The sequence below is a fragment of the Scyliorhinus torazame genome, chromosome 7 (assembly GCF_047496885.1).
Source record: "Scyliorhinus torazame isolate Kashiwa2021f chromosome 7, sScyTor2.1, whole genome shotgun sequence".
In the NCBI taxonomy this organism is placed as follows: Eukaryota; Metazoa; Chordata; class Chondrichthyes; order Carcharhiniformes; family Scyliorhinidae; genus Scyliorhinus; species Scyliorhinus torazame.
Genome location: NC_092713.1, coordinates 37,479,023 through 37,623,201, shown reverse-complemented (window position 1 = coordinate 37,623,201; position 144,179 = coordinate 37,479,023). Strand labels below are relative to the sequence as shown.

At 44.4% G+C, this 144,179-nt stretch overlaps 1 protein-coding gene across 2 annotated transcripts; it reads right to left on the bottom strand.

Annotated features, from left to right (window-relative positions):
• Positions 1 to 25,240: 25,240 nt before the first annotated feature.
• On the bottom strand, positions 25,241 to 123,866 carry LOC140426150 (polypyrimidine tract-binding protein 2). 2 transcript variants are annotated; one of them, XM_072510564.1, is made up of 15 exons: positions 123,737 to 123,866; positions 122,769 to 122,799; positions 102,279 to 102,351; positions 88,229 to 88,401; positions 72,573 to 72,716; positions 69,860 to 70,024; positions 69,667 to 69,777; positions 48,689 to 48,884; positions 39,161 to 39,241; positions 37,796 to 37,935; positions 32,366 to 32,399; positions 31,859 to 31,951; positions 31,541 to 31,757; positions 31,328 to 31,405; positions 25,241 to 26,474 (listed from the first exon to the last, which is right to left on the bottom strand). In XM_072510564.1, the coding sequence occupies exons 1-15, from the start codon at positions 123,742 to 123,744 to the stop codon at positions 26,342 to 26,344; spliced, it is 1,677 nt and encodes a 558-aa protein (XP_072366665.1). In that variant the 5' UTR covers positions 123,745 to 123,866; the 3' UTR covers positions 25,241 to 26,341. The 2 variants fall into 2 exon arrangements, with proteins under 2 accessions (XP_072366665.1, XP_072366667.1); XM_072510566.1 differs by having other exon boundaries at positions 25,241 to 26,471.
• Between the last annotated feature and the right edge of the window lie 20,313 nt (positions 123,867 to 144,179).

Below are 144,179 nucleotides of genomic sequence, written 5' to 3'. Positions count from 1 at the left end.
CATGGATCAGTACTTGGAACTACGATGTTGTGGCCATTACGGAGACATGGATTTCACAGGGGCAGGAATGGTTGTCAGATGTTCTAGGGTTTAGATGTTTTAAGAAGAATAGGCAGGGAGGTAAAGGAGGAGGGGGAGTGGCACTGGTAATTAGGAAGTGCACCACAGCTGCAGAAAAGGAGGTAGTTGAGGAGGGTTTGTCCACTGAGTCAGTATGGGTGGAAGCCAGAAACAATAAAGGAGCAGTCACTTTATTGGGAGTTTTCTATAGACCCCCCAATAGCAGCAGAGAGATAGAGGAACAGATTGGGCGGCAGATCTTGGAAAAGTGCAGAAGTAGCAGAGTTGTTGGCATGGGTGACTTCAACTTCCCTAATATTGACTGGAACCCCCTTAGTGCAAATGGTTTGGATGGAGCAGATTTTTCAGGTGTGTACAGGAAGGATACCTGACTCAAGATGTAGATAGGCCGACTAGGGGAGAGGCCATATTGGACTTGGTGCTCGGTAACGAACCAGGCCAGGTGTCAGATGTCTCGGTGGGAGAGCATTTTGGTGACAGGGACCACAACTCCTTGACCTTTACCAGAGTCATGGCGAGGGATAGGAACACACAGTATGGGAAGGTATTTAATTGGGGGAGGGGAAATTATACTGCTATTAGACAGGAGCTGAGGAGCATAAAGTGGGAACAATTGTTCTTGGGGAAATGCACAACAATAATGTGGGGATTGTTTAAGGAGCACTTGCAGCGAGTGCTGAATAGTTTTGTCCCACTGAGACGAGGAAGGAATGGCAAGGTGAAGGAGCCTTGGATGACAAGAGAACTGGAGCTTCTAGTCAAGAGGAAGAAGGAAGCTTACATAAGGTTGAGGAAGCAAGGATCTGACTCGGCTCTGGAGGGTTACAAGGTAGCCAGGAAGGAACCAAAAATAGACTGCGGAGAGCTAGAAGGGGGCATGAAAAAGCCCTGGCAGGAAGGATTAGGGGAAACCCCAAGGCGTTCTACACTTATGTGAGAAATAAGAGGATGATCAGAGTGAGAGTAGGGCCGATCAGGGATAGTGGAGGTAACTTGTGCCTAGAGTCTGTTACAACAGGTCATTGACAGGATGCAGAGCTGGGCTGAGAAGTGGCAGATGGAGTTCAACCTTGATAAATGTGAAGTGATTTATTCTGACAGGCACATGGACATGGAAGGTCGAATTTGAATGCTAAATACAGGGTTAAAGGAAGGATTCTTGGAAGTGTGCAGGGGTCTTGGTGTCCACGTACATAGATCCCTCAACGTTGCCACCCTGGTTGATAGGGTTGTTAAGAAGGCGTATGGTGTATTGTCTTTCATTAACAGGGAGATTGAGTTTAAGAGCCGCAAGGTTTTGCTACAACTTTATAAAACTCTAGTTAGACCACTTGGAATATTGTGTCCGGTTCTGGTCGCCTCATTATAGGAAGGATGTGGATGCTTTGGAGAGGGTACAGAGGAGATTTACCAGGATGCTGCCTGGACTGGAGGGCATGTCTTATGAAGAAAGGTTGAGGGAGCTAGGGCTTTCCTCACTGGAGCGAAGAAGGCAGAGAGGTGACTTGGTAGAGGTGTACAAGGTGATGTGAGGCATGGATAGAGTGGATAGCCAGAGCATTTTCCCCAGGGTGGAAATGGCTGTCACAAGGGGATATAATTTTAAGGTGATTGGAGGAAGGTATAGAGGAGATGTCAGAGGTAGGTTCTTTACACAGAGAGTGGTGGGTGCTGGGAATGCACTGCCAGCAGAGTTGGTGGAGTCAGAGTTATTAGGGACATTTAAGCGACTCTCTGACAGGCACATGGACAGCAGTAAATTGAAGGGGTGTAGGTTTGTTTGATCTTAGATTAGGATAAATGGTCGGCACAACATCATGGGCTGAAGGGCCTGTACTGTGCTGTACTGTTCTATGTTCTATGATTTAGATGAGAGAACTAAATGTATTATCTCCAAATTTGCAGATGACTCAAAGGTGGGAGGTTGAGGTGTGAGAAGGATGCAGAGATGCTTCCGTGTGATTGAACAAGCTGAGTGAGTGGGAAAATGCATGACAGATACAGTTTAATGTGGATTTATGTGAGGTTATCCACTTTGGTAGCAAAAACAGGGAGGCACATTATTATCTGAATGACTATAAATTGAGAGAGGAGAATGTGCAATGAGACCTGGTGTCCTCGTACACCGGCCGCTTAAGGTAAGCAAGCAGGTGCAGCAGGGGTAAAGAAGGCAAATGGTATGTTGGCCTTCATAGCAAGAGGACTGGAGTACAGGAGCAGAGATACCTTGCTGCAATTATACAGGGCCTTGATGAGGTATTGTGAAACAAAAGAGAAAATGCTGGAAAATCTCAGCGAGTCTGGCAGCATCTCTAGGGAGAGAAAAGAGCTAACGTTTCGAGTCCGATGACTCTTTGTCAAAGCTAACAGCCAGAGAAAGTGGGAAATATTTATACTGTGGAGTGAGAATGAAAGATGAGTCATAGCCACAGAAACCCAGGGAAACCGGGTGCTAATGGCCACAGAAACCTAGGGGAAAGAGTGCTAATGGCAGTCCCCAGAGAGAACCAAAGATGTGAAAGGTCAAACAGCAGGGAAACTAACATCAGAGGATGAACTGTAGATGTGGGGGGAGGGAAGGGGGAAGCATAGAGGAGAAAGGTGAAGGAAAGGTGGGTAAGTTAAATGTATATTAAGAAAGAAAGAAATGGTCAAAGACAGTTAAAATGAAATGAAAACAAATGGGTCGAGGTGGGGTAGAGCTGATCATCTGAAGTTGTTGAATTCGATGTTCAGGCCGGAAGGCTGTAGTGTGCCTAACAGGAAGATGAGATGTTGTTCCTCCAGTGAAGCGCAACGCTTCGGATGGGTCGGCTGGGGCCAGAGGGCACCTGGGGTGGGGGGGGGGGGGGGGCACCCATATGACCAGTGGTGCTAGTTCCACAGTGGGTAGTCAGCATTGTGCACAGTCGCATGGCTGTGGCAATGGTGTTCCATGCCCGTCTACCTCGACCCCACAGCCCACCTCCTGGCCACCCCTCGCTACTCCCCCCGGCCAGCGGCACAACTGTCAGCACACTATGGCGATGTTGGACACTTTCCGTACCCCCTCTCTCCCCCTCCTCAGCCACGGTGCCTGAAAGCCCAAGTGAACCTCGCCATTGGGAATTCCCCCCGGTGGAGGCGGAGGATCGTGGAGGTCGCGGAGAATACCGGGTCAGGCCCGCCAATGACATGCCAACAGCGTTTACTGTACATGCGGAGTGGAACGCATTGGCGCTGCTATCGAGGCACAGGAGAATTGTGATTTAGCTTGAACCAGGCTCCCGCCACGATTTTAGCGTCAAAACCGATTCTGCGTTCAATCGCTATTGAGTTGGATGATCAGCCATGACCATAATGAATGGCGAAGGAGGCTCGAGGGGCCGGATGGCCTACTCCTGCTCCTATTTTCTATGTTTCTACGTTAGGTCCTGTGGAAATGGAGGATTGGCGACTGGGGCAGGGCTGAGAACCTTGGGGTCACTAGTCATAAATCTTGCACCATCGTCAGCACTTGTGCTTTTTCCATTGATTCCATGAAGATGATTCTTACCTTACTAAAGTCCTTATTAACACCTCGAAAGAAAACAGATAATCCTTCTGGGGACATTAATGCCAGAGTTGACTTGTAACACCAAATTCTGGAGTGGAACCATTGGAAAAACTGGTGTGCGAAAAGCCGATGCAAATGGCTTCCTTCTGCTGACAAAGTGTGCTCAGCGTGACCTCACTTTGTACGGACATGCAAAATAGGAAATTAGGCCATTCATCCCCTTGAGCTAGCCGTGCCATTCAGCAACTTCATAGCTAATCTGTTATGTTTCGAATTCCACATTCCCATCTGCTTCTGATAGCCATTGACTTCTTCGACTAACAAGAATCTACCTTTACTTTTAAAAATATTCAATGAGCCTGCCTCCACCGCCTTCTGAGGCAGTGAATTCAAAAGTTGCACAAACCTCTGAGAGAGAAATATTATCCTCATCCCTGTCATAAAAGGACAACTCCTAATTTTAAAACCATGCCCCCTAGTTCTGGGCTCACCCACAAGAAACATTCTTTCCATGTCCATGGCGGCCCGGTGGCACAGTGGTTAGCATTGTTGCTTCACAGCAGCAGGGACTGGGGTTTGATTCCTGGCTAGGGTCACTGTCTGTGCAGAGACAGTGAGTCATCGATGACCCCCTGGACCTGGGGCATCCCGGGGATGACAGTGAATCCTGTAGCCTGGGCATCTTAGTGAGCACAGTAGAGATCGAAGGTGATACAGCTTGTCAGCCTCTCGCGTGCCAATCCCAACCCTGGCGAATCGGACACCCTTTTTCATTGGAATTGCTCTAGTTCCACATGGTGCACGTGCCAGCTCATTAACGGATCCTGAATTGCTCCGGGAGTAGCTCCACTTCGGTGGTTGTAGAACATCATCGATTCAGTCCCAGCATTAACACTTTGTCTCTGAAAGGGAGAATCCAACCCAATGTCTCTAATGATCTGCTCCCCAGGGAATCCCCAGAAATCAGAACAAAAACCCATGAAACCTCTCCTTTTAAACATAATCAAGACTGGAAAGGAAGGATGGTCTCACTTTTATGGCATCTTAACTGCACCTTCTGCAACCACAGTGCCTGCCTTTCTTTTAAAAAGGCTTTAGAACATAGAGCATACAGTGCAGAAGGGGGCCATTCGGCCCATTGAGTCTGCACCGACCCACTTAAGCCCTCCCTTGCACCCTATCCCCATAACCCAATAACCCAATAACCCCTCCTAACCTTTTTGGTCACTAAGGGCAATTTGATCATGGCCAATCCACTTAACCTGCACATCTTTGGACTGTGGGAGGAAACGAGCACCCGGAGGAAACCCACGCAGACACGGGGAGAACGTGCAGACTCTGCACAGACAGTGACCCAGCGGGGAATCGAACCTGGGACCTGGCGCTGTGAAGCCACAGTGCTATCCACTTGTACTACCATGCTGCCCAATTGTCTCTGAAAATATTTTACTGCAACAAACATATATATACACACCCTACCCCATGATTTTAAAACATTATTACACCAGATACATATACATATATATATATATATATACACACAAATTTCTCACATTCATTACATCAATATGGCCCTCAATTTCTCAAGCTGTTTGGCATTCTGTGACCGTACTATTTTTGTATGTCTCTACAATACATTAGTCAAAGGTACCGCTATGTTACTAAAGTAAGGTACAAATTTTCTGTAGAATCCACACATGCCTAGGAACCTCAATCTCCCATTTCATTTTGGGAACAGGGAAATCTAGTAATGCCCTTAGCTCCTTACCTTGACTGTTCTGGGTACCACTCGTCCCTGTCCCACAACGTGCCCTAGGTAGGTCACCTTTTCTTTGGGCAAACCTGCTTTTGGCCAAATTGATGACTTAAATCGGCCAACTGCGATTGTTGAAATGACTCCTCCAATTGTCCTACATGGAGGTGTCACTCTAAACTACTACGCTGTCCAAATAGACCACACAGTTGGGTACCCTCGCCACAACTTGTTGTATGAGTTGTTTAAATGTAGCTGATGCATTTTAAAATCCAAATGGCATCACTTTAAGTCACAAAGGCGTTTAGCATTGAAGTTAAAACGTCTCTTTAGCGTTGAACGTTAAAAGAACCTGCCAATATCTTGTTAACAAATCGATTTTCGAAAGGCATGAGGCACTGCCTATCCTGACGATACAGTCCTCCAACCTTGGAATCGGATACAAATCCATTTTGCTGATGGCATTGACCTTCCGGCAGTCTACACAGAACCGGGTTGTCCCATCCGGCTCAGGTACTAACACAACCGGTGAACCCCAGCTACTCTTACTCGGCTCAATTAAATAATTCTCCAACAGTGGATTTCCGTTTCTATCTGAGCTAGGTTCTGTGGGGTCAGTCAATGTGGAGGCTGTTTTATCAGGTTGGAGTCACCTAATCTACATCATGTTCAGTTAATGTCATGCATTCCCGAGTGTCCCTACAAATCTTCTAATGCTTTTGCAATAACCTTATGAGATCTTTTCTTCCAAGTATGCAAACTCAGTATCTAACTGTTCCATTATTACCGTTTTTGCTCGCCACACTACAGGAGGGTTGCTCTGTGAAAGTCTGACCTCTTCCTCTGTCTCACTTTACTCTCTCTGTCCTATCCCACTACTTCTACCACCTTACACACTGGTTTCTTCCTAACTTCTTCCCTGCGATGACATTTTATGAGGCACCTTCTTCCTACGGTCTGGAGTATCTATTAGGTAAGTCACCTTATTCACCTTTCTAACTACCTTATCGGGGACACTGAGTTTTGCTTTCAGAGTTTCGCCCTGCAAAGGCCACAACACCAGTACCTCATCGCAAGGTTGGAATGTGCAGGCCTGGTAGGTTTGTCTGTCCACAATTTCATTCTTGCTCCTGAAACCTTTAAATGCTCTTGGGCTTCCTGACAAGCTCCTGTGAGTCTTTCCAGAAACGTGGGCACGTAATCCAACATTGAGGATTCATCCTTTTGTTTTGGAAATTTCTCTTTCATCAACTTTGTTGGACCCAGTCATGGCCAAAGCCCAATTCAAATGAGCTAAACCCAGTAAATTGGTTCAGAAAACCCTTGGTGGCAAATAGTAAAAACTCCAATCTCCTGGATACCTCTCCAAAGCTCTCTGAGTTTGTGGGTTCCCGTAACGGCCTCCCCGAACAGGCGCTGGAATGTGGCGACTCGGGGTTTTTCACAGTAACTTCATTGAAGCCTAATTGTGACAATAAGTGATTATTATAGTCGACTTTCATTACTTTATATCGATTATACCTGGAAAGGTTTAGACATAAATTTAAACCGCTGATCAGATTGTACTTCTAAAGGTAGGCCAGAGCATGTAAATAATTGGTATGAAAAAATCTGGTGGTCATATCCATGACCAGAAGAATGTACTGATGCCCTGCCCTTGTTTTACGCGATGGTCATACACAATTTACCAATGCCCGACTAAATGGTTCCTCAAACACTGGTATGCATAACAAAGGTGCTGGTCTAATCACATGTTATGGTTTACCAATTACCTGACAAGTATGGCAGGTTCTACAGAATTGCACTACATCCTTAGGCAGTCCTGTCCAGGGAAAATGGCTTTTGACCGATGGCTGAATTTTCCAAATTCCCACATGTCCAGCCATTATCTCATGTGCCACCTGCATTAAGTCCCAATGATATTTGGGCGGTGCCACTATCTGATGAACAATTGTCATTCCTCACCTGCAGGTCTACCAGGATGTCTGCACTTTGTGTCCTCATTGGCCACAGGTGAGATCCCATTGGATTGGAGGGTAGCCTATGTTGTACCGTTATTTAAGAAGGGTTATAATGATAACCAGGGTGATTATAGGCCAGTGGGCTTGACGTCAGTGATAGTGAAATTGTTGGAAAAGATTCTCAGAGATAGGGGGCTGGATTCTCCAAAAATAGGGCTATGTCCCCACGCCAGCGTGAAAACGCTGGCATTTCACTCTGGACTTTCCTCAAGAATCCAGCCCAGGATCTGTGCACATTTGGAAGTGAATGGTCTTATTAGCGACAAACAGTATGGTTTTGTACGAGGGAGGTCATGTCTCACTAATTTTGATTGAACTTTTTGAGGAGGTGACAAAAATGATTGATGAGGGAAGGGCTGTGGATTTTGTCTACATGGACTTCAGTGAAGCATGTGATAAGGTCTCTCATGGCAGGCTGGTGCAAAAGATTAGCTCACATGGAGTCAGGGGTGAACTAGCTGGATGGATCCAGAACTGGCTTGGCCATAGAAGACAGAATTGAGGTCTGTAATAGTGGTGTTCCGCAGGGATCAATTCTCGGACCTCTGTTCTTTGTAATATATAAATGACTTGGAAGAAAACGTAGCAGGCCTGATTAGCAAGTTTTCGGATGATACTAAGATTGTAGGAGTTACGGATAGTGATGAAGATTGTCAGTGAATACAATAGGATATAGATAGGCTGCAAAATTGGGCAGAGCAATAGCAGATGGAAGTTAACCTGGACAAATGTGAGGTGATGCATTTTGGTAGATCCAATTCAGGTGGCAGCTATAAAATAAATGGCAGAACCATCAGGAGCATAGGAACACAGAGATCTGGCAGCACAGGTGGAAATAGTGGTAAAGAAAGCATATGGCATGGTTGCCTTCACAGGATGGGGTATTGAGTATAAAAGCTGGAGAATTATGTTACAATTATATAGAACATTGGTTAGGCTACATTTGGAATACTGTGTCCAATTCTGGTCACCACTCTACCAGAAGGACATGGAGGCTTTGGAGAGAATACAGAGAAGGTTTACCAGGATGTTGCCTGGTATGGAGGGTATTAGCTATGAGGAGAGATTGAATAAATTGGGATTGTCCTGCAAGAGAGACGGAGGTTGAGGGGCGACCGGATAGAAGTTTATAAAATCATTAGGGGTATAGATAGGGTGAACAGTTGGAGGCTTTTTCCCAGAGTGGAAATGACAATTACAAGGGGCACAAGTTCAAGGTGAGGGCGGAAAGGTTCAGTGGAGATGTGCGAGGGAAGTTTTTTTACACAGAGGGTGCTGGTGGCCTGGAATCCACTGCCAAGTGAGGTGGTTGAGGCAGATACGTTAGCAACCTTTAAGACTTATCTGGATAGTCACATGAATAGATGGGGTATAGAAGGATACAGGCGGTTGGTCTAGATAGGACACGTGATCAGTGCAGGCTTGGAGGGCCAAAGGGCCTGTTCCTGTGCTGTATTGTTCTTTGTTCATTGGTATTAAGGATGGCATGGTGGCACAGTGGCTAGCACTGCTCCCTCACAGTGCCAGGGACCGGGGTTCAATTCCCACTTTGGCACACTGTCTGTGTGGAGTTTATACGTTCTCCTTGAGTCTGCGTGGGTTTCCTCCGGGTGCTCCAGTTTCTCCCACAGTCCAAAGATATGCAGGTTAGATGGATTCGCTGTGATAAATTACCCCTTAGTGTTCAAAAAGTTACGAGGATAGGGTGGGTTGAGGGCCTAGATAGGGTGTTCTTTACAAGGGTCAGTGCAGACTCGATAGGCCGAATGACCTCCTTCTGCACTGCAGTGATTCTACTCCATGCTTAACATTCTGGAACTCTTCAGCCTCAATTTCTGTGAGAGCAAACTGTACTAATCTATGTAATTCGGAGTTTGCCTCCTGGGCCTCAATTAATGAAGCCCTACCAGACACTTCCTCGGAATTACCCTCATCCTCAAGGATAGCTTCGGCTATTCAACCATCCGATTGTGATGTGACTTACATCTCTGATGATGGATTGGTTTAGCCATTGCCCTGGTCACCGCACATGACAGAAAAATATCTGGAAACTGTTCCTGTAAATGTTCGGTCTTATCATCTTCACTCGGACGCTCTGTAATCATGGGTGAAGCTACAACCTTCACTACTGCCAAATCATTCCCCAAAAGGTCTACTCCGTCTACTGGCAACTTGTTAACCACTTCAACAACTACTGCACCTGAAAATAAATCACACTCAAATTTCACTTTAGACAAGGTAATTGGGATATAATCTCCACTTTTCCCATTCACGAACACCTTGCTTTCATTGACCACTCAGGAGGGGAAACCAAATCCCTCTCCAGTAAGAGTTTGCGTAGCCGTGTCCCTTAAAATAGTTATGGGTTTGGCTACATCACTGGATGACAAAATCCCTGCATACCTCTCTTCTACCTCATTTTCCACACTTGCCCCACAGCAGTGTTTACCCCAGGTCTCCTAGTTTTCACTAGAGCTGCAGTCTGCCCTATAGTATTTTCTACCTTTGTTCCCTTTTCAGAATCCTCCTTACGAACCCCAATAAGTCCCATGGACTTTGCTCGCAACGCCAAACATGCTGGATGAACGTGTCCCATGTTATTGCAATGGTAACACTCATGCCTTTGAGTCTCACTTCTGCCCTCAGTACCTTCCTTCCTTGTCTGAGGAGGGCATCTTGGAGCACTCCCATCTATCCAGTCCTCCCCTTGGCTATCTGCCTTCTGTTCATTCTCCCAGTTCCTAACCTTTACAAAATTATGGGGGTGACGGAACACAGGTTTAAACTTATGGATCAGCTTATAATCATCAGCCATTATTGCTGTTTGTCTAGCGAATATAACCCTTTGGTCTTCAAAGTGGGTTCTTATCACAGAAGGTAGTGAATTCTTAAATTCTGCTTAACCCTTTCGGATTCAATTTACGTCTGTCCCAGCTGTTTCCTTAAATTTAGAACCTTTTGCCTCCAGAACTAATCCATATGCGCCCAGAATATTCCATTTTTTTACCTCGTAGTAATCCTCTGACAGGGAAGCATAAACTTCCTGCACCTGCTCTATCAGTTTACTTTGCATGGATAATGTCCACTTTTCCTTTCGTCACTCCATTTTGTTGCTCCAGTGCCATGAAGAATGCCTATACATCCTTTGGTAGGGTCTGCGCATATTTAAATATATCCCGCACGGATTTGGACTAGGAAGGGTTACTCCTCCCTCTTGATGTTCCTCAACTTCTGTCTTTAACTCCAACCTTTTAACTTGATATTATCTCTCTCCTTTTCCCTTTCTTCTCTTGCTAACCTAGCCATTTCTAATTTCAATTTCTAATTCCTATTTCCAAGTACGTTTTGAAAACACCTTTCTTTTTCCCTCATCTCCATTTCTCGTTAGCATATACATTTTTAAAAATTCCCTCTCATGTTTGAACTGCAACCAAATTCTCCCCAGATTGGTTTCCCCACCAGAGAGTGCTTCTGATTCTGATCTATACTACCTGCTCTTTGGCTCTCTTGTATTTCAAGCACTCAACTAATACATCATATATCTTTGCCTTCTTAGCTTTAACCGGCACCTCTTTTAATTTGCCAATTCAGTTAGCTTGTCTTTTCAAAGCCCTTGCAATTAAACCAAAGATAAAGTCCTCCACCTTGAAGAAAGGCTGCAGCAGCTTCAGAGTAAATCCTGTTATGCCTCTTTTATATTGTACCCCAAATCGTCACTGTCCACCATTCCAAATATCCCAGAATCAAGTCCCCAACTTATGTTTCAACACCATGGGTTAGTGTGCAATCAATTCCAGCCCCATTTGAACCAGAGTCGCAACACGGATGAAATTAGATTTTATTTTAAATGCCCAAGGCCCTTGGTTAAGACCAATAAACTAGATACCAGGTTTGTAACTTTAAAATAAGTAACCTATTAATATACATAATATTATAATTAAACAGACAGAAAACTACTACCGCTTCCCCTACCACCCCCCCCCCCCCCCTTTTCTAATTCGCCCAACTCTCTGCACACACACACAACACAGAGGAGAAAAGGTGATGGCAAGTGAAAGAAAATATGAATAAAAATTAAAGGATAAGGATCTTTGATGCACTTCCCGTCAATGTGTTTGAGGTTCAGGCTTTCATTTTGGTACTTCCTCCTTTTATGCTCAATGTGGTTTTCTCTGCAGACTCAGCATCATTTCAGGTTTACAGCAAAGAATGTGCCAGGACATTATGCTTTCAGAACAGAGCAGTTATTTCACTTCAGAGGCAGAAGAGAGTTCCTTTCACTTCCAAGGTCTAAACACTTCTGCCAAGTTCTCTCAGAAAGCATCACGCAGGAACAAACCACTGACCATTGTCAGACAGAACACTGCCCCTCGCCAATCCACAGTTAGTCACTTAAACAGTCAAACCCACTCCCTCCAAAGCTGGTTCACAAGATCCACTCGGTGCCGAAGAGTCTGGTCTCTCCTTTCCAAAAATACAAAAGATGGGAATACAGTGTCCTGGCAAGCAGGCAGTTTTAATTTTTGAGAATTCTGATTAAAGGCACATCCTGATTATGGGTCCAAGAACCAAAATAATAAAAAGAAAAGAAATGAGAACAAAGGCAATACCTCCTTAATATCATGTTCTTGAATTTCAGCCACACGTCACACAACAGCCCTTCCTTATGAAGGTATCAGTTCAGCAATTAACCGATTTTTAAAAATGGAGAGAATTAATCTAGCATTAGTAACATAAAAGTAGTTTTCAGGGATTTATATCTGTATTGATAAAATAAGGTATTGTTTTAAGTAGGTATAATTTAATGTTTCTGTGCCTGGAAGGGTAAAAGCTTTAGTTAAGTTCATGATGGACAAAGGTATGTGTGAGGGTTGGTTAAGTTCCAATTCTGTTTCTATTGCGATTAGAGAGGGCTATGGCGTGTGGGTGTTGCTTAGCAACTGGGGCCTCGTAAAATAGAGAAGCTTTTAAGTTTTAGTTAGCTAATTTGATTGCAGTTGGAGACTCGGCAGCTCTCACAGCTTTGCTAGAAGCCATTGGTTTGGAAGGATAGCGGGGAGCACTTCTCTCAGCTTTGTTAGAAGAAAAGCTATACCATGGAGTAAAGGTTAAGAAAACAAATGCAGTGATCTGGAGAGCAGCTAGTTAAGGAAACTAGAGAAATGAAGAGAAGTTTCCATAAAGTCAGAGATTAAAAGTACTAGAGCAGAGAACTTTTCAATAAATCAGACCGAGCTGAGTATTAACAGCAGAAAGATATCTGATGTGATTTTCAGGTTTGTGAGATTTTACTGCAGCCTGTGAAATGAGCTGAAGTAACGGGAAATCGGTGGTTGAGTCTCTGCAGTTGTGCAAAAGCTGTTAAAACAAAGGAAGCCTAAAATGGAGTGATGTAAAATTGTGAACAGGATTCGCTGCTGAAGTGGAGTAGAAGCTTGGGTTAAAAGTCATTTGTAAAACCGGGACTGGATTTCCGTATGCAAACCATATGCTTTTGGCAGCGGGAAACTCTCAGCTGACAATCATCTGGGGGAGGGGGGGTGGAGGGGGGGGGGGGGTGGGGGGTTCTGAGGAGACATCCCCATTCCCTTCAGGTTCAGAGTGGAGTGTATTTGCCCACAGTGATCTTGTGTACTGAAAAGGGGCTGTGTTCATGAGGCCACAATAGGTTTAGATGTACTTTCTAATCCCGGTTAATCGTAAAACCTGTGTGTAATTGTTAAGGCAAGGGAGGAGTAACGGTGTCTTGGATTGAATGAGTTTATTGTTACTTGTACAGAGGTACAGTGAAAAGCATTTTTCTGCGAGCAGCTCAACAGATCATTGAGTACATGAAAATAAAATAAAAGGAAAATACATAATAGGACAACACCAAGGTACACAATGTAACTACATAAACACTGGCATCGGGTGAAGCATACAGGGGCTTGGAGTTAATCAGGTCAGTCTGTAAGAGGGTCGTTTAGGAGTCTGGTAACAGCGGGGAAGAAGCTGTTTTTGAGTCTGTTCATGAGTGTTCTCAAACTTTTGTATCTCCTGCCTGATGGAAGAAGTTGGAAGAGTGAGTAAGCCGGGTGGGAGGGGTCTTATGCTGGCCGCTTTCCCCAGACAGCAGGAGGTGTAGATGGATGGGAGGCAGGTTTGTGTGATGGACTGGGCGGAGTTCACAACTCTCTGAAGTTTCTTGCAGTCTTGGGCCGAGCAGTTGCCATCCCAGGCTGTGATGCAGCCAGATAGGATGCTTTCTATGGTGCATCTGTAAAAGTTGGTAAGAGTTAATGTGGACATTACGAATTTCATAGATTTCATAGAATTTACAGTGCAGAAGGAGGCCATTCGGCCCATCGAGTCTGCACCGGCTCTTGGAAAGAGCAACCTGCCCAAGGTCCACACCTCCACCCTATCCCCATAACCCAGCAACCCCACCCAACACCAAGGGCAATTTTGGACACTAAGGGCAATTTAGCATGGCCAATCCACATAACCTGCACATCTTTGGACTGTGGGAGGAAACTGGAGCACCCGGAGGAAACCCACGCACTCACGGGGAGGATGTGCAGACTCCGCACAGACAGTGATCCAAGCCGGAATCGAACCTGGGTCCCTGGAGTTGCGAATCAATTGTGCTATCCACAATGCTACCGTGCTGCCATAGTTTACTGAGGAAGTATAGGTGCTGTTGTGCTTTCTTGGTGGTAGCCTCGATGTGGGTGGACCAGGACAGATTTTTGGTGATGTGTACCCTTTTTTAAAAATAAATATGTTTATTCAAAGTTTTTCGAACAAAAAGTTTCAGCCAATTAAACCCCCCCCCCCCCCCCCCCCGTAACAGAAAAGAGAAAAAGAGAAAAGAACAGAGCAAAACATAAACATATCAATCAAACATAATACAGAACTTATACAATGGGTTTTTCCCGCACATATTAACCCTCCCATATGCTTTTTACAAGTACCCCTGGGAAGAAAAACCTCCCCCGCCCGCCCAAATACCCCCCCCCCCCGAAAGAAACACCCCCCTCCCCTCCCTCCCTGGGTTGCTGCTGCTGACCGACCTCATTCTAGCGCTCCGCGAGATAGTCTAGGAACGGTTGCCACGCCTGAAGAACCCCTGCGCAGACCCTCTCAAGGCAAACTTTATCCTCTCCAGCTTAATGAACCCTGCCATGTCATTTATCCAGGCTTCCATACTGGGGGGGCTTCACGTCTTTCCACATGAGCAAGATCCTCCGCCGGGCTACCAGGGACGCAAAGGCCAGAATACCGGCCTCTTTCGCCTCCTGCACTTCCGGCTCGTCCGCCACCCCAAATAATGCCAGCCCCCAACTTGGTTTGAACTGGACTTTCACCACATTGGACATCGTCCTCGCGAAACCCCTCCAGAACACATCCAGTATCGGGCATGACCAAAACATGTGGACGTGATTCGCCGGGCTTCGCGAGCACCTCCCACATCTGTCCTCCACCCCAAAGAACCTACTCAGCCTCGCCCCTGTTATATGCGCTCTGTGAATAACCTTAAACTGTATCAGGCTGAGCCTGGCACATGAGGCAGAGGAATTAACCCTACTCAGGGCATCTGCCCACAGACCCTCTTCAATCTCCTCCCCCAACTCCTCCTCCCACTTGCCCTTCAGGTCCTCTACCAAAGCCACCCCCTCTTCTTTCATTTCCTGATATATCGCCGAAACCTTGCCTTCTCCGACCCATACACCCGAAATCACCCTGTCCTGAATCTTCTGTGCCGGGAGCAACGAGAATTCCCTCACCTGCCGCCTCACAAACGCCCTCACTTGCATATACCTGAACGCATTTCCCGGGGGTAACCTGAACTTCTCCTCCAGCGCCCCTAGGCTCGCAAACGTCTCGTCTATAAACAGGTCCCCCATCCTTCTGATCCCTGCCCGATGCCAGCTCCGAAACCCCCCGTCCATCCTCCCTGGGACGAACCGATGGTTCTCCCGGATCGGGGACCACACCGAGGCTCCCATCTCACCCCTATGTCGTCTCCACTGCCCCCAGATCTTTAGTGTTGCCGTCACCACTGGACTTGTGGTGTACCTTGTCGGCGAGAGCGGCAGCGGTGCTGTCACCAGCGCCCTCAGGCTCGTTCCTTTGCAGGACGCCATCTCCAACCTCTTCCATGCCGCCCCCTCTCCCTCTATTACCCACTTACGGATCATCGCTACGTTGGCTGCCCAATAATAGCCACCCAGATTCGGCAGCGCCAGCCCTCCTCTGTCCCTACTACGTTCGAGAAACCCCCTCCTTACCCTCGGGGTCTTGTTTGCCCACACAAAACCCATGATGCTCCTACCTACCCGCTTAAAAAAGGCCTTGGTAATCATAATAGGAAGGCACTGGAACACAAAACGAAACCTCGGGAGGACCATCATTTTAATCAACTGTACCCTGCCCGCTAGCAAGAGTGGCAACACATCCCATCTTTTGAAGTCCTCCTCCATCTGCTCCACCAGCCGCGTCAAATTAAGTTTGTGCAGGGCCCCCCAGCTCCTAGCTACCTGGATCCCAAGTACCGAAAGCTCCTTTCCGCCCTCCTCAACAGTAGGTCGTCTATCCCTCTTCCCTCGTCCCCTGGATGCACCACAAAGAGCTCACTTTTCCCTACATTGAGCTTATAGCCCGAGAAGTCCCCAAACTCCCTTAGGATCCGCATGACCTCCACCATCCCCTCCACTGGATCTGCCACAGACAGCAACAGGTCGTCCGCATACAGCGACACTCGATGCTCCTCTCCCCCTCGGACTACCCCCCTCCAGTTCCTGGACTCCCTTAATGCCATGGCCAAAGGCTCAATTGCTAATGCAAACAACATGGGGCACCCCTGCCTCGTCCCTCGATACAGCCGAAAATACTCCGACCTCCGCCGATTCGTAGCCACACTCTCCACCGGGGCTCTATATAGGAGCTTAACCCAACTGATAAACCCCTCCTCAAACCCAAACCTCCGCAACACTTCCCAGAGATACCCCCACTCCACCCGGTCAAAGGCCTTCTCCGCGTCCATAGCTGACACTATCTCCGCCTCTCCCTCCACCGATGGCATCATAATCACGTTTAGGAGCCTCCGCACATTGGTGTTTAGCTGCCTGCCCTTTACAAATCCCGTCTGGTCCGCATGAATCACCCCCGGGACACAGTCCTCAATTCTCGTAGCCAGCAACTTAGCATCCACATTGAGGAGCGAGATCGGTCTGTACGACCCACATTGCAGTGGGTCCTTGTCCCGCTTCAGGATCAGAGAGATCAGCGCCCCGGACATTGTCGGGGGCAGGGTCCCCCCCTCCCTTGCCTCATTGAAAGTCCTTACTTCCTGTAAAACTCAACCGGGAACCCATCTGGCCCCGGGGCCTTCCCCGCCTGCATGCTCCCCAGTCCTTTAACCAGCTCCTCCAACCCAATTGGCGCCCCCAAACCAGCCACCTCCTGCTCCTCCACCCTCGGGAACCTCAGTTGATCTAGAAATCGTCGCATCCCCTCTTCCCCCGCTGGGGGCTGAGATCTGTACAGCTCCTCATAAAAGTTCTTAAATGCCTCATTTACTTTCACCGCACTCCCCACTGTAGTTCCCCTGCTATCCTTGACTCCACCTATCTCCCTTGCCGCCATCCTCTTACGGAGCTGATGTGCCAGCATCCGGCTCACCTTCTCCCCATACTCGTACGTCGCCCCGTGCTTTCCTCCACTGTGCCTCTGCCTTCTCTGTGGTCAACAGGTCGAATTCCGTCTGGAGACTTCGCCGCTCCCTAAGTAGTCCCTCCTCGGGGGCCTCTGCATATCTCCTGTCTACCCTTAGGATCTCGCCCACTAACCTCTCCCTTTCCCTACCCTCTCTCTTCTCCCTGTGAGCCCTGATGGAGATTACCTCTCCCCTGACCACTGCCTTCAGCACCTCCCATACTACCCCCACCTGCACCTGCCCGTTGTCGTTGGCCTCCAAATACCTTTCAATGCACCCCCCCACACACCTCCTCATCCGCCAGTAATCCCACATCCAGGCGCCACAGCGGGCGTTGGTCCCTCTCCTCTCCTAACTTCAGCTCCACCCAGTGCGGGGCGTGGTCTGAGATGGCTATGGCCGAGTACTCCGTTCCGTCCACTTTCGGGATCAGCGTCCTACTCAAAACAAAAAAATCTATCCGGGAGTAGGCTCTGTGTACGTGAGAAAAAAATAATAATTCCCTGGCCAGGGGCCTAGCAAATCTCCACGGATCTACTCCCCCCATCTGGTCCATAAACCCCCTAAGCACCTTGGCCGCTGCCGGCCTCTTCACCGTCCTAGATCTGAAGCGATCTAATGCTGGGTCCAACACAGTGTTGAAATCCCCCCCGCCCCATTATCAAGCTTCCTCCCTCCAGGTCCAGAATCCACCCCAACATGCGCTTCATAAATCCAGCCTCATCCCAGTTCGGGGCGTATACCTTTACCAATACCACCCACGCCCCCTGCAGCCTACCGCTCACCATCACGTATCGACCTCCATTGTCCACTACAATATTCTTGGCCTCAAACGACACCCGCTTCCCCACCAGTATTGCCACCCCTCTGTTCTTTGCATCCAGCCCCGAATGGAATACCTGTCCTACCCATCCCTTTCGTAACCTGACCTGGTCTGCCACCTTCAAATGTGTCTCCTGAAGCATGACCACGTCTGCCTTCAGTACCTTTAAGTGCGTGAACACTCGTGCCCTATTAACCAGCCCATTCATGCCCCTCATATTCCAAGTTATCAGCCGGATTGGGGGGCTTCCCCCCCCCCCACCCCCCACCCCACCCCCCCACGCTGCCGACTAGCCATCTTCTTTTCTAGGCCAGTCCCGTGCCCGCTCCTCCCACACCCTCCAGTCCCCCAGACGGGGGAGCCCCGTCCCGACCACCTCTTCTGTTTCCAGGTCCCCATCGGCCAATGCAGCAGCAACCCTATATCCCCCCCCCCCCCCCCCCAGATCCGTGTCTAGCTCTTTTGCTCCCTTCATAACACTCCCGTAAGTCAGCTGACTCCTGCTGACCCCCCCCCCAGGGTGGGAATCCCCCCTCCCCCTCCTCCCCAGCAGTCAGTGTGCGCTCCACCACCCCCCCCCCCCCCCGTCCTTCTCTAACACGGGAAAAAGCCCGCGCTTTCCTAAGCCGGCCCCGCCCCCTCTGGCGCAGCTCCTTTTGCGGCCTTATCCCAATTCCCCCATCCCCGGGCCTCCCCCTCCCTCCAGCACTGGCGCCCACATTCTCTCAGTCTCCCCATCAGATCTCTTCCCCCATCCCCATCCATCACCCAACCCGTGGAACATTCCCTACACATAGTTAAAACCCTGTATACAACCGACATCCCCCCCACAACCACAGACCCTCAGTTTGAGTCCAACTTTTCAGTTTGGATAAAGGTCCAAGCCTCCTCAGGCGTTTCGAAGTAGTGGTGTCGATCCTGAAATGTGACCCACAATCGCGCTGGCTGCAGCATTTCGAACCTCACCCCCTTCCGATGGAGCACCGCCTTGGCCCGATTAAAACCAGCTCTCTTCTTTGCCACCTCCGCACTCCAGTCCTGATAGATTCGGATCTCCGTATTCTCCCACCTGCTGCTCCGCTCTTTTTTGGCCCATCTCAAAACACACTCTCTATCCACGAGACGGTGAAACCTCACCACTACCGCCCTTGGCAGCTCATTGGCCTTGGGTTTCCTCGCCAGGACCCGATGAGCCCCATCTAGCTCCAGGGGACTCGGAGAATTGAGCATCGTGCTCACATATGCCCCAGCATCGGCCCCCTCCACTCCTTCAGGGAGACCCAGAATCCGAAGATTCTTCCTCCTCGACCTGTTCTCCAGGTCATCGAATCTTTCCGCCCACCTCTTGTGTAGTGCCTCATGCGCCTCCACCTTCACCGCCAGGCCCAAGATCTCATCCTAGTTATCCGCGATTTTTTTCCCGCACCTCCCGGATCGCCGCCCCTTGGGCCTTCTGGGTCTCCACTAACCCCTCGATCGCCGTCAGCATTGGCGCCAGCACCTTTCTTCAGCTCCTCAAAGCAGCGCCTGAGAAACTCCTGCTGCTCCTGCACCCATGCCGCTTGATCTCCGCCCGCCGCCATCTTGTTTTTTCTCCCTCGCACTTTTCGCTGCTCCAAAAACACTTCTGTTGACCGCTCCACTCCTGGTCCAATGCATATACTATGGAGGGGGGACCTTGCTCACCTACCCACACTGGAAGTTATCGAAAAAATTGCCCTTGGGTCTCCTCAGGAGAGCCCAAAAGTCCGTTTTAGCGGGAGCCGCTGAATGTGCGGCTTAGCTCTGCATAGCCGCAACCGGACGTCTGATGTGTACCCTTAAGAATTTAAAGCTAACCATCTCCACCTCGGCTCCGGTGATGCTGACAGGGGTGTGTACAGTACTTTGTTCCGCTGCACCACTCCACTAGGTTCTCCCTCCTGTATTCTCATCGTTATTTGAGATCTGGCCCACTATGGTCGTTTCGTCAGCAAACTTGTAGATGGAGTTGGAACCAAATTTCGCCACGCAGTCGTGTGTGTACAGGGAGTATAGTAAGGGGCTAAGTATGCAGCCTTGCAGGACCCCGGTATTGAGGACTATTGTGGAGGTGTTTATTTTTACTGTTTGTGGTCTGTGGGTCAGAAAGTCGAAGATCCAGTTGCAGTGAGGAGCCAAGTACTAGGTTTTGGAGCCTTTATATGAGCTTGGCTGGGATTATGGTGTTGAAGGCGGTGCTGTAGTCAGTAAATGGGAGTCTGATGTAGGAGTCCTTGTTGTCAAGATCCTCTCGGCATGAGTGTATGACCAGGGAGATGGTGTCTGCTGTGGACCGGTTGCGGCGGTATGCGAATTGCAGTGGATCAAGGCGTCCTGGGAGTTTAGAGTTGATGTGCTTCATGATCAACCTCTTGAAGCACTTCATTATGACTGAAGTCAGGGCCACCGGATGGTAGTCATTGAGGCACATTGCCTGGTTCTTCTTTGGCAGCGGTATGATGGTGCTCTTCTTGAAGCAGATGGGGACCTCGGAGCTGAGTAGGGATTGTTTTATTACACAATTGTTTTCATGTAATAACAAAAATTCTTGTTGAAACTAATTAGCGATCCTACGACTGCTTCTTCACGTTTTATTAAAAAAATTAAATTTAGTCTTTTGAGCTAGGGTTCCACTCTGTGATGTTTCCACCCAGTTAGAACATCAACTGGGATCCTAACACTAGTACCTTTAATGCGGTAACACAAGACGGTTATGAAATGTTTTGACAATCCAGTGATATTGGGACACGTTGTTAAAATCTTGATCAATGAGCTAGATTTTAAAGGAATTTCTGAGAGATAGATGGAATTTCAGAAATGAGGGCACAAGCAGCTGAAGGCAATGGTGCAACAGTAACAATGAGCCTTGCGCTAAGAGTGGTGCAGATATAGTGGGGAGTTTTGTAATAGGCATGGAGAGGTTTGAAAGCAAGGATAAGAATTTTTGTATTGAGGTACTGGCAGTCTCGGGTCAATGTAAATCAGTGAGCACAAGTGTGATGGTTGAATCTATTCATTTAATTGTGTTGTTTTAACTGGAGGATATCATCGCAGTGCTCATGAAAAACAAAATTTCTGACCATCTACACTGTAGTTCTGGCAATATATTGAAGTACAGTTCCAGGTCATATGGTAAATTGTCACCAAGGGTACTTTTAAAAGTATTCTGGGAAGATGAATCTCCCTTCTGACTCATTATAGAGATGGTGCCATATTTTCCTGGCCTGGCTGCTATCTTCCAGCTTCAGGATCTTGCTCAACTTTGGGGTTATACACAATTGGCACTCAAGTAGCAATCCAGAATTACCGACTGAGATTTGTTACTAGCTGTTTTTGTTCACCTGGTGGGGACAATTTCAGCTCCATTGGAAATTCATTTGTAGATATGGTAGTTATCTGAAGTCAGGTAACTGTCTCCCATATACACTGGCATCACCCAGCTGTACTTTACCACCTCTCAAGCCCACAACTGCCTGAGATTTATCTTACTCTTTGACTCAGAGGGCCAACCTCTAGTTAAATAGTGATGGTCAAGGCCATTGTCTTCAGGCCCCCAAAATAGTCATCCATCCCTCATCCCTGTCCAGAGCCTAGATCATTTGCATCGCAGTTAATCCTGAGCTGAGCTTCTGACTTCATATCATCAAGATCGCTATTTCCACTGTTATATCATCTGTAAACTTAGGTTAATCCAAAGGTCTGCTGCTTCTTTCCAAACTCACACCAGGATCATTTATGTTTGCATTTCTAATACAAAGTAATTTTATTTGAAACAGCCAAGCAACTTTCCAGCATTTGCCTTGTCCTCATAGAATTTACAGTGCAGGAGGCCATTTGGCCCTTCAAGTCTACACCAGCCCTTGGAAAGAGCACCCCACTTAAGCCCACACTTCCCCTACCCCCATAACCCCACCTAATCTTTTTGGACGCGAAGGGCAATTTAGCATGACCAATCCACCTAACCAGCACATCTTTGGACTGTGGGAGGAAACCGAAGCACCCAGAGGAAACCCACAGACACGGGGAGAACGTGCAGACTCCCGCACAGTGACCAAGCCGGGAATCAAACCTGGGACCCTGGAGCTGTGAAGCAACTGTGCTAACCCCTGTGCTGCCCACCTGTAATGCTGTTAAATGTAATAACTACAAGAAAATAACTTCACTGTACAGATTCAAAAAGGAAAAGGTGGTCACATCAAATCCAGGAAATGCATGCCAGTCAAGTGGCCACATTAATAGGTTTTGAAGGTAAATTGCTAATAGTCTCGCGTAAGTCATTATTGGTTTCTTTGGGTTGTGGTTAGTGTACAGCAACAGGTGACTAAGGATTTTAAAAATGTGGCAAAAAAATGAAACTACCTATATAATTGCCTGAACATTTTTCGTCGATGTTAAAACACTACACCGTGCGAGGGGGGGCAATCATCATCTGGGCACACATTAGATTTTCTTCAAAGTTTACTTCAAATATAAAATGATATTAAATCATCTTCTTGGAACAAGATGAACAGAATATCACCTATTAGAAACTGCTGGCACCATTGTTCATCTGCCATGGTAGGTTCCTGTGCATCCATTGTAACGTTGTTATTACATATTTACTTGTGCAGTAGTTGCCTGGTTACGCGTACATTTACTTACCATGAACATTCTTCCTTTGGACAATTTCTGCTTGTTTGAACAGCCTTGCTCACAAATGCACGTGCCAGAACATAACAGTTAATTAGAGAAGCAGTAAGTAGTAAAATGCAGAATTGGAAATGAGAAATAGGCAAGATCCTGAACGCTGCATTTAGATGAAATGGAAACAGCAAGAGTAGATGAGATTAGAAGATTACTTACAAATGAGCCATTAAATGTGATGAGAGAACTGAATTTCACAATCATTTGGACTGTTATGCCAATTCAAATAGTAGTTCTAATGCCTAAAGGATTTCTTGTGCTAACCATACGTTTTGAGTTCAGCTTTTAAAACCCAAAATTAACTTTTCAGAACTTATGGCAATTAGGCACATGACAAGTTTTGCCTGCATTATGTGCACAAAAAGCACAGCTATCTTTTTAATAGAGATGGAATATATTTTCCATCTTGGCAAATGGATTGAACAACGTACTGAGCAACAGTAGTTTATAAACTTTGAATCTTTTGCTCAAGTCAGCACAAACCAGACATCTCTTAGCAATTTAGTGCAGTTGGCATGGTGAGGGAAAAATACCAAAATGGTGAAGTGTGCTTTTTGGATAGAGCCAAGGCGTTCTTTCTGACAGAGAAATGTTGCATCTAACTTTGGTACACTTAACCTAGGAGGGCACAACTAAAGTGCCTGAAAAAAAGGTGTCCAATTTCACAAGCTCTAGTATCACTTACTTTTGGCTAAAACAAATAACAACTATGATTGGACAGGGGCTGGTTTAGCACAGTGGGCAAAACAGCTGGCATGTAATGCAGAACAAGGCCATATGCTCGGGGTCAATTCCCGTACCGGCCTCCCCGAACAGGTGTCGGAATGTGGCGACTAGGGGCTTTTCACAGTAACTTCATTGAAGCCTACTTGTGACAAAGTGATTATTATGAAAACATTTTAGTAGGTTCTTCACAATACAAGGCTATCACTAATAAATCATGTAGTGGTGTTTACAAGCTGAAGTTCTAGGGTGTATTTAATTAATGAGATGATCAAAATTCTTTTCAATACAAACATACATTTACTGTTCTGAATTTCTGTCATCTAAATTCAAAATTCAAACATGAATTGATTTTATGTTTGGTGAAATCAATTGCAGAATTTTATCATAGTAATGTAAACAATTTAGTGTCCTCTCACTACATGAAAAGTTTTAGTGTACACATTTCTGATTAAACTAATCAATATTTATGAAGTCTCTTAAAAATTTTTTTTTTTTTGAAAGTTCTAAATTATCAAATTTTCAGAGCAGGTAACTGATTTAGATTAAATATGAAATCAGGTATTTTTTCCTAAAAGCAGTCATACTATTTAACTTCCTGATGGACAGCAAGAGCACTGATACTGCATATTGCACCAAATATCTTTTGTCAGTAATTAATTCAGTTTCAGAATGTCTATACGTATTTCATATAAGAGACTTGAGAATGGCAGCAAACATTTCTTCAAATAAAGTTTTCTAATGGACAAACATATATATAGCTTGCTTGTAAAGTTTTAATTAGGGGCCTTTGAGGTCACCATTTATTTCTGTCCATCATAGATTTATATATTTGTGAACAGAAACAATTTCTGCAATGACTATTTTGAATAAATTTATTTCCAAAGCCCAAAGGGCTCATTGGGTGTGTCAACCTTGTGCAAAGAAATGCTGACTTTTAAAGAATAAATTAAGATTACTGCTTTAAAAAAACTCACCTGCAAAAATTTTAACCATTTCCATTTTTGAAAACAGTAGAATTTACCATAGAACACTCTACATTTCCCAATTCAATCTCAGTGTCATTAATTAATCCGATAAGAGCAAAACTTTGGATTAAAACATTTCAGGCCGTAACAGTACTTGTGTTTTTAAATATTCACAGATTTTTCAAAATAGACTCCAGAACATTCAAGCATTACATTCAAGCTCCAACTCCAGTGAAAACATTTTACGTTTTAAATTTGCAGCTTGGTGCTAATTACAAATTGAAAAATACTAGTGGTAACTTTCATTTTTAAATGCATACAACCAAACATAAAAACCGTGTCTGCTTTTTATTACCAGATTCTTCCATGCCAATTTTAGAACAATATAGAAAGTTGGTAATGCAGCATAAATCTATTAAGCCTGTTTTTAAAACTACTTTTAAGAAACAGGAGGTATTGGCAATTACTAAAATGAACCTGTGCCATTAAAATTAGTTATTTAAGCCAAGTTTGTTTCCAAAAAAATTGTAGGAAACTTCAGAAATTAATATATTTCAGCTAAAATCTATGTTTTTGCAAATAATCCTGATAGGTACTCAATTATAAGGTTAACTATCAAAACTGCTTTGCTCCAAGTTTTAAAATGTTGCATGTGCACATTAGTGGAAGGTAAAGAAATTGCAGTACTTGCACCCCAAGTTGAACAATGGTCAAGTTACAGCAAGAGTGTAGATAATTTTCCCAGCCTAGAGTATTAACCATGAAGTCAGAAGCTTAATGAGGTGAAGACGAACAAGGGAAGTGAAGAAAAGCAGTACAGAAAGACAGAAGAGAGTGGATAGAGCTACAGAAGTATTTATTAGACATGCTACAGCAAGCGAACAGAGTACACAGGAAAGAAAAATCAAAGTCAACACAACCATCAAACATCCCAATTTTGTTAGAAAATTAATTTTAATTGTGCCTCTTTCAAACTATACTGAGATTTACATTGCTAGAGATCAAGATGTAAAAACATAACTAATATAGAAAATATATATGACCTTTTTTGCTACATAGTCCAGAGATTCTATGTATATGATTTATGCTAATACATAGATCTGAAAAGTTCCTGGCCAGTAAACTACTTAAATTTGACAACACTTGTAATCGTTGGGACTTTCTTCAAGTGATGAACTCTACTCATACAATTCCTCTTATTTGAAGATACAGAACTGTTATATTAAAGTCTGTTTCTGTTCAAATACAAAATATCTTGAAGAGGTTTATTAAAACTGAATATTACAATGCAAGGTAAATTAAGACTAAAGGCACATAAACTTTGGTCCCACCTGGTTGTCCATTCTAGAAAACTGCCACAAAACTATTCCTTTTGCTCCTTATTTTGAAGCATTTTTCTTTTGCCTTTCTATGACACATGCACCAATTTCATTACCTAACTAAACTTGACTGCACATGCTCAAAAAATCCACAGCCATTTCAGTCCTTAATTACAAACTAAAGATGGAAATAGAAATGCACATAAGCAATTTGCAATGTCAACTCCAAACATCTACAAAATGTATATTCAGCAACAAGCAAGACTGTAACTTAGTGCTAACATTTACACAATACTTCCAACTATTACTTAAATTCTCCAACCATGTGCCCAAAAGAAGGCCCCAGCTTCACTTTCATCGTATATTCACTTGTATTAATAGAAGTTTTTCAACTTTTAAGGCACATTTCTCTTCAGATTTTTCTACTAAATAAAAAGACAGAGATTATTCAAATCCCCCAAAACTAAAAATGAATGAATTCTCTGGAAAAAAAACCTCAACACAAGAATGTTCTGAACTTTCATTCCAACCAGCAGCTGAATTCATTTCCTCTGCCCCTTCTAATGATTGCTCATCCTCCAAATTTAGTATCACAATTGTATATATGAAGGAATGACAATAGCTGGAATTGCTAAACTCTGGTCCCACCTTCCTGAAACAAGTCTACAAATAACAACAAAATCAAATAATTAAACTGTAAGCTCTCTCTGGGCATTTTCAGATAGTTGATTTGGAGAAGGAGACTCTCAGATGGTGGTTTTCTCCAAGATCATAGTTGTGAAGATCAATCAGTGCCTGGATGGCTTCTTCCACAGAACACATTTGCAGCAGTGCCATTTTGTGATCTCTTCTGGAACAAAAGTGTGGAATTAGGCAAGTGTGCTAAAATGGGAAAAACTATGGCTACATTTGCTTGTTTGAGCAACCATTCACTTTATTTACTGCATTACAAATCATGATCTTAAACCCTCACAATAATAATCTATTTGCATCTCACGCACACCCGACAGAACTAAATGTGTAGAATATTTTGAAATCTGACTTCCAATTAAATTTAAGGTGTCCTTATGAATTATAAGGTGTATTCCAAAGTGTATGCTAATTTTTCTGACTTTAAAATGGATTGTTTTTCCCCCATGAAAGTACTATTCTCCAAGTCAGAATTATACAGAACATTACATTTATTCAAAGAAATTTCTCCTGAGCTCCCCACCAAGGGGTTTGTGACCCCTTTATCATTGGTCTCAGAAACTGTTTTGTCTTATTCTATATCTAAACCTTTCATAAATACAAATTCCTCTGGTAAATTTCTTATCCTTCTCTGCTGAGTGGGAACAGCCCCAGCATTTTGACATTGTTGAAGATGCATTCACAATGCTGGCAGGAAGTTAGTTCCAGGTGTTCGATCCAGTGACAGTGAAAGAAGGGCAATGGTGTGTGATTGGAGACAAACTTGCAGGTCTGTCATACATGTATGCTGTCCTTTCTTTCTAGATGGTAACAGTCGTAGTTTAGAAGCTGCTGTCAAAGGAGGCTCAGCAACTTGTTGCAGTGCATCTTGTAAATTATACACATTGCTGTCACTGTGCGTCGGTATTGGCGGGAGTGAATGTTTAAGTTGGTGGCTGGGATGCTGATCAAGTGGGCTGAATGGTGTTCAGCTTCCTGAGTGTTGTTGGAGCTGCACTCATCCAGGCAAGTGGAATGTATTCCATCACTCTGGTAACTTGTGCCGTATTAATGATGGACAAGCTTTGGGAGTCAACTAAGTTATTCTCTGCAGAATTTCCAGCCTCTGACCTGCTCTTGTAGCCCAGTGTATTTATGGCTGGCCCAGTGGTGGTGGGGGACTCATCAATGGCAATGTCACTAACTGTCAAGGGGAGATGGTTCGACTTTCTCTTGTTGGAGACGGTCATTGTCTGACGTGGCACAATTGTGACATGCCACTTAACAGCTCTCGCCCGAATGTTGTGCATATGGATACAGATTGTGCCCAAGGAGCTGTGAACAGTAATTACCATTGTGCAATCATCAGCAAACATCACACTTCCGACCTTAAGATGGAGGGAAGTTATTGATGAAGCCTAGTGCACTATGCTGCAGCAATATCCCAGGGCTAAGACACACAGCTTCGAACAACCGCAATACAGTTGAAATTTCCCTTAGAATGGTACGGCAAATGTTCTCCATCAAGAGATAGTAGGAAGAGGGGTGCTCAGAGATGTCCCAACAGAAAAAAGTTCTAAATGGGTCACAGAGTAATGTTTATGCAATATGCAAAGGCAGAAATATGAAAGCTTACATTTTCCCTCTTAGCCATGGATGATGCCTAATGTGGAGAGTTGTGAATTGAGAAGGAAAAGTACCACTGAAAGTGAGGAAGAAGCAAAAATTCCCCTGGAAGGAATATTGATCTGGATAAGATATCAGTGTTTGTGAACTCAGATAAATACTTGAAGCATATCGAAAATATTGATCTTAGAATAAAGGTGCTTCTGTGGTACATTTAAAAAAAGGCAGTGCCGAGTCAACTTGTTCGTACTCAGTGATGATTTTACCCACTTCAATCCATGTAATGTATTTTTACTAGGAAGATCAAAATAAAAATTAAATATAAATGGGATTTTATTACACAATATCTCAATATTCAATTCTTACAGGTATCATGATCTAATGATTTTAAAAACAAATCTAACATCTACGAACATGTGCACTTAGATATGTACGGGCAGCACAAGTGATTAGCACTGTGACTTCACAGCATCAGGGTCCCAGGTTCGATTTCCCGCTGAGTCACTGACTGTGCGGAGTCTGCACGTTCTCCCCGTGCCTGCGTGGGTTTCCTCCGGGTGCTCCGGTTTCCTCCCACAGTCCAAAGACGTGCAGGTTCGGTGGATTGGCCATGATAAATTGCCCTTAGTGACCAAAAAGGTTAGGAGGGGTTATTGGGTTAAGGGGATAGGGTGGAAGTGAGGGCTTAAGTGGGTCTTGCAGACTCGATGGGCCAAATGGCCTCCTTTTGCACTGTATGTTCTATATGCGACCTGTAGTAGGCAGTAATTTCACCAAATTGCTTGTAAGAAGTATTTGATTTGTTTCCAAGTGTAGACTAAAACAAAGATGGCTGGGAATTGTACATTTCAAATTTTGAACCTGTCACAATCATGTTGTTGAAAAGTAGAATACCGTGCATGCTGTAAATACACAGCAAGTAGGCAGAATCTGTGGAGAGAGAAAGAGATAACATTCAGAATCTTCCAGCCGTGCCAACAGCAGGAAGCACGGCATGGCAGACGGAGAACGTAGGCCAGTGGGATGATCTGTTGAGGAGTACCATTCTCAGGACCTCGGGGCTGAGGCGGGTCAAGCTTCTCCACAACAATATCGGGAAGTCCTTTATCACCTTAAAAGGCCAACTTGCCAGAATTAAGTTCCTGCCAGTGAGAAATTAGAACATTCTCTTTTTAAACTGTGTAGTGGCATGCATCTGGTAAGTTTGACTTCTTCCACGACTTTTGTGGTGAATACAAGCTCCTTTTGTGTTCTTGGGAACTGCTCACACTCGGCTCACCTCGGATGCGGGTAGCACAAGTTGTACGAAGGCTGGAATGTTGGAGGAGAAAGGGGGGAGGTTGGATCTGAGCGGCAGGATAAGTGGGGAAAGAAAGGAGGCTGTCTAGGCTCTCTTTAGTATGGCATCTAGATCTTCAACCACCTAAGGGTACGGTGGGGAGAATGACTTCCAACCGGTCACCGGCACAAGAATCACTGTGCTCTGCATGCATGAACAAAAAGCTGTCCAGTTTAAGATCGCACAGCCAGCCATCCCCCCACCCGCCTCCAGAATGGAAGATTCTACACAATGTTTCAGCTTGACGTCCCTCCATGAGACCTAGGAACAGTTGGTGCCTTAGATTTTGAGCAAAGGGTTGCCAATTTAAGAACAAAAGACAGTCAACAGTAGTGTGAAAGATAGGAGAGATTAAAAGGCAGAATTTCTTACAGGGCCCAAAAGAATGATAATGGGAAAGAAAAGTAACAAAAGGAGATATGCCTAGTACAGGTTTGCTTTCATCTCAAAGCAAAAATAAGAGACAGAACAAAACATGCAAAAAGGAAACAAAAGAGGGGAGAAAGTTTAGTCTGAAAGTATTGAATCAATGTTGGGTTCAGTAGGTTGAAAAATGCCTAATTGGAAGATGAGGTGTTGTTCCTTAAGCTGATGTTGAAGTTCACTGAAACAGTAAAGAATAGAGATGTCAGAGCGAGAGCGAGGTGAAGAATTAAAATGACAAGCCATCAGAGGCGCAGGATCACGTTTGTGGAGGTGTTCCATAAATCTATCACCCAATCTGCATTTTGTCCCCAAGGCACGGGAGAATGCATTGTGAGCAGCAAATACAGTAAACTAAATTGTTACTTCACCTGGAAGGAATGTTTTGGGGCTTGGATGGTGAAAATAGTGGATGCACTTGCACAAAATGGCGCAATGGAAAGGGGACGGGATGTTAGGGTTGATTGAGGAGTATTCGAGGGAACAGTCTCTTCGAAATGCTGAAAGGGAGGGGGGGGGGGAAAGAGGTGTTTGGTGATGCTATTGTGCTGGAGGTGGCGGAAATGGCAGAGAAAGATCAGTTGAATATGGAGGCTGATGGATTGTAAGGTGAGGGCAAGGGGAACCCTATCATGGTGCTGGGAGGGAGGGGAAGGGGTGAGAACAGAAGAGTAGAAAATGTGGCGCACACGATTGAGGACGGTGTCAACCACAGTTGGGAGAATCCTCAGTTCTGATAAAAACAAAGATGGTGGTGTGAAGGGTTGTATTACCGGAACAGATGTAATGCAGACAGAGGAACTGGGAGAATAGAATGGAATCCTTAGAGGGTGTAGGTGGAGAGAGGCATAGTTAAGATAGCTGTGCAAGTCAGTGGGCTCATAACGAATATTAGCTGATAGCCTATTCGGAAATAGGCACAGCGAAATCAAGGAAGGGAAAGGAAAAGTCAAAGAACTAAGTGAAACCGACAGCAGGGTGAAAATTGGAAGCAAAGTTGATTAAATGTTTCTGTTGAGGATCAGAGCTGATGCCATTGATACAGTCATCAATATACAGGAAACAGAGTTGAGGGACCACCCCCCACTTATCTCACAAAAAGTCCAGGTATAACTCGGACCCATGTGGGTAACACCCTTTATTTGGAGGACGTACATGGTGAATGGAGACGGTTAGTATGACTTTGCTCAGCACAGAATGGCAACAGTTTGTGATGGAAGTAAAACCAACATTAATCGATTAGAAAAAGTACTGCTGAAGAACATAAGAACTAGGAACAGGAGTAGGCCATCTGGCCCCTCGAGCCTGCTCCGCCATTTAATGAGATCATGGCTGATCTTTGTGGACTCAGCTCCACTCTCCAGCCCGTACACCATATCCCCGAATCCCTTTATTCTTTAGAAAGGCATCTATCTTTTTCTTAAAAACGTTTAAAGAAGGAGCCTCAACTGCTTCACTGGGCAAGGAATTCCAGAGATTCACAACCCTTTGGGTGAAGAAGTTCCTCCTACACTCCGTCCTAAATCTACCTCCCCTTATTTTGAGGCTATGCCCCCTAGTTCTGCTTTCCCCGACCAGTGGAAACAACCTTCCCACATCTGCCTGAAGTATGAACATACCAATTACATTCACAGAAAAAGACTTACTGGAAAAATTTAAAACCTTTCACTTTGCCACCAGTATTTGTAAAAAGTATCTCGAGATTATCTTCAGTAATCGAAGGTCTGCGAAAACATATTAATTAGGACATAATTATAACGTTTCTCCCACAAAAAACAGCGCAAGTTAATTTATTGATAGAACAGACTGCATTATTGATAGAATAGACTGCATGCATTAGAATCAAATGGATTACTTACGGAATATTTGAAAGATGTAGAGTAGCAGAGGGAGGAAATATATTCTGGAAATTCTTTGATCCAGGTTTCTTGAAACGATGGAGTGGGGAATTGGTAAAATCTTTTGTCAATCCCTGGTCATCTAGGCCCTCTCGAGGTAGCTGTACTGTCTGGTGCTTGGACAGCGTGACCCGGATAATCTTTCCATACATTTTCTGCCCATTCAAGTGGCTCATGGCTAACGAATAAAGACTCAATTTACATTTTTTTTATTTAAGGACCGCGCATTTTCTAAGGACAAAAATTTAGAAGGCTGGTCAAATGCATACAGAATCTTACCCAATTGTGCCTGGTTGACATCAGTCATTTGCACAAGAGCACTGTCTTTTTTATTGTACAAAATCTTCACACGCTGCACATCACCATAAACACCTTTTGCAGAGTGGAAGAGTGAAGAAAAATAGAAGTTATGCATGTAATAAATTTGACAAGCCAACAAAATTACTGACAGATCAATGAAACATTCAGATCAGACATCAATGTGAACAATGTTTTGACATCCAAAATGAGCACAACAAATCAAGATTTAGCATAGTGATTATCTGAAGAGAAAAATCCTGGTAAAATCCCTCAAAGCTAATGTGAAGTGATACTAAAGAACATGCAAAATAATTTTTGGCATGCATTACAATAAATAAAATAGCATCTATGGAGAGAATTACAGCAAATGAAAAAGTAACAGAAGATTATCTACTTATCTATAAGCCGAATTGCTAGCTACAAATAAGAATTAAGGTGAAAACTTTTAAATCAATGATAAAAAGTATAGTGCTAACGATAACATACCGAAGAGGGTAAACAGACTTTGGGGCGTAACCATCTTTAGAAGGAGAGAAGAGCAAGCAGCGTAAGACAGGAAGAGAGAAGAATCGAGGAAGAGCGGAGATGAACAGATCATCCATAACGAAGGGTGGTTCCCGTAGAATGGTGAGGTGGTCATGGATCATGGTTCAAGGCAGTTAATTGGGGCAAGTTGGTCCGAGGAACATTTGTTCAAGCACATAAGCATGAACACGAGGAAAGAGGTAGGAATGGGACAGAAAGAGGTATGGGGAGGGTTGGGAAATGTGAAATAAACACACAGGGTAAGAAAGAGGGATGGGATGGGTAGGGGTGGAGCAATGCAGAAGAAAACAAGGAGAGGGAAACAAAACAAAAATAAATATATAGGTCAGTACACAGGAAATGCAGGAATTTGGTCAGAAAATGGCTGGTTCATGTACTTTACAAGAAAATAGTGTTGAATGTAGTCAACCCAAGACAAAAAAAAACATGGGCAAAATACATTTATATCAAAGAATTACAATACTTCATATTAAATGAGAAAGTAAAAAACACAAATCATGCACAAATAAACCCTGAACTTGGAAGTTAACTGCATAGTCATGGTGAGGTATGAAATGTCGGCAAATAAATATCAGAGGCACACTAATTCAAAAATTACACCTAACAGCATGCAGATGTACAGCACGAAGAAAATCAAATGTTACCAAATAGCTTTCTAACTTTTAAATCTACATAGAAGTTAAAATTGAATTTTTAAATGAAAACAGAACCATGGCAACTTCTCCTGTGAAGTGCTCAGATACAAGCCACATTTCATACCAACTTTTGCTGAAGCCAAAATGAAAATAGAATATAAGTAGATAATTTGAGGACAAAGGCCTAAGAACCAGCATTTTATATAATACAAAGATTCGCACAGTGCAAGAACTTGTATAGCTGTAATATAACCAAGGTTTGCAAGGAGAGAAAAAACTACAAAGAGTGGGAAGAGTGTCACGTCAAATTCTTTGGAGAGGACCTTTAAGGGAAAAGCATCAAAGCAAAGTTTACATGAAGCAAATTTTCATGGCAAGCGTAACGATAACTAGGCAGTAAGGCTACACAGAATTGCACAATAGAAGAATCAGGTAATTTGGCCCACGCCAGTGTTGACATGTAACATAAGCCTCCTCAAAGGTTCTTCAATTCACCCCATCAACATATCCTTCTATTTGATTCTACATCATGTACTTTGACACCGATTTATGGCAATCACCTCAACTATTCCATGTGACACGAGGTTCCACAGTAAAGAAGTAAAGAAATTCCCTCCTGAATTCTTCATTGGATTTAGTGATATTTATGCCCTCTAGTTACAGACGCCAACATATTTGAAATAATCTGTTTCTAACTTATTGAACCAGTTCATAATTTTGAAGGATTCAATCAGGTCACCTCTCCCATAGGGACGAGGTCCAGAAGTTTTCAGTCTTTCTTGTTAGTGGTACCTTCTCAGTTTTCATCCCATCCTTGCAATCTTTTTGTATTCTCTCAAATGCCTCTACAACCGTTTTGTAATATGGACAGCAGTCATATTTCAAGTATAGTACTCCAGGTGTGGTTTGAAGTCTTCACTGCTTTTGAATTATACTCCCCTAGAAATCAATCCGTGTTTTGCTTGTACTTCTAATGGATTTGTGGATCTGTACCCCCTAGAAGCCTTCATGCCCTTAAAACAGAATCTCAGAACTGTTATGGTGCAGAAGGTGGCCACCTGCCCCAGTGTGTCTGCACCCACTCTCCAAATGAGCCTTATTTATGACTTAGTGCCATTCTCCTGTCTTTTCCCCAGAGCTCTGCATTGTCTCTAGGTCATCTAAAGATCCTTGGAGGCAGTTGCTTCCACACACTTCCAGGCAGTGCATTCCAGATCTGAACCACTTGCTACATGATAAGGATAGTTCTTATAAATCGCATTTGCTTCTTTTGCGAATCACTTGTAAATCCGTGCTCTCTCCTCAATCCTTTTACGATCAAACGGTTTCTCCCTATCAACTGTGTCCAGCCTCACCATGATTTTGAACACGTCTATCAAATCTCCTCTTAGTCCTTCTTCTCTCCAAGGAGAACAGTCCCAATCTCACCAATCTATCTTCACAGCTGAACTTTCTCATCTCTGGAAACATTCTTATGAACCGCTTCTGTACTCTCTCCAATGCGTTCACATCCTTCCGATAGTGTGGCATCCAGAACAATACTCCAGGTGATGTTGAACTAGAAAGTCTGAAGTCATATGGACTCGAAATCTTTACTTCGGCTTTTCTCTCCATAGATGCTGCCAGACCTGCTGAGTTTATCCAACATTTTCTGTTTTTGTTGGGAGGTCTAACTATTGCCTTGCATAAATTCAGCATAACCTCCACGCTCTTGTACTTTATGCCCATATTAAAACAAGCCCGGGATACTGTACACCATAGAATGGAATAGAATAGAGCTTTATTGTCCAAGCAAAAATGGAAATTTGTCTTTGGCTTTACTTCTAGTGTAGCATTATAATCATTAGTTTAAAAACTGCACTCTCTACCTGTCCCGCAACGATCTATGCACATGTACGCCCAGGTCCCACTGCTCCTGCACCCACTTAAGAATTGTACCCCTTATTTTACCTTGTCTCTCCATGTTTTTCTTACCAAAATGCAGCACCTCACACTTACACATTGAACCTCATCTGCCACCTATCTTGAAGTTCTACACTGTCTTCACCGTTTATAATGCTTCCAGGTACTGTGTAATCTGCAAACTTTGAATTGTCCTCTGCACACCATTTAGATCTTCCATTTTCCAAGAAGTAGACGGTTTCCTTGTTCAGCTTACCAAAATGCACCACCTCATTACAGAAGACTAGGAGCAGGAGTAGGCAATTTAGCTCCTCAAGCCTGCTCCACCATTCAATACGATCATGGCTATCTCATCACTATTTGAAAGAACATGCCATTTCCATGTCCTTTTATTTGTTCTTCGGATGTGTGTCGCTGGCTGGACCAGCACTTGTCAATCCTTTAATGTTCTCAAGGCGATGGTGAGCTACCTGCTTCCAACTGTTGCAGTTCATCTGGTGCAGAGACACCCACTGTGCTGTTCGGGAGCTCCAGGACTTATGACCCAAGGCAATAGAGCATCAGTAATAGTTTTGAGTCAGAATGGTGCATTGCTTGGTGAGAAATCTGCAGGTGGCAGTGTTCGCATGTGACTGCTACCCATGACTTAGGTGGTAGGTGTTGTAAATTTGGACGCTGCTGTCAATGGAGGGTTGGAGACTTGTTTCTGTGCATTTTGTAAATGCTACACACTGCTGCCAGTGGTGGAAGGAGTGAATGTTTAAGGTTGTGGATGAGGTGCCAATCAAGTGGGCTGCTTTATCTTGCATAGTGTCAAGTTTCTTTCAGTGATGTTGGAGCTGCACTCATCAAGGCAAGTGGAATGCATTCCATCACACTGTTGACTTGCGTGTTGTGGATGGTGGACAGGCTTTGGTAAATCACGTGAATTACTTGCTGTAGAATTCCCAGCCTGAGCTGCTCTTCTAACCCAGACTAAAATGGCTGGTCCAGTTAAGCTTTTTGTTAATGGTAAGCAGAGCGATGGTTGTATCTGCACAAAGTTGGAACTTCATTTAAGTACACATGGTACTGTTCCTGGAATGCTTGTCTACACATTGAATCAGGGCTGGTCAACTGGCTTGATGGTATTGTGATTTGCCAGGATATGGATGTCTGGTTTTGAGCTGGTAGACTCTTCCATTTAACAGCGGTAGCTTCGTAGAACATGGAGGGTCTCCTCAATATGAAGACACACCTTAATTTTCATTTTCACTCCTACCAATACTGTTACAGGCAGATTTATTTGTGACAGGTTAATTGCCAAGGATTGGTTCTCTCGCCACCACGTGCCCAGTTTTGCAGAACTAATTTTCAAGACGTAGTTGCAATGGTGCTACTGAGTCTCTCTTGATGGTTGGGGGACTTTTAGTGTCCATCAGAATACATCTGTGCCTTTGCTACCCTCAGTACTTCTTGCAAATTATGTTTAACATGGAGCAGTACTGATTCATCAGGTGAAGGTGGATAGTAGGTGGCAATTGTCAGAACATTTCCTTGCCTGTGTTTGACCCAATGCCATGAGACTTTCTGAGTTGTGCAGTAAAGTTGAGGACTCCTTGAGCTACTTGCTCCAGAATGTGTCCTAGTGTGCTGCCACCGCCCAACAGAGGAACAGGTCAAAGGTAGGAATGGTGATCTGTAGTCTGAGACATTGGCTAAAATATACGATTTGGTGTATATGACTACACCAATGCACTGTGGGACAGCTTTCACAATTTTAGCACAAGTCCTCAGATGTTAGTGAGGAGGACTTTACAGGGTTAAGCAGGCAGGATGTCTTCAAGAAGTTGATGATTATAATGAACTTCCACTTTCATACATCATTATCATTTCTGACGCTGCGGATTGATGCTGGGTGCTCAGTCCAATTTTCTCATTCTATTTTTCTAGTGGTTTGATCTAACAGAGTGACCTACTAGGCCATTTCAGATGGTAATTAAGAGTCAATCACACGGTGATAGATTTCGAGTCACTTGCAAGCCAGATTAGGCAGGAGGACAGGTTTCCTCCCTGAAGGAGGTTCCTGAACCAGGTGTTTTTTTCCAACATTCCTGTAGTTTAATGATTATTAATGAGACGAGCAAGTTTGTTCAAGTCTTCTTGTGATGCAAAAAAGACAATGAACTACACCCAACCCAAACCCTAGAATGTATGACTTACTAACTCATCAACTTCATTAATTTTAGAATTACCAATTATCGATACATCACAAGATTATAGGCACCCCAATAAAAGGGTATGGGTGTGGCATTCCTTCCATATTTGCCAAGATTAATTTCCAAACAGTAGCTTGTACTATGTCACAATATCACTCTGGCAACTGGACCAAAAACCACCCTTAAATTCAAAATCCAGCTTCCTACCCCCAAATGGTGGAGTTTACCAGGAGACATGCGGCCTGCTACTGACCGGATCTTCCTGTCCTGCCAAAGTTGCAGCAATTTATGTTATTTGCCCACACTGCCATCGGAGAACTTAAGGCGGGGGTTGACTTCTGTGGGACCGGAAGATCCTGCTGGCAGGTAGGTCTGGAAAATTCCACCCATTAGTTTTCGCCTGTATTTTTGTCACTGCTAATAACATTTGCGAACACCAAGCATTAATCTGATCATATATATTTTGTTTCTACACTTACTGGAAATTTAGTCAGTGGGTCATGAAATACATACGTGGATACAGAAAATAACAGGACAATGGATGAGGAAGACAAACAATGTTAGAACAATGAACAAAACCAACTTGCTCTGCAAACAGAAGTATGAAGAAAAGATTTGTAAAAAAAACGAATTACCTCATCATTTAGATTGCTAACCAAAAGAACACTGTGGTTGGCAGAAGCAATTCCAGACATTGCTACACGCCCTGCAGCTGCTGCAGCAGCTGCAGCAGCAGCACCAGGCATAGCCAATGGGCTCAGGGATCCTGGAACAGCTGCAACAGAAGACCAAATATTTTAAAAATAAAATAAACTCATTTCACTCGGAAGAAAACACTCCATATAACAACCAGTTTTGGGTTTAAAGCAAGTCTATTCACCCAACAGAATTCTACGTTCCATTTTTTGATTCTCCACATGTGCTGATTGAAGTGACTTCTGAGGTGCTACAGTTGGCCTTAGCGACCCCAAGTTAGGTAACAGAAAATTGGTAGGAACTGCTACTGTTACTGGTGGTTTGTGTATGCTGGATGCAAATTGGGTTTGGTTTGTGTTAAAGTTTCTGTAGGCAATATTTACTATTGAAGGTCATGCATGAATAAGGTTACTCAGAGGAGATAGGTGGTACCTGTAAAACCTCAGTTCACGAATGAATTTATGTTCCCAGTCATGGAGGGTAAGTAAAAACTGATGGCAAGAAAAGTCATCAGAGTGGATAACTATCAAAAATTCAATTGACTGGTGACAGTGGGATTGCACATACATTTCCTCAAAAACACCTCCATGTTCTTGGCTGGTAAAGGCAGTATGGTCGATATAAACTAACAAGAAGTTACATTGTGTACCTTGTGTTGCCCTATTATGCATTTTCTTTTATTTCCTTTTCTTCATGTACTTAATGATCTGTTGAGTTGCTCGCAGAAAAATACTTTTCACTGTACCTCGGTACACGTGAGAATTAACAAATCCAATCCAATCCAATGTAAAATCAGGTGAGAAAGAAAAGTCAACAGTAAAGAAGTTCAATTTATTCCAAACAAGGTGACTATTGTCACTTTCATCAGCATTCTCTCTCCATTGCTCAGCATCCACATTCAAGATGCTGTGGTTCCTCGCAAGTAAGGTGCTAGACAAGCAGTCTATTTCTTTAGGTAAGTAGTCTGTATTAACAGCGGAAGTTTAAAAAAAGCTCAACAGTATGCAGAATTTTAGCAATGCTGTATTTTGAAAGTTTATCAAGTCAACTCTTGGGTATGATAAATGTTTGTGAGATCAATACAATCAGTAAGCTAGATACTATCTTGTTTATAGGTGCATACTATGATGCTCTGCAGGTCTATATACTGTTCAGTACAATGGCCTGAAGCTCCAAGGACAATAATTCAAAAATGCATGATCTATTTTTCGTTTATCGAATCAATATTGTGTCAGTTTTACCTACAAGAAAAAAAACCTGTACTTTAAATGCAAGCTTATTAATATTACTACTGCAACTCAAACCTGCAGTCTGTGCAAAGCCCATGGAACTTGGATATCCTGATCCTCCACTGTACGGACCAGACATCATTCCTCCTGGAGTACCTAACAAATAGAAGGCACAAAAAAAAAAAAAACTTTTTTTATGCACTCTCATAATTGTGCAAAATACCGAAAGCATGTTATTTTAGATTAACATGTCCATTGCTAGGTTTAAAAAACTACGACCATACAAATATGTAATACACAATGATAGATTTGAAACAAAAGCAGAAAATACTGGACAATGTCAGCAGGTCTGACAGCATCTGTGGAGAGAGAAAGACGCTAACGTTTTGAGTCTGGATGACGCTTTGTCAAAGCTCAGATATGAATATTTGAATATATTTGCATAGATTTGAACATGTTATATCCATTTCACATAGAAGTAACACTTCTCAAAGAGATGGAAACTTGGCCCTACAAGTCTATATCTTAAATATACATTCCACTGTAAGCCTCAATTGGAGTCTTCCAGACACATTGTGGTTACAAGTGCAGGTCAAAGGTTGGGAACTCTGTGGCGAGTATCTCACCTCCATAAGGTCTGTCCACCATCTGCAAGGTGTACATCAGGAGTGTGATGGAATATTCCCAACTTGTCTGGATAAATGCAGCTACAAAAATATTCAAAATGTTTGCCACCCCATAAATTCATTCCCTCCTCTACTGGTACACATTCGTAGCAGTATGTACCAACTACAAGATCCACTGCAACAACTCGCCACCAAGGCTCCTTCACTGGCATTTTCCAAGTCCACAACCTCTACCATCTACAAGAAATACGGTTCACTTCCAAGTCACACCCCATCCTGACTTAAGAACTACATTGCCATTCCTGCACACTCACTGGGTCAAATTCCTAGAACTCACATTGGTGCAGCAAGTGATTCAAGGCGGCCCTGCTCAAGGGCAATCAGGCATAAGCAATAAATACTAACTTTGTCAGCAACACTCACATCACAAGAATGAATGAAAAAGTCTGCCTTCCAGGAGAAGTCACCAAAGGGAACATGTCCTCATGTCAGCTCCATGCCAAAAACAAGGATTGTAACTTCCCCATGACAGTGCTGCAGTCCAATTAATTTGAGTGACTGAGCTGAGAGATTGAGCATATTCACGCTACCTTAAGTGTCTGAAATATCAAATAAGTCCCAAACAAGATCACGGGCAGTACGGTGGTCAGCACTGCTGCCTCACCCCGCCAGGGACCCGGGTTCAATTCCAACACAAGTGACATTTGCACATTCTTCCCGTGCCTTTGAGGGTTTCCTCCGTGTGCTCCGGTTTCTTCCCACATCCAAAGATGCGCAGGTTAGGCAAATTGGTCATGCTAATATTGTCCAAAAGGTTAGTGGAGTTACGGAGATAGGGTCGGGGATTGGACCTAGGTAGGGTGCTCCATCGGAGCAAGAGCTGGTACAGACTCAATGGGCCAAATGACCTCCTTCTGCAATGTAGGAATGCCATGATATTACGTGCACGATGAACAAAAGTACTTTAAGACTACTCCTATGGTTGGCCTGCTTCTGTGCTGTAAAACTGTGTAATTAACCCAACAGGTCCATACTGGTGTTTATGCTCCACCCAAACCTCCTATTCAATCTAACTCTCATCATCATATCCTTTATATAATTTTTCCCCTCATGTTTTTATCTAGCTTCCCTTCAAATGTATCAATGCTAATTCTTTCAATTATTTTTTCTGGTAGAGGTCCACACTCTAACCATTCTGATATCTCTTAAATTTCCCATTGGGTTGATTATGTATCATCTTATATTTAGCGTCCCTAGTTCTGGTCTCTTCTGCACAAAGAAACGTCTATCCTATCAAACACTTGCATAATAAACCTCTACATCTGTTTTTTTCCCCTCAAGAAGGCAGCCTCAGCCTGTTCAAATTTTCCTAATAGGTACCATCTCTGAATTCTGATATAATTCTAGAAACTGATTTTATGCACATTCTCCAGTGCCTCGATCATAACTGTTCACACTACACAAAGTGTCTAACCAAGATACTATACATGCCTGATGTAACTTCTTGCTTTCAATTTGATCCTACAAGAAAAAATCCATTGCTTTGCTTGTTTCTATTTTAAATGGGGTGTACTAACCTGCATCACTACTTTTAGTGACTTGTGTATCTGTACTCCCAGGTCCCCTGCTCCTCCACCTCTTTTTGAGTTTCCAAGAAGTATGGGGCATTCACATTCTTCTTACCAAAATATCACATCACACTCATTCTTAATGGTTAATTTGTCAATTACACACTGATTCTACAAGTTTATTAATGTCTTCCTGTATTTTATTGCAATCCTCCTCTTTATTATCCATATGCCCCATTAATCCTCCTGTTTATTCTCCTCGCCCCCACCATTTGGCGCTGTCCACAAATTTTGAAATTGTACTGTTGACACGAAGACCAAATTATTTATTTGAATGGTGAACAGTGATCCCAGCGCGGATCCTTGCAGAATCCCACTTCCCATATTTTGCCAGTTTGGGTACCAACTGCTTTTAACCACAAAGCTTTTTTCTGGCCCCAGCTCGCTATTCATTGCGACTTGCCCTTAATCAATATGCTCTGACCATAGTTGACTTCCTTAGCGCCTGAAACATTAAATATGTCTCTGGCAAGATCATTCTTTTATATTAAATACACGATAAACAAAAGTACTTTCTTAAGGCTACTCCACGATTGGCCTGCTTCTATCCATTCTTACTTGTAAATGTATTTCTAAAATGGTTGCACCAGAGATCATTTATAAAGAATCAGACCAACATTGAACCCTTTCATTCCATCAATTTGGGTGTGTTGACTTTAATTATTTTTGTCTAAATAGTGCATTCTGAAGAAAACACTTCGTGAATAAAGAGCTCTCAAGCCAAACTATGGAGATCTGTAACTATAAACTAATCTATCAGGAGACATAAAACCGGCAAAGACTCAGTGTCAACACCCTCACATCATCAGTGTATATAAGTCAACAATCCTTGAATCACCATCAATCCCCTTTTAAAAATGAGCCAAATGATGGAACAGAACAAAAACCCAAGAACCTCAACAATTTTGTATCAAATCTTTGGGTATGCTTTACACCATGGTTCGCAAAAAATACATGTACATTAATTTTTCTAGTCATACATTTCCTCAAGTGATTTCTCAAAATATATTCTCACAAAATCAAATAAATAAATAAGGTTAGCGAGACAGGGATGTGCGAACTGTGTGCCGTAACTTCGGACGGTGGGAGTTTAGTGTTCTTACAGGGAACAGATCAATCCGAGGGGGAGTCGTTGAGGAGTCTTGTAGCTGTGGGGAAGAAGCTGTTCCTATATCTGGATGTGTGGGTCTTCAGATGCCAGTACCTACTGCCTGATGGAAGGGTCTGGAAGAAGGCAATGCCTGGGTGGGAGGGTCACTGATAATGCTGTCTGCCTTCTTGAGGCAGCAGGAGGTGTATACAGAATCAATGTGGGGGTGGCAGGCTTGTGTGATGCGCTGGGCTGAGTTCACCACACTCTGCAGTTTCTTGCGATCTTGGACCGAGTAGTTGCCATACCAAGCTGCGATGCAGCCAGATAGGATGCTCTGTGTAGAAGTGAGAGAGAGTCGATGCAGACATGCCAAATTTCTTAAGCTTCTGTAGGAAGTAGAGACGTTGTTGGGCTTTCTTGACTTGCATCAATGTGAGTGGACCAGGACAGATGGTGACCCCCAGGAACTTAAAGCTATGTACATTGCAGGGCCATCAGGAAGGGGCAGAGTTATTTTCCCTTATGATCAGGGGTAGGAGGGTGTGACTGAAAGACAAACAAGTATTGAGATCAAGGATATAGCATTGAAGGAGCCAGAGGCCACGACTAACCGAAAGAAGATAATGTCTACTACCTGTATGGATCTGATGAAAGGTTGCCGATCTGAAACGTTAACTATTTTCTATTAAAGTAAGACAAGTAGACGCGTTGGCAATCTCTACTGCCTCCCGAAAATACACAAGGCCAACACACCAGGCCGTCCTAACGTATCAGGCAATGGGACCCTGTGTGAGAACCTCTCTGGCTACATCGAGGGCATCTTGAAACCCATCGTACAAGGAACGTCCAGCTTTTGTCGCGAGACGACGGACTTCTTACAGAAACTCAGCACCCATGGGCCAGTTGAACCAGGAACATTCCTCGTCACAATGGACGTCTCGGCACTCAACACCAGCATCTCCCGATGACGGCATTGCTGCAATAGCCTCAGTGCTCAACACTGACAACTGCCAATCTCCGGACCCAATTCTGCAACTGATCCACTTCATTCTGGATCACGTCTTCACCTTCGACAACAGGTTCTTCATCCAGACACACGGAACAGCCATGGGGACCAAATTCGTACCTCAATATGCCAACATCTTCATGCACAAGTTTGAACAGGACCTACTCACCGCACAGGACCTTCAACCGACGTTATACACCAGATACATCAATGACATTTCTTTCCTTTGGAGCAACGGCAAAGAATCACTGAAACGACCACACGATGGCATCAATAAGGTCTATCCCACCATCACTCACCATGGACTACTCTAAAGAATCTGTTGCATTCTTGGACACACTCATCTGCATCAAGGATGGTCACCTCAGCACTTCGCTTTACCGCAAGCCCACGGATAACCTCACAATGCTCCACTTCTCCAACTTCGACCCTAAACACATTAAAGAAGCCATCCCCTATGGACAAACCTTCCATATACACAGGATCTGCTCAGACGAGGAGGAGCGTAACAGACATCTAGAGACGCTGAAAGATGCCGTCGTACGACTGGGATATCGATCGACAGTTCCAACGTGCCACTGCAAAAAACCGCACCGACCTCCTCAGAAGAAAAACACGTGTCGCAACCGACAGAGTACCCTTCGGCGTCCAGTACTTCCCCGGAGAAACTACGACATCTTCTTCAAAGCCTTCAACATGTCATCGAAGACGACGAACATCTTGCTAAGGTCATCCACACACCCCCACTACTTGCCTTCAAACAACCGCGCAACCGCAAACAAACCATTGTTTGCAGCAAACTACCCAGCCTTCAGAACAGCAACCACAACACCACACAACCCTGCCATGGCAATCTCTGAAAGACGTGCCAGATCATCGACATGGGTACCACCATCACACATGAGAACACCACCCACCAGGTACGTGGTACATACTCGTGCGACGAGGCCAATGTTGTCTACCTCATACACTGCAGGAAAGGATGTCCCGAAGCGTGGTACATTGGCAAGACCATGCAGACGCTGCGACAACGGATGAGTGGATATCGCGCGACAATCGCCAGGGAGGAACGTTCCCTTCCAGTCGGGGAACACTTCAGCAGTCAAGGGCATTCAGCCTCTGATCTTCGGGTAAGCGTTCTCCAAGGCGACCTTGTCAAAGTGCTATACAAATACAAATCATTTGTTTCTTTCAATAAAGAGGAAATCTTAATCAACTCTTCGACTAGCATATGCATATACAGCAAAGATATTCCTTGATGCAGGCATTATATGTACCTAAATATCACATATACTACAAGTTTACAGGAGGGCTTTTTGGAACAGCTTGTGATGGAGCCCACGAGGGAACAGGCCATTCTGGACTTAGTGTTATGTAATGAGCCAGACTTGATTAAAGATCTTAAAGTAAGGGAACACTTAGGAGGCAGTGATCATAATATGGTAGAATTCAATCTGCAATTTGAAAGAAAGAAGGTAGAATCAGATGTAAATGTGTTACAGTTAAATAAAGGTAACTACAGGAGCATGAGGGAGGAACTGACGAAAATCGACTGGGAGCAGAGCCTAATGGGAAAGACAGTAGAACAGCAATGGCAGGAGTTTCTGGAAGTAATTGAGGACACAGTACAGAGGTTCATCCCAAAGAAAAGAAAGGTTATCAGAGAGGGGGGGATTAGGCAGCCATGGCTGACAAAGGAAGTTAGGGAATGCATCAAAGCAAAAGAGAAAGTCTATAATGTGGCAAAGAGTAGTGGGAAGTCAGAAGATTGGGAAGGCTACAAAAACAAACAGAGGATAACAAAGAGAGAAATAAGGAGAGGATCAAATATGAAGGTCGGCTAGCCAGTATTTTTCATAGAATTTACAGTGCAGAAGGAGGCCATTCGGCCCATCGAGTCTGCACCGGCTCTTTGAAAGAGCACCCTACCCAAGCCCACACCTCCACCCTATCCCCATAACCCAGTAACCCCACCCAACACTAAGGGCAATTTTGGACACAAAGGGCAATTTAGCATGGCCAATCCACCTAACCTGCACATCTTTGGACTGTGGGAGGAAACCGGAGCACCCGGAGGAAACCCACGCACACACGGGGAGGATGTGCAGACTCCGCACAGACAGTGACCCAAGCCGGGAATCGAACCTGGAACCCTGGAGCTGTAAAGCAATTGTGCTAACCACCATGCTACCGTGCTGCCCAGTAACATTAGGAATGATAGTAAAAGTTTATTTAAATACATTAAAAACAAACGGGAGACAAAAGTAGACATTGGGCCGCTCCAAAATGACGCTGGCAATCTAGTGATGGGAGACAAGGAAATAGCGGAGGAACTAAATAAGTACTTTGCGTCAGTCTTCACAGTAGAAGACATGGGTAATATCCCAACAATTCAGGAGAGTCAGGGGGCAGAGTTGAATATGGTAGCCATCACAAAGGAGAAAGTGCTAGAGAAACTAAGAGGTCTGAAAATTGATAAATCTCCAGGCCCAAATGGGCTACATCCTAGAGTTCTAAAGGAGATAGCTGAAGAAATAGTGGAGGCGCTAGTTATGATCTTTCAAAAGTCACTGGAGTCAGGGAAAGTCCCAGAGGATTAGAAAATCGCTGTTGTAACCCCCCTGTTCAAGAAGGGAACAAGGAAAAAGATGGAAAATTATAGGCCAATTAGCCTAACCTCGGTTGTTGGCAAGATTCTAGAATCCATTGTTCAGGATGAGATTTCTAAATTCTTGGAAGCGCAGGGTCGGATTAGGACAAGTCAGCATGGATTTAGTAAGGGGAGGTCGTGCCTGACAAACCTGTTAGAGTTCTTTGAAGAGATAACAAATAGGTTAGACCAAGGAGAGCCAATGGATGTTATCTATCTTGACTTCCAAAAGGCCTTTGATAAGGTGCCTCACAGGAGACTGCTGAGTAAAATAAGGGCCCATGGTATTCAAGGCAAGGTACTAACATGAATTGACGATTGGCTGCCAGGCAGAGTTGGGATAAAAGGTTCTTTTTCGGAATGACAACCGGTGACGAGTGGTGTCCCGCAGGGTTCAGTGTTGGGGCCACAGCTGTTCTCTTTATATATTAACGATCTAGATGACAGGACTGGGGGCATTCTGGCTAAGTTTGCCGATGATACAAAGATAGGTGGAGGGGCAGGTAGTATTGAGGAGGTGGGGAGGCTGCAGAAAGATTTAGACAGTTTAGAAGAGTGGTCCAAGAAATGGCTGATGAAATTCAACATGGGCAAGCGAGAGGTCTTGCACTTTGGAAAAAAGAATAGAGGCATGGACTATTTTCTAAACGGTGACAAAATTCATAATGCTGAAGTGCAAAGGGACTTGGGAGTCCTAGTCCAGGATTCTCTAAAGGTAAACTTGCAGGCTGAGTCCGTAATTAAGAAAGCAAATGCAATGTTGTCATTTATCTCAAGAGGCTTGGAATATAAAAGCAGGGATGTACTTCTGAAGCTTTATAAAGCATTAGTTAGGCCCCATTTTGAATACTGTGAGCAATTTTTGGCCCCACACCTCAGGAAAGCCATACTGGCACTGGAGCGGTTCCAGCGGAGATTCACACGGATGATCCCAGGAATGGTAGGCCTAACATACGGTGAACGTCTGAGGATCCTGGGATTATATTCATTGGAGTTTAGGAGGATGAGGGGAGATCTAATAGAAACTTACAAGATAATGAATGGCTTAGGTAGGGTGGACGTAGGGAAGTTGTTTCCATTAGCAGGGGTGACTAGGACCCGGGAGCACAGCCTTAGAATAAAAGGGAGTCACTTTAGAACAGAGATGAGGAGAAATTTCTTCAGCCAGAGAGTGGTGGGTCTGTGGAATTCATTGCCACAGAGGGCGGTGGAGGCCGGGACGTTGAGTGTCTGTGAGACAGAAGTTGATAAATTCTTGATTTCTCGAGGAATTAAGGGCTATGGTGAGAGAGCGGGTAAATGGAGCTGAAATCAGCCATGATTGAATGGTGGAGTGGACACGATGGGCCGAATGGCCTTACTTCCGCTCCTATGTCTTATGGTCTTAAGTAAGAAGTCATGCTTTATTATTGTTTTAATTAAGCAAAGTATAAAACAAACACACTTTACTCTTTAAAATTTGTACTACAGGTAAAGAATGTATGACAATATCATAAGTAACCCCAATATTCCACAAAAAATACAAGTTCAATTTTAGTTTTGAAGTTGTTTACAAGATAACCAACAGTATTCCAGTCCCAGCAAGTGTGTAACTGTTTGGATGCTTGCTGCCAATAAAAGTAATCATTTTGGTCAAATATTAGTGATAGCGAAGTGGAGACTAATTTGGAAAAATAATTGAGGTAAAATTATAGAGATGCAGTTCCAAAAAGTAGTTAAAAATGTTATTTGTCCAAGACACATTGGCATAACTTACAGGTTACTCACTGCTGTATTTAGGGGGTACCACAAAGATGCACTGGGGAATCTCTCTCGGACATTCCCAGCCAAGGGCTTATCCGGCAATTCTCCAGAAGTGCTAACCTCCTCTGGACAATTGCGTTCACTGGGAACCATCCAGCAAAGCAATTTAAATCGCTAACTTAGGTGGTTCTGCTAGTGATACACTTAATAGTTACTCTAGAAGATTTGGAAGAAATAAATGCACTTCTAAGTTCTGTGCAACTATTTTAAAGGCCCAGATTGAGGCCCAAACAGACGCCCCCTCCCCACAAACCCCCAACCAGTGGGGGACAACTAAGCAATAACCCCCCAACCTGACCCCCGGCCCGAAAACAACCCAAACCACCTCACCCAATGTGCTGCTCCCCCCCCCCCCCCCCCCCCCGACCATGTCGACTCCCCCACCGCCCCGCTCCCCATGTCCCACTCCCCCACAAAGTCCGAACTGACACCCTCCCAAATTCTATTGACTTACCTAAGACACTCTCCTTCTACCTGACCTATTATTTTCGAAGAAAATTTAAAATCATATGCTTTGCCGTAAGAAGGTTGGATGTCCACATTCACTGCAATTCATTTGCACTTCGGTGCCAGAGCCAGGGACCCACTGTGCTGCTCGAATATTACCTGTCCTGAGTTAGGAAGGTCGGTTATGAGAAGCGCGTAAGCATTTTAGCACAGTTAAGTTGGTATGGAGTGGCAATTCACCACTGATTGCCAATCCGACCAAGTTTGGGTCCATAAGTACAAATTATAGTTTTGTGTGAAAAATATATGGAAAAAAGACAGTTCATTTATTACAAGCTATTTTTTCTTACCAAGCAAGGAGCTCTCTTTAGCAAATGCTGCAGCAATGGCAGGATCCATAGACGACTGCCCATCTCCTGACGGAAGATCTGGACGGGTGTAGTCACGACTTTTATCATTATTGTATTTTACATTCAAATTCACCAGTTTTGAAAAATCAATCCGAAGAGTACAGCAAGCATTATAAATGTTCTGACCATCCAGAGACTGTAAAAATTAATTAAAATGGGTAATCAGTTGAGGAAGAATCAGAAGCATACAAATGTTTTGTAACAAAGGTCAGAGAGATACAAAAATCTATCATACCTTTAATAATTCTTTTATAACCTTCAATAAGATTATAAATGACAGACTGCTTTTTAAAAACAAGTAGTCACTGGTTTCGTTTTGACAGTTAAATTAGGGAAAAAATTAGAATGAATTATTTCTATTTAAATAATACCTTCTGACACATGAACGTTCCACAATTAATTATTCTTGGAGTAGAATGACATTATACAAGCAGATGATGAGAAAAAGGACAAGAAAATGGTGTTTTGCTAAGATACCACAATGGATCATCTTAAATCAGTTTTATTACAGTGCGATCAATATGCTGGTCAGAAGAGACCAGCTCTCAATTTCCTAATCAGTATCTGGTAGAATTTTTCTTTCTCCCCTTTTATTCCATATTCCAAATTTTTTCATTCCCTCTCCTAGCCATGATAGGATATCCCTGGTCTTCCACCTCATTAGTCTTCACATTCAATAGATAATACTGCCATTTCCGCCAGAAAGAAGCTCCCCAGTAGAACCGGCTTCCACATTGCTGGAGTAGGTGTGGACGACAGGGGGAATGGGGAAGGGGGTAGTATCGACGGTTTACGGGGCTATTTTGGAGGAGGAGAAGGCACCGCAAGAATGGATCAAGGCAAAGTGGGAGGAAGAGTTGGGAGAGGGTATGGAGGAGGGCTTCTGGTGTGAGGTGCTCCGGAGGGTGATCGCCTCTACCTCGTGTGAGCGCACCTTACAAGGGCAAGGATGAGCAAGCTCTTTGAGGGGGTAGAAGATGTGTGTGAATGTTGCGGGTGGCCCCGCGAACCACGTTCATATGTTTTGGTTCTGTCCAAAGCTGGAGGGTTACTGGAAGGTGTTGTTTAGGGTAATCTCTAAAGTGGTGCCGTGAAACTGGACCCGGGCCCTCGAGAGGCCATTTTCGGGGTGTCGGATCAGCCGGGGTTGGTAACGGGGGAAGAGGCAGATGTTGTAGCCTTCGCCTCGTTGATCATCCGAAGGTGGATCCTGTTAGGGTGGAGATCAACCTCTCCACACTGTGCCCTGGTGTGGCGGGGGGCCTGCTGGAATTCTTGACGCTTGAAAAGGTCAAATTTGAACTGAGGGGAAGGATGGAGGGGTTCTACAATTCATGGGTGTTATTCATTATGCCGGAATGTGGCGACTAGGGGTTTTTCCACAGTAACTTCATTTGAAGCCTACTTGTGACAATAAGCGATTTTCATTTCATTCATTTTATTATGCACTTTTGAGAATTGGATCACATCCAATTCCCGAAATTGGGGGGGGGGGGGGGCGGACCTGCATGTGTTAATGGTGACTATGGGCGATTCCGGATTCCTTTTTAGCATTTGGTTTTGTTAACATGCGGGCTAATGTCTGGGGTTTGGTGGGAGGATGGGATCGTTGTTATTGATATGGGGATTGACATTATATTCGTTACTGATTATTGTTGGGTGTAAATGTGGGAGAAAATGTGAAAAAGGAGAATAAAAAATTATTATTATTTTTTTTTTTTTAAAGTTGACCTCATTGCTGTTAGTCTGTTGCTATATGTAGGCCAGACCGGGTACAGATGGCAGATTTCCCTCCCTAAAGAACATTAGTGAACTAAATGGGCTTTTATGACAACTCATAATTCATTAAAAAAAATTTTTTAGTGTACCCAATTCATTTGTTTCCAATTAAGGGGCAATTTAGCGTGTTCAATCCACCTATCCTGCACATAAGAACTAGGAGAAGGAGTAGGCCATCTGGCCCCTCGAGCCTGCTCCACCATTCAATGAGATCATGGCTGATCTTTTGTGGACTCAGCTCCACTTTCCGGCCCGAACACCATAACCCTTAATCCCTTTATTCGTCAAAAAACTATCTATCTTTATCTTAAAAACATTTAATGAAGGAGCCTCTACTGCTTCACTGGGCAAGGAATTCCATAGATTCACAACCCTTTGGGTGAAGAAGTTCCTCCTAAACTAAGTCCTAAATCTACTTCCCCTTATTTTGAGGCTATGCCCCCTAGTTCTGCTTTCACCCGCCAGTGGAAACAACCTGCCCGCATCTATCCTATCTATTCCCGTCATAATCTTATATGTTTCTATAAGATCCCCCCTCATCCTTCTAAATTCCAACGAGTACAGTCCCAGTCTACTCAACCTCTCCTCGTAATCCAACCCCTTCAGCTCTGGGATTAACCTAGTGAATCTCCTCTGCACACCCTCCAGTGCCAGTACGTCCTTTCTCAAGTAAGGGAGACCAAAACTGAACACAATACTCCAGGTGTGGCCTCACTAACACCTTATACAATTGCAACAGAACCTCCCTAGTCTTAAACTCCATCCCTCTAGCAATGAAGGACAAAATTCCATTTGCCTTCTTAATCACCTGTTGCACCTGAAAACCAACTTTTTGCGGCTCATGTACTAGCACACCCAGGTCTCTCTGCACAGCAGCATATTTTAATATTTTATCATTTAAATAATAATCCCTTTTGCTGTTATTCCTACCAAAATGGATAACCTCACATTTGTCAACATTTTATTCCATCTGCCAGACCCTAGCCCATTCACTTAGCCTATCCAAATCCCTCTGCAGACTGCCAGTATCCTCTGCACTTTTTGCTTTACCACTTATCTTAGTGTCGTCTGCAAACATGGACACATTGCCCTTGGTCCCAAACTCCAAATCATCTATGTAAATTGTGAACAGTTGTGGGCCCAACACTGATCCCTGAGGGACACCACTAGCTACTGATTGCCAACCAGAGAAACACCCATTAATCCCCACTCTTTGCTTTCTATTAATTAACCAATCCTCTATCCATGCTACTACTTTCCCCTTAATGCCATGCATCTTTATCTTATGCAACAACCTTTTGTGTGGCACCTTGTCAAAGGCTTTCTGGAAATCCAGATATACCACATCCATTGGCTCCCCGTTGTCTACCGCACTGTTAATGTCCTCAAAAAATTCCACTAAATTAGTTAGGCACGACCTGCCCTTTATGAAGCCATGCTGCGTCTGCCCAATGGGACAATTTCCATCCAGGTGCCTCGCTATTTCTTCCTTGATGATAGACTCCAGCATCTTCCCTACTGCCGAAGTTAAGCTCACTGGCCTATAATTACCCGCTTTCTGCCTACCTCCTTTTTTAAACAGTGGTGTCACGTTTGCTAATTTCCAATCCGCCGGGACCACCCCAGAGTCTAGTGAATTTTGGCAAATTATCACTAGTGCATTTGCAATTTCCCTAGCCATCTCTTTTAGCACTCTGGAATGCATTCCATCGGGTCCAGGAGACTTGTCTACCTTTAGCCCCATTAGCTTGCCCATCACTACCTCCTTGGTGATAACAATCCTCTCAAAGTCCTCACCTGTCATAGCCTCATTTCCATCAGTCACTGGCATGTTATTTGTGTCTTCCACTGTGAAGACCGACCCAAAAAACCTGTTCAGTTCCTCAGCCATTTCCTCATCTCCCATTATTAAATCTCCCTTCTCATCCTCTGAAGGCCCTTAGCCACTCTTTTTTGTTTTATGTATTTGTAGGAACTTTTACTATCTGTTTTTATATTCTGAGCAAGTTTACTCTCATAATCTATCTTACTCTTCTTTATAGCTTTTTTAGTAGCTTTCTGTTGCCCCCTAAAGATTTCCCAGTCCTCTAGTCTCCCACTGATCTTTGCTGCTTTGTATGTTTTTTCCTTCAATTTGATACTCTCCCTTATTTCCTTAGATATCCACGGTCGATTTTCCCTCTTTTTACCATCCTTCCTTTTTGTTGGTATAAACCTTTGCTGAGCACTGTGAAAAATCACTTGGAAGGTTCTCCACTGTTCCTCAACTGTTTCACTATAAAGTCTTTGCTCCCAGTCTACCTTAGCTAGTTCTTCTCTCATCCCATTGTAATCTCCTTTGTTTAAACACAAAACACTAGTGCTTGATTTTACCTTCACACCCTCCACCTGTATTTTAAATTCCACCATATTGTGATCGCTCCTTTCGAGAGGATCCCTAACTATGAGATCCTGAATCAATCCTGTCTCATTACACAGGACCAGATCTAGGACCGCTTGTTCCCTCGTAGGTTCCATTACATACTGTTCGAGGAAACTATCACGGATACATTCTATAAACTCCTCCTCAAGGCTGCCTTGACCGACCTGGTTAAACCAATCGACATGTAGATTTAAATCCCCCATGATAACTGCTGTACCATTTCTACATGCATCTGTTACTTCTTTGTTTATTGCCTGCCCCACCATAATGTTATTATTTGGTGGCCTATAGATTACTCCTATCAGTGACTTTTTCGCCTTACTATTCCTGATTTCCACCCAAATGGATTCAACCTTATCCTCCATAGCACCGATGTCATCCCTTACTGTTGCCCGGATGTCATCCTTAAATAACAGAGCTACACCACCTCCCTTACCATCCACTCTGTCCTTCTGAAAAGTTTGATACCCTCGGATATTTAACTCCCAGTCGTGACCATCCTTTAACCATGTTTCAGTAATGGCCACTAAATCATAGTCATTCACGATGATTTGCGCCATCAACTCATTTACCTTATTCCGAATACTACGAGCATTCAGGTAAAGTACACTTATGTTGGCTTTTTTACCTCTGTTCTGAATCTTAACACCTCGATCAGTAACCTCTCCTAAGTTATATTTCCTCTTAACCTTTCTCCTAATTTTCCTTGTCGTCGAACCCATATCTTCCTGTAACAACCTGCCGCGTCGCTGACCATTAATGTTTTCACTTCCCGTTTTATTTCTTTTAGTATTCCTGGTCCTATTCACTGATCTCCCCTCAGTCACTGTACCTTGTACTGTCGCCCTTTTTGATTTTTGACTATGGCTTCTCTGCCTTACACTTTCCCCCTTACTGCCTTTTATTTCTGTCCCTGTTTTACTACCTTCCAACTTTCTGCATCGGTTCTCATCCCCCTGCCACATTAGTTTAAACTCTCCCCAACAGCTCTAGCAAACACCCCCCCTAGGTCATCGGTTCCAGTCCTGCCCAGGTGCAGACCGTCCGGTTTGTACTGGTCCCACGTCCCCCAGAACCGGTTCCAATGTCCCAGGAATTTGAGAAAATGAAACCCATCTTTGGGTTGTGGGGGCAAAACCCACGCAAACGCGGAGAGAATGTGCAAACTCCACACGAACAGTGACCCAGAGCCGGGATCGAACCTGGGACCTCGGCGCCGTGAGGCAGCAGGACAAACCCACTGCGCCACTGTGCTGCCCACAACTCATAATTCATGTCATCATTACTGAGACTAGCTTTATTTTCCAGTTTATTACTTGAATGTAAATTTCACCAGCTGCTATTGTGGGATTTGAACCCATGTCGCCAGAACAGTAGGCCTCTGGATCACTCGTCCAATGTCATTACAACTATGCCACAATTTCCCCCCACATTCAATGATCCAGCTTCCAATGCTCCCTATGGAAGAGAATACAAAATACTTTTATGTGCCACCTTACTGTATGCATTTAGCAATTCAATTACACCACACCTACTAGTTCCCCTTCATCCGCCCACCCTTCTTATGACACCCTCAAAGAACTCTAACAAACTTGTCAAATATTTTTCTTTACAAAAACCATGTAGACACTGCCTGATATATTATGATTTTTCTGCGACTATCTCCTTAATAACGGATTCCAGCGTTATCCAATGGCAGATGTTAGGGTCGCTGGCCTTTCATTTCCTCCTGCCTCCTACACTCCTTTCTTAAATAGAAGCGTAACATTTGCAGTTTTCCAATCCGCTGGGCTCTTTCTAGAATCTTAAGAGATTCTGAAAAAAACAATGTATTGACCATCTCTGCAGACACTTGTTTTAAGACCCTAGGACGCCGCAAGACATGACATCAGATCGAGAGGACTGTCACCCTTCATTCCAATTGTTTTTCTAGCACTTTCTCTCTAGTGATGCCAACTGCCTCAAGTTCCTCCCTCCCTTTTGCTTTGTGATTCCCTACCATTCTTGGGATGATTTTTGTGTCGTCTTCTGCAGATTCAAAATGCTCATCTTAGTTCTACCATTTTCTAATGGTAATGAGCAATGAATAATGCTTATATTTGCTACTCTCTTCCTTTTTCTAATGCTTATATTAGCTACTCACTTTCTTTTTCTATGCTTTTAGAAGCATATTTCTTGCTCTCATTTTTCTCTTCCTTCCCTGAGCACTTCAATTTCTCCCTTTGATGCTTTGTCATCCTTTGTTGGTTTCTAAAATATTCCCAATCTTCTGATTTACCACTAATCTTTCACAGCATTGTGCACCTTTTCATTCAATTTGATACCATCCTTTAACTTCCGTTAGCCAAGGTGGTACACCCATGTCAGTCTTTCTTTCTGAATGGAAGATATTTTTATTGAAATGTGCAAAAATATATCTTAAATATCTGCAACTACTTTTCTACCACCTTACCATAGAACCTATTTTCCCTGTCCTTTTTAGCCAACTGAGTCTTCATATCCCAGCAATTGCCTTTAAGTTTAAAACACTAGTTTTGGAGCTATATTTCTCAATGTCAAACTAAATGTCAAATTCTACCACGTGATCACTCTTGCCTTGAGAATCCTTCGCTCTGCAGTCTTTAATTAATCCGGTCTCATTTACACATTACCAGGTCTAAAACAGTCTGCTCCCCGCTGGCTCCAGAACCTGCTTCCCGCTGGGTTCCAGAACCTATCACCCTAAAACACTGTCCCAAATACTTTATGAACTCACCCTCCAGCCTGCCTTTGCCGACCACTGCTACACAAATATCAAACATGCCTACCGCTCAAATCTGACCATCTACTCCCGGCTTAGAAGCAAAAAGTGAAGCAGGAGAATCCGTCAAAGAAAGTCGTGCATTGATGGTCTGAGTGATCGGGTGATCTCCTACGGGACTGCTTAGAGTCAGTGGACTGATCCTTACTTTAAAACTCTGCGACCAGCCTGAATGAGTACGCCACTACAGTAACTGACTTCATTAGTAAGTGTGTAGAAGACTGTGTGCCAAAGAAACAAATCCGCGTGTTTCCCAACCGGAAACCCTGGATGAACAGGGATATCCACTGCTTGCTGAAGTCTAGGTCTGAGGCGTTCAAGTCAGGTGACCCTGACCCATACAAGAAAGCCAGATATGATCGAAGGAGAGTCATCAAAGATAATACTGGACCAAGATCAAGTCCCAGGCTAGCCACATGAACCCCCGCCGACTATCATAGAATTTTATCATAGAATGTACAGTGCAGGAGGCCATTCGGCCAATCGAGTCTGCACCGGCTCTTGGAAAGAGCACCCCATCCAAGGTCAACACCTCCACCCCATCTCCATAACCCAGTAACCCCACCCAATACTATGGCAAGGTCTGCAAGACATAACGGGCTACAAGATGAAGACATGTAAAATCGCTGGCTCCAATGGGCAGCACGGTAGCACAAATGGATAGCACTGTGGCTTCACAGCGCCAGGGTCCCAGGTTTGATTCCCCGCTGGGTCACTGTCTGTGCGGAGTCTGCACGTTCTCCCCGTGTCTGCGTGGGTTTCCTCCTGGTGCTCCGGTTTCCTCCCACAGTCCAAAGCCGTGTAGGTCCAAAGACGGCTCCTCCCTCTGCGACTGGATCCTGAACTTTCTAACCCACAGGACACAATCAGTAAGGATAGGCAACAACACCTCCTCCACGATCATCCTCAACACCGGTGCCCCACAAGGCTGTGTCCTCAGCTCCCTACTATACTCCTTATAAACCTATAACTGTGTGGCCAAATTCACCCCCTACTCAATTTTCAAATTTGCTGATAACACAACCATAGTGGGTCGGATCTCAAATAATGATGAGACAGAGTACAGGAATGAGATAGAGAATCTGGTGAACTGGTGCGACGACAATAATGTCTCCCTCAAAATGTCAACAAAACGAAGGAGATCGTCATCGACTTCAGGAAGCGTAGTGGAGAAGTTGCCCCTGTCTCCATCAATGGGAACAAAGTAGTAAGGGTCGAGAGGTTCAAGTTTTTAGGTGTCCAGATCACCAACAACCTGTCCTGGTCCCCCCATGCCGACACTATAGTTAAGAAAGCCCACCAACGATTCTATTTTCTCAGAAGACTAATGAAATTTGGCATGTCATCTACGACTCTCACCAACTTTTACAGCGGCACCATGGAAAGCATTCTTTCTGGTTGTATCACAGCTTGGTATGGATCCTGCTCTGCCCAAGACCGCAGGAAACTACAAAAGGTCGTGAAGATAGCCCAATCCATCACGCAAACCAGCCTCCCATCCATTGACTCTCTACAATTCCCGCTGCCAGCATAATTAAGAACCCTACGCACCCCGGACATACGCTCTTCCACCTTCTTCCGTCTGGAAAAAGATACCAAAGTTTGAGGTCACGTACCAACCAACTCAGAACAGCTTCTTCCCTACTGCCATCAGACTTTTGAATGGACCTACCTCGTATTAAGTTGATCTTTTCTCTACACCTTGCTATGACTGTAACATTAGATTCTGCAATCTCTCCTTCCTTCGCTATGTACGGTATGCATTGTTTGTATGGCATGCAAGAAAGAATACTTCTCACTGTATACTAATACATGTGACAATAATAAATCAAATCAAAATTGATCTGTCCAAATCTAGAAGATTAAAATCACCCTTGATACAAGCCCCCCTTTAATTCTTGATTTGTACTCTGTCCTACAGTGTAACGACTGTTAGGTTTATAAACTATTCCCACCCCTGACTTCTTCCCTTTGCTATTTCTCATCTCCAACCAATCTGATTCTACATCTTGATCTTCCAAATCAAGATAATCTCTTACTATTGTTCTGATCTCATCTTTTTTTTTTTTTAAAAAGAGCTATCACACCCTCCTTTGCCTTTCTTCGTGCGCTTCCAAAATGTCAAGTACGCATGAATATTCTGTAATGGTTATTATAATCTTAAACTAATTTTTAAATTAGTGAAAACAAAACTTTTTCTCCCCCCAGAGATGCTGCCTGACTTGCTGTGAATTTCCAGCATTGTTTTTATTTCAGATTTCCAGTTCCCGCAGTATTTTGCATTTGCATTAGTACATATTACTCTCTATTTTCTATCCCTGAGACAATTTCATTTCGCTGTCACTGCCCTTTTAATCCCATGGGTTTTAATTTTGCTAATAAAGTCTAATATTTTAGTCTAAAGTCTAATAATGTTTCTCTGGTTGGCAATCAGTAGCTAGTGGTGTCCCTCAGGGATCAGTGTTGGGCCCACGACTGTTCACAATTTACATAGATGATTTGGAGTTGGGGACCAAGGGCAATGTGTCCAAGTTTGCAGACGACACTAAGATAAGTGGTAAAGCAAAAAGTGCAGAGGATACTGGCAGTCTGCAGAGGGATTTGGATAGGCTAAGTGAATGGGCTAGGGTCTGGCAGATGGAATACAATGTTGACAAATGTGAGGTTATCCATTTTCGTAGGAATAACAGCAAAAGGGATTATTATTTAAATGATAAAATATTAAAACATGCTGCTGTGCAGAGAGACCTGGGTGTGCTCGTGCATGAGTCGCAGAAAGTTGGTTTTCAGGTGCAACAGGTGATTAAGAAGGCAAATGGAATTTTGTCCTTCATTGCTAGAGGGATGGAGTTTAAGACTAGGGAGGTTCTGCTGCAATTGTATAAGGTGTTAGTGAGGCCACACCTGGAGTATTGTGTTCAGTTTTGGTCTCCTTACTTGAGAAAGGACGTACTGGCACTGGAGGGTGTGCAGAGGAGATTCACTAGGTTAATCCCAGAGCTGAAGGGGTTGGATTACGAGGAGAGGTTGAGTAGACTGGGACTGTACTCGTTGGAATTTAGAAGGATGAGGGAGGATCTTATAGAAACATATAAGATTATGACGGGAATAGATAGGATAGATGCGGGCAGGTTGTTTCCACTGGCGGGTGAAAGCAGAACTAGGGGGCATAGCCTCAAAATAAGGGGAAGTAGATTTAGGACTGAGTTTAGGAGGAACTTCTTCACCCAAAGGGTTGTGAATCTATGGAACTCCTTGCCCAGTGAAGCAGTAGAGGCTCCTTCATTAAATGTTTTTAAGATAAAGATAGATAGTTTTTTGAAGAATAAAGGGATTAAGGGTTATGGTGTTCGGGCCGGAAAGTGGAGCTGAGTCCACAAAAGATCAGCCATGATCTCATTGAATGGTGGAGCGGGCTCGAGGGGCCAGGTGGCCTACTCCTGCTCCTAGTTCTTATGTTCTTATATTTAATATGTGGTAGTTTATGATCAGCGTGGATATCAACAAACTAAAAGAGTTTACTGAACAGCTCCAATGAAAAAAATGGACAAGATTTCATTTAGGACTTTACTTTAACATTCAAATCAAGCCAAATTGCAGTCAATATAAACCATAAGTTATACCATAAACAGCATATATAATCCTCAGCCAACCGCAGCACCTAACTGGAATTCCACTGGTAATGTGTTCACCAAAATGGCCCAAATCTGTCAAACCCCCCTCAACCCTGCTCACGGTAGTCTTGACGGCGTGCATTCACCAGGATTATACTTATCTGGCTAGGGGCTTACTGTGGGGCTGGTTTAGCACAGTGGGCTAAACAGCAGACTTGTAATGCAGAACAATGCCAGCAGCGCGGGTTCAAGTCCCGTACCAGCCTCTCCGAACAGGTGCCGGAATATGGCGATTAGGGGCTTTTCACAGTAACTTCATTCAAGCCTACTTGTGACAATAAAAGTGATTATTATTATGTTTATACCTGAAGCCTCTGGGCCAATCCTGTGCACTCTATGGCCAGTTGCGGTCAATTACTTAAAGTGGCAAAAACAGCTGCAATACCCTTGTGTGTGTTGCCAGCTCCTGGATACAGCCTTTGTCTTATTTCTCAACTTCTCTCCAAAGAAACTGGTCACATGGGACAGCTAATGTGTCGAGCCCAGGGTCACATTGGAATACTCAACTATGGCAAGTTTGGAGCTAACACATTTCAGATTTGGAGCATTTTCAACTGCAAATCCTTTTTTCTGAGCTGACCATTCTTTAGGAGGCCCCCTCTTGTGCAAGAAGTTCATCTTTCTGCTGTGTAAAGCTCTCATTAGCTGCTTTAAGAACTTATTGAATTTATTTTGATGCTCTTGATAATGCATGAAGAATTGTATTGATTTTTTTTGTTTTTCTTTATCCCAAGGAGCTCCAAGTTTTTCCAATTTAGCAACTGTTGCTGCTTCTTTCTGAATTCAAGAACAAGTATTTTTTTTCTTGTAGTTCTGCAGTGCGAACACTGGTCCAATTTTCTAAGCTTCTTTTAAAGATGGTTTCTTCAATTTTCCTTCATTGGCTTTGACGTTGCCACATCTTGTTCATACTTTTTTTTTCAATTTTAGTTCAAATTATTTTAAAGCCTCACCAATTGCCAATATTTATTCCTCTTAATAATATTCTTTGTTAGTGTCACAAGTAGGCTTACATCAAAACTGCAATGAAGTTACTGTGAAAACCCTAGTTGCCAGACAACGGTGCCTGTTCAGGTACATGGAGGGAGAATTCAGAATGTCCAATTGACCTAACAAGCACGTCTTTTGGGACTTGTGGTAGGAAACTGGAGCACCCGGAAGAAACTCACGGAGACACGGGAAGAACATGCAGACACGGAGAGTGACCCAAGCCGGGAATCGAACCTGGGTCTCGGTGAAGTAATAGGGCTAATCATTGTGCTGTCAACTTTAGCTTAGTGCTCCAATATTATTTCCATCTAGCTGAATTTCTAATTCTTCTGGCACATTTCAATAAGATCAACCTTAGCAGAAAATTCATAAAAAGTAGTTACTTCAAGTTAGGCAGATCTTCCTGTAAAACCTTAGTTTCAGCACTCTCAGCAGTTAAGCTGTAAATTTAATACAGTACTTATATTTTCCCAGTACTAGTTTGAATTACTGCTCCAGCTTAGAGAGAAAAAAACCCATTTTCTCCTTCCACTTGACCTGAGAATTTCCAACATTTTTAGTTTTTATTTCAGATTTCCAGTATACGCTGAGTTTTGTTTTCAATTTCCCCAAACTTTGCTTTCATTATCCCCAAACTACTGCAGACTGAAATACCATATCCCCAAGTCAGTGTTTAAGAACCGCAAAATTCCAGTCAACCCATTTCATATCCTAATTCAGATCCACTCCAGGTGATCCCTCAATTTTCTCATGATCCTCAAGACCAACAGACTAAAAAAACAAATTTACCAAACTACCACAACAGGAAAATCAACGGCCAAGATTTCAAACTTTGTTCAGCATAAATTAAACATGAATAGGCAAATTGCAGTCAATATGAACTACAAATTACATTTTAAAGAGCGGATGCAATGGAGCTATTAAGCTTTTACAATTCAGCTTTAGCAACTGTTGCTGCTCCTTTCTGAATTATATGGATTAATTGGGCAATCCACTCAGCATATGTGGCACAATCTCAAACACAATGTCCTTCAAAGTTCTGATTTTTTGCTGGTAGAATCCCAACTCTTTTTCTTTGATGATGCAAATCCGATCCTCAGTCAATAGCAGTACTCAGTTCTATGGACACGGTATTCACTAAAATGGTGCTTTTGGTGCTACAGAACCACCTCAGTCCTGCTCAATGTTCTTGATTGCTTTATCAGAATCCTCAGTGACCCTGCACAATTTATAGTCAGTTGTAGTCAGTCAATCACTTCAAATAATAATACATTACTCTTGTTGCCAGCTCCTGGATCCAGCCTCCATTTTATTCTATTTCAACGGGGCCAAACTCCTTTTCTTTTCCTCTCCAAAAAATGTCACATGGGCCAGTTTTCATGCCACATCCATCAGCCCGATCATGGCGAGCGCAGAGAGAAGGTGCCCTGAAGGAGATCAACACCACTCTCTGGAAAGCCCAATACCGCAAGTGGCCTCAAAGGACCAGCATGTTTAATTCTAAATCCCTGGCTGTTTTGAGCCATATACCACCCTTCAAATTGCAGAGCTCACGACAACTTTTTCAAATGTCATTTCACAACTATTAGTAGCAAAACACATCACACTCAAAGGCCAATCACATGAACTACAAAACAGTCTGCTTTTTAACTGCCAAGTAGTTCAGCTGAGGGAGTGATTAATTTGATTACTTTAAATTCTTTAATAATCAATACATATGGTAACTAATAACTGTCCATATTTTCGGTCAGTACAGAAGTGGGCAAGATAAATTTTAGACTAAAAATAACTTAAGTTACAAAGTAGGGCACCCTAGTATGCCTAAACTGTTGGCCTCCATGTACCAGATAGGAGAGTACCTTAAAAGCCTATAACCATACAGAAATTTTATTTGCGTATTTTCATTAATCTACATATATCTGATTTGTTGATACGGTTACAATTCCATTCACTGGGAGAGATTTGTGGCCAAACCTGACCAGTAAACATACAAAAAAGCCTGTTGCCACAATTGTTTACTTTTGTGACATTTGGAGAAGCCACTCCTCACAGGTGCTGTTCAGGAATGCGATAAACCTATCTAGATACAACAGCCGTGGACACCAAAAGCTTCAGTCAAATCATGCAAAAACAAAGAGTCTGAAATGAGTTGTTCCACTCTGAATAATACTCAATGCCTGGCAAACACTGGTATCAACATACCGTTTTAACCCAGAACATTTGTTTTGCTCAGGCAATATATTACAAGAAATGCTGTCAGACATGTTTGATGACAAGCAGCTGGATTTGGAAACAATCTGATGAACACTAAGGTGCATTCCAAACTTTCCATTCATCTTTCTTTTTACATGTTCCTTAACCAGTTTAGAGGATTTACCATTCTTGGGTCCAGTTGGCACGCTACAGTTGCATTCAGCTCATATCCAGAGTACTTTAGTTTAGACTGACTTCATATTTGGCTGATAAATATATGACAATATTGCTATAAAATGTAATACTTGCAGTCAACCCTGTAAACAGTTGTGGACAGTGCGGAAGGATGTTGCAGGTTACAGAGGGACATAGATAAGTTGCATAGCTGGGCTGAGAGGTGGCAAATGGAGTTTAATGCAGAAAAGTGTGAGGTGATTCATTTTGGAAGAAATAACAGGAAGACTGAGTACTGGGCTCATGGTAAGATTCTTGGTAGTGTGGATGAGCAGAGAGATCTCGGTGTCCATGTACATAGATCCCTGAAAGTTGCCACCCAGGTTGATAGGGTTGTTAAGAAGGCGTACGGTGCGTTAGCTTTTATTGGTAGGGGTATTGAGTTTCGGAGCCATGAGGTCATGTTGCAGCTGTACAAAACTCTGGTGCAGCCGCATTTGGAGTATTGCATTCAGTTCTGGTCGCCGCATTATAGGAAGGATGTGGAAGCATTGGAAAGGGTGCAAAGGAGATTTACCAGGATGATGCCTGGTATGGAGGGAAGATCTTATGAGGAAAGGCTGAGGGACTTAAGACTGTTTCCGTTGGAGAAAAGGTTAAGAGGTGACTTAATTGAGGCGACTTAATTGAGGCATACAAGATGATCAGAGGATTAGATAGGGTGGACAGTGAGAGGGTGGACAGTGAGAGCGTTTTTCCTCGGATGGTGATGGCTAGCACGAGGGGACATAGCTTTAAATTGGGGGGAGATAGATATAGGACAGATGTCAGAGGTAGGTTCTTTACTCAGAGAGTAGTAAGGGCATGGAATGCCCTGCCTGCAACAGTAGTGGACTCACCAACATTAAGGGCATTTAAATGGTCATTGGATAAACGTATGGATAATAAGGGAATAGTGTAGATGGGCTTTAGATTGGTTTCACAGGTCGGCGCAACATCGAGGGCCGAAGGGCCTGTACTGCGCTGTAATGTTCTATGTAAGCACTAAGAACAAAGATTCAGGCCTGCATTTTACAGTTATAATCCATCTTTCAGTTAAATTCAGCAAAGGAGCAAGAAACAGATAAAGAGATAAAAGTGAACAGCAAAACTTCTATAGGTATGTAAAAAGGAATAGATTAGGAAAGACAGATGTGGGTCCATTACAGGCAGATACAGGAGAATTTATACTGAGGAATAAGGAAAGGCACATAAACTAAACAAATATTTTTGTGTCCAAAGAGAAAATGCTGGAAAATCTCAGGAGGTCTGCAGCATCTGTCGGGGGAGAAAAGAGCTAACTTTTCAAGCCCAGGTGACCCTTTGTCAAACCCTTTCTCTCCCTACAGATGCTGCCTGACCTGCTGAGATTTTCCAGCATTTTCTCTTTGGTTTCAGATTCCAGCATCCGCAGGAGTTTGCTTTTGTGAAATATTTGTGTGTCTGTCTTCACAGAGGAAGATACAAGAAACTCAAGAAATGCTATGGAACCAAGTAACTAGGCTGGAATGAGGAGTGGAAAGAAATTAGAATAAATTTTTAAAAAAGTATTGGGGAAATTAATGGGACTGAAACTTGATAAATCCCCTGAACCTGATCTACATTCCAGAGTGTTGGAAGAGGTGGCTATAGAGATAGTGGATGCATTGATGGGCATCTTCCAAAATTGTATAGACCTTGAAATGGTCCCTGTAGATTAAAAAAGATAGAAAATGTAATGCCACTGTTTAAGAAAGGAAGGAGAAAATGGGGAACTACAGACCTTTTAGTGGGAAAAATGCTACAATCCATTATAAAGGATGCACTAACTGAACGCTTAGAAAATAATGATAGAATTGGACAGTCAACATGGATTTATGAAAGGGAGGTCATGCTTGACTAACCTATTGGGAGTTTTGAGGATTTCATTAGCAGAATAGATAAGTGGGAAACCAGCGGATGTGGTATATTGGATTTTGGGGCCTTTTGGACAAAGTCGCATACAAGAGGTCCATAAGCAAAATTAGAGCTTTGAGTTGATATACTGGCATAGATTAGGAACTGGTTAATGGAGAAACAAACTAGGAACAAACGGGCAGAGCTAGAACATGGTAGATGGCACAAAATGAAAAAAATGTGAAATTATCCACTTTGCTGGGAAAACAGAAAATGGGGAGTATTTTTTAAAATGGTGGGAGGTTGGGAAGTGCTGACGTCTAAAAGGACCTGGGTGACCTTGTTCATTGTTCAGAAAGCAAGCATGTAGGTGCGGCAAGCAATTCAGGCAAATAGTATGTTGGCCTTTACTGCAAGAGGATTTGAGTTGAGGAAAGATGTATTACGGTCATTGGATTGAGTCGTGGTGAGACAACACCCAGAGTATTACATACAGTTTTGGTTTCCTTACAAAAGAAAGAATGTACCTGCCGTAGAGGGAGCATAACAAAGGTTCACAAGACTATTCCTGGGCAGGCACGATTGTACTATGAGAGATTGAAAAGATTGGGCCTATATTCTGCAGCGTTTAGTATAATGAGAAGCAATCTCATTGAAACCTACAAAATTCTTACAAGGCATAACAAGGTAGATGCAGCAAGGAAGCTCCCTGGTTGAGGGTTCTGGAACCAAAGGACTCAGTCTCAGAATAAGGGAAAGGCCACTTAGGACTGAGATGAGGAGGAATTTCTTCATTCAGAGCGTGGTAATTCTTTGGTATTCTCTCTCCCAGAGGCTGTGGTGGCTCAGTCGAGTATGTTCAGGACAGCTATTGACAGGTTTCAAGATAGTGGGGATAGTGCAGGAAAATGGCATTGAGGTAGATGAGCCATCTAATTGAATGGTGGAGCAGGTTTGAAGGGGCCAATCGCCTCCTCCTGCTCCCATTTCTGATGTTCCTATATTCCTAACGATGGCAAAACTATCAGCATTTACTGTCATTACTCTGGGAAACTGACAGCAACTTGGATGTGTTCGCACACAGGCAGTCAATGTGGAAATCCCAAAACAGTTGTCAGCGATTTCATGTTAAATAATTTTCAGAATATTACCTTTAGCAAGAATAAGATTAGGGAGTTGAATTCGTGGCTCAAAGATTGGTGTGGGATAAATGGGTTTTGAACCATGGGGCACTGGCCAAAGTAGGAGCTTTACTTTTGGATGGACTTTGCCAGAACTGTCCTGTGACCAGTGGTCTGGCAAGTCATATAACTAGGGTGGTAGAGAGAGCTTTAAAATAAATAGTGGGAGCAAAGGATCAAGTGTGGGAAGATGTGATCAATAAAAGAGAAGACAAGGCAAGAGAGCAAGGTAGCAATAAGGTAAGTGATCATAAGAACGAGGCTGAAAATGACAGATGCCATACAAACTTTTGCGCCAGCAGATCAAGTCAGAGATTGCAAAAAGGCTAAAAAGATCAGAATTAAAGGCTCTATATCTGAATGCATATGGAATTTATAACAAAACAGATGACTTGGCAGCTTAACTAGAAATAAACATGTATGACTGGATAGTCATTAGACAAGGTTGCAAGATGACAAAGATTGGCCCCCGAATATTCAAGGCTACTTGACAATTTGTAAGGACAAGAAACTAGGAAAAAATGGAGCTGCAGCTCTGTTAATTAAGGATGACAGGTGCAATAGAGAGATGACTTTGGTTTTAAAGATCAAGACAGTTTGGGGTAGAGATAAAAAATAATAAAGGTAGGAAGTCAATTGTGGAGGTAGTTTAGAGGCCCCTTAACCGTGACCACAGGTATACAGGAAGAAATATTGGGGGCCTGTGAGAAAGGTACAGCGATGACCATGGGTGGTAATTTTAATCTACTTATAGACTAGACAAATCAGTTTGACAAAGGTAGCTTGGATGAGTTCATAGTGTTCTGGGACAGTTTCTTAGAGCAAAATGTTCTGGCACCAACCAGAGAGCAGGCTATTCTAGATCTGATAATGTGCAACAGGGCAGGATTAAGTAACGATCTCAAAGTAAAGGTGCTCCTAGGTAGCAGTGATTATAACATGATTGATTTTGAGGGATAAAAGGGTAGGTTTCAAAATCAGTTTGGGGAATGAAAGGGTAGGTTTAAGACTAGTGGATGGAACTTAAGGTAATTACAAGGGTATGAAGACAGCTGGCTAAAGTGAGCTGGGAAATTAGGGTACGGGATAAGTCAGTCGAGATGCAGTGGCAGACATTTACGGAGATAATTCTGAACATTTAGCAAAGATACATTTCCAAGAGAAACATAGGGGAAAGACATAACTTCCTTACTTAGCCACAGATAGGTAAATAAAGCATTGAATTGAAAAAAAAAACACACATTTCCTCAAAGATTAGTGACAGGTCAGAGGATTGGACTGAATATTTTTAAGGCTGCATTAGATATTCTTGATCGACAAGAGAATCAAATGGTTCAGGGGTGGGAAGGAAAGTGGAATGGAGGTCACAAATCAGATCAGCCATGATCTTATTGAATGTTGGAGCAGGTTCGAGGGGATAAATGGCCTTGCCCTTCTCCCAACTCATATGTCTATATGCTTCAGTTCCTGCAGATGGCAATCTTTAGGAATCAGCGAATTTATGAGAACCTCCCTTTATTCTGCAGTTGTTAAAATCAGTTAAAAACCTCTGAATAAATTACTGCTAGTTAACGAGGTGTAACTTTAAAACAAAATAATGCACTAGCTCATAATTTAGAGGGGGATATTGGATTAGTAATCCAGAACTAATGGATCTGGAGATAAGAGTTCAAATTCCACATTGGCTGCTGGGAATTTAAATTCAATTTAAATACAAGTTTGGAATAAAAAGCTAGTTATCAGTAGTGATGACCATGAAACTATCAGATTGTCACAAATACCTATCTGGTTTCCCCACTGTTATTTAGGAAAGGAAACCTGCCACCCTTATGAAGTCTGATCTACAGGTGACACCATACCAACAGCAACATGGTTGATTTCATTTTGCCCTATGGTGTAGCCCATGAGCTATTCAAGAAGGCAGCTCACCATCACCCATAGAACCCCTAGTGCAAAAAAGCAGGCATTTGACCCATCGAGTCTGCTCGGACCCTCCGAAAGAGCACCTTTGGAATGCAGGAAGAAACCAGAGCATCCAGAGGAAACCCATGGAGACACGGGAGAACGTGCAAATTTCACACAATTACCCAAGGTCGGAATCGAGCCTGGGTCTCTGGCACTGTGAGGCAGCAGTGCTAACCACTGTACTGCCCTCTCAAGAGCAATTAGGTCATAAATGATGCCCTTACCAGTGGCACATGACAACATGTGAATGAATAAAAATCTACAACTGAACAATTTCAGCAGTCGTGGAGAACTCATTTTATATTTGTTGAATGTCTCTCATGACAAACTTACTGGTATGAGGGGCGGCAAGCAGGACGATAAGGGATGGATGATGCAAGTGGGAGAGAAACATCGAGTGGGAGGATTGGCAAGTGGATCGCAGGGAAGATAAATGTTGAGCGATAGCTTCAGGAACTGACAAGTAAATTCCTACTGTTAATCATGCCAGACTTGGCTCTCTCTGTTAATTTCCTGTGTCCTAGGGGAGTTTACCAGTTCTTTGCTCATGGGCTAGTGGTAGTAAATCGTACTTAGCCATTAGCATTTGCGTGGCTGTAATAATAGCTGAACTGCTACGTGGCAAGGGAATAGAAGTTTAAACCCACTGTTTGTTTCTTTACTCGTTATATTATTATCTCTTTGTGCCTTGCACCATCACAATTGTCATTATTCTCATGCTTTCCACCATTACAGACCTTCCATTTCTCTTTCCTCTTCCAACCTCTTTCCCGGACTCTGAAATTGCTCAAAGCCTATTACATTTCTAGATTTTTACAATTCTGATGAACGTCGCTTGACCTGAAGGACCTGAAACATAATTCTGTCTCCATCGAAACTATCTGACCTGCTGAGTATTTGAAGCAATACTTTATAGTTACATGTCAACCTCAATTGGAAGAAAATGTAAGCAAAGTGTAGGCATAATTTAAGAAACTTGATGACCAGCGTTTTGAATTTGCTGAAGAAATTAAGATGCTGAAATAATCTCAGTTGTACATCTTCATCCCTGTTGATTCTGGTTTTATGCTATACATTCCGTTGGCAAACAACATCTTCATCTGTATTTTTATTTTAAAATTTGGAAGTACCATTGCATAATTTAGACACCTAGATTTTTTTGTTTGTACTGCAATTATTTTAACTGATGAGGAAACAGAAACTAGTTAAAAGGTGGGACTGAACTAAGTGAGAAGTTGCCTTGTGTGCGTGCGTGCCTGTGTTGGGAACTTTTTAAAAAAAGAGATAGCAATTGTTCCAGAACACACTTTTAAAAAATAAGGTGTGTTTAATAATAAATCAATCATTGACTTTATTGAAAGAAGCTTGATTAAAGTCTCTTTCATTCTGGGTTTACGGTAGATAATTGGACATTTTGGTGAGTGAATTACTTTTCAACTAATGGTACGACCTGTGGAGTAGTGGGGCTAAATAAACTGCACACTCCTATCATCCCGGTCATAATAGTTCATGTCAAAATTTATTTTAAAGTAATGGCCAAGCAAAACAAGATGCAGAACGCAAATATTAGTTTTGATTCCTAGATGCTAAATGCACAACATTGCGTTGGTTGTAACATTTTACCTTCACAAATAAGCAGGTATGTAAATATACTAAATCCAGCACAGGCCTCAGCCAGACTAAATAGCAAGAGATCCCAGTTGAGCATAAAAACTACCACCTGAAGCCTATAGCCATTATGTTGCCCCACTAAAACCCATTTGCCCATCATTACAAGGGTAAACATAAATGTAGTCTAATGGAAAGTTTCAGCTGTGTCAACTTACCAGTTTTGCTTGTTGTGCATTCATAGGATCAGAATATTGCAGTAGAGCTTGAAACTGATTATTCTTTGTAAAAGTAATGATTTTCAATACTGGACCAAACTTGGAAAAAATCTTTAAAAAACAGAAAATGCAATTACTGTCCATCAAAATGAGTTAAAATCTACAAAAATAACAATGTGAAGCATAAACGTACCTGATAAAGTACATCCAGAGTGACTGGATAGTACATGTTGTCAATAATTACTCTGAGTACTGGGCTCTGTGCTGGCGTCACTGCACTCTCACTGACTGTAGTTCCAGTAAGCGGGGTACTTGCTGTCTGCACAGCAGTTACAGCCTGAAGAACTGCTTGGGCACGCTGAAAGTAAAAGTAAAAAAATTATTTTTCCCACTTCACCTCAGTTTCATTTTAAAGCATTATTTACATAGGAACAGGTGTTAGCAATTCAGCCCCTCAAGCCTGTCCCGCCATTTATTGAGATCATGGCTGATCTGGCCTAACTTCATATACCTGCCTTGGGCCCATATTCCTTAATATCTTTAACAAAAATCGATCTCCGGTTTAAAATTAACTGTTCTAGCTTCAACTGCTGGTTGTGGAAGAGAATTACAAACCTCTGCCACCCTTTAAATGAAGAAGTGCTTCTAAACAATTCCCCTGAAAGGTCTAGCCTTAATTTATAAGACTCTAGCCCTAATTTTTAAGACTGTCTGCGAATCCCCAACCAGAGGAAATAGTTTATCTTTATCTACCCTGTCTTTCCCTGTTACTATATCGAATACTTTGATCAGATCACCCCTTATTCTTCTAAATTTTAGTGAAAACAGGCCTAATTTGTGTGATCTCTCCTCGTAACTCAACACCTGTAGTCAAGATATCATTTTTGTAAACCTACGTTGCACTCCCTCCAAGGCCTAAATATCCCTTTCTAAGCTGGGGTGCCCAGACTGTTCGCAGTACCCAAAGTTGGGTCTAACCAGGGTTTTGTAGAGCTGCAGCATAACCCGTGTCTTTATACTCCAACCCTCTAGATATAAAGGCTAGTATTCCATTAGTGTTTTTGATTATTTTCTGCACTTGTTTGTGGAATTTTAAGGATCAATGCACCTGAACCCCAAATCTCTTTGGGAATTCCCTGTATTTAACCTCCTTCCATTTCAAAAGTACTCTGCTCTAACTACTTTTGGTCCAAAACGGATAAACTCACACTTGCTTACATTGAATTCCAACTGCCACAATTTTAAAAAAAAATTTAGAGTACGCAATTCATTTTTTCCAATTAAGGGACAATTTAGCGTGGCCAATCCACCTCCCCTGCACATCTTTGGGTTGTGGGGGCGAAACCCACGCAAACACGGGGAGAATGTGCAAACTCCACACGGACAGTGACCCAGACCTGGGACCTCGGCGCTGTGAGGCAGCAATGCTAACCACTGCGCCACTGTGCTGCCCTATAACTGCCACAATTCTGCCCATTCACCTAGTCTGTCAATTTCTCCTTGCAATTTTATGCTATCATCTACAATGCCACCCAACTTTATATCAGCAGCAAATTTGGATATATGACTTCCGTGCCATCATCTAAGTCATTAATGAATAATGTGATTGATTATGTGAATAATGTAATTTCAGATATATGTTTTAAACTGACAATCAAATCATTTTTATTTTACCCAAATTATGGGAAGGATTTTTTTTGATGGGGGAAGGGGTGAAAGGAGGAACAAAATTAAAAGCAGCGTATTACTGTATGTCAGTTTTAAAAATGCAATCTAATTAGAATTCAAACAGTTTGCTAAGCTGTTTTAAACACTAAATTCTAACTAGGGTGTTATTTACATTATTACTTCAATTTAGCAGAATTGCAAATTTAAATGCACCAAGTAAATTATTGATAAGGTGCCACACGAAAAGTTAAAGTACAAGACAAGGGTTCATGGAGTCCGGGTAGTATATTAGCATGGAGAGGATTGTTTAATGGTCACAAAGCAGACAACAGGGATAAACGGCATTTTCAAGTTCGCAGGCTGTGACTCGCTGAGTGTCACAAGGATCAGCTATTTATAATCTATATTAATGACTAACAAAGAGACTTGAGAGTAATGTATCCAAGCTTGCTCACTGTGCAAAGCTAACTGGGAATGTAACCTATGAAAATACAATGATGCTGAAAAAAGACATTAAGTAGACAAGGTGGCAAGTATAATGTGGAAAAGTGGGGCTATTCACCTTGGTAGTAAGGGATGAAAAATACGATATTTTGTAAAAAGGTGTGAATTAGGTACATGTTGATGTTCAGAGACTTTGATGTATTCTTACAAGAAACACAAAGTTAGCATGCAGATACAGCAAGCATTAAGGAAGGCAAATGGCATGTTAGTCTTTATTGCAGAGATTGGAGTGCAAGAACAAAGAACTTTTGCTACAATTGTACAAGGCTTTGGGAGACCCACGATACTGTTTTGGTCCCGATCTCAAAGGAAGGATATACTTGCCTCAGAGGCAGTACAGCACAGGTTCCCTCGATTGGTTCTGAAATAAGGGGCTATCCTACAACAAGGGGCCAAGTAAATTAATCCTATGCCCATGGGAGTTCAGATTGAGAGGTGATCTTATCTATGACCTATAATCTGGTCTGGGCTGAAATTTTGAAAAAAATACACATTGCATAGTTGAAACAACCACGTTATTGACTTCCTTTGCAGCGCTATAGAAACCACACAGTAATGTTTGAACCTAAAGTACTTTAATGTGCAATTTTAGAAAAGAAACATTAGGTAAAATAAATCTTGACCGACTCCATTCAAGCCCCAAATTTTAAAAGCATAATTCCAAAGAAAGGGAACAGACGATTGAAAAAGTATGAAGATGTAGCATTTTCACAATCAATGAAATAAACAACAACCTGGTTTAACGCACTGTCTGTCTTTAATTCTTTATGGTTCGAATATTGGATATAGATAGGCTGGTTCCGAAGATGAGGTGTTACTGCAGTATAGTAATTCACCATGGTGATAGCTGCCTCTTCAGAAGCCATTTCCAAGAAAGCCTGGAGGAGCACAAAGGGGGCAAACTAAATAGTGAGCGCAGGATAAAAATTGGTAATTTGAACTTTTAGAGAATGCCATCAAACCAATTCATAAAGTAACACCCGTTCAGAGTCCAGCATTTATAGTTCACTTCCAATGTTGTTAAAATGTATTTATATCTCAATGCGGGATTGCGAGTTGCCACCTTCAGTTCCCACACATGGTTCATTAATCTTTCAGATACATCATACTTTTGCACAAAGCTATCTCAACATTAAAAGAGATTTTAAAGCAGAGTTCTTTGGACAATTCATTTCCAAGCTATGGTGAATTAAATATTGATGATCATGCATTTGACAATTACTCATCTTTCCCTACTATCTCCCAAAGCTACACAGGAATGGAATGGAATAGCTGAAAAATAAAATAATAGAAATTCACATATTCTCACTATAATACATATTCGAATCCAGATCTTTGTGCAGGAGTCCTTCCTGTCTATTTCCTTTGTTCTCATTTATTTTCTTTTATTGCATTGGTGCATGGATCAATAATTGGGACGTGCCTTTAAGTAGAGAGAAGATAGCAGAAGACTCAAAGTTTAAAACAGCCCGCTTGCCAGGACACTGTATTCTCAGGTTGTGTTTGGGAGAAGGAGAAGCCAGACTCTTTGGCACCAAGTAGATGGGAGGAACCGGTTTTGGAGGAAATCAGTTTGATTGGTTAACTGGCAAGCAATGGGTTGGCCAGGGACAGTGCTCTGCTTGACAAGTCAGTGATTGATTCCTGCTGGGTGATGTTTGAGAGACCTGCCAGAAGTGATCAGACCTCAGAAGTGAAGGGAATGGATTCCTCTCTCTGCTGTCTGCTGCCTGCTGTCTGGAGGTGAAAGCTGAAGATCTTTTAAGTGTATCAAAACCAGCAACTTGTTGCTCTTCGGGGGCCTCAAGTAAAATAACGGATCTATTGTTTTGAAAACAGTATCTAGCATATCCTTTACTGTGAACCTGAAATGATGCTCTACAGGGAAGGTAGACACCTTGCCTGAGAAGATCATATCAAGCATGAAAGAAAGGAATTTTCAAACCAGAAGCCTGAACTTCAGAGAGACATTACTGGAAAGCATCCCTGTGAATTGGGTTGGATTACGAGGAGAGGTTGAGTAGACTGGGACTGTACTCGTTGGTATTTAGAAGGATGCGAGGGGATCTTATAGAAACATATAAAATTATGACGGGAATAGATAGGATAGATGCGGGCAAGTTGTTTCCACTGGCAGGTGAAAGCAGAACTAGAGGGCATAGCCTCAAAATAAGGGGAAGTAGATTTAGGACTGAGCTTAGGAGGAACTTCTTCACCCAAAGGGTTTTGAATCTATGGAATTCCTTGCCCAGTGAAGCAGTTGAGGCTCCTTCATTAAATGTTTTTAAGATAAAGATAGATAGTTTTTTGACGAATAAAGGGATTAAGGGTTATGGTGTTCGGGCCGGAAAGTGGAGCTGAGTCCACAAAAGATCATCCATGATCTCATTGAATGGCGGAGCAGGCTCGAGGGGCCAGATGGCCTACTCCTGCTCCTAGTTCTTATGCTCATATGAATCAAAGATTCCTATCCTTTTATTTTATTAATGTTTTCTTTCCCTTTCCACCAGCCTTTCCCCTCTATGTGCTCTGTGTCTATCTCTATATATGAAAGTAAGTTGTTAAGAGGACACGGGAATTCTGCAAAGGGACACAGATAGGTAAATGAGCGGACAAAATTTTGGCACATGCAGTATAATGTGGGAAAATGTGAATTTGTCAAAAATAGAAAAACAGCATATTATTTAAATTCAGAGACAAATTGCAGAACTCTTAAAGTAAGAGGAACCTATGTCCCGGTGTATGAATTACAAAGTTAGAATGCAGCTGCAGCAGATGGTTCTAAGGTAAAAAGAACGCTATTGCTTATTGCATGGGTAATGGAATAAAGTTGGGATGTTTTCCTGCAGGGCTTGGTGAAAAGACATCTGGAGTACTATGTACAATTTCGGTCTCCTTATTTAAGTACTTTAATGCTTTAGAAGCAGTTCAGAGAAGGCTCACCGTCCTCTACCTGGGAAGTAAGAACAAGGCAAGGGAATACACAACGAACGGCAGGGCGCTAGAACACAGAGGACCAGAGGGTCCAAAGACCCCTGAAGGCAGCAGGTAGTTAAGGCGGCATATGGATACTTGACCTTATGAACCGAGCAAAGAATATAGGGCGGATAATCACACGTCAGCCGGAAACCAAGGCCAGCACCTGACGCCCAACGGAATGTCATGCTCTGGTGCCTCGACAGCAATGTGAATGCATTCTACGCCGCACGTCAGCATGGGCATGCAAATTGTACAGTAAAGGCATATCATTAATGGGCCCGACCTGGCATTCTCCAGGCCTCCCGCGATGCTCCATCTCCAGGCTGAAGAACTAACGGCATGGTTCACTTGTGGTATTTAAAATCTGGAAATTGGCACTGTGGCCGATCAAGGCGAGAGAGGAGAGAATATATGTCAACGGTGCAGCTGTGGGCTGCCAATCCTGCCTGGGGGGAGAGGGGCGTCTGCACGGGAAAGGAGGAGTGGGGGGCAAAAAGAGAATGAGCCGAGGGGTCGGGTATCCCTCTGGAACCAGGGTGCCTTGGCACGGACTGCCATTGCCACAGCCTGCAAGGCTGCCTTCAACCACGCACTCCATTGACCGCCCACTGTGGCCTGTGGTCACAGTGCAGCACCGCCCCCCCACCCCCAAAAAATGACCGGGCGTCACCCCGCCGGCAGGGTCACCCGAGACACCCACAGTAGACCCCGCAGGCGGGCACAGGACATACCGTTGGAATGGATTGCACCAGCCATTGGCACCCATGCCAACAAGGATTGGTGCCAGGGTCAGAGGCTCCTTTGGTGCGGGGCATCGATGGGACAGGGTGCAGTGTGGAGGGCAAAGCGTCAGGGGGAACGGCTGGGAAGGGGGGAGAAATAACAGAGAGGCATGCAGGGGCAGGGGCTGAAATACAGGCCGGGATCACCATGTAGCCCGCCGAACCTGGTTGAGCAAGGGGATAACCGCCATGCTAAAATGTCGGACGATGGATTTTGGTATACAACCAGTAGTAGTTGCCATTTGACTGGGCGCCACAGCCCTGGCAGATGGCATGAGGCTGTACAAGCAGGAGCTCCTCGAGAAGTGTCCAGTGATGATCGACTGTGCCCATGTCTCCCCGACTTTCACCCCCCCATGACGCGTTGCACTTCACAAATCGCAAGGGGTTTCAATTAATGGTGTGCAATGAGATGCACGTCTGTGCTCGATACCCGGGCCGCGTGCACGACGCCTTCATCCTGGCACACTTGACAGTATGACTCATTGAAGGCATCCCCCGGGTGAGGGGAAAGAATAGCACACCTGCTCTCGGCAATTTTTTTATTTTCTGCTGGAACGCTGTTGCCATTCAATCTCCCGTCCCCCACCCTATTCGTATATCTTCCTTTTGTTCTTGTCCCAAGCATTCACTGATCAAAACCTACTACATCTCTAATCTTTTCCAGTTCTGATGCATGGTCATCGACTGAAATATTAGCTCCGGCTGCGCATTTCTTTTTTTAATTTCAGGTTTCCAACAACTGCAGTATTCTATTTTTCGATTAGCTCTCAATTATCGCCCAACTCCACCTCTGCATACTTGTTGCTAAAATCCTCATCCATACCTTTTACCACTAGACTTGACTATTTCAACACGCTCCAGTCTACCCTTCTTGGTCAAAACTTTTGGAGGGGAGGCAAGAGTGACTGCGTGTGAGAAAGTCATATTTTATGCAGTGTTATTAAAACCTAGGCTAAGATGCATACAGACAATCTGACTGATAAAGGAGTGATTAAAGGTTTATAAAAGTGTGGTAATCATTCATTTTGCAGGTGAAGTGTTCTGCTAATGGATTATTGTTTACGTTTAAAGAACTGGAGTGCAGATAATTTACGAGTATTTACTCCATTTGGCCCTGGCTAAACAGGTCATGGGACATCTTGTGCAAGGAGACTAAAGAATACCTTCTCCTTTGGATAATAATAATCGCTTATTGTCACAAGTACGCTTCAATGAAGTTACTGTGAAGCCCCTAGTCGCCACATTCCGGCGCCTGTTCAGGGAGGCCAGTACAGGAATTGAACCCGCGCTGCTGGCATGGTTCTGCATTACAAGCCAGCAGTTTAGCCCACTGTGCTAAACCAGCCAATGGATGATGTAATAATGGGGAGGAGACAGGTCTGTCTGAAATGTTAGTTCTTCCTAGGTTTTTGTTCTGAACAGAGGTGTTTCAAGTTTTGGTTCTATGGTTCACTTCCCAAAGATTCTGTACAGAGAAAAGCAAGTTAACTTTTTTCAGGAGTGGTATTTGAATTATATTGGTTTGTTTAGTTTGAAAATACAGTGGCAGGTTTAGAAAGTTATGGCTTTTTACTTTCACTTAAGAACTGCTGAAACTGTTAACTATAAAACTATTTCTCTGTTGTTAGTGTGGTCAATTGTGTGTTTAATGTTAACTATAAAGCTATTTCTCTGTTGTTAGCGTGGTTAATTCTGTGTTAAAATTTGTTTTAATGGAAAAGATACCAATGAGTCAGTGTTATCAATCCTGTGGTGCAGGTAACATTCCCTCACAATTTTATAACTTGAAAATAGTTGGGTACCCGTCCGGGATCCTAACACTGCCTTCACATCAAGGCAGTATTTTATTTGACCAAGTGCGGCATCAAGGAGCCAGAGTAAAATTGAAGTAATTGGGAATTATAAGACCATAAGACATAGGAGCACAATTAGGTAATTTGGCCAATCGAGTCTGCTCTGTCATTAAATCATTGCTGATATGTTTCTCATCCCATTCTCCTGCCTTCTCCCCATAACCCCTGATCCCCTTATTAATCAAGAATCTATCTATCTCTGTCTTAAAGACACTCAGTGATTTGGCCTTCTATGGAAAAGTGTGAAACAGATTCACCATACCGGCTGAAAAAATTCCTCATTTCTGTTTTAAAGGATCGTCCCTTTAGTCTCAGATTGTGTCCTCTGCTTCTAGTATTTCCTACAAGTTGAAGCATCCTCTCCACGTCTACTCCATCGAGGCAGCTCAGTATCCTGTAAGTTTCAATAGGATCCCCTCCCCCTCATCCTTCTAAACTTCAACGAGTACAGACCCAGAGTTCTCAACCACTCCTCATATGACAAGCTCTTCATTCCAGTGCTCATTCTTGTGAACCTCCTCTGGATCTTTTCCAAGGCCAGCACATCCATCGGGTATCTTTTAGATACGGGGCCCAAAGCTGCTCACAATGCTCCAAATGGGGTTTGACCAGACCCTTGCATAGCCTCAGAAGTACATCCCTGCTCTCATATTCTAGCCCTCTCGACATGAATGCAAACATTGCATTTGCAGGGCAGCACGGTGGCACAGTGGTAGCACTGCAGTCTCACGGCGCCAAGGTCCCAGGTTCGATCCTGGCTCTGGGTCACTGTCAGTGTGGAGTTTGCACATTCTCCCAGTGTTTGCGTGGGTTTCGCCCCCACAACCCAAAGATGTGCAGGGTAGGTGGATTGGTCACGTTAAATTGCCCCTTAATTGGAAAAAATGAATTGGGTACTCTAAATTTATACAAAAAAACCCCAAAAACATTGCATTTGCCTTCCTCACTGCTGACTGAACCTGTACGTTAACCTTAAGAGAATCTTGAACTAGGACTCCAAAAGTCCCATTGTTCCGATTTCCTAAGCCTTTTCCCATTTAGAAAATAGTATATGCCTCCATTCCTCTTACCAAAGTGCATAACCTCACACTTTTCCACATTGTATTCCATCTGCCACTTCTTTGCCCACTAGGGGCTTTTCAGTCACTTCATTGAAGCCTACTTGTGACAATAAGCGATTATTACTGTCCTAGGCTGTCCAATTCCTTCTGCAGCCCCCCTCCCTGCTTCCTCAATACTACCTGTTCCTCTGCATTTCTTGGTATCATCTGCAAACTTAGCAACAGCACCCACAGTTCCTTCTTCCAGATTGTTAATGTATATTGTGAAAAGTTGTGGTCCCAACACCGACCCCTGAGGCACACCACTAGTCATCAGCTGCCATCCTGAAAAAGACCCCTTTATCCCTCTCTGCCTTCTGCCAGACAGCCAATCCTCAATCCATGCCAGTAACTTACCCTTAACACCATGGTCTCTTAACTTATTTAACAGCCTCCTATATGGCACCTTGTCGAAGGCCTTCTGGAAATCTAAATAGATCATGTTGACTGGTTCTCCTTTGTCTAACTTCCTTATTCCCTCCTCAAAGAACTCGGAACAGATCTGTCAGACACGATCCCCTATTTCTCGAAGCCGTGCTGATTCAATCCTATTTTACAGTGCCCTTCCAAGTACTCCGCAATAATGGACTCTTAAATCTTACCAATGACCAAAGTCAGCCTAACCGGCCTACAATTTGCAGTCTTCTGCCTCCCTCCCTTCTTAAACAGTGGTGTTACATTAGCCATTTTCCAGTCCTCAGAGCCTCCCTGCCACCAATGTCTCCGCAATCTCCTCAGCTATCTCCTTTGGAGTGTAGTCCATCTGGTCCAGGCGTTATCCTATCTTTGGACCTTTCAGTTTCCCTAGCATCTTCTGCTTAGTGATGGCCACTACACTCACCTTGGTCCCCTGATTCTCCTGAAGTTCTGGTGTCCCAGAAAAGCTTTCACTGTTTGGAGTCATACTAGAATAAAAAGAAAATGTTGCTTGTTGTGAGCCATCTCAGCTCCAGCACAATAGCCCCAGCACAATGCTGCAAGAGTGCCTTCAGGCAATACCTCAGGTCCAACCATCCTTGGCTGCTTCAATGATTTTCCCACCATCCTTGGCTGCTTCATCAATTATCTTCCCTCCACCATAAGGTCAGAATGGTCAAGCATGTCACTGAGTGGCTGCAGAGCCTTCTGAGGGAGTACAGTGAACAGCCAACAATCGTGGTCTTTATTGGTACAAACGACATAGGCAGAAACAGGGATGTTGTCCTGCATTCAGTATTTAGGGAGCTAGGTAATAAATTAGCAAAATTAGTAATCTCTGGATTACACCCAGTACCATGCGCGAGTACAGAAAATGGAGGATAAAGCAGATGAATGTGTGGCTGGAAAAACGGTGCAGGAGAGGGTTTTTGATTCTTGGGACATTGGGAGTTGCTTTGGGGTGATTGGATTAGTCCAGGCTGGGTCAGTTGCACCTAAATAGAGCTGGGATTGAGTTCCTTGCGGGTCGTTTTGCTGGTGCTATTGGGGAGGGTTTGAACTAACTTGGTATGGGTGCAGGAGCCAAAAGGTGACATTTGTGGTGGCCAGGGAGGCGTGGGACCAGTGGGAGTTCGTAATGGTGAATGGGGTTCTGGCAGGGCATATTTGTTTTACTTAAATGTATTTGCGCCCAGCTGGGACAACACAGACTTTGTTAAGATGCTCACGTCCATCCCAGACTTGAATTCACATGAGCTGATAATGGGGGGGGGGCAAATTTAGTTGCATGCTGGACCCTCGGATGGATAGACCCAGCCCCAAGTTAATGGCCAGGTTGGGGATGGCAAATGAGTTGGAGGGGATTTATGGATCAGATGGGGGCGGGCCCTGGAGCTTTAGGCATCCGAGAAAGAGGGAGTATTTGTTCTTCTCACGTGTACATTAGGTATACTCTCGTATAGATCCTTTTATGATGGGGAAGTCACGCTGTCGGGGTTCGGAGTACGCCGGGATAGTGATTTCGGAACACACGCCAAAAATATGCAGACACGACGTTCAAAACGGGCCAGCCACAGAGACCAGGGTGGAGGTTTGATTCCGCGTTCCTGGCAGAGAAAAAGTTCAGCGAGAAGGTGGCTATGGTGATAAAGAACTATATGGAGCTTAATCAGAAGGGGATATCATCCTCCACATTCTGGAAGACATTGAAGGACGCGGTCGGGGGGGGGGGGGGGGGGGGGGGAGTGAGTGAGAGAGAGAGAGAGAGAGAGAGAGAGAGAGAGAGAGAGAGAGAGAGAGAGAGAGAGAGAGAGAGAGAGAGAGAGAGAGAGGTTATAAGGCCCATAGGACAAAGTTGAGAGGGAGGAGATGAAGAGGTTGGTGGATGCTATTGTAGAGCTGGATCTACAGGACTTGGTGGTTCCGACTAAGGGGCTGCTGGCTGAATGGAAGAAACTGCAGGGGCAGTTTGACCTAGTGAGGACAGGAAAGGCGGTGGGTCAACTTTGTCACACAAGGGAGGTTCAGTACGAGTATGGGAAAAGGCGGGTCGGCTGCAAGCCCATCAGTTGAGGCGGCAGGTGGGTACGCGGGAGAATGCGGAGGTGAGAAGGAGAGTTGGTGACGGCGCTGGGAGAAAAAAAAAAATCAATGAGGCATTTGAGGCCTTCTATCAGGGTTTGGATACGGAGAAGGCCGTAGACTGGGTAGACTGGAGGTACCTGTTTGAGATCCTGAGGCGGTTTGCAGTTCGATCGACGTTCGTTTCATGGATACGGTTGCTGTACGCAGCCCCCTGCAGTGAATGCTGCGAGGACAAACGTAATGCATTTGGATATTTTAAGCTGCATTGGGGAACAAGGCAGGGATGCCCGCTGCCACGTTGTTGTTTGCGTTGACTATTGAGCCCTCGGCCATTGCGTTGCCGGCTTCCAGAGAGTGGGAGAGCATTGTAAGGGTAGGTAGGGGGCATAGGGTGTCACTATATGCTGATGGTATATTACTATATATTTCAAACCCGCTGGAATGCATGGGGAAAATAATGGACAGTGCATTTTCTAGGTATAAACTGAATGTGGCAAAAAGTGAGATATTTCCAGTGAATGCCCAGGGGAGCCCTGCATTCAAGCAAGCCAGGATGAGGTTTCAGTATCTGGGTATTCATGCATAAATGGAACCTGTCCAGTCTGATAGAGGTGGTCAAACGGGATTTGAAGAGGTGGGATGTCCTGCTGCTGTCGCAAGCAGGGAGGGTACAGACCGTGAAGATGAATGTTTTTATTTGTTTTTCAGTCCTTTCCAATATTCCTTCCTAAGACATTTTTCCAAAGGGTGGATAAATTAATTTGGGGATTTGTTTGTGCAGGCAAGACGCCTAGGATAGGGAGAACGTTTTTGTAGAGAGGGCAGCGGGTATGGAGGTTAGCTCTCCTAAACCTGTTGTAGTATTACTGGGCGGGTGGAAAATATGGAAAAGGAGAGATGCAGGTGGGGGGGGGGGGAAAGAGAGAGAGAAGAGGTCAGAATGGGTGCAGGTGGAGGCCTCATTTGTGGGGTCAAGCTTGACGGCACCGCTCCAGTTTTCACCAGGTATGCACACTAATAGTATCACCGTTGTGTCATCTCTCAAAAAAAATTGAGGCTGCACTTTGGTGCTGATACTGGTCCCAGTATGTGGTTTAAACCAGGAGGAATATACAGGAGTTGGTACAGGTACAGGGCAGAGCGGCTTAGGGACCTGTTCGCAGTGGGGAAGTTACAGTTGCATGCAGAGCGAATTCAGATATTTTCAGGTCTTGGATTTTGCATGCAAAGAGGTGCCCTCGTTCCCTCAGCTGCCAAAGCATTCGCTGTTAGATGAGCTGTTAACTCAGGATGAGCTTTGCGGAAGGGGGGGGGGGGGGAATTGATGACATTTACAGGTGATTTGTGGAGACAAAGGTGCCAGTGGACGAGATAAGGAAACGGGAGGAGGGATTGGGGGAGGTTGGAGTGAAATTATGCACCGGATAAATTTGACCTCATCCGGTGCTAGGATGAGCCTTCAAGGTGGTGCTCAGATCCGATGAGAGCAGTAATGGACCGAATGGTCGAGACACAGGCGGTCCAAGAGAAGGCGCTCAGGGAGGTCTAAGTGAAGCTCTCCAGCCAGGCGGACATGGTAACGGAGCTGGGGCACGAGGTGGAGGAGCAGAACTCCCGCCAGAGGAGGATGCAGGAGCAGCTTGAAGAGCTGGGGAACAGAGCCAGGAGGCAGAAATTGAGGATTGTTGGCCTCCCCGAGGGCTGCGAGGGATCGGATGTGGGTGCATACGTGATGGGTATGCTCGAGGCACTGATGGGACCGGAGGCCTTCCCTCGACCCCTGGAGTTGGATGGGGCGCACAGAGTCCCCCGCAAGGAAGGCCAGGACGGGCGACCGACCGAGGGCCTTGGTGGTCCGCTTTCACCGGCTGGCTGACAGGGAACGTGTGCTGCAATGGGCCAAGGCGGAGAGGAGCAGCAGATGGGAGAACTGCGAGGTGCGCATCTACCAGGACTTGGGAACGGAGCTGGCCAAGAGGCATGCAGGATTCATCAAGGTAAAGGCAGCCCTCTACAAAAAGGAGCTGAGGTTTGGAATGCTGTATCCTGCGAAGCTTTGGGTTACATTTGAGGAACTCCATTACTACTTCGAGACACCAGGTTTGGGCTTTCATTAAAGATAAGCTGGACTTGAACTAACGGGCACTTAGTTTTTTCAGTGCTGTACAGTGGCGGTGGTCTGTAAACCTAACTTGCTCTGACTAGGAGTGGACTTTTATTAAAATAATCTGGACTTGAACTAAAGGACTCTGGGCTCTCAGAGCTTTTGTGTGGCGGCAGTTTGGTAAATTATCCTGTACTGTAATGTTTTATCCAAGATTGCTTTCAGTCTAGACAGAGAGCGGGGGCTGGAGGGCGCATTGCTTAGGGTGTTTTAGGGAGATTGCAACGAGGGGAGGGGGGGGCCCTGCACTTGGTATCTTTCGGCGGGAGATCGGGGCCCCTGATAGGGGGATAGGCTAGGGGCTGGTTAAGGGACTTGAAACGGCATGGGGAGATACAACCAGGTTGATGGGTCCTTGGTGTGTGGGGGGAGGGCCCGAGCACTTGGGCGTGAGACAGTCAGGCGCCAAGGGCATGGGTCAGCGTAGCTAGCGTAGGTCAGGAGGCACCAGGGAGAGTAGGAGGAGGGGCGGGCTAGGGCCAAGCGCAGGGCTGACCTGGCAGGTCAGGCCTCGCGGGGGGGGGGGGGCAGAGGAAGTCGGGGGGGGCAGCTTAGAAGTAAGTAGAGCAGAGGAGACTTAAGTGGGCAAGGGGGGGTGACCAGAGATCCCCCTGGGGGAGAAAGTCGCTTGCAGACTCTCAGGGAACAGCGCAGGAAACCGACAGCAGCAGCACCCAAGGGGGGTGGGGGGGTTAGAGTCACATTAGTTTAGTTGAACACGTGAGGTACGGGCAAACAGAGCTGATAGAGGAAGTGCCATATTAACATGTTTCTTTCCCACTGTTCGTTTTCACTATGTTAAGGCTCTCTGCATAGGGCCTCTTTTTCTCTCTGTAAATGTTACAAATTTGTTTAAAATAAAGAAAATTACAAAAAAAAAAAAACAATGGTGCTCAGGGCTCATATGACCCAGGCTCGTAGGAGTGGCTTTTCCCCGGAGGCGGAGGATGTAGTGATTAGCACTGTTGCTTCACAGCGCCAGGTTTGATTCCCGGCTTGGGTCACTGTCCGCGCAGAGTCTGCACATTTTGCCGGTGTCTGCGTGGGTTTCCTCTGGGTTATCGGGTTTCCTCCCACAAGTCCTGAAAGATGTGCTGCTAGGTGAATTGGACATTCTGAATTCTCCCTCCGTGTACCCGAACAGGCGCCGGAATGTGGCGACCAGGGGCTTTTCACAGTAACTTCATTGCAGTGTTAATGCAAGCCTACTTGTGCTAATAAAGATTATTAAAAATGTGGAAGGGGGCCGGCGAATCACGCTCATATGTTTTGGACGTGAACAAAGTTGGGGGGGGGGCTTCTGGGCTGGGGTTTGCAAGACTCTGTTGGAAATAGTGGAGGTGAGGATGTGGCTGTGCCCTTTGGTGGCAATTTTTGGTGTTTCAGACCTGCCAGAGCTGCAGGAAGGGAAGGGGGCCGATGTAGTGGCCTTCACTTCTCTCAATTGCCCAGCAGCCTATCTTACGGAGTTGGTGGTCGGCAGGGTTACTGGGGGTCTTGGCGTGGCAGGGGAATTTGAATGTATTCTTAAAACTGGAAATCAAGTTCTTCTCAGGGTGTCTGAAGAAGGGTTCTATGAATGATGGAGACTCTTTCTGTCTTTAGGCCAGATAACTGGAGTTCTCTGGCCAGGGGTCAGCAGTTATGGGGTAAGGGAGTGTTGGGGTAGTTCAGTGGAGAAATTGACAATCTGACAAAATTGACAACATTTGGTGTTGTTGTTTGTGTATGTTATTAACTCTGTTTGGAATAAAATATATATGTTTTTTTTAAAAAAAGGACAGAATCTATTTGGCTAGAGCAAAGGAATATTTATGTTACTCAATGTAGTCCATAGGCCAGCAAATAGTAGAAAGAATGTAGAGGAACAAATTTGCAAGGAAATTGCAGAGAAGTGCAAAAATTGTGGCGTAGTTATAATGGAGGACTTTAATTATTCAAAAACAGATGGGGATAGTAGTATTGTCAAGGGCAGAGAGGGGAAAGATTCCTAGAGTGTATTCAGGGAAACTTTCAACAGCATGTTTCAAGTCCAACGAGAAAAAAGGCACTGCAGGCCTGATTCTTGGGAACGAGGCAGACCAAGTAGAACAAGAATCAGTAGAACATTTAGGACAGTGATTATTGTATCATAAGGTTTAAACTGACTGGGAAAGGACAAAGAAAAATCCAGAGTAAGGATAATTAAATGGGTGAAAGCCACTAACTGATCTGGGCCAAATAATTTGGAGTCAAAGGTTGGCAGGAGAAATGCCACAGACACAGGGAGAAAGTGCAAATTCCACAGGCAGTGACCCGAGGCCGGAATTGAAACTGGGTCCCTGTTGCTGTGATGCAGCAGTGCTAACCACTGTGCCACCCAATTGGCAAAAGAAACAAAAGCAATGAGAAAAAACATTTTCACGCATTCAAAAGGCAATTAGAATGTTAGTTGAAATGGGAGAATGTGCAAGGTTATGAGAAGGCAGGAAAACGGCAAAAAGTGAATTGCTCATTCGGAGAACCAGTAGACACAATGGGCTGAATCGCCACTTTCTGCTCTGCAATTCTGTGAAATAGGGATTCTCACTGATTAGTGATTGAAATGAAAGTCGCCATAGTTCCAGAGGACCACAGGCTGCTCTTCCCTTGAGAGAGCTGACTGTTGGTGATTTAATCTGAGGGTTACCACACCTCAGCCGAGGGGCAAGGCTGAGAAGGCGGGGGGGGGGCCTTCAGAGATAACCTCAGCCGGTACAGGCATGGAATCTGCAACTGTTGGCGCTGCTCGACATCATGAGCCAACTGAGCTAACCGTCCAGGACAAAGCAGCCCACTTGATCGCACCCCATCAACCACCTTAAACATTAATTATCTCCATCACCGATGCACAGCAGCATCAGTAAGTACCATCTACTCGATACACTGCAGCAACTCTAGGCTACGACAGTCCCTTCCAAACTTGCGAGCTCCACTTCTACAAGTTCCCTCCACACCATCCTGACTTGAAACTATATTGTACTCCTCTTTGACCAAGCCTTTAGGTGTTGGGAATAGGTGACAGGTTTAGATAAAGGATCTGGATCGGCGCAGGCTGGGAGGGCTGAAGGGCCTGTTCCTGTGCTGTAATTTTCTTTGTTCTCTTTAGCCATCTGTCCCAGTTATCGCTTTATGCAGCTCAATGTCAAACTTTGTTTCATAGCACTCTTGTGAAATGCACTGGGATGCTAAATTTCTTTGGATGCTTTATGTTAAAGCGCTATATAAATACAAGTTGGGATCCAATTTTAATTTAGTACATAGTGTTGCAATTTGCACCATTAAGTCCCAGTGTAAATGCATTGATTAAAAAACTGCATGTCACTGACTTTGCTACCTGTCTTAAATTGCAAAACTTCAATTTTAACTTGATTATTTTCAAAGAATCATACCAAAACACATGACTAGTGCATGTAGGTCTTTATCATCCACGTGAGCAGCAACCCTAATCCCATGTCCCTGATTTGTTCCCATATCCCTTTATGTCATTTCGTTCAACTACGTATCTAACCTATTTTTAAACATGCAAATGTCACCCAGTCCCGGAGGACCATCGGCTGCTCTCCCCTTTTGAGAGTTAATTGGTGGTGACTTAACCCAGGGTCACCACACTCGAGGTGAGGGGAAAGGTGGAGAATGAATAACCTCGGCCTGCACGGGAATTGAACCCTCGCTGTTGGCACCGCTCCGCATCGCAAACCAGCCAACAATAACTAATTTCAGCAGGTATTACACAGTTTCACAGCCTTTTAACGGTCTCCTCTCCTAAATTTTTTACACATTAAAAATCTATGAATATACTCAAACAATCAAACAAGAAACGGTCTGTTAAACGGGAGACAATGAATCCCACTGAAGTCTTCCGAATTCAGCTTTAAAACGGTTAGAGGGAGCATGCATGTGAAAATACAAAAAAAACATGACCAGCTATTCTTCAAAGTATCAATTCTTGGGATAGAAAAACAAAGAAAACCAAAGAAACTAAAAAAGTATTAGTTGCTTCATGCTCCGTGTATGGAACTTAGGTGAGCTCAACCTTTCGATGCATTTAGATTTGTGCATATGTTGGCAAGTAGTAATACGTGTCTCGAACACAACATGCTGCTTAAACGGCATGCTTAATTATAAAACTTTAACAATTATTTTGGAATACTTGATCAGAATAACCCAAATAGTAGCCCATTTAACTCGCTGTGAAAAGTTATGCTAGCAAAACGTAGCTATGGTTCTTACGGCTAATGAAAGGTACAGCCCATATATTTCTAAGCATTTCCACATATGTTGGCAAGTTAACCACTGTCACTCTTGTCAAGTGTCATTTTCCACCCACGACTTCCTCACATTCCCAGCTTGAGAATGAATAAGAAGGGTATAAAACCAGAACATTAACTTGTTTCTTGTGATCACAGATACTGGCCGATTTCCTTTATTTTGTCAGCATTGTGTTTTTATTTCCAAATCTAGGATTCAGTGCTAAATAGCAGTCATCTGAATGTCAGCAGCACACTTTTCTCCTTATTATAGAGAAAACTCTTTTAAGATTATAGAGCTCATTTCACTAATGAGCAGGTGCAAATGCTGTAATGTTTTAAAATGTACTAGGAAAAGGAATGGAAATATTTGAACAGGTAAATTATTAGACAAGAGTAGCAAGCTTTTGAATGTCACCACGCCATTAAGGTAACCTCAAACACTTGGTACAGTTGAGCATGCTCGTGCAAATTTTTCCAGAGATAAAAAAGAGGAAATATTCAAGTGTAATTGAATGTGCTTTACATTTCAACCGTTAAAAGCTTTTTGCAAATAATGGGAAGTACTTTAAATAGCTATACATTAAAAATGAAAGTTCAGAACATAGTGAACAGTACTCACATTTAGCACCCTTATTAAAGCATCAACTGCAGTACTAGCTTTATGCCATTATATCCATATTACTATTTATTATTTTATTATTACCCTTACCAGGAATCCATTCCAGACTGTACATACCTGGTTTTTCCCTTTCAACATCAGAATGTTGGTGACTTTTCCAAATGGCAAGCCCAAAGCTATGACCTCAGTTTCCATGACTTCACTGGGCAGTTTCCTAATATGTAGAACACGAGATGGTGCACCAATCATCTTATCGTCACCTTTAAATTTCTTGCTGTCATTGCCATTAGCTGCAGAACATAATAAAATGCAACATTTGCTTAAGTTTAAAAACAGCAGTGAAAAATCTGTTTCATCATGAAAAAGGTCTTCTAGATTTTCTGAAGTGATTGTGAAAAAGTATGCAAGAAGCTGAAAAAAATAGAACTAATGGGATGTTAATTGTAATGAATGCAGGCAAATTAGCGGCATTGTACATGGTCAGATTGGGCATTCGAAAATCAGTTCATAGTATCATTGCACTCAGCAAACATTTTCTGCAAAGGTTTGGGGAAAAAGGATGGGACCTTAAAGCAATGGCTTATTTTAGTTAAATCCTAATTTTAGATGTTAGAATTTTAAAAAACTGATGGGGAAAATAGTAATGATTGTTTTTATCTCCAGAAATCATGACAAAATATTCGCCAGAGTGTACAGTGATGTGGCATGTTCCAGTTTAAACATGACCATAAAAACTTATAACAGGAGTTGTATTGTTACAGACTCCTGGTCAGCACTCAAAAGTGGCTAAGAGACTGGACCAGAGTCACAACATTTTAAAGTTAAAGTGAAGCGGAAAGATCGATTTGTCTCAGGAGTGATAATGAGAGGGTAGGGCTTGGTTATTTTATGAAACAAACAAAAAAAAAATATTTAAACTTCAACCATAACAATAACAGATTACACATAGTTTCTTAACCTTAACAGCCTAGTTTCCATTAACCAGCACATTAAATGAATATATAGCTCTTATTCCACTTACACAGACAGGCAAAGGCATTTACAAAGCAATTTTTCTTGTTAGGGAAATTCATTCTGAACCCTTTTCCAAAGCCTGTCTCAGTGGCAACTTTCATAACCTATCTCGATCAATTTCCAAATTCTTGTCCCGTGTCTGTTCCAAACAGGATCCTTTCTCTCCAAGCTTTGCCCAGCCCCTCAAATAAAGGTTCTATGCTAGGGTCTCCAGACTTCAACCCATCATCGTTATCTTGGCTGTTTGATGGCCTACTCCTTTATACAAAAGAACAGAGCTATGCTATTAATATACAACTAACCTTGCATTGATGGACAAAGAGGCCATCAGACTCTGTAATGGGCGGCTGGTCAGACTGGAATGTCCCAAAGGACAATGGATCCAAGGCATCCTGTGTATTCCCACTAATGAGTTTAAGTCTGACTGGGACAATGTAACTCGGCCAGGTGTGAGCATATCCCTCGGACTTTGTACTAGCAGTTTTTTCCTCAGTCGGTTTAACCCCTAAATTGCCTGCTCCATCATCGACTCATTCCTGGACCCAATTTCCTAATATCTCCCTCGCGTAACAATATTAGGCATAACAAAAATACAACAGGAAGTCAATTGGTAGACAGGAAGTTAGGAGTCCTTCTTGTTTATTTCCTTTGTCCCCTTTTATTTTATTATCCTGGTCAGTGAACCCATAATCGGGATGTGCCTTTCAGCAGAAGGATGAATGAAACAGCATGATTGCTAGGGCACAGCATTCAGTTTTGTATTTTGAAAAAGAGAAGCCAGACTATTCGGCACCAAGTGGATCTTAGGAACCAGCTTTGGAGGAAATCGATTTGATTGGTTAACTGGCAACCAGTGGGTTGGACAGGGACAGTGTTCTGCCTGACAACGTTTAGTGACTGGTTCTGAGTGATGCTTTCTGAGAAAACTTGGCAGAAGAGTTTAGACCTTGAGAGTGAAAAGATCTCTCTCTCCTGCTTGCTAAGTGAAAGAACTGCTCTGTTGTTTTGAAAGCAGTGAGTGCCTGACGCATCCTTTGCTGCAAATCTGAAATGATGCGGAGTCTGCAGAGAAAGTAGAGAGCCTTGCCAGAGAAAACCATCTCGAGCCTAGAAGGAAGAAATAGCTAAACAAAAGCCTGAACTTCAGAAACATTGTCTGGAAGTCATCCCAGTGCAACGAAGATCCTTGCCCTTTTATTAATATTTTCTTTCCCTTTCCACTGTGTTGCTTGTCGGTGCATTTGTAGTAAGTGGGGCGAGATAAGAAGGGGGGGGGTTAGGAAAGGGGTACTAGATAGTCAGTAACATTTTCTGTCCGTTTAATTATAATTTTGTACATAATAGAAGGTTACTTGTATTTTAAAATTACAAACCTGGTCAAAAAGAAACACTGCAGGGAGAACAGCAACAGCCAGAATGCACCTTAATGGGCTGATTGATGGGGAGGATAAAGAGCTCAATAGAAATGATAGAGAATGTGATATAACAGTGAAAAGGGGGATAGATAAATGTGTCCCCCAGTGTCAGCATAGGGGATATCTCGAGGGGAAGAATTTGGAGGGGGGGGGGGGGGGGGGGGGTCGGTGGAGAGATCCTGTTTTTTGGTCCATGTTGGAACAAACAGCATAAGTAGGAACAGGGAGACAGATCATCCTGCTGAGTGGGTATCAGGAGCTAGGGGTTAAATTAAAAAGTGGGGCTTTTAAGGTCAATACTTTCTGAATTATTCAAACGAACCACATGGAAACTGGAGAGACAGACATATCAAGAGAATTACCAGGCACCAGTGGAAAAGAGGGGCTACTACTTTTCATGGGACACTCTCCCCAGTATTGAGATGAGGAGCTGTACTGGTGAGAGGGGTTCTACCTCAACTTGAATAGCATTGGTGTTCTAGCAGAAAAGGATAAATAGGGAGACAACAAGGTTTTAAAACAGTTAAGTCAGGAGGGGCATCCGCAAAAAATTAAACACCTAAATATATAAATAAAACAGATAAAATGAACATATGTCAAACTAAACTAACAGACATGACAACGTAAATAGTTAGGGAATAATTAGTTATAGAATAGTAACGTAAAAACATGCTTAAAACGTGAAGAAAAGTAATGTCAAAATGAGTCAAAACTGTTTGAACAGTTATGCATATAAGTGTCTGTAATGTTGCAAGAAGCCAGATATGGTGGGAATTACTGAGACATGGCTAGAGAAAAATCAAACTGGAAATTAAACATTGCAGGATGTAACACATTAGGAAAAGATGGAACGGGAAAAAGAGGTAGAGTGGCTGGACTTATTTGAGATAGCTTGCGGCAGCAGAAGAAAGTGATGCCGCCATCAATAAAATAGATTTGTGGAAAAGAGATAAAAGAATAAATCACACTAACAGAGATAATCCAAGGAAATCTAATAGTGAGGGGAAGTGGAAGAAGAAATAGTTTACGAACACAAAGTAAAATGAGGAAGGGAACAAGGTCTCCATAGAATAGACTTAAGATAAAAATCACAGATAGCAACAACAAAAATCACATATTAATTATTTTGCTTTAGAATTCACTGAGGCGACAAATCAAGGAGACTTGACGTCAGAAGATAAAAGCAAAAGTATGATAACCACATTTGAAATAAATTAATTACTCAAAATCAAAGAGGATAAAATGTCTGGTCCGGATGGATTGCATCTGTGAATTTTAAAACCTGGATTACATCACCCGATACAGGCTAACCAACTTTGTAGACCCCGACACAAAAACATTTTTTCACTTTGCGTTGCAAGGCAGATCTGCATGCATCTTACAAGAATTGATTAAGATTTTCACCAACAACAATCATGGGAGATCCTGTTCTGCCAGTTGTTGTTTTTCAATAATCAGGCTAGAAATCAGAACAGGTCTATGTTCAGATGAACCCTCCAGAGAATTTTTTTGGAAGGTTAATGACACTGGATCACAAGGATAACTTTCCATCCATTTTCTTGTAACTTACATTAAGTAAATGTAATTCAGATACAAATCAGCTGTGATCTAACAGAGATGTTGAATGGTGTACACACATTCCTATGAAATATAGGAGCTACTGCCTGCTAGGATCACTGATCACCTTCTCCCCACAACGGTTGAAAATTCATGAAGCGTCTGCGAGTAGATTTTCCTCTTGAAATGGGGACCGAGTCCATCTGGATATTGTCTACTCGTGTTTTTCAAACTTCTTTTTCCCTGGGACCAACTTTTGCCGACCTTCACAACACACGCCACATTCACTTACCTTAAATGCGAGAGGTGGATTTGTATGGTCCTCACAATCTCACTTGAATCAGGTTTAAAAGGAGAGGGCAGTTCACATATTAGGTGCAGTCTTCAAGCAGGTCCTTTGTGCAGTCTTCAACTGTTTGAAAACGGAAAATCCAATGTCGCACATGTAGGTCGTCGTGAAGGACAATAACAAAATGCTTGTTTTTCTCAACACTGAATGCTCCTGGAAGATGCTATTCCAGAAGGCAAACAACCTCATGGGTTTTTAGTGTGGTATCAAAAGACAGGTACAGCAGCGTAGCTTAATTTGGAGTCAGCTTTAAGTTAATAACAGACTCTAGGGTCTCAACCTCAAAAGGAATTTTTCACCTACCACTTCTCTTTCAAAGTCAGAAACTTCTCTCATTTGCCAGTACCTCACTGCAAATAACTCAAACTGGCTTTGCATCGTTATTTACATTGGCACAATTGACAAACCCATACCTCAAGAAATCATCTTTGTACTGCTTTGTTCCTGATTTAAGTTTATTCTTTATAGGCTGTTAACCAGAGGCCCTGGAACTCTGTACAGAGCTAACTCTAGCACTGCTCTGTCCTGCCTTGGATTCTCCCAAGAAGCTCTCTCCAACAGATTCTGTTGTGAGATCCTGTCCAATAGATACACTGCTTATTTGAGTCTCTGGCGGGGGCAGCACGGTGGCACAGTGGGTTAGCCCTGCAGGCTCGCGGCGCCGAGGTCCCAGGTTCGATCCAGGCTCTGGGTCACTGCCCCTGTGGAGTTTGCACATTCTCCCCGTGTTTGCGTGGGTTTCACCCCCACAACCCAAAGATGTGCAGGCTATGTGGATTGGCCACGTTAAATTGCCCCTTAATTGGAAAAAATTAATTGGGTACACTAAATTTATAATTAAAAAATTTTAGTCTCTGGCCATCTCCAACTTTTCACAAAACGATCCATCTTCACAGTCCTCTTGCCAGCAACTATAAAAATCAAAGTAACTCTGCTCCGTGATTTGGCATCAAAAGCACGTACATGGAGGGCACTTGCGTCAGGTGTACCTGCTGGGCGCGTGACCTGCTCTCTGCTTCCGGCCTGAAGACTCAACACACCCTCATTTATTTTCATTTAAAAGGTGGCAACGGCTGCCGTTCTGTGTAAAGCACCGCGGTAGCAGCTGTTGGGCGCTTCGCCCACGATCGGAACCACCGCGGGAAAGGCGTGACCGATCGCTCCACGACACCTACCTGTGACCCATCCGCAGGTCACCATAAGACATAGAGCAGAATTAGGCCACTCAGCCCATTGAGTCTGCTCCGCCATTCAATCATGGTTGATATTTTCTCATCCCCATTCCCGTGCCTTCTCCCCATAAACCCCTTATTAATCAAGAACCAATCTAACTCGGTCTTAAAGACACTCAGTGATTTGGCCGCCACAGCCTTCTGCGGTAAAGAGTTCCACAGATTCGCCACCCTCTGGCTGAAGAAATTCCTCCTCTCAGTTTTAAAGGATCGTCCCTTTCGTCTGAGATGGTGTCCTCTGGTTCTCATTTTGCCATAAGTGGAAACATCCTCGCCACGTCCACTCGATCCAGGCCTCGCAGTATCCTGCAAGTTTCAATAAGACCCCCCCCCCCCTTCTAAACTCCAACGAGTACAGACCCAGAGTCCTCAATCGTTCCTCATAAGTCTTCATTCCAAGGATCATTCTTGTGAACCTCCTCTGGACCCTTTCCAAGGCCAGCACATCCTTCCTTAGATACAGGGCCCAAAACTGCTCACAATACTCCAAATGGGGTCTGACCAGAGCCTTATATAGCCTCAGAAGTACAACCCTGGTCTTGTATTCTAGCCCTCTTGACATGAATGCTAACATTGCATTTGCCTTCTTAACTGCCGACTGAACCTGCACATTAACCTTAAGAGAATCGTGAACAAGGACTCCCAAGTCCCTTTGTGCTTCTGATTTCCTAAGCATTTCCCCATTTAGAAAATAGTCTATGCCTAAATTCCTCCTTCCAAAGTGCATAACTTCACACTTTTCCACATTGTATTTCATTTGCCACTTCATTGCCCATTCTCCTAACTAGTCCAAATCCTTCTGCAGCCCCCTTGCTTCTGCAATACTACCTGTCCCTCTACAGATCTTTGTATCATCTGTAAACTTAGCAACAGTGCCTTCAGTTCCTCCTTCCAGATCATATATATATATATATATATATATATATATATATAAAAATATATGGCACACCACTAGTCACCGGCTGCCATCCTGAAAAAGACCCCTTTATCCCCACTCTCTGCCTTCTGCCAGTCAGCCAACCCTCTATCCATGCCAGGATCTTACCCTTAACACCATGGGCTTTTAACTTATTCAACAGTATCCAATGCACCACCTTGTCAAAGGCATTCTGGAAATCTAAATAAATCACGTCCACTGGTTCTCCTTTGTCGAACTTTCTTGTTACCTCCTCAAAGAACTGAGACAGATTTGTCTGACACGACCTCCCTTTGACAAAGCCGTGCTGACTCAGTCCTATTTACCATGCACCTCCAAATACTTCGCAATCTCATCTTTAATAAGACTCTAAAATCTTACCAACATGCACGTCAAAAAACCTGGTCTTCTCCCAAATGTTGGGCAGAGTATGAAATTCAGGCACCTTGGGGAGCTGATTCAGACACAGAAAAAGAGGCGCTTGCTCTTGTAGCAAAGAATTGGTGCATCATTGCCTTCATTTTAAGATGACGTGATTCCTTCATTTTAAGATCACGTGATTCATTCTGTCATCAATCTTCCATGTATCCAAGCCCTTTACAGGTGATCACCTAATACACCAGGGACATCACATATGCAAAATTCAGAATTTGCTTGATCCTTGTCAGCAGAGATTGTGGGAAGCCTTCACAAGTTTATAGCTGGCTCAGCTAGTTTATAAATTATGAATTAAAAATATTATTTCCACCAATAGGAAGAATATTTATTAATAACTGCATGAGTGCCTGAGGTGATCATCTCGGGTACTACATCATAGTGAAACACAGCTAGAAAATTTGGAATTAACCTCAATATAAAATATCCTTAGTTACTGGTTATTTTCCCTTTTCAGCTGCACTCCGAATCTACTAATTTATTGATCTCTGATGCACAATATTACCATATTGGAGATTTCCATGAATTATCTGCTGGATTTAACCATAGAAGTAGAGAAATGAATGATCACAAATTCTGCTAATTTCTGCAGTTAAATGATTCAAAGCAATTGCTTTCTACGCTGATTGTTAAGACTGAACAGATTGCAATTGAATAGCAATGTTAAATATTAAGGACATTAAAGGAACAGTTATTTTCAATAAGTTTATTTGACTCTTACTTGTATGTGAACTGAAACCAAAATAGAAACTAGTGGCAGTTCTTTTTCAAGACTGTGTTGCAGGCCAAGGTTGTGTGGGTCTCGATTCGCAGGTTTCGGAACGTTCGTGGAGTGATTAGTCGCACCATTACGGCAGTGGTCCTAATCGCGGGAAAAGCACCCCAACAGTCGCTACTGGCTTTTCTCGAGAATGGCAGCTGCTGTCGCCTTTTAAATGAAAATAAATAAGACTGTGTGGAGATTTCCGGCCATAAGTGGCAGGGGAGAAGCAGGTCACACGCCCTGCAGGCACACTTGATGTCCAAGCGTCCTCCAGGAACGTGCTTTTGGCACCAAATCACAGAGCAGAGTTGATTCCAACTTCCATCTGCTGGCAAGCAAAGCAAGTGAACTGTGAAGATGAATAGTTTTCTAATAAGGAAGAGACTGCCAGAGACTCAAATAGGCAGTTTACCTTTGGACACAATCTCACAATAGAATCTCTGGAAGAGCGCTGTTCAGAACCCAAGGCAGGACAGAGCAGTGCTAGTGTCAGCTCTATACAGAGTTCCAGGGCCTCTGGTTAATAGCCTACAACGAAGGAATTAACTCGGCAACAAAGCAGCACAAAGATCATTTCTTGAGGTATGGGTTTGGCAATTGTGCCAATGCAAATAAGGATGCAAAGCCAATGTGTGATATATGCAGGGAAGTACTGGCAAATAAGAGAAGATTCAGATTTTGAAAGCGAAGTGGTGGATGAAAGATATTTTGGGTTGAGACCCCAGAATCAGCTATTAATTTAGAGCTGACTCAGGTCTACACTGTTGTAGCTGATCTGTAATACCACATTGAAACGCCCCAAATGCCCTTAAGGCTGTCAGCATTCTGGTGTAGCATCTCCCAGGAGTATCCAGTGCCGAGTAAAACACACATCTGGTTGCTATTGCCCCTCACGACGACCTATGTGCAAGGTTGGATTTTCCATTTTCATAAAGGTAAGACGGCACAAAGGAACAGGCTGATGTCTGCACCGGATGTGAGCATTGCCCTCTCCTCCTTTGAACCGGATTCAAGTGAGATTGTGAGGACCAAACAGTTTTTCATTAAACACTTTTTTCATTAAAGAGAGCGAATGTGGTGTGTTTTGCAAAGATCAGGCGGCTTGCAAAAGTGGGTCGTGGGGAAAAGTTTGGAAATCACTGCTGTAGGCCTACTACACTGGCTATTTCAGAAATGATGTGGAGATGCCGGCGTTGGACTGGGGTGAGCACAGTAAGAAGTCTTACAACACCAGGTTAAAGTCCAACAGGTTTGTTTCGATGTCACTAGCTTTCGGAGCGCTGCTCCTTCCTCAGGTGAATGAAGAGGTCTGTTCCAGAAACACCTATATAGACAAATTCAAAGATGCCAAACAATGCTTGGAATGCGAGCATTAGCAGGTGATTAAATCTTTACAGATCCAGAGATGGGGTAACCCCAGGTTAAAGAGGTGTGAATTGTACCAAGCCTGGACAGTTGGTAGGATTTCGCAGGCCAGATGGTGGGGGATGAATGTAATGCAACATAAATCCCAGGTCCCGGTTGAGGCCGCACTCATGTGTGAGGAACTTGGCTATAAGTTTCTGCTCGGCGATTCTGCGTTGTCGCGGGTCCTGAAGGCCGCCTTGGAGAACGCTTACCCGGAGATCAGAGGTTGAATGCCCTTGACTGCTGAAGTGTTCCCCGACTGGAAGGGAACATTCCTGCCTGGTGATTGTTGCGCGATGTCCGTTCATTCGTTGTCGCAGCGTCTGCATGGTCTCGCCAATGTACCACGCTTCGGGACATCCTTTCCTGCAGCGTATGAGGTAGACAACGTTGGCCGAGTCGCACGAGTATGTACCGCGTACCTGGTGGGTGGTGTTCTCACGTGTAATAGTGGTATATCCATGTCGATGATCTGGCACGTCTTGCAGAGATTGCCATGACAGGGTTGTGTGGTGTCGTGGTCACTGTTCTGAAGACTGGGTAGTTTGCTGCAAACAATGGTTCGTTTGAGGTTGCACGGTTGTTTGAAGGCAAGTAGTGGGGGTGTGGGGATGACCTTGGCAAGATGTTCATCTTCATCAATGACGTGTTGAAGGCTGTGAAGAAAATGACGTAGTTTCTCCGCTCCGGGGAAGTACTGGACGACGAAGGGTATTCTGTCGGTTGTGTCCCATGTTTGTCTCCTGAGGAGGTCGGTCCGGTTTTTCGCTGTGGCGCGTTGGAACTGTCGATCGATGAGTCGAGTGCCATATCCCGTTCGTACGAGGGCATCTTTCAACGTCTGTAGATGTCTGTTACGCTCCTCCTCGTCTGAGCAGATCCTGTGTATACGGAGCACTTGTCCATAGGGGATGGCTTCTTTAATGTGTTTAGGGTGGAAGCTGGAGAAGTGGAGCATCATGAGGTTATCCGTGGGTTTGCGGTAAAGCGAAGTGCTGAGGTGACCGTCCTTGATGGAGACGAGTGTGTCCAAGAATGCAACTGATTTTGGAAAGTAGTCCATGGTGAGTCTGATGGTTGGATGGAACTTATTAATGCCATCGTGTAGTCGTTTCAGTGATTCTTCGCCGTGGGTCCAAAGGAAAAAAATGTCATCGATGTATCTGGTGTATAACATCGGTTGAAGTTCCTGTGCGGTGAGTAGGTCCTGTTCAAACTTGTGCATGAAGATGTTGGCGTATTGGGGTGCGAATTTGGTCCCCATGGCTGTTCCGTGCGTCTGGATGAAGAACTTGTTGTCGAAGGTGAAGACGTTGCTATCCAGAATGAAGCGGATGAGTTGCAGAATTGCGTCTGGAGATTAGCAGTTTTCGGTGTTGAGTACTGAGGCTGTTGCAGCAATGCCGTCGTCATGGGGGATGCTGGTGTAGAGTGCCGAGACGTCCATTGTGACGAGGAATGTACCTGGTTCAACTGGTCCATGGGTGCCGAGTTTCTGTAGGAAGTCCGTCATGTCGCGACAGAAGCTGGGTGTACCTTGTACGATGGGTTTCAAGGTGCCCTCGATGTAGCCAGAGAGGTTCTCACACAGGGTCCCATTGCCTAAAACGATAGGGCGGCCTGGTGTGTTGGCCTTATGTATTTTCGGGAGGCAGTAGAGATATCCAATGCGGGGAGTACGTGGGATGAGAGCACGTAGGGTGCTCTGAAGATCTGGATCCAAGGTCTTGATCAGTCTGTTAAGTTGGCGGATGTGTTCCTTGGTCGGATCTGCGGGTAACTGTCTGTAGTGTTCTTGGTTGTTCAGTTGTCGGTATACTTCTTTGCAGTAGTCCGTTCTGTTCAGTACGACAGTGGCCCCCCCTTTGTCTGCTGGTTTGATGACGATGCTGTGGTTGGTCTTGAGAGCGCGGATGGCATTGCGTTGTGCTTGGGTGACGTTCGGGGCTGTCTTATGAATGCGACTGATGAATCTGGCATTGACGCGACTCCTGACGGCTTGAGCATACATGTCGAGTCTAAGGCAGCGGCCTTCCGGAGGGGTCCATTCCGACTCTTTCCTCTTCGGTTGCCGCACCGCAGATCTCTCGGTCTGCTGTTCCGGTTCATTGGTAGTCTGCTTGGGTTCGCTGTTGGCCTCTTGTGTTCCACAGACTCCAAGAGGCCAACAGCGAACCCAAGCAGACTACCAATGAACCGGAACAGCAGACCGAGAGATCTGCGGTGCGGCAACCGAAGAGGAAAGAGTCGAAATGGACCCCTCCGGAAGGCCGCTGCCTTAGACTCGACATATATGCTCAAGCCGTCAGGAGTCGCGTCAATGCCAGATTCATCAGTCGCATTCATAAGACAGCCCCGAACGTCACCCAAGCACAACGCAATGCCATCCGCGCTCTCAAGACCAACCACAGCATCGTCATCAAACCAGCAGACAAAGGGGGGGCCACTGTCGTACTGAACAGAACGGACTACTGCAAAGAAGTATACCGACAACTGAACAACCAAGAACACTACAGACAGTTACCCGCAGATCCGACCAAGGAACACATCCGCCAACTTAACAGACTGATCAAGACCTTGGATCCAGATCTTCAGAGCACCCTACGTGCTCTCATCCCACGTACTCCCCGCATTGGATATCTCTACTGCCTCCCGAAAATACATAAGGCCAACACACCAGGCCGCCCTATCGTTTTAGGCAATGGGACCCTGTGTGAGAACCTCTCTGGCTACATCGAGGGCATCTTGAAACCCATCGTACAAGGAACGTCCAGCTTCTGTCGCGACATGACGGACTTCCTACAGAAACTCGGCACCCATGGACCAGTTGAACCAGGTACATTCCTCGTCACAATGGACGTCTCGGCACTCTACACCAGCATCCCCCATGACGACGGCATTGCTGCAACAGCCTCAGTACTCAACACCGAAAACTGCTAATCTCCAGACGCAATTCTGCAACTCATCCGCTTCATTCTGGATCACAACGTCTTCACCTTCGACAACAAGTTCTTCATCCAGACGCACGGAACAGCCATGGGGACCAAATTCGCACCCCAATACGCCAACATCTTCATGCACAAGTTTGAACAGGACCTACTCACCGCACAGGAACTTCAACCGATGTTATACACCAGATACATCGATGACATTTTTTTCCTTTGGACCCACGGCGAAGAATCACTGAAACGACTACACGATGACATTAATAAGTTCCATCCAACCATCAGACTCACCATGGACTACTTTCCAAAATCAGTTGCATTCTTGGACACACTCGTCTCCATCAAGGACGGTCACCTCAGCACTTCGCTTTACCGCAAACCCACGGATAACCTCATGATGCTCCACTTCTCCAGCTTCCACCCTAAACACATTAAAGAAGCCATTCCCTATGGACAAGCGCTCCGTATACACAGGATCTGCTCAGACGAGGAGGAGCGTAACAGACATCTACAGACGTTGAAAGATGCCCTCGTACGAACGGGATATGGCACTCGACTCATCGATCGACAGTTCCAACGCGCCACAGCGAAAAACCGGACCGACCTCCTCAGGAGACAAACATGGGACACAACCGACAGAATACCCTTCGTCGTCCAGTACTTCCCCGGAGCGGAGAAACTACGTCATCTTCTTCACAGCCTTCAACACGTCATTGATGACGACGAACATCTTGCCAAGGTCATCCCCACACCCCCACTACTTGCCTTCAAACAACCGCGCAACCTCAAACGAACCATTGTTTGCAGCAAACTACCCAGTCTTCAGAACAGTGACCACGACACCACACAACCCTGTCATGGCAATCTCTGCAAGACGTGCCAGATCATCGACATGGATACCACTATTACACGTGAGAACACCACCCACCAGGTACGCGGTACATACTCGTGCGACTCGGCCAATGTTGTCTACCTCATACGCTGCAGGAAAGGATGTCCCGAAGCGTGGTACATTGGCGAGACCATGCAGACGCTGCGACAACGAATGAACGGACATCGCGCAACAATCACCAGGCAGGAATGTTCCCTTCCAGTCGGGGAACACTTCAGCAGTCAAGGGCATTCAGCCTCTGATCTCCGGGTAAGCGTTCTCCAAGGCAGCCTTCAGGACCCGCGACAACGCAGAATCGCCGAGCAGAAACTTATAGCCAAGTTCCGCACACATGAGTGCGGCCTCAACCGGGACCTGGGATTCATGTCGCATTACATTCATCCCCCACCATCTGGCCTGCGAAATCCTACCAACTGTCCAGGCTTGGTACAATTCACACCTCTTTAACCTGGGGTTACCCCATCTCTGGATCTGTAAAGATTTAATCACCTGCTAATGCTCACATTCCAAGCATTGTTTGGCATCTTTGAATTTGTCTATATATGTGTTTCTGGAACAGACCTCTTCATTCACCTGAGGAAGGAGCAGCGCTCCGAAAGCTAGTGACATCGAAACAAACCAGTTGGACTTTAACCTGGTGTTGTAAGACTTCTTACTATTTCAGAAATGTTCTCAATGCCACACTGGATATCTGATTTGAAGTTGTGGGAGATTGCAGCACCAGAGAACACAGATTTAATTTCTCTGCACCCAGTGTTCATAATCTCAGTTGTACTTGTGCAGAGGACTAAAGTCAAAAGGGGAGGAATGCTTGACTATTGCGCAGACCTTTAAAGGCTCACTTAAATGCAATATGGCCAACCATCATCTCAGCAACTGACCATGCTTAAAAATTGAGGAAATGTTCCATTTCAAAACAATATACAAAATGCACCAGAAAAAAACCATTCATACATTAATACCCTGCCAATTATGAAGCAGGATTTTTGGATTTATCCTGGAGGCAAATTCTGCAATTTTTCTCCCTAATCTCATTCATCAACTGTGCTGGCAATGCACTGACTGATTAAATAACTGATTTAAAAACATGTAATCGATTGCATCACCTCTGTACAACCATCCCACCCTGTAGGGAACCACCAAGCCATCATTCAGTAGTGTGTCCTTAACATAATGCTTATATTTTAAGACAAGAGTCATACCAAAGAACTCCGGTTCTCAACTATGGACTAGGCAACCTACCAGTAACAACCACACTGCTCATGGTAGAGTTTGAGCTGCTGAGAATGGTGCCAGAAAGTTCGTCAGATCCCCGCTGCAAAAAATTAAATACAACAGTGAATACCATTCAGAACACTTCTCATGAACTGATTTTTCAAAATGACTTGTGGAATTCAATGTGATTAAAATGTTTCCTTATAATACTGTCAAGCAAAGTTACAATCAACACATTTATAGAAACGTGAAATCTGTGGGACAACCAAGAGAAGAAAATACAAATCAAAAATCAGTGATAAAACTTAATTCAACTGTTACCAATTCATTAAATTCTACAATCAAGGGTTATGATGCAAAAGGTTTTATTATGACCTGTTTCCAAGTCTTATTTAAAAGAGCCTAATGTCTCCAGCTCAAAATTGCTAACTGTCATCAGTAGAGCCATAGAGATGCATTTTTTCCTGTTAAGAAAAATAATTGTGATACCATATTGGCATTGCATTGTATGACTTAAGGGTCCAATAAAAAAGCTTGTTCATCCAGTAGTAATATTTCCATCTGATAAGATGAGCCTAGCTGGTTAATTTATTAGGTTACCATGTGTCTTCAACAGTGTTATTTTTCTTGTTTAGCTTATTACAATAAAAATCACAGTAACATTCCAAAACTTTCCCCTCTGTGAATCCTTGTTACTTCAGCACATCATTTCAAAAGATGTGAAATCAACTTCTCTAAGCAGTTGATGACCCACAATCCATGGCAATTCAAGACTTAATGCTCCAGAATTCAAGTTAGTTTTCTTATTTGCTGCTTACTTATATTTAGATTGTGTGAGCCTGGCGTTTTGCAGTGTCATTAACACTTTTGCCTTATTGGTGGATTAGTATCAAGAATTAGAGAAATGTCAATGGGAATATTGCTAATAAGCTTTGTGTACTTACATAGCATACAGAATAAAAAGTTTGTAAACACAACATATGGTATTTACTTCCTTTTCCCCAACTAGATCTACAAACCAACAAAAACATTTCAAATAAGTACAGCCCCAATAATTTCTAAGCCACATAAATCTGAAAAAGCTTCCATTTTCTTACATGCATATTGTAATAACGAGATATAAATTACATAATTTTAAAAGTTGAGTTGTGAAAACAAAAACAGGCGCCTCAAGTAAAAACTATGCTCAAGAAAAGATTTCTATTTTATAAATTCTAATCCATATCCTCTGATGGGAATCAAGAGCGAACACGCAGACAACAGATAAAGATGGACGAGGGGGGAAATAACTGGGTTAAGACGGAAATCCAATTAACAGGAAAATGCTCCAAAACATGAATGCAGGTCCAATGCCCAAAATCCAGCACCCCTGGAACTGAGACTAGGCCAGATTTTGGGATTTTCCACCAAACCAGAAACTGCATATGCCTGTTGGGTATCACCAGGCAGCTCAAGTCACTGTGATGCTTGGGTAGTTGTTGGACAGGGGTGGACTGCTCAGAAAGGAGAGCGTAGAGGTCACAAATGGGGGAAACCAGTGATAAACAGGGGCACCATGTCTTTAATGCATTCCTTCACCTCCTGGCATTTAATTTTTTCTACATTTTCTGGTAGAAGCTGGCAGTGGTCAGACTTCAGTTTTTAAAAATTCATTCATGGGACGTGGGCTGAGTCAGCATTTGTTTATATTTGATATGGGGACATAGTCATCACTGGCTGGTCCAGTATTTACTGCCCATCCTTAATTGCGCTTGATGGTCATCATTAAATCTTTGACTCCAGATATTTGAATTCAAATTTCACCATTTTCTATGCTGCGATTTGAACCATGGTCCCCAGAGCATTACACTGGGTCTTTGGATAATAATAATAATAATAATAATAATAATAATAATAATAATAATAATAATAATAATAATCGCTTATTGTCACAAGTAGGCTTCAATGAAGTTAATCTGAAAAGCCCCTAGTCACCACATGCCGGCACCTGTTCGGGGAGGCTGGTACGGGAATTGAACCCGCGCTGCTGGCTGCCTTGTTCTGCATTACAAGCCAGCTGTTTAGCCCACTGTGCTAAACCAACCCCTAGAGTGTCCTCTGGCAATACCACCGCCTCCCCTTATACAGCTAGTCCAGTTAAGGTTCTGGTCAATGGTAACCCCCAGGATGTTGATAGTGGGGGTTCAGCTGCAGTAATGTCATTGAATGCCATGGGACAATGGTTAGATCCGCTCTTGTTGAGAGATCGTCATTGCCTGGCACATGTACAATGTGAATGTTACTGTTGGAAATGGCGCTGAACATGGTGTAATCATCAGCAAACATCCCCACTTCTAACCTCACATGATTGGAGAAAGGTCATTACCGAAGCAGTTGAAGATGGTTGAGCCTGGATACTACCTGGAGAATCTCCTTCAGTGATACCCTGGACCTAAGATGGCGGATGTCCAACACCCATAACCATATCTTTTTTTTTTTTTTTATTTGTTCATGGGACGTGGGCTTCATAGGCTGCATCAGCATTTATTACCCAGCCCTAATTGCCCTTGAGGGGGCAGTTAAGAGTCAACCACATTGTGGTTCTGGAGTCACATGTAGGCCAGACCAAGTAAGGACAACAGATTTCTTTCCCTAAAGGACATTAGAGAACCAGATGGATTTTTACAACAATTGACAATGGTTTCATGGTTGATACCTCATTTTTAGATATGCCACATGCCGCTTCTGCGCAGTTCATTGAACCTTGATTGATCCCCTGGCTTAGTTATGGCAGAGTGAGAGATATGCCAGCTAAGGTTACTGATGGTGGTCGAGCACAATTCTGCTGCTGCTGATGGTCCACAGTGCCCTATGGTTGCCCAGTCTGGAGTTGCTATATCAGTTTGAAATCTATCCCATTTAACTCAACGGTAGTACCAGGCAACATTGTCATTCTTGGCAGCTGCATTCAGGATGAACCAATTCCGTACGGGGGGGGGGGGGGGGCACAAAATTCACACTAGTCTTCTTAGTGTTTACACTAATGTCTGTTTGAACACAGGTGCTTCTTTTGAAGCAGATGTATGCCTCAGAATCTGTGTTACACTGCCTGCTGTGAAACACCGGAAAATCAGGTGAGTTATCAACTTAATTGAATCTCAAAAATGTCTGGTTTTCAGACGTAGCCACCTGGGTTGGCCACTTCCCGACTTAAAATGGAGATCCGCAAAGACTACAGGGAAATTCAGCCAACACAGGCAAAAACTAGCAAGTGCAAAGTCTCCTGTGTTTTAGACTTTGCAGAAACCCAGACAGCACTGAAACTCACAGCCATCTGCATACTAATGAGCGATCCCCAGGAACAATTGAATTTAAGGTGAATGAGGCCAAGCCAGATTCCTCGGTGCCAGCAGGAGCCAAGACAAAGGAAGGCCAACGGACACTCAGGGACCGCCCAGCGATCAGGGAACAACTCCAGTATTGGAGAAATCGATCCAAGTGATCGGAACGTAGTCCAATCACTTGGAACCAGATACAGAGTCTGCCCCGAAGAGGCGTGAAGCCCCTGGGGACTATAAAGTAGAGTCCCCAAGTTCAAATCGTCCTTCTTGGCAGGGTCACTCAGCAACTCGAATCAACCCTCGAGAATGAACTGCCTAAGCTGCCACATCAACCAAGTAAGTCTCCAGTCAACGCATGCTACGAGATAGGCGCTCCTAGCTGCCAATCCATACCAGCTTTTGAATCCTGCAGACTCAGAATTGAACGAAAGGCCATTTGTTCCCCTGACCTGGTGGGCCAATTCCGAAGCTAAGTATAGGCCTTTTAGTGATAGAGAATAGTCTAGAAAGTAGAGTTTATGCATGAATAGTGATTTACTGTGTATAATAAATGTGTTTTGATTTGAATTTTACGAATTGGTGTGTTGAGTTATTGATCAGTACTTGAACTTGAACCTCTTGGCGGTATTATAAAGATACCTGGCGACTCTAGAGCAAAGGTTATAGAAACAGAGTAAATTAAGTAAAGATACAACGGGCAACGAATTAAGAGCCAACCAAAGTTAGCAACATTTATTGGCGACATCCTGACGGGACCCTATTTAGAAGTGGCCTAACCACTCCGAGAGAACCCAAAATTTGAATTGAGAATCCAATTGGGAACAGAAGTTCAAGCAGTTCTGATCAATCCTCATAATTCGGAAGTGTGTTAATGCATGCGTAACTAACAGGGCTATAAAGTAAAACTGATAGATTTTTGTTGCGAAAAACTGTCGGGAGTTTGTATTCCGGAAATTAGCAAACGCCGTACCCGTGTTTACAGCACCGCCTTAGTACCCCTCGTTCCGTATTTTAAAAGAGAGCATTCAGGTAGGGAAATTCGCAATGAAGGCAATGGAACGCCTCATGAACCCTCAAGAATGTGTGGTCGCAGCGACCAGCAGCAGAGTAGGACAGTGTGCCGTTTGGGAAGAAGAGATCAGGAAATATCTCAAAGGGAAAGGATGGCCCCTTTGGAGTGAATTCTGTGTTAGAGGAAACAGGTCCCGGGAGTATAGGACATACTTGGTGGGAGAACCTGCGCTAAATCCATAAGAAAAGCTTGGGAAAAGCTCGCAAGCCGATGGCAATCGTGTCCTGTCTGGCACAATTGCGAGGCACAGAGGGGGTCGTTCGGACGCTCAGCGAAGAAATAAAGGACACACATCGAATGAGCAAGGTCGATGTTAGCGAGATCGAGAAAAATATAGAATTAAGGAAGTTGGCAGCAAAGGACGGAGAGGTGGATGATGCCAAGTGGGCACACCAGTCTTGTCTAGCGCATCTGAGCAGCTTCCGAACCCAATATGAAAAGGCCTATCAGAACACGCAACGTGCAGTCCTGGTAAGGGACGAGACAGAGAAACAGGTCGAGGCATTACAAAGGCAGTGCAGCGATTTAAAAGCAGCGTTAAGAGCACTCCATGCTGCCACCACGGAGCACAGACAAAGCTCAGTGGATCATTCAAAATGCAGGAAGCAGATTGCGGAACTGCAGTCTTTGCTTTCAGTGCAAAATGGGTTGCAGAGCACCTTTGGATCCCAATTAAATGAGGAAGACAACCCTGATTGGCAAGAATTATACGAAACCGCGCATAGGTCTGTTCAGGGAACTTGTGCGCAAGGAAAGCCCCAAAAGAGAAAAGCACCCCAACCCCCCACAGAGCAGATAGATCAGGCACCCATGAATCCAGTAACCACCCACCGCACAGTCACATCGGAAGGAGACGCAGAATTCCTTTACACCACCCCCTTAACCGTGACCCAATTACGGGATGCGTGCGAAAAGATCACACCGTTCTTCCCCACCTCAGACCCCCACCACTTCTTTGCTAGAGTTAAGCAGCAGGCGACCACGTACGGCCTGGATGAATGTGAGCAAATTTTAAGCTTAGACCCTTCGGTTGTAGCAGCCCTTCCCGACCCACAGAATGTAGGAGGCACCCTTGCAGAGATGCACACGGCGATCCTAGACGCGATCGGCTATAACAGAGGTGACCCAGTAGAAGGCCTGAATAAGTGCAGGCAGAAAAAGACAGAACACCCCACAGCGTTTGGACACCTGTGGATTCATTTTACAGCCGTTTTCGGCAATTTAGACCGCGCCCATTTGTCCCAAGACTGTATGGCCAAATGGACCCGCACCCTCATCTCCCATGCCAGAGGCAGGACAAAAGGCCTGTACCAACTATGACTCCTCAGAAGAAGCGCACAATCAAAAGTGGGTTTTAAAGAGATTGTCCCGCACCTGGGAGCAATCTGTCCAAAACAAACCCGTAATTAAGAAACCCGAAGAACAGCAGGCAGAGGCAGATATCCACGCAGTTAAGACGCACCAGAACCCCGCATGGGTGAACGAAGGCAGGAACAGCCCCCCGTTACAACTGTGGACAATTAGGTCACTTTGCACGAGAGTGCAATGCGCCACGAAAGCCACAGAGAGCCCAGCAGGCAGGCACTCAGAATAAGAATCTGACAGAGCCCATACATAGTGTGAGCATCCGTTCAGACCAGACAGACATGAACGGAACTGACTGACGGTGTTCGGGCTTCCCCCAGTTGGGTCTGCGACACCCTTTGGGATAGGTCCGGCCGACCAGTCGTTCCAGCAAAGATACGGGGACAGCCCATCAAATTTCTCTGGGACACAGGAGAGTCCCGCACAATTAATTCCTCCACCATGTTCCAAAAAGACACGTGGCCCACTACAGCCACAATCACCCTCAGTGGCTTCACAGGCCACTCACAGCAGGGACACATCACAGCCCCTGTACCCATTCAAATTGGCAATATTACAACGAGACACACCATAGCTTTAGTCGATCTACCCGACACACAACACATTTTGGGCATTGATTTTATGAACTCAAAGATGTGCAGGTGGATTGCCCCTTATTTTGGGGCAGCACGGTAGCATTGTGGGTAGCATAATTGCTTCACAGCTCCAGGGTCCCAGGTTCGATTCCGGCTTGGGTCACTGTCTGTGCGGAGTCTGCACATCCTCCCCGTGTGTGTGTGGGTTTCCTCCGGGTGCTCCGGTTTCCTCCCACAGTCCAAAGATGTGCAGGTTAGGTGGATTGGCCATAATAAATTGCCCTTGGTGTCCAAAATTGCCCTTAGTGTTGGGTGGGGTTACTGGGTTATGGGGATAGGGTGGAGGTGTTGACATTGGATAGGGTGCTCTTTCCAAGAGCCGGTGCAGACTCGATGGGCCGAATGGCCTCCTTCTGCACTGTAAATTCTATGATAATCTATGAAACTCCCACCGCCTTTCATTTGATGCAGTAAACCAATGTGTCTGGAAAATGGCAAAATCCGCAAGAACCCCCGCAACGCTCACAGTAGATGAGTATGCAAACAAGATTAGCGCAGTCGGCGATTTCTGGTTTGACCCGACCATAATTAGCAAAGACAAGCAGGTTAGGGCAGTTCTGCAGAAGCACAGGACAGCATTCGCGACCCACAAACACGACTGTGGCCGGATGACTGGTTCCGTTCAAATCACAGGACCTGACCCTAGACCCCAAAAGCAATACGGATTTCCCCAAGAGGCAGAAATCTCAAAAGTTATCGATAGCTTATTAGAGCAGGGCGTACTTAGATCAGTAGCCTCTACTAAAAATGTCCCGATTTGGCCAGTGAGAAAGCCCGATGGATCATGGCGACTGATCATCGATTACCGGGAACTCAACAAAGTCACCCCCGCAGCAGCCCCCACAGCAGCCACAAGTCCCGAGACCATGCTCAAACAGGGACTCAATTCACGATATTTTACGGTTTTGGACGTCAGTAACGGATTCTGGTCCATTCCATTGGCAAAAGCGTGCCAATACAAATTTGCCTTCATTTTTAAAGGTCAGCAGTACACGTGGACATGCCTTCCACAAGGATTCCACAACTCTCCCTCCTCCATTTTCCACCGACAGCTGGCAAATGGATTATCAAAATTTTCTCGCCCCGAATGTCTGGTCCAGTATGTGGACGACCTATTACTGCAGACAGACACCAAGGCAGAGCACATCGAGCTTCTGTCCGAACTTCTGGAACTCCTACAGCAGATTGGATGTAAAGTAAACCCCAAAAAGGCCCAAATTTTGGAAGACAAAGTGATGTATTTGGGTACGATTATCACGGATGATAAAACGCGAGATCGAGCATAAAAGATGAGACTTAATTGTCAAATTGCCCCTGCCCCAGAATGTTTCAGCCCTCCGGTCATTTTTAGGACTGGTTGGCTACTGCCGAAACCATATTGACGGTTTCGCCACCAAAGCAGCACCCCTCTCGGAACTCCTAAAGGAGCCCCTTGGGAATGGCTTCCGCAGCATACGGATTCTGTGGATGCTTTGAAAAAAGCTCTCATTGCAGCCCCCGCACTACAGGTTCCAGACTCGCTTTCCCCCTATGCTATAGAGATAGCTAGCACCGACCGTACCCTTTCGGCCGTGCTCCTCCAGGAACGGCACGAACAGTTAAGACCCGTGCTTATGCCTCCAGAGTTTTAGATCCTGTGGAGCAGGGATTTTCGGTCTGTGAAAGGCACCTGCTCGCAGTTTTCTGGGTGGTTCAGTATTTTTCCTACATAACCGGACTAAACCCCATCACAATCCTCACGGAACACACCCCCACCCAACTTTTACTAGACGGACGACTTAAGGACGGTACAGTAAGTCAGATCAGAGCAACCAGATGGACCCTTCTTTTGCAGGGACGGGACATCACTGTAAAACGGACCAAGACCCACACTTTCCTAGCCGACAACCTTCAGTACCCATGCATCCCCCACAAATGTGAAATCATCTCACCGCACCACAACACAGGCCCCTTTATTGTGTAAACACCCCCCAAAAAGATTAGGTAGTTCACCCCAGAGCCCCCAGTGCACAGACACGTGCGAACCCTTAAGGATATATGTTGATGGTTCTTCCACTGTATTAGACGGGAAGCGCATTACAGGATGCGGCATCTATGTTGAGGACGCGCCCTAGAAGAGATCTAGTTAAAACAACCAGGAAACTTAGGCGTGCAGGCGGCAGAACTAGCAGCCGTCGCGTACATTGTGGATCACCCAGATTCCTTCCCCAGCCCAGCAGACATATACTCGGACAGCCTCTATGTCTGCAACAGCCTTACAGAATTCCTACCCCCGTGGAAAGCAAGAGGATTTGTTTCGCAGACGGAAAACCCCTCCCTTCAGCCCCATTGCTCTGCCACATTTTAGAGAAAGCACAGGACAGGACATTGTTAAAAGTTCGAAGTCACCACCGTTCCTCCCCGCCTGGAAATGGAAAAACCGACGCACTGGCTAAAGCAGGTTCCAGGCATGGATATTTTTGGACAACCCCCCGCGAAAGCGCCCCAGTGAATGCAGTTCAGGTCTCGCAGACTAATATTGAGGATTTAGTGCAGGCCCAGAAGCAAGATAGCAATCTCAGGGAGATTTTGAAAGGAACATTTCCAGCACCTTACACGTATTAGTCGTCATAGACACTTTTACAAAATGGGTGGAGGCATTCCCATCCAGAACACGGCAAAGACCACAGCCAAGATCTTAACCCACCACATCTTTATGAGATGGGGACTCCCCCGCAGCATTGAATCTGACCAAGGTTCCCATTTTACGGGACGTGTCATGAAGAACGTCCTCACGACATTTGGCATTACCCAAAAATTCCATAATCACATACCACCCCTAGTCAAGTGGTATCGTGGAGCGAATGAATCGAACCCTAAAAGCAACCTCAGAAAAATGGTCCAACAAAACAACACTTGGGATTCAGTCCTCCCTTTTGCGCTGATGTTTTTGAGAAATACAGTTTCGACATCCACAGGATACACCCCACACTCTCATGACCGGACGCCCCATGAAAGGCACAGAATTTTTATTGGGATTGGACTTGACCAGTCCCGAAGTGACGGCCCTCACACACGAGAACGCAGTAAAACAGTTAGTCGAAAATGTAAAAACGGCTCAGCTAGCAGCCGCAGTAAGATTAGGCACTAGAAAGAAACAGAGCAAGGCCTGTTTCGACAAGACAGTGCATGCGACTGAGTTTGAGGTTCGACAGCAGGCCATGCTGTCCATTTACAACCACAGCACATTCCTGTCACCTAAATATTCGGGTCCGTACTCCATTGCGGACAAAGTAAGCCCCTCCGTGTATAAAATTAAGTTCCCCAACGGAAAGACTGCTTGGTTCCATATTAACCAGCTTAAGGCATGTGGCCCACAGTCTAACCAAGCACACCACGTCATGCTCGACATAGCAGACCACACCCAACGTATCCCTACCCTCCCCCAACACGTCCACCCCACCCACGGACTCGCCCTCGACTCCACCCCCGAACTCTAGACTCTGCCCCGGAACGCCCACAGACAGCAGCAGCAGAGACAGCGACACAGATAATAGCCACAGCACGCCTCCCTACTATCCCCATGCAACAGGACCCACACCCAGCGAATCTGAACACGATTCGAGTGATCCCTTTCCTCAACAAACCCCACCAAAGACCACCGCCCTACGATGACGACTCCGTCCCCACAGAATTAGACACAACCTTTTCGCACCGTGACAATTCATACAGGCTCGTCCGAAACGACGAGATGGACCCAAAGTCACACCATGCAGCTTTATCAACCCTCATCCATTCCAGAGTATGGCATCCGGGAGAAGAGGATGACTTTGAGTCTGACTCCCAAAACAAGAACCCCTTTGCAACCCTGTTCGCAACTGATAACCGAGGTGTCCAGATGATATTTTAAAAGGAACCGCTTGGGAGAAACGATGTCCTTTCTGATGGAACCTGCAGCATGTTGTTCAATGTTTGTTTGTTAGCGTTACTGTTAAGTGTTGTTTGTACACTCGGAAGTTCCACGGTCACATGCCATATTTGTCGGCAGAAACCTGGGAAAACTTGCCAGCACGCTTATCGGCAGAAGCCGCTGAGAGCTTGCCAGCCCCCGTTCACAACTGCTCTTCTCGTTCGACGGTAGAACCTTTGCAGCATCCCCCCACGATGACTACATTTTTGCCCGTTCTTGCCGGTTGCTCAGGCAGTGGAGAAACGGCATTGGTCGCCACCCTGCCCGAGGATCCCCCCCCCTCTGGTCTGCTACACTCGGGTAGAGCACATACGGCATTGATCACCGTCCTACCCGGGGATTGCATCCAAATCTTACCCGTTTTTGGCTCATTATGTTCAAAATTCTTTTTGTTTGGTTTTAGCAACCTATGGTTGCTTCCCTCTGCTATTTACATCCTCAAACACTAGGATGGTAAATGACACAGGCTGCGAGACGGCTCGCAATACGGTAGTATTTTCTTAGATGTCAATTCCACATTTTCGGTTTTAAAAAAAAATGAGGGAGTCACACATGGTGACCAATTATAAAGGGAAATTGGCACTAAAAGACAGACATGCTAACATTCAAGATATTACACAAGATAGTAACAGATATTATGCTTGTGTCCATAGAACTCTGGAACCTCAGGAATTCCAGAGGAAGAGAAGAAAGGAAAAGAAGACAACAATGAAGATGTCATACGTGTTTTTCGTCGTTATTGTAATCTGGTTACGTGCGGACGTGAACCCCGACCCCAACCCACCCGGCCGTCAATGATTCACTTCCCGATAGCACCCAGAGCCCAGTGACAAGAAACACACCAACATGGTGTGATACGTTTATGACCTGGTATTCACTATTGTACATTGTAGAATCACTCTTAGTACTGGCGATACTCTGCAGTGTTGTGCAAAGTGCAAACACTTAAAGACTCAGAAAATGGCGAAGGAGAGCCTACCGCTCTCGCACCCCGGTATACACGTTTTGGTCCCCTATTTTCGGACTTCATCAAACCCCCTCAACCCCTCGCGTGCATTAAAGTGCATCCGCTTTTCTTTATGGGTGTTTTGTTCAATAAGGAAATGTAAACCTCTGTGCTTGACTGCCAAGCCAGACAAACTTGTGTTGCTGCTATTTGTAAATTTAAAGTGTTGTAGATTATTTTTGATTGTTTGAGTGTGGATAGTTTATTGAGGATAGTTAGAGGTACCATTTTTAAAAAATGTTGTAATGCATGTCCCTGTTGTGACATAGCGCCACTTAGAAATGTTAGTTAAAAATTTTCATACATAGTTATGGTCAGTGTAGAGGCCATGGAAGAGTACTCGCTGGGTCAGGAAGTGAAGACAACGCAGTTGTGTGATCCTTCACGCTTCGCGTTAGGGATCACAAGGAGGGAGTGTAGCCACCTGGGTTGGCCATTTCCCGACTTAAAATGGAGATCCGCAAAGACTACAGGGAAATTCAGCCAACACAGGCAAAAACTAGCAAGTGCAAAGTCTCCTGTGTATTAGACTTTGCAGAAACCCAGACAGCACTGAAACTCACAGCCATCTGCATACTAATGAGCGATCCCCAGGAACAATTGAAACATTTAAGGTGAATAAGGCCAAGCCAGATTCCTCGGTGCCAGCAGGAGCCAAGACAAAGGAAGGCCAACGAACACTCAGGGACCGCCACAGCGATCAGGGAACTCCAGTATTGGAGAAATCGATCCAAGTGATCGGAACGTAGTCCAATCACTTGGAACCAGATACAGAGTCCGCCCCGAAGAGGCGTGAAGCCCCTGGGGACTATAAAGTAGAGTCCCCAAGTTCAAATCGTCCTTCTTGGCAGGGTCACTCAGCAACTCGAATCAACCCTTGAGAATGAACTGCCTAAGCTGCCGCATCAACCAAGTAAGTCTCCAGTCAACGCATGCTACGAGATAGGCGCTCCTAGCTGCCAGTCCATACCAGCTTTTGAATCCTGCAGACTCAGAATTGAACGAAAGGCCATTTGTTCCCCTGACCTGGTGGGCCAATTCTGAAGCTAAGTATAGGCCTTTTAGTGATAGAGAATAGTCTAGAAAGTAGAGTTTATGCATGAGTAGTGATTTACTGTGTATAATAAATGTGTTTTGATTTGAATCTTACTAATTGGTGTGTTGAGTTATTGATCAGTACTTGAACCTCGTGGCGGTATTATAAAGATACCTGGGCGACTCTAGAGCAAAGGTTATAGAAACAGAGCAAATTAAGTAAAGATACAACGGGCAACGAATTAAGAGCCAACCAAAGTTAGCAACACAGAAAATTAGCTTCTGGACAAACATTCAAACAATTCACCACCGACAAACAGTGGCAGCTACAAGGTGCACTACCAATGTTCCTTAGACAGCACCATCCAAACCCATGACCACTACCATCTAGAAAGACAAGAGTAGCAGATACCTAGGAATCCCACCACCTGCAGGTTCCCCTCCAAGTCACTCACCACGCTGACTTGGAAATATATCGGCCGCTCCTTCACTGTCGCAACATTCTGGAGCTCCCTCCCTAACAGCAGTGGGTGTACCTACACCTCAAGGACTGCAGCGGTTCAAGAAGGCAATTCATCATCACCTTCTGAAGGGCAACTAGGGATAAATGTTGGCGTAACCAGCGATGCCCACATCCGTAAATTAATTTAAACTTTTTTTTTTTTAATTACTCAGACCTCAACGTAAATGAGATTGCAACAACAAATTTATATAGCACATTAAACATACAAAGAAAATACGAGGAGCAGGCCATTCAGGACTTTTGAGCCTGCTCTTCCATTCACTATGATAATGGCTGACCATCCAACTCAGTAACCTGTTCCCTCTTTTCACACGTATTAGATGATCCCTTTAACCCAAGAGCTATTTCTAACTCCTCCTTACAAACATACAATGTTTTGCCCTCAACTGCTTTTGGTGGTAGCGAAATCCACAGGCTCACCACTCTCTGGGTGAAGGTATTTCTCATCACCTGTCTTAAATGATATACCCTGTATCCTCAGACTGAGCTCTGGTTCAGAACTCCAGTCATCGGGAACACCCTTTCTGCATATACCCCTCATTCTTCTAATCTCCAGCGAATATAATCCTAACCAACTCAATCTCTCCTCATACGTCAGTCCTGCCATCCCATGAATCAGTCTGGTAAATTTTTGCTGCACTCTCTCGATAGCAAGAACACCCTTCCTTAGATAGGAGATCAAAATTGCTCACAATATTCCAGGTGCGTCTTCACCAAGGCCCTGTATAATTGCAGCAAGACACCCCAGCTCCGGTACTCAAACCCTCTCTCTATGAAGGCCAACATACCATTTGTCTTCTTTACCACCTACATGCTTACTTCAGCGACTGGTGTGCAAGGACACCCAGGTCTCGTTGTACATTCCCCTCTCAATCTATAGCCATTCAGATAATAATCTGCCCTCCTGTCTTTGCTACCATAGTGGATAACCTCACATTAAACTGCATCTACCATACATATGAAATGTCCCAAGACACTTTCATGGGAGCATTATAAAACAAAGTATTGCACAGAGCTACATAAGGAAGTAGGGGGTCAGATGACCTAAATTTTCACAAAGAGGTAGGTTTTAAGTGCATTAAAGGAGGAAAGCATGGTAAAGCAGAGTGGTGGTGGGAGAGAATTCTAGAGGTTGGGCCCAGGCAACTGAAGGCAGGGCCACCAAATAGTGGAGCAATTAAAATTGGGAAGCCACCGAAGGGCAAAATTAGAAGACCACAGGTATCGCTTTATGAACAAGAATCTGTGCTAGTTAAGTTTGAAAAACAGTATGTGAATCGTTTCCATATAGTGCAAATGGCTCAGATTTCACTTCTGCTGTCCTTCAAAATACACTTCAAAGTACTCAAAATACATATTCAACCAATAACTTTAGATAAAAAAATAAATGCTCGAAAAATAACAAGGAGACACAATTAAAAATTCCAGCATAACATTGAGTTTTAAAAGGCATGAATTTGCACTGGGGGGATATTCTTTAACCTCAGCCAACTTGGTTTACATTATAGCTAACCTCGATAGTAAAACCACCAAGAACAGACTAAATGTTGTCAAAATGCCATTGAAAATGCTGTCTTATGCAGTTGGTATTGATCAAAACTGAATTTATAAAATACATTTAAGGCTACTCAACTTGGGGTCTCAATTCAGAGTGTACAAATAGGAAAGCCAGAGCCGCATTTTAAAAATTACCATTAGATTGGCAAACAGATTTTTGGTGCATAGGCCCATCAAGCCAAAAGAGACAATACTGCTAAATTTGAATACAAAGAAGAACACGTGGGCAGCACAGTAGGTAGGACTGTTGCTTCACAGCTCCAGGGTCCCACGTTCGATTCCCGGCTTTGATCACTGTCTGTGTGGAGTCTGCACGTTCTCCCAGTGTCTGCGTGGGTTTCCTCCGGGTGCCGGCTCCGGTTTCCTCCCACAAGTGCCGAAAGACGTACTGTCAGGTGAATCGGACAGTCTGAACAGGGCCGGAATGTGGCGACTAGGGGCTTTTCACAGTAACTTCATTGCAGTGTTAATAAGCATACTTAAGAACAAAGAAAAATACAGCACAGAAACAGACCGCTTGGCCCTCCAAGCCTGCGCCGACCATGCTGCCCGTCTAAACTAAAATCTTAATAAAACATGAAAGCAGCATTGTGTCTTTGTGATACCACAATCTTTACTTAAATTCCTCAAATATTATTTTAAACAAATTTTCTCCTCTGCTCTTGTGGTTTCATTGTGCAAACAGCCCTACATTACCTTGCTCAAGTGTACAGCAGCAAGGTGAGAGTTAGTTTGTATGCTATTTGGCTGTAGGAAACATTGAAGTTGAGCCATTCCTTTCGTCCAATGGACTCATCTCCCTGCCAGTAGATGTAATGGACATTGATCTGGATCAGACAAGAATTCTGGTAGATTTTCTTGTCATTAGGCCAAGGACAGCAAACAGAAGCATCCAAATCATCACACCGAAGATCAGGGAGCATCATATCAAAACAATATATTTAGCAAGAAGCAACTAGGAGTACTCCTTTATTGTCTTTGTCAGATACCAGTTTTTTAGTTATTCCGAAAATTTGATTAAATAGTGAAAATCAAATGTCAACAAAATTGCCTACTTTAAAATCTTTTAGGTGCTGCGACATCATAATGATCTTAATATCATTTTATACAAAGCAATGAAAAAATGCTGAACAGGTCGTAATTGTAAATTCAAATGCAACTGTAATGTTTCTCCAATTTAGCTGCCTCACAGAAATGAAGACCAAAAATGTAAATACTATTCATACTGTGCATGAAGGAAACACCCATCCCATAATGGTATCTGAAATAAAGCTCTGCCAAAATATAAACATTCAATAGTGAACGAATAACTTCCAACCTCAGCAAGAAAGTGACTGTTTTAGTCAATCCAAACAGAAATTGGAGATCAAGTATATACATAGGAATCCATGAACTGCACAAGTCAACAGCTTGATCAAAGAGTCGGGTTGAGAACGTCAGTACAATTAAGCAAGATTTGGTATTTTTAAAATCATGTGTAGCTTCCCAAATAGAGAGGATTTTATGTCAAAACTCCCAATTGCTCTATTAAGAAAATGCAGAGAAAATACTGGTTTGACACCAATTTAAAAGTTTTACAATTCAACAACCAGAACAAAACAGCACCAATGGAAAACAACCAGTCTTCTGAGAATTCTCAGTGTAGATTACGCAACATATTCTATGTAAATAAGGAATACAGCGCAGCTGACAGCAAATTCCAACTAAGACCTCACAAATGTGAGGTAATGCATTTTGGAAGGTCTAATACAGGTAGGGAATATGCAGTGAATGGTAGAACCCTCAAGAGTATTGATAGTCAGAGAGATCTTGGTGTACAGGTCCACAGGTCACTGAAAGGGGCAACACAGGTGGAGAAGGCAGCCAAGAAGGCATACGGCATGCTTGTCTTCATTGGTCGGGGCATTGAGTATAAAAATTGGCAAGACATGTTGCAGATGTATAGAACCTTAGTTAGGCCACACTTGGAGTATAGTGTTCAATTCTGGTTGCCACACTACCAGAAGGATGTGGAGGCTTTAGAGAGGGTGCAGAAGAGATTTACCAGGATGTCGCCTGGTATGGAGGGCATTAGCTAGGAGAGGTTGAATAAACTTGGTTTGTTCTCACTGGAACGACGGCGGTTGAGAGGCAACATGACAGAGGTCTACAAAATTATGAGGGGCATATACAGAGTGGATAGTCAGAGGCTTTTTCCCAGGGTAGTGGAGTCAATTACTAGGGGGCATAGGTTTAAGGTGCGAGGGGCAAGTTCTTTTTACAGAGGGTAGTGGGTGCCTGGAACTCGCTGCCGGAGGTGGTGGAGGAAGCAGGGACGATAGTGACGTTTCAGGGGCATCTTGACAAATACATGAATAGGATAGGAATAGAGGGATACGAACCCCGGAGGTGCAGAAGATTTTAGTTTAGACGGGCAGCATGGTCGGCACAGGTTTGGAGGGCCGAAGGGCCTGTTCCTGTGCTGTACTTTTCTTTGTTCAAAACCAGTACTTGATTTAGCCTAGGCTCCATGACTCCCACTGAGAAAAGCTTACATTTATATGGTGCTTTTCATGACACTGGAATATCCCAAAACTTTTCACAGCCAAAGTACTTCTGAAGTATAACCAATTTTGTACTGCAGTAAAATGCCATAGCCAATGTGTACAAAATTCAATGAAATAAATGTTAGCCAGGACATTGGGGAGCTCCCTTTGTCTTCCTCAAATAGAGCCATTGGAATGTTTACATCCAATTGAGGAGACAGATAGGGCATTGCTTAACACCTCATCCAAAACGCACCCCCCTCCAACACTGCCACATTCTTCCAGTGTTGCACCAACATGATTGGCTAGATTGCATGCTAGGTTGCATACAACACTCAGTGTTGATGAAAATTTGGCTGAAACAATAGTTCAGATAAATTGATGAAGTTAACACCATGCATACCGAGAAAATAATCTGGGCCAGAATTTTATTTTCTCATGTGAAAGCTAGATATAAAGGAAAAGTCAGATATAAAGGAAAAGTCATATTTTAGGTATGTACTTAATAGACACCAGGGCTCCCAATAAAATGCAAAATAAGAGTGATAAGACTGGTCAGTCAGTCAAATAATGGGGTACCATGTTGATCATTGGATGTTAGAAGTTATCCACTTAATTTTGGGACTGCTTCTAGGTTGAGAATTGTCCTCTAGTCAGCTCACTAACTGCCAAAAATACTTTTCTATTTTTGCTAAAGTACAGGAACAGGCAGAAAAAAAACCAAAAAGTATATTTCCAAAGCCATCTATTCAGTCTACTGATGTGTGCAAACTAACATTATTCTACTATAGTCTCTTTATGAACCTAGGCTTGTTCTTCCAGTTCCATAAAGGTATCAAGATGGGAAGAGACAATAATTATAAAACATTTCATAGTGCATGTAGCAAATGAGGTAGCTGCCAGCTCTAGAGACTGCACATAAACAGGTAGTTTCTGTGTTTTGCAAGGTGGCAATTGGTCTTTAATCTCCAAAAAAACTTGATATGCAGCAGCAGTGAGATAAATAAGGTATAACATCAGACATGAATTACTTTCTTGGAATTCCAACTTTCAATGAGAGCTTGAAGCCTTCACTGCATATGAAAGCTTTCGAATAATTTAAAATGCCCTAAATTTTCTGTCAATTATTTTGTTTTCATTTTACTTTACATAGCGTTTACAGCACGAAAACAGGTCATTCAGCCCAAAGGGCCCTTGCAGGTGGGTTTTTTCCGCTCTACAGAAGGCGATTCTCATTATGCATAGGGCCAAAATCACACTTGATGATGTGGAGAACTGTGATTCACCAGTTATTTTATGTAACATATTCAACAACTTAAAAATAATTGGTGTAGGGGTAAATTGCTCTCAATGGGAGTAATCGGAGATATCATAATGTGGAGATAGCGGCGTTGGACTGCGGTGGGCACAGTAAGAAGTCCTACAACACCAGGTTAAAGTCCAACAGGTTTGTTTGGAATCACTAGCTTTCGGAGCACAGCTCCTTCATCGGGTGAGTCACTCATGTCCATTCTACAAAATGGCTGCGCTCCGAAAACGGTGATTCCAAACAAACCTGTTGGACTTTAACCTGGTGTTGTTAAGACTTCTTACTCAGATTCATAGGAACACGTGTAAAATTAAAAGATCTGTAAAATACTAAATGAATATACACAGTAGTTTATTCTGTGTTAAGTGAAATATTCATGTAAACACATAGCTAGCAAGGTGCCCTGTAATTTGCATCTCACGATTTTACACATTAGCCCATGTGATATGCCAGATTATCCCATCAAGAGCAATTTACCTCTACGCCAATTTTTTTTTAATTGTTGAAGATATTACACAAAATGACTTTGTGGTGAATCACAGTTCACCACATCACCAGTGTGATTCCGGCCAAGTGCATAAATGTAAGGATATAATGTTGGAATTGGAGAAAACCATGGAGAGGCCACAACTGGAATATTGTGTGCAGTTCTGGTCACATTACAGGAAGGACGTTATTGCTCTGGAGAGAGTGGGGGAGTTTTACGGGAATGTTGCCAGGGCTAGAAAAGTGTGGCAACAAAGAGAGATTGGATACGTTGGGGTTATTCTCCATGGAACAGAAGGCCATGGGGTGACATAATTGAGGTGTACAAAATTATGAGGGGAAGAGTGGACAGGATAAAATTGTTTCCCATTGTGGAGAATCCTAGATCCAGGGGACATAGATTCAAGATAAGTAGCAGAAGGTGTAGAACGGACATGAGGAAAAACATTTTTTTAATGCAGAGTAGTGAGAGACTGGAATGCATTGCCCGTGTTGGTGGTGGAGGCAGAGACCCTAAACTCTTTTAAAAGGTACCTGGATCTGCACCATAAGTGCTCTAATCTACAGGGCTAAGGACCAGGTGCAGGAAGGTTATATTAGAAAGGGCACCTGGGTGTCCGTAGACTGGCATGGACAAGATGGGCCGAATGGCCTCCTTCAGTGCTGTAACTTTTCTATGATAACATGTAAGCACTGGTCTGTGACCTTCCACTGTTTTTGCCTTAGTCCATGGCAGGTTATTCTTTGGTCTCCAATATTACATCTCAAAGAAGTCACATTTGTAATTTATTGAGAAAAATAGTGCGTGAAGAGAAACATGCATTTTATTATATAGTATTGGCTTCACATTAACAGGTCAACAACAGTATTTGAAAAAGACAAAACATTGATGTTGCAACAATGTATACTTATTACACGTTAATCAAAAACATCTGTTTAGACTAGCTTCAATTTAATACAAAAATAGAGAAAGCTAGAACTCAGCAGGTTTTGAGCTCACATTGCCCTTCTTCAGAACTAAAGAAAAGGAAGAACGCATTCAGTTAATGCATGGCTATAAATCAGTGACGTCGCGAAGAAACGTGCTTTCATGGTGAAAACAGGAAATGCATGGAAAAAAAGGATCAAACCCTTTTGTGGGAACCTTATTGAGGTGTACAAAATTATGAAACAGATAGGGTAGATAAAAATAAACTTTTCTCCTTAGTTGAGGGGTCAATAACCAGAGTCATAGGTTTACAGTAAAGGGCAGGAGATTTAGAGGGAATTTGAGGAAAAGCATTTTCACCCAAAGGGTGGTGGGAATCTGGAACCCGCTGCCGAAAAGCCTGGCAAAGGCGGGAAACGTCAACATTTAAAGCATTTAGGTGCTATAGCATACAAGGCTACGGACCAAGTGCTGGAAAATGGGATACGGATTGGTACCTGATGGACATCACAGACATGGTGGGCTGAAGGGCCCCTTTCGATGACATTCTAAGGCAAATAACCCAAACCTTCAAAGTTTCAACAGATCCAAAATTCCGCAGATCTCATGAACTGTCAAATTAAGTTCCTTCACCTCTGGACAATAGTCAGCGAGCTGGTTTCATGGGCAGTATTTGCATCATGGGGTATAAAGAACCAAAGAGGCCTCAACAGGCAGGTCAGCTTTAATTTGCCATTTATTCTGGCTTCCTTTGTCCAACGCACCGATAGAAAAATTAGAGAGATGCACAAATATTTTGATACCTACCTTTAGGCCAACTGTAACATCGGTGAGAATGCTGCAAGAGCAAGAAAGAAACACGTTACGGTCATGTCAGAATTTCGCCCCATACGGCGCGACACGTCCATCTTTTCAGTTAATTTGAACCGCTGCCGCGTGAAATAAAATGTTAACAAAAAAAACTGTGACTTTCATAAAGCAGGAGGGCTGGCACAAAGTGGCTCTCCGCCACTGCAGGACAGACCCGTCTCCACACGCCCGGGCGGCCTTCTCAATATCACCCCCCAAACCAAAATAAACAAACTCTTCACCCGGTGGCTTGGTGCTGATTAAATATGTTTTTTTGTGTTAGATTAAAAAGATGGCGGGGAGGGAAAGGTCGGTTCACGAGCAAGAGCCGCTTTAACTGGCCGAAGATGGTTTGATGATTGTTTATTGAGCGCACACACAGAGAAGGGAAGCCATCGCCCGTTATCTCCAGTGACTGGGCTTCGATGGAGTCGGTGCCCGGAGGGTGATGGTGGTTTGGGTGCTCGGCTCTAGGGGGTGATGGTGGTATTGGGTGCTCGGCCCTGGGGGTGATGGTGGTCGAGGGAGCTCGGCCCTGCCCGGCATGAACAATGGAGCCGGACGGTCACGGCCGCCTCTGGACTCCATCCCGGGCTTATTGCTCCCCTCCCTCCCCCAAATTCAGCAGGTAGTGTGGGGTGGGGATTTTTAAAAAAAACCTTTGCCGGCACAGGGGGGTCTGTAGAGGGAGAGAGAGTCCGCCTTCGATTCCCGACATTCAGGCTCACACCAGACGCCACGACGCACACACCTACCGACATAAAACATCGCGCTCGCCCGGAATATTTTTAAGAGGGGGGGGGGGGGGGGAAGAGGGGATTAAATCGACATGACCCTGGGCAGCAAATTTAACTACACCTAATCAACGTTCCTGTTATTTTTAACATATATATATATTTCCCTTTTTGTCGCTTTACGGTACTTACCCGTCCATTGCCGGATTACCAGAGGTTTAAGGAACCAACTGCCGCCGACAGTCAACACACAAAATGGCGCCGCGTGTCGTTTGCTTTCCTTTGCTTCGTTTCCCTTCCCCGCCCGCCCCGCCTTCCGGAAACGGCCGAGTCCCCCCCCCCCCCCCCCGGAGCCACGGAAAAGTCCGGAAATGTCCGAACGCCTACCCTCCACGGTCTCCGAGAATGGCCGACTGCGGCCGAACCGTCAGCTGCCAATTCGCTGCGCAGCACTTCCAAAACCTTCCAGAGGGCGAAGAGCCGGTGGGGCGTTAAGCTGACGCCAAGAGAGCATTTCATGCAGCTAATTTCTTTGAAGGGTGAAGAAAGCTCCCCCCTCCCCCGCACACTATGTCTTGGCCAACATTTACTCCCCTCTCCCAAACCAAAAATACTTCAAAAAAGATATTCTGTAGAAGGGTCATTCGACATATTATTCTGTGGCAGGGTCATTTCGCATGGGATTCCAACCCACCACCACTCTACTTATGTCCCTTGCTTTCCTCCTTTAAGGCAATTAAGACCTACCCCTTTGTGAAAGCTTTGGTCATCTAACCTCTATGCAAAACTTTGTTTTATAATGCTCCCATGAAGTGTCTTGGGACATTCCATTATGTATGGCAGATGGTGTATAATGTGGATAAATATGAGGTTATCCACTTTGCTAGCAAAACCAAGAGGGCACATTATTATCTTAATGGCTATAGATTGAGAGAGGGGAATGTGCAACGAGACCTGGGTATCCTTGCACACCAGTCACTGAAGGTATGCATGCAGTGGGCGACACGATAGCACAGTGGCTATCACTGTTGCTTCACAGCGTCAGGGTCCCAGATTCGATTCCCGGCTTGAGTTGGATTGGATTGGATTTGTTTATTGTCACGTGTACCGAGGTACAGTGAAAAGTATTTTTCTGCGAGCAGCTCAACAGATCATTAAGTACATGAGAAGAAAAGGGAATAAAAGAAAATACTGTCACTGTCTGTGCGGGGTCTGCACGTTCTCCCTGTGTCTGCATGGGTTTCCAATCCAGTTTCCCCCCCACAAGTCCCGAAAGACGTGCTGTTAGGTAATTTGGACATTCTGAATTCTCCCTCTGTATACCCGAACAGGCGCCGGAATGTGGCGACTAGGGGCTTTTCACGTTAACTTCATTGCAGTGTTAATGTAAGCCTACTGTAACAATAAAGATTATTATTTTTTCAAAAAGGTACAGCAGGCGGTAAAGAAGGTAAATGGTATTTTAGCCTTCATAGAGAGAGGATTCAAATGCAGGAGCAGGGATGTCTTGCTGCAATTTTACAGGGCCTTGGTGGGACCTGGAATATTGAGTGCAGATTTGATCTCCTTATCTGAGAAAGGATGTTCTTCCTATAGGGCGAGTGCAGCAAAGGTTTACCAGACTAATTCCTGGGATGGCGGGATTGACGTACGAAGCGAGATTGAGTTGGTTAGAATTATATTCGCTGGAGTTCAGAAGAATGAGGGGCGATCTCATAGAAATCTATAACATTCAAACAGGACTAGACAGGATAAATGCAGAAAGAATGTTCCCAAAGGCAAGAGCATCCACAACCAGGGGGTCAGCCTGAGGATACAGGGTGAACCATTTAGAACTGAGATGAGGAGAAGTATCTTCCCCCAGAGAGTGGTAAACCTGTGGAATTTGCTACCACCAAAAACATTGTATATTTTCATAGAATTTACAGTGCAGAAGGAGGCCATTCAGCCCATCAAGTCTGCACCGGCTCTTGGAAAGAGCACCCTACCCAAGGTCAACACCGCCACCCTATCCCCATAACCCAGTAACCCCACCCAACACTAAGGGCAATTTTGGACACTAAGGGCAATTTATCATGGCCAATCCACCTAACCTGCACATCTTTGGACTGTGGGAGGAAACCGGAGCACCCGGAGGAAACCCACGCACACACGGGGAGGATGTGCAGACTCCGCACAGACAGTGACCCAAGCTGGAATCGAACCTGGGACCCTGGAGCTGTGAAGCAATTGTGCTATCCACAAGGCTACCGTGCTAACACCTTCTTTTCAAGAGGTGTTAGGGCTAAAGGGATCAAAGAATACAGGTGAAAAGCGGGAACAGGTTCCGGAGTTGGATGATCAGCCATGATCATAATGAATAGCAGAAGGGACGAATGGCCTCCTCCCGCGCCTAGTTTCTATGTTTCTGTTTCTATCTTATTCTGTAGAAGGGTCATTTAGATCCGAAGCGTTAACTTTGGCTCACTCCACGGATTCTGCCAGGCCTCCTGATTTATCCAGCATTTTCTGTTTTATTTTATTCTCATTGCTGTTTGTGTGGGAACTTGTTATATGCAAGTTGACAACCGGGTTTTCTCAATTGCAGCAGTGATCCAGCTTCTAACAAGTGCTTCTGACAGCATGTTTGGAGAGAGAAACAGAGTTAACCTTTCAGGTCTGAGACTGTTAGATTAATTCTGGGGAAGGGTCATGGACGTGATACTTTAACTCTGGCCATTGATGCTACCAGACTTTATTTTTGTCAACAGGTATTTAAGCACCCAGTAACTGGAGAGAGGTACAGTAGAACATAGAACAATACAGCGCAGTACAGGCCCTTCGGCCCTCAATGTTGCACCGACCTGTGAAACCACTCTAAAGCCCATCTACACTATTCCCTTATCGTCCATATGTCTATCCAATGACCATTTGAATGCCCTTAGTGTTGGCGGGCCCACTACTGTTGCAGGCAGGGCATTCCACGCCCTTACTACTCCCTGAGTAAAGAACCTACCTCTGACATCTGTCTTATATCTATCTCCCCACAACTTAAAGCTATGTCCCCTCGTGCTAGACATCACCATCCAAGGAAAAAGGCTCTCACTATCCACTCTCTCCAATTCTCTGATCATCTTGTATGCCTCAATTAAGTCACCTGTTAACCTTCTCTCGAACAAAAACAGCCTCAAGTCCCTCAGCCTTTCCTCACAAGATCTTCCCTCCATACCAGGCAACATTCTGGTAAATCTCCTCTGCACCCTTTCCAATGCTTCCACATCCTTCCTATAATGCGGCGACCAGAATTGCACGCAATACTCCAAATGCGGCCGCACCAGAGTTTTGTACAGCTGCAACATGACATCATGGCTCCGAAACTCAATCCCTCTACCAATAAAAGCTAACACACCATATGCCTTCTTAACAACCCTCTCAACCTGGGTGGCAACTTTCAGGGATCTATGTACATGGACACCGAGGTCTCTCTGCTCAACCACACTGCCAAGAATCTTACCATTAGCCCAGTACTCTGTCTTCCTGTTATTCCTTCCAAAATGAATCACCTCACACTTTTCTGCATTAAACTCCATTTGCCACCTCTCAGCCCAGTGCTGCAGCTTATCTATATCCCTCTGTAACTTGTAACATCCTTCTGCACTGTCCACAACTCCACCGACTTTAGTGTCATCATAGATCATAGAATTTACAGTGCAGAAGGAGGCCATTTGGCCCATCGAGTCTGCACCGGCTCTTGGAAAGAGCACCCTACCCAAGGTCAACACCTCCACCCTATCCTCATAACCCAGTAACCCCACCCAACACTAAGGGTAATTTTGAACACTAAGGGCAATTTATCATGGCCAATCCACCTAACCTGCACATCTTTGGACTGTGGGAGGAAACCGGAGCACCCGGAGGAAACCCACGCACACACGGGGAGGATGTGCAGACTCTGCACAGACAGTGACCCAAGCCGGAATTGAACCTGGGACCCTGGTGCTGTGAAGCAATTGTGCTATCCACAATGCTACCGTGCTGCCCTCATCTGCAAATTTACTCACCCATCCTTCTACGCCCTCCTCCAGGTCATTTATAAAAATGACAAACAGCAGTGGCCCCAAAACAGATCCTTGTGGTACACCACTAGTAACTGGACTCCAGTCTGAACATTTCCCATACACAAAAGGTTTGTCTAGCTCCATAATTTAGTTGCCCAAATGGGTACCATTACCTTGCCGTATCCATTGTATTTGTTTATGATGCCTTTAACACAGGTAAAACATCACTCAGTCAGAAGGGCAACGGATCTGTCGGCCTTCTTCATTGTTGGGGTCAATAGAGAACTGAGTTTTGGTAGTTTTCTCATCTTTGCTGCAAAATTATGCATCTTTCTTCATTTGTAAAATCTTTTGTTTACCTCCACCTTCCAAGATGTGCAAATACATTTGTCCTCACCTCCAGGTGAATTTCTCCAAAATTCTCCTCATCAACATCCTGTTGTTCCAGCTTATCTGAAACTTTGCCTTGTATTTTCAATTCCATACAAAGTTTTGAACTCCTATTACCTCTGCTCCGCTATTGTCTTTCCCTCCTCAGTTCAAAATTCTCATCATTCTTTGCAAACATTTATCCATCAAGTCCCCATCAGTGATTTTCTCCACGAGCTTCCATATCTAATTTTAGAGCATGACTGAAGGCCCATGCTGCCATTACACCACCAAATGTGCATGCACTCTTCGTACACTTACTTGGTAGTAATGCAACATTGCTCTACAAGAATACCAGGCGATGAAGGCACAAGCTCATCTAATGTTCGACTTCTGAAGAGCTGGGCGGCAGAAGTGGATGAAGTTTGCTCTCATTCAACATGTGCCAGCCTAACAGTCCAAGCTATGTGGGCATGCTACAAAGAAAGACTTCACAATTTATTACACAGATTGAAGTACCGTATAAAATTCTGAACCTTACAGACACTCAAAGCTTCACATGCAGGTCAACATTCCAGCAGGACAACCTTTTAACTGAAAACTGGAACTATTGTTAAGATGAATCAATAAAGCAAATTTGCCCAAAACACTTAGCTGCATGATGCATATTCATTTACCCACACACTGGAATGCAGAACATATGGTTTTCAGATTTCCAGATCTTGCCATTACTTCCTTGCTTGTAGAACCAGGCAGCTCTACTTCTGGGAATCCTTCAACTTTGTGCCCTCAGAATGCTTTTGAAGAAAGATCATACCCTGGGACCTGAGAGCATAGAAGTATGTGGAAGGATGAAGCCAGTAATCACCCCCAGAGCCTGACCTAGTAACATGCTTATTTGTCACCTCTCACAGCCGACTGGTTGAAGGGTGTTTTGCAGGTAGCATTCCAAAATATTTCTCCTCTTCCTGTAGATGACTCCCAAGAAACACTCCTGTAAAATTCTGGCAATACTTCTTTATTCTTGTATTCTAATCGCCTTGCAATAAAAGCCAACATATTTATTTTGCCTTCCTAATTGCTTGCATGCTAACTTTATACTCCTTGTACAAGTACACCAAAGTCCCTCTGAACACCAATGTTTACAAGTTTCACGCCTTTTAAAAGAAATTAGCCCAAATTAATAACTTCACACTTTCTTACATTATATTCTATCTGCCACCACATTGCCCACTTACTTAACCTGTTACATATTGCTTTGCAGCCTCTTTGTGCCCTCCTCACAGCTTGCAATCCCACTTAGCTCTGTATTGTCAATGAACATTACATTCAGTCTCTTCACTTAAGACATGCATATAGATTGAAATTTTCCAAGGTCCCAACACTGATCCATGCGCACTCCAATAGTCACAAACTGCCAACTTAAAAATGCCCCATTTATCCTTTCTTTGTGGTTCCTGTCTGTTAACCAATCCTCTATCCATGCTAAAATAAAAACAAAATTTGGCTGATGCTGGAAATCTGAAATAAAAACAGAAAATGCCAGAAAAACTCAACAGGTCTGGTGCATCTGTGGAGAGAGAAACAGAGTTAAAGTTTCAAGACCATACAACACCACTTCAGAGCTAAAGAGAGGGAGAAATCTGATAGATTTAAAACTGTTTAAGAGCAGGTCGAACAGCTGGAACACAATAGCAGGTATGGGATAGGTGGGAGCTACGAGAGATTTGACAAAGATGTCATGAGCAGATAATAAAGGGGGTGTTAATGGTAGTGTTAAAGACACTAATAGGCAGTGTCCCCTCCCTGTTAAATGGATTATTTCACCCCCTCCAATGTTCTCCCTCTGCTTGGATGCCTCATTCCTGCTCTTTATCTTTTCATTGAGAACTGTTGGCATGACATTGGCCATTTTAATTTTTCTGCTCCCCTCACCTACTCCAACCTGTCTCCTTCTGAATTTACTGCACTCTGTTTTCTCAGGTCCAACCCTGACTTTTCTATCAAACATGGCACCAAGGGTGGTGCTGTTGTCTGACAAACTGACCTCTGCCTTGCAGAGGCTAAGCACCAATTTTCAAACACTTCTTTCTACTTCCGCCTGGACCGTGACCCCACCACCAAACATCAAGCCATTCTTTATTGGACTGTCACCGACCTCGTCTCCTCTGGAGATTTTTCCTCTACAGCTTCCAACCACATAGTTCCCCAATCCTGTACAGCTGCTTCTACCTCCTTTCCAAAATCCACAAACATGACTGTCCTGGTAGACCCATCATGTCAGCTTGTTCCTGCCCGGTGGAACTCATTTTTTCCTATCCAGACTCCATTCTCACTCCCTTTGTCTACTCTTGTTCCAACTATATTCCTGATTACTCCGATGTCCAACATCATATCAACAATTTCCAGTTTGCTGGCCACAGGGCAGCACAGTTTCCTTGTGGATAGCACAATTGCTTCACAGCTCCAGGGTCCCAGGTTCAATTCCGGCTTGGGTCACTGTCTGTGCGGAGTCTGTACATCCTCCCCGTGTGTGCGTGGGTTTCCTCCAGGTGCTCCGGTTTCCTCCCACAGTTCAAAGATGTGCAGGTTAGGTGGATTGGCCATGATAAATTGCCCTTAGTGTCCAAAATTGCCCTTAGTGTTGGGTGGGGTTACTGGGTTATGGGGATAGGGTGGCGGTGTTGACCTTGGGTAGGGTGCTCTTTCCGGGAGCTGGTGCAGACTCGATGGGCCGAATGGCCTCCTTCTGCACTGTAAATTCTATGAAATTCTATAACCACCTCCTCTTCGCTATGGGATATTCAATCCCTCTACGCCATTGTCCTCACCAGGATGATCTGAGGGCTCTCCCCATCTTCCTTGAGCAGAGGCTCAAACAATCCTCGTTCACCATTACCCTCCTCCGCCTAGCTGAATTTGTTCTCTTACTCAACAATTTCTCCTTTAACTTCGTCTCACTTCCTGCAAATAAAAGATCTGGCTATGGGTACCCACATTCGCCCCAGTCATGGCATTTCTTTATGGGGTATGTGGAACATTTCTTGCTCCAGTCCCGGTAAGGCTCTCCCCCACAATTCTTTTTCTGTTACATCGATGACTGTATCGGTGTCGCTTCATGCTCTCGCCTGGACCTGGAAAAATTAATAAATTTTGCTTGCAATTTCCATGGCTCTGTCATCCTCACATGGTCCATCTTCAACACTTCCCTTCACTTCCCAGGCTGCTCGGTCTCCATTTCTGGAAATAGACTGACAACCAGTATTATGGTACTTTTTCAGTTGCTGATATATTGCGCTGCTCTATTTCTAATATGTAACTTGTGTCTTCTACTGTGAAGAACCACGCAAAATATCTGAATATCTGATCAATGTTTCTGTCATTTTCTCACTTCCAGTGATAATTTCTCTTGTCTCTTCTAAAGAAACCAACCTTTTCTTTAGTTACTCTTTTTTTATATACTTGTAAAAGCTCTTACAATCTCTTTTTATATTCCTGGTTAGTTCAGTCTCGCTCTGTTTTTTCCTGCTCAGGGTCCTTTTTTAGTTGTAGAACGTTGTGATTTGTGCCTAGGATTTGGCTCCTCACTCTGCAACTGGATCCTCGATTTTCTGACCCACAGACCACAATCATGTAAAACTAAACAACACCTCCTCCACAATAGTCCTCAATACCGGAGTCCCGGACGGCTGCATACATAGCCCCCTATTATACTCGTTGTACACACACGACTGTGTGGCAAAATTTGGTTCCAACTCCATCTACAGGTTTGCTGACGACACAACCATAGTGGGCCGGATCTCGAATAACGACGAGTCAGAACACAGGAGGGAGATAGGGAACCTAGTGGAGTGGTGCAATGACAACAATCTATCCTTCAATGGCAGCAAAACTAAAGAGCTGTTCATTGACTTCAGGAAGCAAAGTACTACACACCCCTGTCAGCATCAACGGGGCTGAGGAGGAAAAGGTTAACAGCTTCGAATTCCTAGGGGTGCATATCACCCATATCTGTCCTGGTCCACCCACGTCGACACTACCACCAAGAAAGCACAACAGCACCTATACTTCCTCAGGAAACTAAGGAAATTCGGCATGTCCACATTAACACTTACCAACTTTTACAGATGCACCATAGAAAGCATCTTATCTTGCTGCATCACAGCCTGGTATGGCAACTGCTCGACCCAAGACCGCAAGAAACTTCAGAGTCGTGAACACAGCCCAGTCCATCACACGAACATGCCTCCCATCCATCAACTCCATCTACACCTCCCGCTGCCTGGGGAAAGCGGGCAGCATAATCAAAGACCCCTCCCACTGGGGAAAGCGGGCAGCATAATCAAAGACCCCTCCCACCCGGCTTACTCACTCTTCCAACTTCTTCCATTGGACAGGAGATATAAAAGTCTGAGAACATGCACAAACAGATTTAAAAACAGTTTGTTCCCTGTTGTTACCAGACTCCTAAACGACCCTCTTATGGACTGACCTGATTAATACTACACTCCTGTATGCTTCACCTGATGCCAGTGTATATGTATTTACATTGTGCACCTTGTGTTGCCTTATTATTTATTTTCTTTTTCTTTTCATGTACTTAATGATCTGTTTGAGCTGCACGCAGAAAAATACTTTTCACTGTACCTCGGTACACATGACAATAAACAAATTGAATCCAATTTAAAAGTGTATTTCTTTGTGTGTATTTTTATATCTGCGCATAAATGTTCTGTGTTTCATCGGGGATGATTTTGAACCCATGTTACCGGTCCGCGGGCTTGCCGACGTGGGTGAAAAATCCATAGAGAATCGGGAAATGCGATTCTCTCCGAAGAGAGCACGTTTCCCGATTTTCCACACCACTCGCCGGCGACGTCAAGAGGTTCATGCCCACAAAAGGCAAGAACCTCATTTTAATGGTTCTGCATGCAATTTAATGTAACTAGTCAGCCCTCCGCCACATGAATATTCAAACCTCACCAATGTGACATCATGTCAACAAGGTTTGCTACAGTTTTGAAAAACAAGACTCAGTCGAGAGAACCCCCCCGGGGCGCAAAGCTAAGTATAGCCCCTGTTGGAGAGGGACATGCCCGAGCAGTACCTGGTGCTGCTCTTGGCACAGGCTGACATTGCCAGGTTGGCACTGTCGACCTGGGCAGTCCCATGGGAAAGGTTCCCTTTATGTCTGTGAGGGGTGAAAGTGCCCTTGAGACTGTGGTCGCGGTGAGGGAGGCATCGTCGCCCTGATGCCTGTAAGGGGGGTGGTCGCCCTGATGCCTGCAAGGGGGTTGGTGGTGAGAAGGGGTTGCCCAAAGCTCGTTCAGGGCAGGGGTGCTCAATGGTGGTATTATGTGGTGGGGGTTGGAGAGCCACGTATTTTCTGTTGTGGTGGGGGGTAGCCCCCACCCCTCCCACCCCCGCCCGATGCTTGTGAGGGAGTCCTAACATTTACATGGGGGTGCTGGGGGCCGTTGAGTTTGTGCACTGAGCAGGGCGCCTCTTAAAGATTGCACACCGATTTCTGTGGAGCTGGCCTTTTTGGCTCAATCAGGCCCTGCCAAACGGCACAATCCATGCCCACTGATTTTTATTTTCCGCAGAGAGGGTCAGGATCTGGGGTGAAAGCTGATCTGTGCACTGGAGAGCTCTCCGCCAGTCTTCAGTCTGAGTCTGACACTCTGAAAAATAAATGAGAGAATTCCATCCTATTTGAGATTGTGGAAAATACCACATTGGGTCCACATATGTGCAGTTACGTTGGACCATTTAACTGAACTGTCGTTCAAGGTGGAATGCATTGCAACTCATATATATCTTCCAGAACCACATTGATGCTTTGCATTCTAGCAGGATCTCTCATGAATGTTAATTGTTTCCGGGAGGTGGAATTGACCAGGGGCTGGTTTAGCACACTCGGCTAAATCACTGGCTTTTAAAGCAGACCAAGGCAGGCCAGCAACATGGTTCAATTACTGTGTCGGAATGTGACGACTAGGGGCTTTTCACAGTAACTTCATTGAAGCCTACTTGTGAAAATAAGCAATTTTCATTTAATTTTACTATTAAACGGGTTCTGGGCTTCAATCATCATTTGGGGCTTTTCACAGTAACTTCATTGAAGCCTACTTGTGAAAATAAGCAATTTTCATTTAATTTTACTATTAAACGGGTTCTGGGCTTCAATCATCATTTGGATGGAGAGAGTTAATTTGTAGGAGTTCACAGATCTAATTTCTGTCCAGAACACTGCTCCCATGCACATAACTGGACATGCTGAAAGAGAATCTAGTGGCAATAATTGAGATTGTAATCTCCCAATATGTTGCCATATTTTGCTACAATTGTGCAGGGTGTTGGTGAGACCACGTTTGGAGCACTGTGTACAATTTTGTTTTTTTAATTTAAGAAAAGATATAAATACATATAGAACATAGAACATTACAGCGCAGTACAGGCCCTTCAGCCCTCGATGTTGCGCCGACCTGTGAAACCACTCTAAAGCCCATCTACACTATTCCTTACGAAAGAGAAAATGCTGGAAAATCTCAGCAGGCTTGGCAGCATCTGTCGGGAGAGAAAAGAGCTAACGTTTCGAGTCCGATGACTCTTTGTCAAAGCTGGAGCTGGATTCCAGCATCTGCAGTAATTTGCTTTTCTAAATACGTATGAAGTTGTTCAGAGAAGGTTCATGCGACTGACACCTGAGTTGTGGGGGGGGCTCTTCTTCTTCGACGATCACTCGCTAACAAGTATGATTGTCCTTAAGAAACTCCGGGTTAATGGTCATGGTTCTGTGGGTCCTTGCATGGCTGATGAGCCCGATCCTAGAGCCGCCAACCGCACACTTGGCATGTGTTTCCGGGAGGTGGGATTGGTCCTTGGACTCTAGATCGCTGGTATTCCTTTCTCAGGCTCCTTTTCCAGGAGTCTTCTTGCTGTTGGGTGTCCTCGGAGAATTGTGTCCCTTCAATCAGATGGTTCCTCCAAGTGGGTCTCTTCTGAGCAAAGATCTCCCAAGCATTGATGTCTATGTTTCATTTCTTGAAGTAAGCCTTTGAAGCACTTCCTTTGTCCTCCTCTTGTTCGGGAGCCATCCTTGAGCTGGGCAAAGAAGATTTGCTTTGGCAGTCGAGACTCTAACATCCTAAGCGCATGTCAGGCCCATCGGAGCTGGCTTCGGATGATCATGGCCTTCATGCTGGTGCTCTTGGCTTCTTCAAGGATGTTGATGTTAGCATGCCTGTCTTCCCAGCTAATGCGGAGAATTTGTCTCAGACCTCACCAGTGCCTCGAGGTGGCACCTGTATGTAGTCCAAGCTTCTGAGCCGTACAGAAGAGTTGGGAGGACAACTGCCTTGTATACGAGGATCTTGGTGTTCGCACGATGTCACAGTCATCAAAGACTCTCTTCCTTAGGTGTCCAAAGGTGGTGCTCATGGATTCAAATGATGTTGGATCCCTGCATCAATGTTAGCCTTAGAGGAGAGGTGGCTCCCCAGATATGGGAAATGTTCCACATTTGAGAGGGTTTCTCCATTGATTTTGATGGGGGGAGAGACTGAATCTTGCCCTGGGGTGGGCTTGTAAAGGATTTGCATCTTCTTGAGGTTGAGGCTGAGACCAATTCTTCAGTAGAATTCCACGAAGGTGTCAAGCATGGGTTGGAGATTCTTTTGTGAGGGAGTGAAGATGGTGATGCCATCCACATACTGAAGTTCCACACTCTATGTCAGTGTTGCTTTCTTTTTGCATTTCAAAACAGTTGAGGTTGAAAAGCTTTCCGTCCATCCTGTAGACGATGTCCACTCCACTGGGAAGCTTGTTCTTGACAATGTGAAGGTTGTTGGCGATGAAGATGGACAAAAGGACGGGGGGGGGGGGGGGGGGCGATGACACATCCCTGCTTGACTCCAGACTTGACCTCAGAGGTTTCTGTCTTATTTCTGTCAGTGAGGACTGTCGCTGTCACCTTGCGGAGGGGGTGGAAGGATATAGAAAAAATTCTCTGAACAGCTGGCCATTGACCGGGTCTTCCACAATACTTCCTGATTGACTGAGTCAAAAGCCTTGGTCAGATCGATGAAGGCCATGTAGAGTGGTTGATGTTGCTCCTGGCATTTTTCTTGCCGAGCAGTGAAAATCATGGCCCTGTTCCATGGGTTGGATGGATGCCACTGGCTTTCTGGAAGGATTACTTCAGAGACTGGTAGAAGATGGCTAATGAGGATTCGGGCGATGATCTTTCCAGCAATTGGGAATAGAGAGATTCCTCGGTAGTTTCCAGAGTCCGCTTTTTCTCTTTTCTTGAAGATGGTGGCAATGACAGCAACCCCAAAGTTGGCAAAAAATTTCTTCTCTGAAAATCTCCACTGAAATCCTGTCCACTCCTGCGGCTTTTCCATTCTTCACATGTTTAATAAGTGCTTTGACTTTGCCCACCCTTGGTGGGGGACAAGATCATCTTTGAAGGGCTGTTGGAGGATTTCCTCAAACCTGCCTCCAATGATATGTATATAATCAGGTAAGTGAAGGGTTAATAATTACATCTCTGTACAAATCAAGCACTAGAGGGCGTTACTACTTCTCTGCATTTAAGACAGCCTCTCAGGGAATTCTGGGAGTAGCATTAGGAGAAGCATGATGAAAGCACAAGGAGAAGCTTAGAGCAGAGTGAGTGTGAATTAGAGATAGCAAGAGGTTAGATCATAGTGTAGTTAGAATGTCATTTAATTATCATCTGCAGCTCAGCGGAGTGTTCAAACTTCATTTAATTAGTAGTGTAATACTGAATTAGTTTTGTTTCAATCTTTTGATTGGTATACTCTTTGTCAACCCTACATTGTGCCATTCTGGAAAAAAAGACAAAGAATACAACATATTACCAATCATGGGAATAAACAACACCCTCATCAATGAGGATTTAGGAGTTCTCTCCATCGAAGGCCAATGATTTCTCTGTCTCTCAAGAAGGTTTCATCCCTTCTCTGCACCAATATGAGATCTCGGGTATTGGGTCCATATATTGCCTTGGTAGCACTGAAGAAGCCCCAGGTATTGTGCTTGTCAGTGAGGAGTTGCAGCTCCTTAGCTTTCTCAGTCCACCATTGGTTCTTGATTTCCCTAATTCTTCTTTGTACCTGAGCCTTGGCTGATTGATGAGCTCTCCTCTTTGCCTTGCTGGTTATGTCAGTTAGCCAAGCAAAGAGAATTTTCCTCTTCTTGTCGATGAGGTCTTTGATAGTTGGTCATTCCCGATGAACCAATCTTGGTGTTTCCTGGTCTTGCAACCGACGGTTTCTTCACAGCTTAAGATGATGGCTGTCTTTATCTTTTCCAGTATTCCTCCACACTATTAGAGTGGACACTTTGGAGATTTTAGAGAAGATATTGTTTGAAGTTCACTAGCATGCTTGGCTCTTGAAGCCTCTCATCGTTGATCTTTTTTCCGAGCTGTTTCTTCATCTTCCACTGCTTCTGGTGGAGTTTGATGGACAAAGAGGAGTGGATGAGCTGGTGGTTTGTCCAGCAGTCATCTGCACTTTGGCGATAAGGGGATCCTTTTGGTCTCAGGATCGGACGATGGCAAAGTCGATCATTTGCCAGTGCTTTGATCGCGGGTGTCTCCAAGAAGTCTTAAACTTGTCTTTTTGGCAGAACAGTGTGTTAATGATGACAAGCTGGTGGTCCGCGCATTGGGCAAGCAGGTGAACCCATTGAAGTTGCAATTTCCAGCTCCTTCCTTTCCGTTGGTTCCTTTCCAGATTTGAAAGTCCTTTCCAACTCTGGCATTGAAGTCCCCAAGGGGGATGGTCTTATCTTATTTAGGATGTTGGAGATTATGCTGATTCTTGGCAAGTTCTAGATGGAGGGTCATGAGTTGCTAGTTGATGCTGACAGGGAACTTTGAGTTAGTTGACTTGTGTGTTCTTGATGGTGAATCCAATTCCTTGTGTCGTGGGCTGGTCATCGGGTTTTCCTCTCCAGAAAAAGGTGTAATCACCGCCATCTTCCCTCAGCTGCCCTTTGCTTGCTCTTCGGGTCTTTTGCAGGGCAGCGACGTCAATGTTGATGTGCCTGAGTTCCACTGGTAACAAGAGCAGTTCTCTGTTCCAGTCGGTTGTTTTCCTCATATTCCATGAGGGTTCGTACATTCCAAAGTTGAGTTTAACTTTGATTTTTTTGACCGCAGGTAGATGAGCCTGTGGTGTTCGAGCCAGGTTTGCGATGGAACAGACCACTTTTAGGTCACCTTTTCTAGCCCTTTCCCCATGCGGGGTGAGCAGAGTGGATCCTGAGGAGAGCTTCTCAGTCGTGAAGATAGCTGCTGAACCCTCCCCCATTTATATTCCAAAAGCGAGATGGCTGAATCAAACTCCACTGCCAACGTGCCAATCCAGATCTCACTGTCCTGTCTCTGACACCTCTCGCCGATAGCCGCACAGCTTGTCTGTGTGGGGATGTGTTGGTTTCCTCTGGAAAGATGCCTGGTGGGGGACATCTTTCAAAGTGGGTATGCCTTTGCACATCAGCAGACACACGGTCCTTGACAGAGGGTAGGTCCAGTTCCAGTGGCAAGAGAACCTCGATGACTTGGGATCACAGCTGCAGCATTCATCCACCACCGCAGCTGATGATACCATCCGAATATCTTGCATCTGATCCGTCATTGAGGACTTGTTTTGGAAAGCACTTTATCTGGGTTCCTCCCCTCCATTCTTACCTATATGCACCACCCTACCAAGACTTTAAGACTCCCGACGCCATAGCTCTCGGGACCAACGGAACGTTCAAGCCTCTACACCATGGGAAGGTGGCAATTAAAGCAAAGGGTATGCTATTTTATGAGGAAAGGTTGAACTGCCTGGGCCTATATCCATTGGGGTTTAGAAAAATTTGAGGTGATCTTATTGGGACATATTGGAACCTGATGGGACTTGGCTTGGTGGATACTGAAAGGATGTTTCTCCTTGTGGGAGAGACTGGAACTAGGTGACACCATTTAAAAAAAAGGGTCTCCCATTTGAGACCAAGATGAGGAGATTTTTTTTTCTGAGGGTCATTAGCCATTGGAACTCTCTCACCCAGAGAGTGGTGGAGGCAGTATGATTGAATATTTTTAAGGCAGAAGGATATAGATTCTTGAATGTGGGAGTTGAAGGATCTCGGGTTAGGCATGATTGTTGGGGAGGAGCTACAATCAGATCAGCCATAATCTTATTGAATGATGGAGCAAACCCATGGGGCCAAATGGCCTACTCTTGCCAGACCTCCATTTGAGGAGCAGAAGCTTTCTCTGTGACTCAGCATCCAACCACTTTACTTTTTTTTCTCTCTAGAAGTAACATCAGGGGCGAGATTCTCCGACCCCCCGCCGGGTCGGAGAATCGCCGGGGGCTGGCGTGAATCCCGCCTCCGCCGGTTGCCAAAGTCTCCGGCACCAGAGATTCGGCGGGGGCGGGAATCGCGCTGCGCCGGTTGGCGGGCCCCCCCGCTCGATTCTCCGGCCCGGATGGGCCGAAGTCCCGATGCTAAAATGCCTGTCCCGCCGGCGTAAATTAAACCACCTGCCATACCGGCGGGACAAGGCGGCGCGGGCAGGCTCCGGGGTCCTGGCGGGGCGTGTGGCAATCTGGCCCCGGGGGGTGCCCCCACGGTGACCTGGCCCGCGATCGGGGCCCACCGATCCGCGGGCGGGCCTGTGCCGTGGGGGCACTCTTTCCCTTCCGCCTCCGCCACGGCCTCCACCATGGCGGAGGCAGAAGAGACTCCCTCCACTGCGCATGCGTGGGAATGCTGTCAGCGGCCGCTGATGCTCCCGCGCATGCGCCGCCCGGAGATGTCATTTCCGCGCCAGCTGGCGGGGCACCAAAGGCCTTTTCCGCCAGCTGGCGGGGCGGAAATTCGTCCGGCGCCGACCTAGCCCCTCAATGTTGGGGCTCGGCCCCCAAAGATGCGCGATGCCCGTCTGATTTGCGCCGTTTTGGTCGCCAGTCGGCAGACATCGCGCTGTTTCCGGAGAATTTCGCCCCAGGTTAGGTTCTAAAAGAAACACATGGGGTGGGATTCTCCACTCCCGCGCCAAAGTGGCCACGCCGTCGTGAACGCCGTTGAGGTTCACGACGTCGTGAAACGACCCTTATCCCGACTGATTCAGGGCCCGATAATGGGCTAGGAGCGGGGCTGCGTCATCTACACGCGCCAGGCCTTGTCGCCGCGTAAAGGCGGCGCCGCATACATGACGTGGCCGGCGCCGCATAACTGGCGTCAGCCGCGCATGCGTGGTTGCCATCCTCCCCGAGTCCGCCCCACAAGAAGATGGCGGACGGTTCTTGCGGGGCTGCGGAAGGAAGGAGGTCCTCCTTCAGAGAGGGCGGCCTGACGATCAGTGGGCACCGATCGCGGGCCACCCCACATTTGAAGTACCCCCCGGTGCAGGATCCCCCATCCCCCCCCCCCAGCGTTCCCGCGCTGTTCCCGACGTCACCGACCAGGTGTGGACGGCGCCGGGGGGGGGAACCCGCCGTTTTGGGCTGGCCGCTCGGCCCATCCGGGCCTGAGAATAGCAGGGGTGCCGGAGAATCGCCATTTTGGGTGTCTCGGGCGATTCTCCGGCCTGCGGCCCGCGGAACTCGACCGGGCCGTTCCCGCCGCTTGGGAGAATCGCGGGAGGGCGTCAGACCGGCGTCGCGGGAAATTTTGGCGGCCCAGGCAATCCTCCCAACCAGCGCGGGAGTGGAGAATCACGCCCATTATACCCAGGAGAATTGTGGGATACAAAACAATAATACATGTGCTCATTACTCTTGAGGTAGTAAATTTGTTTACATTTTATTTCAATGGGCTCCAGGAAATTTACTACTCATGATGCAGTGTTAAGTAACATAAGATCTGATGTTGGTCATCCATTGTGAGTCAGTACATAACTAAATGTAGGGACAGCTGCTTCATTGTGCATTTGTTTCCTGGACCTATTTCATTGGTTGGCTCTGAAACTTAAATGAAGTCCTTCTCTATAATGCCGACGTGTGCCTTATGCTGACTACAAAGTGTTTCAGTTCATATATCTTCTGGGTCATTGTCAGAATCCTGCTGTGTACTTAGCCCTCTTCATTCTGGTTCATGGTTTGACTCTCTAGCTAGCAGACTTGAGCAGTATGCAGCAGACAATGATGATCTCGGAGAAGCTGGTCAGCCTCTTCTACAATATGCCCCATCATTCGACCAAACATTTGAAGGACTTCTTCAAGATACCTGTAGTGTAAGTTTAGCAATTGTTTTTAAGTGCATCACAATCTTTGTTCAGTAGATATCGTGGTTGTTGTCATGGCATTGGTCCCCAATACTCAGCCGTATTGTGGTATTACTTTGATGGGTAAATATGTGGAACAGACTGAAACCAATAACAAATCATAATGTAGAGGAGGCCTTCATTCTTCCTCATAAAATATCCACAATTTGTGACATCAAATTGTGCAGTTTGTCTTTATCCACGTTATTTAGTTATTTGTAAGTTGAACTCTTAATATTTTAAGTGTCATAATTGGCACATTATTTTGTTCCAACAGGGAGCATTAAAATCTAATTTTAACTGGAAATGAGAGTTGGATAGCTGGGACCAAGGTGACCATCAAAGCTGGGAGATTTTAATTCCCAGGCCTCATCAGCATACCCTCCCTGGATGAAACCAATTAAACTTGCAGAAAGTGGATTACAGGAGCGTTTCATAATCAAGCTCTTTGGCCTACATTGGCTCTGACTTTTCTTACTGCTAGCTTCACGGGGAGTGAAAACCACAGTGCCTTCATCATTTGGATCAGCTGTTAAAATAGCAATCAATCACCAATTGTGTCATGAGAGCCCAATCTGCATATTTCAAGAATGACCTTCCTGGTTTTCAGTTGGAACAGGTTATGATTGAAAATTGTGAGAAGGGCGAACAGGCAATTGGGTCTTCCAGACAATTTTAACTGTCCATCCTGTTTCTGCTGATGAGCAAAGTTAAAATCACCCCTCTGCTGCAATGTTTGGATAAATATATACTGCACAGATCCAATGGCAGCACAGACTCATGTGACTGTCATCAGATCAATTACTTCCTCTTGTGGCCTGCTAAATACACTGACCTGGTTTTACACTGACCTGATTTATTCTGTTTATTGCCTGGTTGTCTACACAATCACTGCAACTCATTGGATATCATCAGCATGACAAAGCATCATCATACCAACACCAGAGGATGCTTTCTATAGTGAATTCTCTGAAGCATTCAACAGTACAGATAAGCTAAAGGGCATTTTTATGCAGATTGTGAATGCCACATTGACAACAGTATGTGGACTGTCCAGCAATTTCCTTATGGTTGACAACAGTATTCGATGATCAGAAGTTTTGTTCTCCATATTTGTCAATCTACAGCCAAAAGTTTCAGAATCTAACACTGGTTTCTAAAGATAGGTTTTACTGCATGATTGATATCTGTCTCTTTGATCTAATAATTCTGATGCCTGCAGCATAACATTCTGATCCAAATGCTGCGACAAGTCATTATTTAAAGGGAGCTGAGAATTTCATTAATCCTAAAGCACAACATTCTATACTGAAGGCACTAACTCACGCTGAAAATCAGGACAATCACCACCGACTCACATTCAAGAAAGGAGACTCCTTCGTAAGTCAAAGACTATGTTGTTTAAAAGTTGGCACATTATGCTTCAGAAACTCGGGTTATTTGTTTAAAGCAAAAATGTTCCTGGACAACTTAGTCCAAAAATATGATATGTTCGACATGTACACTGATGATACCCTATTCTATTACACCACCATCTTACGCAGCCATTCCACTGCCTCTGTTACCAGACTGCTTTATAGAATCATAGGGCAGAATTTTCCACTCCAGAGACTAAGTGCTGTGGCAGCGGACTGGCGTGGCGGGTTTCCAAATTAGATTATCTGCTTTTCAGATCATTGTATATGTATGTGCATGAAGCGCGTCATATCTTGTGGAGGGATTCATCTGCCCCGCTGTGACCTCATCAGATAATCTTTCCTGGCGCTACATTTAAACCGCACCCGCGCAAATCATTCACTCTCAGCAGCCTGAGACTGGAAGTGGCAAGTGACGGCCTCTGTAAGGAAATATGCCTTCTGCCCCTATGTTCACGGTAGCACAGTGGTTATCACTGTGGCCTCGCAGCACCAGGGTCCCAGGTTCGATTCCTGGCTGCGTCACTGTCTGTGTGGAGTCTGCACGCTCTCCCTGTGTCTGCGTGGGTTTCCTCCGGGTGCTCCGATTTCCTCCCACTAGTCTCGAAAGATGTGTTGTTAGGTAATTTGGACATTCTGAATTCTCCCTCTGTGTACCCGAACAGGCGTCAGAATGTGGCGACGAGGGGCTTTTCACAGTAACTTCATTGCAATGTAAGCCTACTTGTGACAATAAAGATTATTATTATTTTCCACGTTTTCATATCCTGCCCGCCATGACGTCTGCCACTGACAGCTCCAGACAATCTGGCCCATAGAAATGCACTGGAGGCCATTCAGCCCATCCTGTCTGCACAGCCGACAAACAGCCATCCAGCCTAATCCTACTTTCCAGCTCTTGGTCCTTGGCCATGTGGTTACGGCACCTCAAGTGCAGAAGCAAACATCTTTTAAATGTTTTGAGGGTTTGTGTCTCAGCCACTTTTTCAGGCAGTGAGTTTCAGATCCCTAGGCGAACAAATTGTGCTTGCTCATGGCCTCAGCCAATTTGATCCTAAGATCTGGAATTCTCTCAATGAACATTTCTTCCCTTCCACCTCTCTCTTTTTTGACAGTTCTTGTAGCCTACCCCATTGATGAAACTTTGAATCACCCAACTAGATAGACCCTTCCTTTCCTTAGTGGAGCTTTTTATTTGATTACGTTCGAGTGAAATGCCTTGCAATATTTCACGACTTTAAAGGTGATATGTAAATGCAATTTGTTATTTTTGTAATGACGTTGGCAAAGCTCTTTTTTACCATTGTTTTAAAGGTTTGCAAGGAAACCTTGAATCTCCCTTGCCCCAGGCTTTCCTCTCCCTCACGATTGTGATCACTTCCTGAATGCAACAGTCCACTGCCCACCCTGCTCCAAACTACCTGAACGCAAGGGTCTGGTCCTGTGGATCCCTGGCAATGACCTGCTGCTGCCTGAATTTTCTCCGCTGCCCGCCAGTCAGGCAGTGAGTCCTGCCAAGT

Bases quoted from the DNA above. Each gene is read 5' to 3' on its own strand.
- LOC140426150 (XM_072510564.1), bottom strand. The intron at 39,242-48,688 runs GTAAGAAAAAAT...TCTATTTGTTAG, and splicing joins TAAAGAGAGCTCCTTGCTTG to GTACTCCAGGAGGAATGATG. The intron at 31,952-32,365 runs GTATGTTATCGT...ACTCTGCAAAAG, and splicing joins AAGTCTGTTTACCCTCTTCG to GTGTTTATGGTGATGTGCAG.